This window comes from Dama dama, chromosome 15 (genome assembly GCF_033118175.1).
Source record: "Dama dama isolate Ldn47 chromosome 15, ASM3311817v1, whole genome shotgun sequence".
In the NCBI taxonomy this organism is placed as follows: Eukaryota; Metazoa; Chordata; class Mammalia; order Artiodactyla; family Cervidae; genus Dama; species Dama dama.
In genome coordinates this window covers 44034304-44178482 of record NC_083695.1, presented here as the reverse complement: position 1 = coordinate 44178482, position 144179 = coordinate 44034304, and the positions used below count along the sequence as shown (strand labels likewise).

General features: G+C 38.5%; 1 protein-coding gene, 1 non-coding gene and 1 pseudogene across 3 annotated transcripts; 1 reads left to right on the top strand and 2 right to left on the bottom strand.

Annotated features, from left to right (window-relative positions):
* The first annotated feature begins 46387 nt into the window (after nucleotides 1-46387).
* WAPL (WAPL cohesin release factor) lies at nucleotides 46388-119981 on the top strand. Of its 2 annotated transcripts, none has more exons than XM_061161961.1 (19): nucleotides 46388-46611; nucleotides 49349-49863; nucleotides 70936-71976; nucleotides 73923-74023; nucleotides 97901-97996; nucleotides 99059-99211; nucleotides 99482-99618; nucleotides 100342-100453; nucleotides 102271-102498; nucleotides 105445-105556; nucleotides 105904-106001; nucleotides 106690-106766; nucleotides 109295-109470; nucleotides 109803-109918; nucleotides 110157-110321; nucleotides 112710-112917; nucleotides 113693-113781; nucleotides 117041-117136; nucleotides 117649-119981. In XM_061161961.1, the coding sequence occupies exons 2-19, from the start codon at nucleotides 49371-49373 to the stop codon at nucleotides 117712-117714; spliced, it is 3564 nt and encodes a 1187-aa protein (XP_061017944.1). In that variant the 5' UTR covers nucleotides 46388-46611; nucleotides 49349-49370; the 3' UTR covers nucleotides 117715-119981. The 2 variants fall into 2 exon arrangements, with proteins under 2 accessions (XP_061017944.1, XP_061017943.1); XM_061161960.1 differs by having other exon boundaries at nucleotides 73905-74023.
* Nucleotides 66892-66995, bottom strand: LOC133070868 (U6 spliceosomal RNA). Its single transcript, XR_009696269.1, has one exon. It is a non-coding gene; the product is annotated as a U6 spliceosomal RNA (small nuclear RNA).
* Nucleotides 112085-112174, bottom strand: LOC133070882 (U6 spliceosomal RNA; annotated as a pseudogene).
* Nucleotides 119982-144179: the final 24198 nt, after the last annotated feature.

Below are 144179 nucleotides of genomic sequence, written 5' to 3'. Positions count from 1 at the left end.
AGTTTGACAGACAACAACAGAATTCTGTAAAGCAATTATCCTTCAATAAAAAAATAATTCAAAAAAAAGTGGTGTCTGAGTTGAGCCTGAAAGTGCATTTTAGTAGAGTGGGGAGGGAGAATGGACAGTAGGAAGGAAGAACAACGTGAGTCTCAGGCAGATATAGCGACCTAGAGCCAAGTCTCTGTGCCCAAGGATTGCAAAGGCATTGAGCCTGCTTCTCTGACATTCCAGCACCATTTTAACCTTGGCTGGAAAGTGCAAGAGGGCCCCCGCCAAGAAGGTGACCCATTGATGACCTTCATCTCCTGCAGTAACTGGTGTCCATGCGCAGGGGACAGAGCGGACGAGCCCTCGGCGAGTAGCCTTCGTACATACAGCCAGCCCGCCACTGGGTGGCGCTGAGGCTCCTCAAGAAAGGGAACTGGCCACGATACGGAGTGGAGTGCTGCTGGGCTCTAGGGCGCTGGGCTTACAAGAGAGACAAGAAATAGTTCCCGCCTTCCAGAGTCCGTGGTGAGACAGATAGACACGTGGATAACTAATTAATTCTTCTGACAAATGGTTCCAACTGAAGGGCCCAAGGGAGGAGGAGGAATTTGAGCTTTGACATCAGATTCTGGGACAGGCTATTCTGGGATAAGACGGCTGTGGTGGGGCTGGCTCCCAGGGCACCGCGCACGCACAGGCACGGGGTGGAGGGAGAGGGTTTTGCAGAATCGCTAGGAGTGCAGCAGGCAGGGGCTGAGGCCTCGGTCAGCAGCCTGCCCTGGGGGGCCGGAAGGAAGGGTGGGCCTCGGTGCACAGGAGCTTCAGTGCCCCTCCCGACGCCCCCTCCCATCTTGGCATGCTGTTTATCTCCATGAAGCACTTAACTCAGGGACATGGAGACGCCTCTGGTATTAGGATAACTGGAAAATGCTGGAAACCCCTGGCAAGGATGAAAGAACAGCTTCCTGTCCTCTTGCTTCCTGGCGGTCCTGGAGTTCGACCTTCAGTCCCAGCCGTGGTGCCACCTTGCTACAGGACCTGGGCCTAGACCCTGCAGCCCTTGGGGCTCAGTGACTGCATCTGTAAAAGGGGTCTTGCATGTGCAAAAATATGTTGAAAATGAAAAAAGTCAGAAGCCACAGAGAGGGGGGAAATCAGTCAAATAGCAACAGAACAACCCATGTGGTTTCCTGCGGACCTGAAGTTGTGCCCTGGTCTTCTGTTGGGAGGTGGCGGCAGCTGCAGGAAGCAGACTCCCTGTGCTCGCTTCAGGCCTGGCCAGGGCCCATTGGAGAACCAGAGTATGTCTTTGTCCTTGAAGAACCTTTATCTCCACAGAGTCTGTAAAATTTGATAGGCTGAGCTTTGCAGCAGGGAAATAAATGGTTTAATATCTGTTAGATATATTTTCATTAACTTTTAAAATATGGAACAAAGACTTTCTGTTTTCAAATTTTCTATTCAGAAACTGACCCATCATGATGTTGAAAGCCACGTTCAAATGGCTGAACTAAAATCAACTGCCTAAAGTGAAACTCGAGTAAAGATGGACTGGTTGAGCAAGGTTAGTGATTGAAGACCAAACCCGCACATTGCAGGTGGTCGGCATCAGGGTCAGGGGGCTCTTAGCCCACACACCCATCACTTGAAGAGGCTGCCTGTTTTATCCCCCCAACCCTACCACAGGCACGGGCAGGACAGCCTGGGTGTGGGGCTGCAGGGCAGGACCCAGTGTATCTTTTAGAGCAGATACTCTGCCCCTTCATTTGCCATTTATAAGTGACTGGTGAGAGATGATAAGGGGGCTTGGAGGTGCCCAGAGTTTGCCAAGGAGAAGGCTCCTCCTCACATTCTCCTCCACCAGTTTCCAACCCCAGAGCCAGACTTGCCCACCTGAGCTGGGAAACCCAGGTCACCTTTTAGAGACTCCAGAAGAGGCCACAAGAGGCTTTGCTGCAAGCAACACGTGCATAGTGCTGTACTGTCTTTTCACTTAAACAGTGTATTACAGATTCATACAAATTGCAGTTTTCCAAAGTTGCTTTTAATTATACATTTCACTGTAAAACAACAGAACATTTATGTAACTATCTGAGTAATGATGAGGGGAGGGGAGGAAGATGGCCTGAGGAGAGTTGATGGGGATTAAGGGAGATACAGCCCTCTGGTCCTGTCTTCTCTGCCCTTGCCCTTTTGCTCCTAAGCAGTTACTTTTTAATGTTACAGATTAGGCAGCATGCAGCAAGAAGGCTAAGGATACACTTGTCCCAGACTTTGGGGTACCACACCCTGTAGTGAGAGTATATGTAATTTTGTCCCAAAATTAATAAGGAGATTTCAGCTCAGACCAGACTAGATGCAAAAATGCTTCAGCACTGAAGCTGGTCTTGGAGGAAGGGCAATTGACTTTTCCAGGGCATGATGCAACTCCCAGGCACAGATTTATTTTCTGCAACTGTGTGTTCCAGGAAATGATCTGGGGGAAAACTGGGAATTTATCTACCCCTCATCTGTTCTGCAGAATGCTTCTAATCTCTTTATGTTGTATCCTGGCACCACTGAGTTCCTTTTGTAACTTGTGAAAGTGAAAGTCTCTCAGTCATGTCCAACGCTTTGCAATCCCATGGGAATTCTCCAGGCCAGAATACTGGAGTGAGTAGCCTTTCCCTTCTCCAAGGGATCTTCCCAACCCAGGGATTGAACCCAGGTGTCCTGCATTGCAGGCAGATTCTTTACCAACTGAGTCACAAGGGAAGCCATTGTAACTTTTAGATATGTAAATTTATGCAAGTGATGCTGTGTCTGGTCATTCCATCAGAAAGAGCTTACTCTTGACTGTCAACAATATCTTGGTGATGTATTATCCTTGGTACATGAAGAACTCATATAGATTAAATAAAAAATGAGTACCCCAGTTGAAACATGAGCAAAAGACATGAAAAATACACTTCACCAAATGTTAAAGCGCCCAGTGTTAGCTGAAACTGGACTTCACCTTCTATGATTAGGCACATCATTTTATGCAATCTATCAGTTGAGAAAAGTTTCAAAATCATTGAATGTGAATACTCTTTGATTAAGCGATCCCCTTCTAGAAATTTATGCTGTAGAAACTTATGCCCAACTAAGCAGAGAGAGATGCACAAGGATTTTCCTTGTAGTTCTATTTACTATATAGGCAAATTGGAAAAATCATTTTACATCAAGAGTAGAATGGTTCAAAAAAAGGAGTAGCTTGTTTATAAACTATGTTATAAACACACAATGGAACACCGTATAACTATTAAAAAGGATACGGTAGATCTGTATTTCTTAATGTATGCCAATATATCAATATATCCTCAATATATTATCAAGTTAAAGCAGATTAAAAATTAGTATTTTTCCTGTGAGTTCTTCTATGTAAAAATAGAAATCTATGTATACATAGGAAATCTGGAAAGTTATACAGCACATTAAACTTTACAAGTGGCTAGCTTTGGGAAGGTTTTCAAATTTCCTATTTCTACTCTTCTGGATTTAAAAAATACTTTCATAATATTTCTTAGTATTTTATAATATTTCTTAGAAATATACTTGGTATTTCATAGCATCAGTAAAAATAATAGAGTTTCTATCTGGGGAAAAAAGCAAATATTCCAACATTTTAATCCCTCTATCTTTGGATGTTTCATGAGTTATCTGCTTGCTGTGTATTGGTTTGATATGCTTTCAAACCCACTTGTTTATGACTGAAGTTGTTTTAATGTACATGTTTATGGCAAAGATTTTTAAAAAATTGTTTTTAGAGGTAAAATTGTTTTGATATAGATACGAAGTAAGTCCAGAGGTCATCATTTGGTCTGTTGTCACTGGCGAGCACTCAGTGGCTCAGCTGCTGAGGGGCCTCACTGGAGGCTTACTGATAAGAAATGTGAAGAACAGGCATACCTCAGAGATATTGCAGGTTCTGTTCCAGACCACCACAATAAAGCAAGTGATACTTTTTTTTTTTGGTTTCCCAGTACCTATGAAAGTTATGTTTACACTATACTGTTGTCTATTAAGTGCAATGGGCTTCCCCTGTGCCTCAGCTGGTAAAGAACCTGTCTGCAATGTGGGAGATCTGAGTTTGATCCCTGGGTTGGGAAGATCCCCTGAAGAAGGGAAAGGCTACCCACTCCAGTATTCTGGCCTGGAGAATTCTATGGACTGTATAGTCCATAGAGTCACAAAGAGTCAGATGCACCTGAGCGACTTTCACTTTTACGTTCATTAAGTGCAATAGCATTATGTCTAAAAAACGTACATACTTTAAAAATACTCTATTGCTTAAAAATGCTAATCATCATTTGACAACAAAAGTTGCCACTAACCTTCAATTTATTTTAAAAAAGTGCAAGTATTTGCCAAGTGCAATAAAGTGAAATGCAATAAAACAAGGCATGCCCGTAAATACTGAGTGTCTGGGCAGGCGGCCCTTTGCTGATCTAAATAGTCTGGGAGACTATTAGACATCAGCTTCTTTAAGGTAAGGGCTAGTCTTTTACTGGCAGTGGGGAAAGCCTGTCCGCAGCTCCTCCAAGGAGATCATCCCACCCATCGACAATAGTGCCTTCGTTCCCTAGCAATGTGCTCTAGTGACAAGGAGCTTTGACTCGTGTGCTGGCAGCTGGATGTTAGTTAGCAGTTGGCTAACGCATCTGTTCCCTCCCAGCTTGTATAAAGGTACATCACAAGCTAAGTTTGGACTTTATTCCTTTCTTCTCCCCTTGCCTGGAACAACAGTGTGATTAATCTATCAGTGGTTTGGAATATGTTATTTCTTTTTTTGGCTTATTAAAGAGACATTACCCTGTATACTCAGCTTTGAGCTTCCCACAGTGAAACTATGTTAAATAAATTGGTAAGCATTAATTTTGCCATAGTAAAGTAACATAAAGCACTGCCCCTCTCCAGGTCAGAGAGGAGGGCAATAGATTCACCTCAGTTTTACAGATGGGCACCTTGAACCCCCAGGACTGTAGGGAGCTTGGCCAGCATCACACAGTCAGAAGTATGTGTGCCTTTCTCTTCAACTAGATGTTTCACAAGGCACTTTTTGTTTTTCTTTTTTTATGGGGGCCAGCCCCTATGCCCTGAAGATCTTTAAGTAGTCACCTTGGTATTCTGTATTTTCCTGTAGCAGGTGCTATCGATACCTTACCTTATACACTCTTAATTTTATCATTTCGTTATTTGCTGGCCTGGCTTCTGAATGCTAGCACTTGTATCTAATTGCCTTCAAAAGCAGTCCAGAAGTGACACAGAGTTCATCTTTCATGGTCACAGCCCTCTACTTAATCACATGCAGGAATGGGTGTATAAATACCCCAGTTCCCTCACTCCTCAGCTGGTGGCACACTGACCCAACTGTTCTACATTGGCTTCTGGAGTTCCTTAGCGGGCTGATCTCTGGTAACTTGCTTGATAACATATGACTTCTTCCCTATCTTACTTTCCCAAATCTTTAATGGGATTTTCAGGGAGCCCTTCTGAAATAAATTATGTTCATTTAAATCCTTATGTCAGAATCTGCTTCTGGGGCTACTCAAACTAAGATGCTGTGTTTTGTTAGCGAGTAGGAAATGGGAGTCAGCCAGGACGGAGAAGCCAAGAGGTTTGAGGGCAATCATTTCAGTTCACTCACTTAGTCGTGTCTGACTCTTTGTGATCCCATGGACTGCAGCATGCCAGGCCTCCCTGTCCATCACCACCTCCCAGAGTTTACTCAAATTCATGTCCATTGAGTCAGTGATACCATCCAACCATTTCATCCTCTGTCATCCCCTTATCCTCCCACCTTCAATCTTTCCCAGCATCAGAGTCTTTTCAAATGAGTCAGCTCTTCACATCAGGTGGTCAAACTACTGGAGTTTCAGCTTCAAAATCAGTCCTTCCAATGAATATTCAGGACTGATTTCCTTTAGGATGGACTGGTTGGATCTGCTTGCAGTCCAAGGGACTCTCAAAAGTCTTCTCCAAGACCACAGTTCAAAAACATCAATTCTTCAGTGCTCAGCTTTCTTTATGGTCCAACTCTCACATCCATACGTGACTACTGGAAAAACCATAGCCTTGATTAGATGGACCTTTGTTGGCAAAGTAATGTCTCTGCTTTTTAATATGCTGTCTAGGTTGGTCATATTTTCCTTTCAAGGAGTAAGCATCTTTAATTTCATGGCTGCAGTCACCGTTTGCAGTGATTTTGGAGCCCCCAAAAATAAAGTCTGCCACTGTTTCCCCATCTATTTGCCATGAAGTGATGGGACTGGATGCTATGATCTTAGTATTCTGAATGTTGAACTTTAAGTCAGCATTTTCACTCTCTTCTTTCACTTCATCAAGAGACTCTTTAGTTCTTCTTCACTTTCTGCCATAAGGGTGGTGTCATTTCTGTATCTGAGGTTATTGATATTTCTTCTGGCAATCTTGATTCCAGCTTGTGCTTCATCCAGCCCGGTGTTTCTCATGATGTACTCTGCATGTAAGTTAAATAATCAGGGTGACAATATACAGCCTTGAGGTAATCCTTTTCCTATTTGGAACCAGTCTGTTGTTCCATGTCCAGTTCTAACTGTTGCTCGAGGGCAATAATCACATCTTGACGTCAAGTTAGGAATAACCTAAAAAAAAAAAATACCAAAATCCCCCCACAACTCCAGTGTGCTAGGACAGGGTTTGGCAAGCTTTTTCTGCAAAGGGTAAATATTTTCATTTTTTTGGACCATATGGTCTCTGCTGCAGTTGCCTAGCACTGTCACTGTCATATGCAAGCAGTCGTAGATAATGTGGCAAGGAACGAATGTGGCTGTATTCCAGTAACACTTTATTTGGAAAAAGGTAGCAGGCCAGCTTTGACCACAGACTGGCTTTACTGACCCTTGCTCAGGGACAGCAAAGAAAGGCTAGGCAATTAGCTAGCCAGAATGGGGTGCTGGGTGGGAGGTGAGTCCCGTTGCTGCCTTAGACTCTGTGAATCCAGCAGCAGGGCTCTCTGCCTGAGACTCCTATGGCTGTGCTGCCAAGTCAGGAAATCCTCTGATAGCTCTGCCAACAGTGGGGCACTCAGTATCTTAGTTTTCAAGCTCAGGATAAGTTTTCTACTTCAGTTTTATGCTAATAGGTCACTTTTCCTAATGGGAAGAGGTCTGCCCACTAGTGAAAAAAAAATCTAGCCCCTGGAAGAAAAGTACCTTAATATTTTAAAAGGCATATAAAGTGGTAAATTCAACTGATGTTTCAAATAAGATAGGTAATACCAAACTTGATTATAAGTAATTTTTGGAGCAAGAAATGGAGTTTTCTGTTGTAAACTGAAGATATAATATTGATAAATGACTGCAAGAGAGACTTTGTTTATGGTAGTGAGAAGTACAGAACCAAGTTCATCAAAAGGAAGCTGATCCAAAGATGAGTAACAGCATTAATAAGAAAATGGTTCTAAATATTGTAACACAGGTTTCCTGATCTGGTGAATTGCATTCTGGAAAAGTTACAAATAAACTCACACAACTAGTTTGTTACTGTTTCCAGTTTCCAAAGAAGATTTCTCTGTAGTGAACTTCATGTAGACCCAAGGTCATGTTGCAGACCACGTTTTTGGAAAGGCTGGTTTGTGAGCTGACCCAAAAAGGCAGTGAATCCCAGAATGAAGAAGAGACAGTGACAGGCTAACTTTATTTGTTCTTTTGATGGTGGTTACTCTGCTGGTATGTCAGAAAGTACAGAAGACAGAGGATATTGTAGAAATATATTTTAAAATATTAATTTTTGTGCTTTTCCCTTTTCACTTCCTAGTACCTCGTGGCCCTTCCCAGGCCAATCATCCAGGCCTGTCTCCCAATCCTGGGTCAAGACAGGTCAATTACTTCAAATTGGTATAGACATCAAAGAACTCTTTGAATTCTAAAATAGGCTTTTAAAATTTGTGACAAAGATTCCACTTTGATAGAAAGGGTTTTAGAATTCCCAAAGTTTTCTGGTGCCTTGGATGTCAAATATAAAGCCCATAAGAACTCAGGACATCTAACATGTCATAAAATAACTGTTTGGGGGAATTATGTGTAAAATACCAAATTAATCCCACCTCACACATTTGAGATAAAGTTCCACTTCCCTGGGAACAGGCAGGACCAATATTACCTGGCAAAGAGATTAGAAGGGTTCAAGTCAAGATTACATGGATATGAATTGCATGGAAAACAAGATTAGAATCAGCATGAAGAAATGGCCTAGAATGCCCTCCTAAACTTGGAGTGGGGACATCTCTTTTAATGTGAAAGTTCTGTGAAATCCAGAAGTCATAGACTACAATTCAATAAATTTGATTACATAAAATCTAGACATTCCTGTGTGGAAAAAAGTTAAGAACAAAACAAAAACTCTAGAAACAAATTGTGAAAACAAATGACAGACTTCCACTTCAAGCTGTCATGGAATAAAAAGGACCAGATTTAGCATTCCACCAAAAGACAAATAAGCAAAACACTAGACAGAATATGTGAAACTGACCTCAGACCTCAAATCACAGGCAGCACACAATTGTGACACCTGAGAGAAAGGAGACAAGTGAGTCGAGCTCTGTGATCACCACAGCTTTCTGCCTGGAGGTGGATTTCAAACTCTGGAGTAAGGAAGAGAAATCCAAATATAGCCCAGCAATCTTGTTTAGATGAAGAGTCAGAGTTCAGGGTATCTGAGGTGGCTAGAAATGGCAGGGCAGAGTTCAGAGAGGAGTGGCTTATGCAAGAAAAGAATTCCAGAAATCTCCAGGTACCTCCGTGAGTCTTTGCTGAGTACTAGCATGTGCATATATGGAATGAAACTTCAAGAGGCTGAATAAAGACCAGCCAGAAATCTATGAGCTGAATGGTTCCCCAAACTCACAAAAACACTGGAACACACTTGAGTTCTGATCAGCCAGAACAGAGAGGCCTGATCAATCCCTTGGTGTCCTAAGTGGGCCATGCCTTGGTAAAAACGCTAAACTTGCCCTAAAATATAGGCCTCTCTAAATCTATTTTGTTGTTATTTGGTTACTCAGTCCTGTCTGACTCTTTGCGACCCCATGGACTGCAGCACGCCAGGCTGCCCTGTCCCTCAGTAACTCCTGGAGCTTCCTCAAACTCATGTCTATTGAGTCAGTGATGTCATTCAACCATCCCATCCTCTGTCATCGCCTTCTCTTCCTGCCTTCAGTCTTTCCCAGCATCAGCGTCTTTTCCACTGAGTCAGCTCTTCGCATCAGGTGGCCAAAGTATTGGAGCTTCAGCATCAGTCCTTCCAGCGAATTTTCAGGATTAATTTCCTTTAGAATTGACTGGATCTCCTTGCAGTCCAAGGGACTCTCAAGAGTCTTCTCCAACAGCACAGATCAAAAGCATCAATTCTTCGGCACTCAACCTTCTTTATGGTCCAACTCTCACATCCATACATGACTACTGGGAAAATCATAACTGTGACTATACGGACCTTCATTGGTAAAATAACATCTCTGCTTTTTAATACTCTGTCTAGGTTTGTCATAGCTTTTCTTCTAAGGAGCAAGTGTCTTTTAATTTTATGGCTGCAGTTACCATCTGCAGTGATTTTTGAGCCCAAGAAAATAAAGTCTGTCACTGTTTCCATTGTTTCCCTGTATATTCGTGATGAGGAGATGGGACTGGATGCCATGATCTTCGTTTTTTGAAAGTTGAGTTTTAAGCCAGCTTTTTCACTCTCCTCTTTCACTTTCACCAAGAGGCTCTTTAGTTCCTCTTCACTTTCTGCCATAAGGGTAATGTCATCTGTATACCTGAGGTTATCGATATTTCTCCTGGCAACCTTGATTCCAGCTTGTGCTTCATCCAGCCTGGCATTTCACATATAAGTTAAATAAGCAGAGTGACAATATGCAGCCTTGACATACTCCTTTCCCAATTTGGAACCAATCTGTTGTTCCATGTCTGGTTCTAACTACTGCTACTTGACCTGCATACAGATTTCTCAGGAGGCAGGTCAGGTGGTCTGGTATTCCCATCTCTTTCAGAATTTCCCACTGTTTTTTGTGATCCAAACAGTCAAAGACTTTACTGTAGTCAATGAAGCAGAAGTAGATGGTTTTTCTGGAGTTCACTTGCTTTTTCTATGATCTTATAGATATTGCAATTTGATTTCATGGGTTTCTCTGCCTTTTCTAAATCTAGCTTGAACATCTGGAAGCTCTCGGTTCACGTACTGTTGAAGCCTAGCTGAGAATTTTGAGCATAACTTTGTTAATATATGAAATGAGTGCAATTGTGCAGTAGTTTGAACATTCTTTGGCATTGCCTTTCTTTGGGATTGGAATGAAAACTGACCTTTTCCAGTCCTGTGGTCACTGCTGTTTTCCAAATTTGCTGGCATATTGAGTGCAGCACTTTCACAGCATCAGCTTTTAGGATTTGAAATAGTTCAACTGGAATTCCATCACCTCCACTAGTTTTGTTCATAGTGGTGGTGCTTCCTAAGGCCCACTTGACCTTGCATTCCAGGATGTTTGATTCTAGGTGAGTGATCACACCATCATGGTTATCTGGGTCATGAAGATCTTTTTTGTACAGTCCTTCTGTGTATTCTTGCCACCTCTTCTTAATATCTTCTGCTTCTCTTAGGTCCATACCATTTCTGTCCTTAATTGTGCCCATCTTTGCAAGAAATGTTCCCTTGGAATCCCTAATTTTCTTGAAGAGATCTCTAGTCTTTCCCATTCTATTATTTTCCTCTATTTCTTTGCATTGATTACTTAGGAAGGCTTTCTTATCTCTCCTTGCTATTCTTTGGAACTCTGCATTCAGATATAAGTGTATCAAATCAACACATTGTACACCTTAAACTTAGACAATCTTATATGTCAATTATATCATAATACAGTGGGGGGAAGAAAAGAAAATAGGAAAAGAAGAGCAGACTAATCCCAGGGCAAGCAGAAAGGAAGATATAATATAGATCAAAGCAGAAACTAATGAGATAGAGAATTTTTATAGGGACAACAAAACCAAAACTTTTTCCTTTGAAAATATCATTAAAATTGACAAATCTTTAGGTAGAATGAACAAGAAATTGAGAAGACTTAGTAAGATCAGGAATTAAGGAAGAGACATCACAAGCAACTAACTTTACAAAAATAAAAAGTACTTTAAGAGAATACTATAAACACTAGTACACTTTTTTTTGACTGCACCATGAAGCTTGCAGGATCTTGTTTCTGCCAACCAGGGATTGAACCCGGTCTCTCAAAAGTGAAAGCTCAGAGTCCTAGCCACAGGACAGCCAGGGAATTCCCTAATACACATATTTAATAGAATAAAGAACAAAAATACATGCTCACCTGAATAGATGTGGAAAAGCAGTTGAGAAAATTGAACAACCCTTCATGACAAAAGCACTCAACAAATTAGGAATGGAAGGAAATTCCCTCGGGCTATAAACAGCTTTTATGAAAACCCCACAGGTAACAAACATACTTAATGGTGAAAGACTGTTTTCCCTCCAAGATCAGAAATAAGAATGTTCTCTCTCCCCACTTATGTTTAATATTGAATGGGAGGGTCTGGGTTTCCCTGGTGGTTCAGCGATAAAGAATCCACCTGCTAATGCAGGAGGGCTGGGTTCGATTCCTGGGTTGAGGAGATCCTCTAGAGAAGAAACTGGCAACCCACTCTGGTACTCTTGCCTGGGAAATCCTATGGACAGAGGAACCTGGCAGGTTACAGTCCATGGGTTGGACATGACTTAATGACTAAACAACAGCAAGAACATTAAAGGTTGAAGGTTCTAGCCTGTGTAGTTATGTAACATAAATTCAGATTGCAAAAGAAGTAACTATCTTTATATATAACTGACATCTTTTATATAGAAAATCTTAGAAATTGCACTAAAAACTGGTAACTAGTAAAGTTCAGAAAAGTTGCAAAGTTGCATGATGTAAGCTCAATTTGCAAAAATCAGTTTTATTTCTATATGCTACTGATGAATAATCTAAAAGTGAAATTAATAAAATAATCCCATTTACAGTATCAGCAATAAGAATAAAACATTTAGAATAAATTTCACAGAAGAAATGTAGGGTTTGTACATGGAGAACTGCAAAATCATTGTTTAAGGTAATTAATGAAGATCTGAGTAAACGAAAAGACATTCCACTGTCATGGATTGGAAGACAGCATTAAGATGTCAGTACTGTCCAAATTGTTCTAAAGATTCAATACAGTCTCTAGCAAAGTCTCACTTTTTTTGCAGTAATTTAGAAGATGATTCTAAAATTAATATGGAAATGAATGAGACTCAGAATAGCCAAAAATAGTCTTGAAAAAAAAACAAACAAATTTGGCGGACTTTACTTCTCAATTTTAAAATTCACCATAAAGCTATAGTGTAGTGCTGGCATAAGTTTAGCTAGATAGATCAATAAGGTAGAATTGAGAGTCCAAGAATAATAATCCTTTACATTTATGGTCAATTGATTTAGACAAGATGCCAAGACAGTTCAAAGGGAAAACATAGTATTTTCAACAAATGGTACAGGGACAACTGGATATCAACATGAATATCATATGCTCACATCATATGGAAAGAAACTAATTCAAAATGGATCATATACCTAACTGTTGGTGATAAAACTATAAACATTTAGAAGAAAACACTGAACAAAAAAACCTTCATGACCTTAAGCTGGGTATAACCCCCAAAACACAAGAAAACAAAGTAGGGATAGATAAATTAGACATCATTAAAATTAAACACTGGAGTTTCAAAGAACATCATCAAGAATGTGAAGACAACCATAGAATGGAAGTAGATGATTGTAAATTATATGTCTGATAAAGGACCAATTATATCCAGAATATATAAAGAACCCTTATAATCTAACAATTTTAAAAATCCAATTTAAAATTGGGCAAAATACTGGAATACACATTTCTCCAAAAACAGATATACAAAGATGCTCAACATCATTAGCCAGTAGGAAAATGCAAATCAAAGCCACAATAAATTACCACTTCGTATCTATTATAATGGCTTTAATTTTTTTTTTTTTTAATGAAAGGATTTCCCTTATGGTCCAGGGAAGACTCCATGCTTCCAGTGCAGGAAGTGCAGTTTCAATCCCTGGTCAGGGAACTAAGATCCCACATGCTACGTGGTAGAGCCAATGAAGTTTTAAAAAAATTAAAAATGGAAAATGACAGATGTTAGCAAGAGTGTGGAGAACCCTCATTACTGATAAGAATGTAAATGGTGCAGCCACTGTGAAAAACAGTTTGGCAATTTATATAAAAGGTAAACACAGAGTTATCATTTGACCTAGCATTTCTACTCCTAAGTGTATACCCAAAAGAACTGAAAACATATTCATACAAAAACTTAAACACTACTGTTCAAACAACTCAAATGTCCATCAACTAATGAATGGATAAGCAACATGTTGTACATACCTACAATGGACTTTTACTTTTGGCCATTGTTGAACAGCTTGCAGGATCTCAGTTCCATAGCCAGGAATTGAACCCAGGCCCAGCAGTGAAAGCAGGAATCCCAACAACTAGGCCATGAGGGAACTCCTCCTACAATGGATTATTATTCAGGAATAAAAAGGAGTGATCTACTGATACATGTTACAACATGAATAAACATCAAAAGCATTACATTAGGTTTTAAAAGCCAGTTACAAAAAGCCATAAATTGTATAATTCCATTTATATGACTTTTCTGGAATAGGCAAATCTCAAATAGCGAAAGTAGGTTACTGATGTCAGGACCTGAGGAGGGGGGATTGGGAGTAACTGGTAGTTACTGCTATTAATTACATATGGAGCTTTTTTTTTTTTTTTAAGAAAGATAACCCAATTTTTTTAGCCAAAGATTTAAACAATTACATCATAAAAAGGAGATACCAAATGGACAAAAAACAAACAGAAGTTTTCTACATCATTGCTCATCAAGAAAATGCTAATTAAACCTACAATGAGATATTTCTATACCCCTACAGTTGCTAATATAAAAAAGACTAGCAATACCAAGTACTGGGGCTTCCCTGGGTGGCTCAGCGGTAAAGAATCCACCTGCAATGCAGAAGATGTGGGTTCGATCCCTGGGTCAGGAACATCTCCTGGAAGAAGGCATAGCAAGTCACTCCAATATTCTTGCCTGGAGAATCCCATGGACAGAGGAGCCTGGCAGGCTACAGTCCACAGGGTTGTGAAGAGTTAGACATGACTAAGGCAGCTGAGCGCACATGCCCAAGTGCTGGCAGGGACGTAGCAATTAGAGCTCTCACTGCTGGTCGGAAAGTGAGTTAATACAGCTACTTTGGGCTTCCCTGGTCAGTCAGTTGGTAAGGAATCTGCCAGCAATGCAGGAGACCTGGGCTCAATCCCTCGGTCGGGAAGGGAATGGCCACCCACTCCAGTAATCTTGCCTGGAGAATTCCATGGACAGTGGAACCTGGCAGGCTACAGTCCATGGGGTCACAAAGAGTCGGATACGACTGAGCGACTTAACAACACAACACACATATGGAGAAAGTTGCTCAGTGTCTCCTAAAGAGGAACATATGCCTTCCCTCTGACCCCATGTGAAGTTTATTTTGAGGGATGATAAGAATGTTCAAAAATTTTGTAGTATACTCTTTGAATATAGTAAAATTATTGAATTGTACATTTTATTTATTTATTTATTTTTATTAGTTGGAGGCTAATTACTTCACAACATTTCAGTGGGTTTTGTCATACATTGATATGAATCAGCCATAGATTTACACGTATTCCCCATCCCGATCCCCCCTCCCACCTCCCTCTCCACCCGATTCCTCTGGGTCTTCCCAGTGCACCAGGCCCGAGCACTTGTCTCAGCAAACGAAGAAACAGACAAAGGATTAATCTCAAAAATATACAAGCAACTCCTGCAGCTCAATTCCAGAAAAATAAATGACCCAATCAAAAAATGGGCCAAAGAACTAAACAGACATTTCTCCAAAGAAGACATACAGATGGCTAACAAACACATGAAAAGATGCTCAACATCACTCATTATTAGAGAAATGCAAATCAAAACCACAATGAGGTATCATTACACGCCAGTCAGGATGGCTGCTATCCCAAAGTCTACAAGCAATAAATGCTGGAGAGGGTGTGGAGAAAAGGGAACCCTCTTACACTGTTGGTGGGAATGCAAACTAGTACAGCCGCTATGGAGAACAGTGTGGAGATTTCTTAAAAAACTGGAAATAGAACTACCATATGACCCAGCAATCCCACTTCTGGGCATACACACCGAGGAAACCAGATCTGAAAGAGACACGTGCACCCCAATGTTCATTGAATTGTACATTTTAAAATGGTGACATTTATGGTATGTGACTTATATCTTGATGAAGCTATAATTAAAAAATGGATTGTAGACTAAACAAAAAAGCTAAAATTATAAAACATTTGGAGGTAAACATAAGAGAAAACCTTTGCAACCATGGGGTAGACAAATAAGAGTTTAGATAGGACACAAAAAGCATAAATCATAAAGGAAAAAATGATAAAGTAAATTTCAAAAAAATGTAAAACTGCTGTTTGAAAGACCTCATTAAGAAAATGAAAAAGCAAGTCACAGACCTGGGAAAATATCTGTAATACACAAACCTGACAAAGTACTTGTTTTCAACATATATAAAGGACTCTTTCATCAAGGAAAAAGAGAAAAGCCTGGTGAAATATGGACAAAAACCTCACCAAAGAAGATATATGAACGGTCAAAAAACATAGGAAAAGATGCTCACTATCTGCAATCATCAGAGAAATACAAAGTAAAACAATGATCAGATACCACTACATACCCAGTAGGTCAATTAGAACTACAAAGACTGCCAAGTATTTATGGTTAAAGATAAACTAGAACTCTCATCTGTTTCTGATAGGAGTATGAAATGGTAAAACCAATAGGAAAACATTTTGGCAGTTTTTAAAAATATATAAAATGAAACATATTCTTACCATAAGATACAGGAATTGTACTTCCAAGAGAAAAAAATATATATATTTACACAAAGACTTATACATGAATATTCATGTTATGAAAGTAAAAGTGTTAATTGCTCAGTCATGTCCAACTCTTGGTGACCCCTTGAACTGTAGCCTGCCAGGCTCCTCTGTCCATGGGATTCTCCAGGCAAGAATACTGGATTGTGTTGCCATTTCCTCCTCCAGGGGATCTTCCAGACCCAGGGATCGAACCTGGATCTCCTGCATTGCAGGCAGATTCTTTACCCTCTAAGCCACCAGGGAAGTCATTCATGTTATTCTTAGTCATACTAGTCAGAATATGGAAACAATATAAATATCCATCAACAGGTAAATGGATAAATATGATTGTGTATCCATACAGTGGTATATTATGCAGGAAAAGGGGGAAAAAAGAAAAAAAATGAACTATTGATATGCAACATGGTTAAGTATCAGAAACAATCTGCTAAGCAAAAGCAGCCAGACAAAAAGGTACATACTGTACATTCTATTTATATAAAATGTAAGAAAAACAAATCTATAGCTAGAGGAAGAAGAGATGGGATTTCTTGGATCTGAGAGTAGTGGCTGGAGATCTCCTGGGGATGGACAAGTGGAATGTTTAGGTATGATAAAATTGTTCTGTATCTTGATTGCAGTAGTGGTTACATGTTGTGTGTATGTTTTTCTAGACTCATCAGATTGTGCTCAAAATAGGAAGATTTTAATGTATGTAAACTATGTGTCAATTGAGCTTATTTTGGGATTTTTAAAATATTTGCAATTCAAGGAATTTCCTGGCAGTCCAGTGGTTAGGTAAGACTCAGCACTTTCACTGCTGGGGGCCCAGGTTTGCTCCCTGATTGGGGAACTAAGAGCTAATATCCCACAAGCCTTGAGGTACAACAAATTCAGATCACAAGGCCAACCTCTCATTAATTAATAACAAGGAACTTCTGAAAATTAAGAAGTCAAGGACCAACAATTTACGCAGAAAATTTCTGCAGAAAAATGTTGAAAGGCATGCATATAACTTTCAGAAAAAGCAATACAAATTGCCCTTAAACATATGAAAAAATGTTCAACTTCACTTATAAAAAGAGAATGCAAACCTAAACCACATTGAGGTTGCATTTCTCACCTATCAGATTGGCAAAAATTCAAAAGACTGATAACATATTCGCTGAGACCGTGGGAAAGCAGTCGTGTAGGAGAGTCACATATATATGCAGCTCAAGCATAGCTGGTTCAGATGCAAAATGGCAGCTTTCCCAAAGAAGGGAATGTGGCAATATCTGCCAAATTATAAGTGCCCATACATTTTGACCCAGCAGTCTCACTTTTGAGAATGTATCTGACAGATGTTCCTACATATAGACAAAATGCTCTGTTCAGTTCAGTTCAGTTGCTCAGTTGTGTCTGACTCTTTGCAACCCATGGACTGCAGCACACCAGGCTTCCCTGTCCATCACCAACTCCCGGAGATTGTTCAAACTCATGTCCATCGAGTCAGTGATGCATCCAACCATCTCATCCTCTGTCTTCCCCTTCTCCTCCTGCCTTCAATCTTACCCAGCATGAGAGTCTTTTCCAATAAGTCAGTTCTTTGCATTAGGTAGCCAGAGTATTGGAGCTCCAGCTACAGCATCAGTCCTTCCAATGAACATCAGGACTGATTTCCTTTAGGACTCACTGGTTTGATCTCCTTGCAGTCCAAGGGACTCTGAAGAGTCTTCTCCAACACCACAGTTCAAAAGCATCCATACATGACTACTAGAGAAACCAAAGCTTTGACTAGACAGACCTTTGTCGGCAAAGTAATGTCTCTGCTTTTTAGTATGCTCTCTAGGTTGGTCATGGCTTTTCTTTAAGGAGCAAGCATCTTTTAATTTCATTAAGATTCATTAAAATTTCATTAAAACTAAAATTGAAATTAAAAATTAAAATTCTGTGTTTGTAATTTTATTTACTATAAGATGGTTTTTAACAGTAAATATTGAAAACTCCTATGTCCATTTGTGGGTTTTTAATTAAATAAATAATGGTTCATCCATATAGTGGCAGGTATTTTCAAAAAAGATCAAGAAACCTTTTTATATATTGATATGGAAATTTCTCTAGAAAATATTGTTAAATGAAAAGGTAGGGCACAAAACACTGCCCTTAACATACTACCTGTTTTTGTAAGAAGTTAAAAAAAATACAAAATAAACCACTTTATTGAGGTGTGATTGACATACAAAAAGCTGTACATGTTCAATAAAACAACTTCATGAGTAGTAGATACTTATCTATATTTTCTTTTATTTGCAATAAATTAACACTGGAAGAATCCACAATAAATGAATAAATATGGTTCTCTCCAGAGAGCGGATAGGGAGGTAATGGGCAGATGGGGATGTGAGGGCAAGCAACACTTCTAAGCATGGATATTTTTATACTCTTTATATTTGAACCAGGTAAATGTATAACCTATATTTTAAAAAATTTGAGACAAACCCAATAAGAAAGATATCATCAAATCTAATAAGAATGTAATAAAATGATTTCACATATCATGCCTATGCACACACACAAGCCCCATCTGCATCCTAACAAATGTCATTCATTGCCAGAGTCAGAGATCAATTTTCACTTGATTTTTTTTTCTGGCCATGTCATGTGACTTGTGGGGTCTTAGTTCCCCAACCAAGGATCCAGCTAGGCCCTTGGCAGTGAAAGTGCAAAAGCTTAACCACTGGACTGCTAGGGAATTCTCTATTTTTCTTTGACTCTTCAGTAATGCCAATATGGACTACAGAGTAATGTGGAACATATGAACTCATGGTTGTTATTAAAAATTATACACACTCCAACTGCAACAATGTGACAGTTCACTTTCACACATTCTCTATCCTAATCCCACTCTCAAGCTTTTACGTCTAATGATAACTGGTTGAAACTGTCACCTGTGTGAACCTGCCAACGCTTCCCTCCCAACGTAGGCCAGGATCCTATGTTCTGGGCAGTAATTAGCACAGTGACATAGGAGGCCAGAAGAATCTAGCTGAAGATGGGTAGAATGTAGCTTTGATTTTTTTTTAAAGCTGCCAAGCATGAACATATCTATGTCTGTCGGTCAGAGGCAGAGATCATTTTCCACAGTGAATGTCATAGAGGCTGGTCACCCACTTTTCCAGTTTCCTTTGCAAACAGGGCATATGCACATGCACATAAAACATATGCACATGCACATACAACATAGGCTTAGTCAGTCAGCTGCATCCTCCCTAGAACCTGAACTGAGAGCCAGTGGTGTGGAGAATCCTCTCTTAGGATAATCAGCTGCAACAAGGGTACCAGCCAGGTCCTGGGACAGTGCAGGTATCCCAGAAATAGTGATAGTAGAGAGTCCAGGGCTGACGGTGGGTCCAGTGGTGATGTCCCAGATTCCATGTGGACAGACCAAGTGGATGCTGCAGTGGCCTCCTTTTATATCACTGGTTTCATTTTTCAGCATAATATTTGCTGTGGCTTTGGCTGCATAGCTTCCCCTGGACCTTATTTTCCAGGCCTCCGTCTCCAAGTCTCACCATATTCACTCTGTACCTTCCATTTTCCCGAAATCTTTCAGAATTGGCTTCAGTTGTTTGCAACTAATAATCCTGATTCAGGCATCTGGATTTTATCAGGGAATAAAAATTTTATCAGGAATTTTATCTATCTAGAGAATCTAGATAGAAATCAAAGCAAATAAGGGAACCCACAACCTAGCAGGGCTCTTCAAGCCTGCACTGCCGGTAGAAAAGAAAAAGAGGCTACAGAAGTCCCATAAATCGTAAAATTGTGTGTGTGTGTGTGTGTGTGTCTCACAGGACCCCAGTAGGAGTCAGAGTCAGACATGAGAACTTAAGAGCCTTTCCTAAGAAGAGGCTGCTGGACCAGGATCCTGGCCTACGCTGGGAGGGAAGCGTTGGCAGGTTCACACAGGTGACAGTTTCAACCAGTTATCATTAGAAGTAAAAGCTTGAGAGTGGGATTAGGATAGAGAATCTATGAAAGTGAACTGTCACATAGTTGCAATTGGAGCGTGTATAATTTTTAATAACAACCATGAGTTTATATGTTCCTTTTGAAATTTAAAAGACAGATGGGAAAAAGGGATTCAGCCATGAAGGTTTGTGTGACTGCTCCTCTGTATATATCCAATAACACTTCCATTAGATCTAATTCATTTATTCATGTAATACATATTCACTAAGCAGATAAAAAGGTACATTAAACATGTGCATCTAATTTCATTACTCTGGAAACTTTGATAAAACTACAATAATGGAATTTATAATTACTCTTTTCTTCATTTGGATTTATATATCTTTTTTATTGTGGTAAAATATACATAATATAAATTTTATAATTTTAACCATTTTTAAGCATACAATTCAGTGGCATTAAGTACATTTCTAATGGTGTTCAGTTGTCATCAGTATCCACTTCATCTTTCCAAATGAAAACTCCACAGCCATTACACAGTAACTCCATGTTCTTTCCTGGTATTTCTATTCTATTTTCCATCTCTATGAATTTGCCTATTCTTTGTACCTCATAAAATGGCATCATACAATATTTGTCCTTTTGTGTCTGGCTCATTTAACTTAGCATAATGTTTTCAAGGTTCAACCATGTTGTAGCATGTATCAATTGCCTTCCTTTTTAAGGCCAAATAATATTCCATTGTATAGACATACCACCTTTTGTTTACTCATTCATCATTCATTGATGGACACCTAGATGTTTCCACCTTTTGGCTGTTGTGAATAATGCTGCGGTGAACGTTCGTGTACAGATATGTGTTCAAGTTCCTGCTCTCAGTTCTCTCAGTTCTTTTTGCATATGCCCTGAAGTGGGATGTCTGGATCATATGCTAATTCTATATCTCACTTTTTGAGGAACTGCCAAGCTATTTTCCATAGTGACAGCATTGTTTTATATTCCTACCAGGAATATGAGGGTTCCAAGTTCTTCACATCCTTGCCAATACTTATTTTTCATTTTAAAAAAACAGTCATCCCCAAGTGATATCTCAGTGTGGTGTATTGTTTTTCAATGCATAACCTCACAAAGGCAGGGATGTACACCCAGTCCTGTCTGACAGATATTTCCAGTCCACATCTTGGCCCTTCTGAGTCCCAGGCACATTTGTTTAACAAAGCAGAAGCTTTCCCAATATTGTAGGACTTAGCTTAAATATGCAACGTTTGGCGCTTTGTATCTCATCTTTAAGCTTACACCTTGGAATGTTTCAAGAGTTGTGGGAAAAATAAGCCTCAAGAAGGACTAACTTTGATGTATAAAAGTGTCAGTGATAGCATTCTCTTATTTAGAAAAAGAAAAAACTAGAATAACATAAATGCACAACATGTATACATCATATAAACTACAGCATTTCTTTTCAATTAGATATTATGCAGTGATTAAAGAATGGTAATTATAAGGTCTTTGTTGAACCATTGCACCACTGAAAAACACTTAAGTGGAGAAAATGATAGATAGGTGTAGTAAAATAATATGACTTTACATTAACAAAGACCAGAAAACACACTTCAAAAGAAAATTGCTATCATAGGGTATGGGATTATAGGTGATTTTCTTTTTTAAAACACAATCACTTGTGTTTTTTTATTGTATTTCTAGTAAGAAAAGGGAGGACAAAGTCAACTGGACACGTCACTGTGTTGGCTGATGAGAGGCAACCAAGTGTCAGTTCTCCCTTTCTAAAATTGAGGTATAGTTGACATAGGACATTGTGTGAGTTTAAGGGGTACAGTGTGTTGATTTGATACATTTACACTGCAATACAATTGTCGATGTAGCATTAACACACTGTCACATCACATAAGTGCAATTTCTTCAAAGTGATGGGAACAATTAAAGACTTAGTAAGTTTGACTTTATAATCACAGATTATGTTGTCTGTAATCACTTTACTGTGTACATGATTATAATATGATAATGTTGCCTATAATCCCTGTACAAGTGAGCCTTCAGGACTTAACTTATCTACCAGTTGTATGTACCCTTATATAACATCCCTCCCGATTCCTCCACCCCTGAGCCCCTGGTAACCACATTCAACTCTATTTCTTTAGAGTTGATTATTTAGATTCCACCCATAAGAGATACCATAAAGTATTTGTCTTTCTCTGTCTGACCTAGTATAATATCCTCAAGGTCCATCCATGTTGAGGCAAATAGGAGGATTTCCTTTTATCCTATGGCTGAACAGTATTCTAATATATATTTATGTGTATATATATATAAATAATATTAATACACATATATACATGTATGTATATATTTACATATATTAGAATTGTTGTTTAGTTACTAAGTTGTGTCTGATTCTTTTGCAATCCCAGGGACTGTAGCCTGCCAGGCTCCTCCATCCATGGCATTTTCCAGGTAAGAATACTGGAGTGGGTTGCCATTTCCTTCTCCAGAGCATCTTCCTGGACCCAGGGATTGAACCCGCATGGAATAAAATAGAATCACATTCTATATATGATAGAATTATGTATGTTATATATCATTATATATGTTATCTTCTTTACCCATTCGTGTGTTGACATTTTGTTTCCATATCTTAGCTGTTGTGAATAGTGTTGCAATGAACATGGGCGTGCCTATATCTCTTTAATATCAGTTTTCATTTTTGTTAGGCAGCCCATCTCATTATGATTTTGAAATTTGTTTTGAATCCTCTGATGGCACCTTTTGACTAGTTGTATCTTTAGATGGATTCCAAGAAAGGCGTGATTAAAAACATGGTGTCCAGACTCTAGGAGGCCTAGACAAATTGGTCACATTTGGATGGAAACCATCACTAAGGTTTATGACAGTCGGTTTGAGGGGTATATGTTGATCCTCACATTTCCCCATGTATTAAACAACCACTAGATGCTGCTATCAGCTTTGATATACTTCCCAGAGAGGCATTGTTTTTCTTTTCTCCTTCCTGTGGGGAAAGGACAGAAGTGTATTTAAATGTTTTGTGTTAAGATACACCTGTATGCATTTTTATGCCAAGTATAGCCCGGTGAATTGGAAGTATCACCTTTTCTACATCTTTTGAGCAGTGAGTTGGAACTAAGGTCTACTGATTGTCTTCTCTAGGCCAGGTAGTCTTCATTCATTTTCCATTTAATCTCTGCACCACCCCCATCCAGATCTGCTCTCCACCCCTGTCCACCCACTCTGTGTCCCCAGAGGCTGAGCTGTTGAGACAGCGTCAGTCAGCTCCTTCCTCCTCCAGCTTCCCTTTGGGTTTGGCTAATGGGGAGCACCAACAAAAGGGGACCCACAGAGGAGAGAGGTGTTTGTTCCCCATTTTTTACTGAAGGGCCCCACCCCCCACAGGGTAGACCTCCTCACAGCCTCTCTGTCTCCAGGTTTTGTCCTTCAGGCCCAAGTGAGATGACAGCCCTCTTGTTCCTAGTCTCAGGTCTACTCCCGGAGGACCACACTATCCCTAGTGGTTATGCTAAACCTTATTCACACCTTTGTAAATAGTTCCTTTATTAAACTCTCCTCAAATTACCCCGTCGAGTGTGTCATCTGTTTTCTGCCAGGGCCCTTGACCGATAAAAGACCTAAAGAGATAAGGAGTAACTCACCCAAGTTTAAGAGTTTGTAGGTGGCAGAATCATGCTGGGAAACAGGTCTCTCTGCATCCTTTGCCAGGTCAGACTGCACTGCCCAGGAAGGAGCCAACTTGAGGAGTGGGCAAGCTGGGCACTCAGGTTGAGGTCCCGCACTGGGCACAGAGAATGGAATCTTCTCCTGCTCCACGCCCTAGGCTGCTGCGTATCCTGAGCCCATTCCCCCTCTGTATTTCCTGAAGTTGATGTGTGCCCGTTTCATGATTCAAACACTGTGTTTGCCCAGGAAGCCTTTGCTTGCAGAGCCCAGAGCAGTCTCCCTAATGGTTCCTATGATGGTTTTGAATACACGGCCACAAATTCTTAGAGATTCTCTCCAATAGGAGTGGAGTCTATTTCCCTTCCCTTACATCTGGGTTGTCCCTAGTAATTTGCTTCTAATAAATAGAATACAAAAGAAGTGATATGGAACTTTCGAGGCTAGGTCATAAAAGCAGATCAAGCTTCTGTCTGCCTCTGTCCTCCTGGGACACTCCTTCATGGAATCCAGCTGTGAGGAGACCTAGGCCACATAGAGAGGCAACAGGCAGGTGATCCAGGTGAAACCCCAGCTGAAGTTCTGACCATGAGAAAGCCTTCATGTCCCCACCATGGTTTGACTTCAACTACATGAGAGATGCCATCGAGAACTGCTGAGCTGAGTTAGGCAGTGACCAAGAAAAATAAAATAATTATTGCCATTGTTTTAAGTCACTAAGTTTTGGGATGATGAGGAAATGCAATAAAAAATTTACAACCTGCTTCCTGCATTGTGGATATTCTGGGAGGCTCCCCTTCTCTAATTCTCTTTAAAAAAATCTCCAAATCTCCAATTTTTAGTTTCACCATGACTGTCCTGGATTTTGCTTCTGGATAACTTCTTGGGGTTAATCTGTTTTCTTTTTTAGAACTTTTAATTTATTTTTGGCTGCTCTGGGTCTTCGTTGCTGTGCATGGAACGGGGGCTACTCTTGGTTGCAGTGCCTGGGCCTCTCATTGCTGTGGCTTCTTTTGTTGCAGAGCACAGGCTCTAGGGTGCAGGGACTACAGCAATTGCAGCACGTGGGCTCAGCAGTTGGGGTTCCTGGGCACCAGAGCACAGGCTCAATAGTTCTGGCACATGGCCCCAGCTGCTCTGTGGCATGTGGGATTTTCTCCGATTAGGGAGTGAACCCATGCCTCCTGCAATGGCAGGCAGATTCTTTACTACTAAGCCACCACTTCTTGGGACTTAATGTAGCCAGATTTCATTTAGAACAAGTTCACGTTCTAGGACTTGCTTTTTTCATCAAGTAATGTATTGTAGATTACTTCCCAAGTGAGTATAGATATCCTGCTTTTTAGAAACTAACTTCATATTAATAAAGTTTTTGAAGAGATTTTCCCAAGCTGAATGTCACCAGATAACATCTGCCTACTACTGAAGAATTTTTAATTCATTCATTTATACCTTCGTTTATACCTTCATTTTCTCATTCATTCAAAAAAACATAAACTACATACCTAATGATAGTTTTGAGAATATCAAGAACTTTTTTAGAAGCCTAAGCCTAATTTTATAGAGGCCATTTTTACTTAAGTTAACTAGAGTTGGTTTTTTATTTTGCCACAGAGAACCCAGAATAGAATAGCAGTTCACATGAGGTGTGAGGTGTAAGCAATAGACTCTCAGGGAAGTGGAAAGAATCTGAGACTGGTCATCTTCCCTCAGTTGGGGTTAAGCTAATGGTGTTAGGTAGCCTTTAAGATGGTTGCCAAAGACCCCTGCCTCCTGCTATCCATGCTATTTTGTAATCTGGACTTAATGACTTCCTTCTAACAAATAGAATATGGCAAAAGTGATGGGTTATCACTTCCATGATCAAGTTACAAATGACTATGATTTCCATCTTGTTCTGTTGCCTTCTATGTTTGCACTTAAAAAAAAAAATGAAGTATAGTTGATTTACAGTGTTTCAGGTGTACAATAAAGTGAGTCATATATATATATATACATTTTTTTTTCATTTTTAGATTCTTTCCCATTATATGTTAAGATATTGAATATAGTTCCCTGTGATATATGGTAAATCCTTGTTAATATTATATATAATAGAGTGTATACGTTAAGCTCAAACTCTTAATTTATCTCTCCACTCCCACCCCGCTGTCCTCTTTGGGTTATAGCTGTAAGTTTGTTTTCTATATCTGTGAGGTTTTTTTCTGTTTTTCAAATAAGTTCATTTGTATCATTGTTAAGATTCTGCATATTAACATGTGATATCATATTTGTCTTTGTCTGAGTTACTTCACTTAGTATGATCACCTCTAGGTCCACCCATGTTGCTGAAAATGGCATTATTTTGTTCTTTTTATGACAGAGTTCTATTTCATTGTATATATGTACCACATCTTTGTCCATTCACCTGTCAATGGACATTTAGGTTTTTTCCATGTCTTGGCTATTGTTAACAGTGATGCTATGAACATTGGGGTGCATGTATCTTTTCGAATTAAGTTTTCATCTGTTCCAGGTATATACCCAGGAGTGGGATTGCTGGATCAAATGATAACTCTATTTTTAGTTTTTTGATGAACCTCCATACTTCTGTAGTGGTTGCGCCAATTTTCACTTCCACCATATATTTGCACTTTATAATGAAGAAAATGGATATGCTGGAGAGATCCAAATGGCAAAGAAATGAGGGGTATTTCTGACCAGTAGTTCATGAGGAACTGAATCTTGTCAACAACCATGTAAGAGAGTTTGAATATGGATCTTTCTCCATCAAGACAGGATCACTGTCTCAGCCGATACCTTGATTGCCACCTTGTGAGAAACCTTGACATAAAAGATGCATATAGACTGTGCCCAGATTCCTGACCCACAGATGCTGTAAAATAATAAGTATATGTTGTTTTAAGCCCCTAAATTGCAGAGTAATTTGTTATGTACCAATGGATAGCTAATAGTAATTATTTAGGGATGGGAACTTGCAAGCTATGTCATGTAGTGATGAAATAAGTTATTTAACTATGCTTAGGGTTGCCTGTAATGAAGTATCCACTGAGGCAAGGCTCTGGTAGGCCCAGTGGCTGACACCAAAATCCAGCATATAGGAAACTAGGAATTTAAGGACTATGGATGATGCCATTGCTTTGAACTCTGCTGGATAATTTAAGGAAAGAAATCGATAAGCACAAGATCATAACTTCTTATTCCTCTTCCACTTCTTTTTGCTTTTCCTCTTTCTTCTTTTCCCTTACCTTCCTGAAAAATTCAATCCTAAAGGCATTAGGCAGGACAGAGCAGGGAAGGCATTTGTGCCTGGATTTTAAGGAACTATGTGGACTCAAAGTGGATATTGATGTCTGAATTGGGTAAGGACAGCACTTTTATAGGAGGGTTGCCTGGCATAAAGAGCTAGAACTTGAGTTGGCTGAAGAGGGTGTTACCACAGGAAGGTGGCCTTGCATAGGTGTTAGAGCCCAAGAAGGGTGGCAAGGACAGCCCTGCAGAGGTCACTCAGTGAGAGCATCATAGCCTGGGCATGACACTGACAAGTTATCTTTTGCTCCGTAAGAAATCACCCCCAAATTTAGTACATTAGGACAATGATCTTTTACTATCTCACAGTTTCCGCGGGTCAAGAATTGAGACAGGGCACAGTAGGAATGGCTTGTCTCTGTTCCTTGACTTCTGGAGTCCTGGCTGGCAGACTCGATGGGCAGAGTCTGAAGTCTCAGCTAAGGCTGGGGGATCTGCTTCTAAGGTGGTTCATTTCAGACTTGGAAAGCCAGTGCTAATAATTTTTTTTTCTTCCCCTGTGGGCCCACCCAGAGGTGACCCTCTCCACAGGTCTTGGAGGGTCCTCACAATATGGCAACTAGCTTCCCAAGAGTCAGTGATCCTAGAGAGTGAGTCAGGAAGAAGTGATCCTTTTTATGACCTAGCTGAGAAAGTCATATGGCATCATTTCCTTCACATTTCATTCAACAGAAGCGAGTCGCTAAGTCCAGGCCACAGTCAAAGAATTTGTTTCTGCCTTTTGAAGGGAAGCATATCAGGAAATTCACAGACGTATTTCAAAACCACTATAGAAGGCATAGAGGTACAGCCTCTATGCTGTACCCACCCCAGTGGGGTCTTACAGTCTGAGCAGGGTGAGAAGGGCATGCACATGAAGGGGAAGCTGCCATGAGTTTCCAGAGCCCAAGCAGGATGATGAAGATACGTGGAGAGACAGACTGGTGTGGGGAGTTAGAGGAGAAGTGATTTGAGGAAGGCATCTGTGCTTTGTGGGGTGGAAGGAGTGGTGGAAGATAGTTTACATACAGGAGATTGATCATATAAGTAAGTATAGTAAGGATAACTGGAGTTTCTAACTGTCAGAAGAGTGAGTTACAAATATGGAAAGGGAGAAAATTAACATAAATGTTATGTTATTGAATGTAGGAGTGTTAACTCATAGTTTTCTAGATAGATGGATAGGTAGATGTGTGTGTGTGTGTGTGTGTGTGTGTGTGTGTGTGTGTATGTGTGTGTGCGCGCGCGCGCTTCCTATTTGCTGTCTAGGAGGCTTCGAAGAGCAGAATCCTAATAGCAATGAGCATTCCTAGCACCCAGAAATACCATTTCCCCTAAAAAAGAACCAGTGTTCCTTACAGAAATGCCAGATTCCAGGCTTAGAGCCGGAAATATACAAGATGAGCTCAAAACATCTTTTTGCACCAGAAGGCAAGGATTTGCTCAAAGAATGTTGGAGACATGTCAAAAGGACCTGTGAGCCAGCACGAGTGGGTTCCTGATGGCCAAATCTGGGACAGTTTGAGCTAGTCAAAAGAAATGACATTAAGAAAGTACAACTAATTAAAATAAAATAGGAAAGCATGAGTTTGTATGTATTAATAATCAAATAAATTAATTAGGAATGGGATATTCACAGAGTTTCAAAGTATCCACAAAATGTTTGTTAATTCAAGTAGAAAAAGGTGACTTTACAGTGATGAGGCCTGGCAGACACTAACTTAAGTGGGCAAAGTGGACATCACCAGCAATGTGACAAATCAAAATAATGCTCCATCTGATTGGACAAAAAACAGTATCACTTTGGTGATAACCCAAAACTTAATCATGAGGAAATAGCAGACCCAAACTGGGAGATACAAAAAAATAACTGAGTTATAATCTCCCAAGATGTAAAGGGCATAAAAGTGAGGGAAAGACTGAAGAACTGAGTCAGAGTGAAGGAGATTAAAATGACATGAAAACTAAAAGCAATGTGCCAATTTTCACTGGATCCTATTGTTCTAAACTATTTTACTAAGACATCTGGCAAAACTTAAATGGGTTTAGATGGTAGTGATGTTAATTTCCTGACTTTGATAAAGTTTGCCTTATCATAGGAACTAGATCCTAACTTAGGGTTCTTTCAAAGGAGTAAGCTCTAGTATCCTAAGCACCCATAATATAGTATGAATTAACTCTCTCCTAAACATAATGATGCCAAAGGCAATGCCGAAGAATGCTCAAACTACCGCACAATTGCACTCATCTCACACACTAGTAAAGCAATGCTCAGAATTCTCCAAGCCAGGCTTCCGCAATACGTGAACCGTGAACTTCCAGATGTTCAAGCTGGTTTTAGAAAAGGCAGAGGAACCAGAGATCAAGTTGCCAACATACACTGGATCATTGAAAAAGCAAGAGAGTTCCAGAAAAACATATATTTCTGCTTTATTGACCATGCCAAAGCCTTTGACTGTGTGGATCACAAAAAACTGTGGAAAATTCTGAAAGAGATAGGAATACCAGACCACCTGACCTGCCTCTTGAGAAACTTGTGTGCAGGTCAGGAAGCAACAGTTAGAACTGCACATGGAACAACAGACTGGTTCCAAATAGGAAAAGGAGTACGTCAAGGCTGTATATTGTCACCCTGCTTATTTAACTTATATGCAGAGTACATCATGAGAAATGCTGAGCTGGAAGAAGCACAAGCTGGAATCAAGATTGCTGGGAGGAATATCAATAACCTCAGATATGCAGATGACACCATTCTTATGGCAGAAAGCGAAGAAGAACTAAAGAGCCTCTTGATGAAGTGAAAGAGGTGAGTGAAAAAGTTGGCTTAAAGCTCAACATTCAGCAAACTAAGATAATGGCATCTGGTCCCATCACTTCATGGCAAATAGATGGTGAAACAGTGGAAACAGTGGCTGACTTTATTTTTGGGGGCTCCAAAATCAATGCAGATGGTGACTGCAGCCATGAAATTAAAAAACGCTTACTCCTTGGAAGGAAAGTTATAACCAACCTAGACAGCATATTAAAAAACAGAGACATTACTTTGCCAACAAAGGTCCATCTAATCAAGGCTGTGGTTTTTCCAGTAGTCATGTATGGATGTGAGAGTTGGACTATAAAGAAAGCTGAGTGCCGAAAAATTGATGCTTTTGAACTGTGGTGTTGGAGAAGACTCTTGAGAGTCCCTTGGACTGCAAGGAGATCCAACCAGTCCATCCTAAAGGAGATCAGTCCTTAGTGTTCATTGGAAGGACTGATGTTGAAGTTTAAACTCCAATACTTTGGCCACCTGATGTGAAGAGCTGAAAAGACTTTGATGCTGGGAAAGATTGAGGGCACAAGGAGAAGGGGACAACAGAGGATGAGATGGTTGGATGGAATCACCGACTCAATGGACATGGGTTTGGGTGGACTCCAGGAGTTGGTGATGGACAGGGAAGCCTCGCGTGCTGCGGTTCATGGGGTTGCAAAGAGTCGGACATGACTGAGCAACTAAACTGAACTGGAAAATAATGATACCAATTATTTGCCATCCTTGGGAGAGCTGGAATAAATAGTCTCTCGAATCATTGTCTTCTCTTCTGTCATTCAGTTGAGGAATGCTGGTTTAAAAACACTGCACTTTAGTATTATAGGATGATCATGGCAGCAACTTACTCTCAAATGATTCTGGGGAAAATAAAGAAATTCTGAAATTGTTAAAGGAAATCTCAGAGGTTTCCTTTCCAAGGTTAAAGGAAAGAAATTGTCATAATTTTTTTTGATGTTAGGATAAAAACCTTTATTTACAAATATTCTATTCCTTAAAATATATATACAGAGAAAAGGATTTGGAAAAGCATGAAAAAAATCGAGAAGAAATTGGTGACACCCAGAAAATCAAAATCAGTTAAAACTATTACAAGAGGGTCAGGGCAAATAGATTGAGGGAGAAGAGCCACATTAAATTTCCCTTGAATCTTCTGCCCACTGTTTTCCTTCCACAAGGAATTAATAGCTAGCTCAGAAATTTCAAGTTAATTATAGTTTTCTACCCTCCTCACCTAATGGTGAAGTCATTTATTTAATAAAATCAAGGACTTCCCTGGTGGTCCAGGGGCTATGGCTCTGCACTCCCACATGCTGCAACTAATGGTTCGCATGCTGCAATGAAGATCGAAGATCCCACGTGCTACAACTAAGACCCGGTGTAGCCAAATAAATAAGTATTAAAAAATAATCAAAATGAAATCAGGGAAAAGGATTGCTTCCATTAAGAGAATACAGTAGGAAAACCACTTGCTCAAAGTGACTGAGAATTCTTTGAGAAATAAAATCATATAACATGGATTTGTGCTTAAAAAATCTCTCACCTTTTGTAGCCACATGGCTGAGGTTGCCAAAAGTCAGACCCAAAGCCTGAGCAGTAGTTTGATAAATTACATGATCAGTTAAAATCATAACCTCACTGTTTCTACGCTGAAAGTCAAGGCAGTGATGAGGATTCTCAAAAGTGAAATGTGGCTCACACTATTTCTAACTATGCTCACCCTTGTTTGTCTGAGGAGTCACTTTGCTTGAAGACCCCTTAGAGACTCTAAAGTGAGTTACCTGCCAAGAGGAGATGAAACCAATCTGGTGCTGTATCTAGACCTACTATGAGAACTATGATTCTCAATCCTGGCTTCACAATGGAATCACCTGTGTTGTTCTTAATTGCTCAGTTTTGTCTGACTCTTTGCAGCCCCACGGACTGTAGCCTGCCAGGCTCCTCTGTCTATGGGCATTCTCTAGGCAAGAATCCTGGAGTGGGTTGCCATGATCTCCTTCAGGAGGGCAATCTGGAGGTTGCCTGGCAATCTTCTCACCCCAGGGATTGAACCCAGGTCTCCTGCCTTGAAGGGGGATTCTTTACTGTCTGAGTCACTAGGGTAAGCTGTAATCTTAGAAAACACTGTCTCTGACTTTCACGTCCAGAAATTTTGATTTAATTTTTCTGGGGTTCAATTTACTTGGGTTTTAGCAACTACCAGAGCATCTAACTTGCAGTCAAGACTGAGAACTTCTGAACTATAGAGATCAGACCCAGGATGTCCCCAGGTCAGATTACAACATAAAACCCAGGAATAGCCTTTTATGCAAAAAAAAAAAAAAAAAAATTTCAAGATTTAGCTGATTCACATCAGCACCATGTGTTATTTGGAGTTACTGAGAGATTTACATATGAGATTTTTCTTTCCCACTTATTTATGCAATCACATATATCAGCATGGAGTCATGGATATTTATTTTATGTTTAATAAAATATATAAATAAAATAAATTATATGGGTTGTTATCCAGCACTGCTTTTACTGTTTAAATTGCTCCAGCTTTAGTCAATGGGAGCTCTATCACTTGGCTTCTGTGTCCCCTTGACACTCCAGAATTGTGGGGCTTTGTTTTTCAGCACTTTCTTACTTTCTGGTGCTACAAGATGCTCCAGACTTTTCTTGTATTAATACATTTGTTGCCACAGTCCTAGAATTAGTTATTTCTCCAAGGGACTCTGGTTCCTTTTATTGGAGAATAGTATTTGAAACCAAGAGCTGAGAACCAGGTGTAATTTTTATATCCTGCTACAATAAAACAAATAAAACCCCCCAAATTAAATTTTTTAAAAACTCTGGGTTCCTAGGGTCAACCTTGGAATCCCTTTCTAGGCATCCTTTGAGAGTTGGGTTGGATGTCATCCTGATCATCATCTGTTTGGTGACTTCCTTACAGGTGAGCACCAGCCTGGCTCAGCTGGGCATTGATAAAACTAACACTTGACAATAGTAAGTACTCAAGGAGAGGAAAGTAAAGGTGCACAAAAGAAGGAGAAATTAATATAGTGGGGAGGAGCTGGAAGAAATTTCAAGCCTTGCGAGCAGCTCACGGAGTGTCGCTTGAGTGCAGACTCGATGGCTGTCATCATTTAGACCCCATGCTTTTGGGCTTCTCTGGTAGCACAGCTAGTAAAGAATCTGCCCACAGTGCAAGAGACCTGGGTTCGATCCCTGGGTTGGGAAGAACCCCTGGAGAAGGGAACGGCTACCCACTCCAGTATTCTGACCTGGAGAATTCCATGGACTGTATAGTCCATGGGGTCACAAAGAGTTGGACATGACTGAGTGACTTTCACTTTCAACCTAAACCAACTTGCTGCCTGACACACAGCAGTCCTCCATCAGCATCCTGCAGATGGTCCCACTCCACTGAGCTCTGAGAAGCCCACAGAATATTAACAGAGCCCTCAGTTTGGGAAGCCCCAAAGTAGTTCTCCAGCCCTTCTGTTAGGGGAAGCACACTGATTGAAACCGCCCACCCTGGTCAGGTACCATAGTAACCATTTGCATGAGTTGTTTTATGGCAGGAGATCCTGATAAGGAATACGGAACTAATAGGCCACCACCAGCCGGAAGAGTTCGGGAAAGATCGAGAGGAGACACTACCTGTCCGTCCACTTCCCAGAATCCCTCTTGCTAGCATCCATCTTGGCTGAGCGATGCGTGTGCCACCAGGAAAGACTCTGAATTAGAATGATTGGCCAAAGACCACCCGGAAACTAATCCCATCACCATAAAACCCAAGACTGCGAGCCACGCGGCAGAGCAGTTCTCCTGGGTTCCCTTACCCTCCTGCTCTCCACCCGGGTGCCCTTTCCCAATAAAATCTCTTGCTTTGTCAGCACGTGTCTCCTCGGACAATTCTTTTCCGAGTGTTAGACAAGAGCCCAGTTTCGGACCCTGGAAGGGGGTCCCCTTTCCTGCAACACTTCTGCTTGTCCTAGGCAGAAGAATCCTGCCAAGTGTCTGACATTATTCTCTGTGTTTTTTGGAGACTTCTGAACCATCCTTGGTGACATCTCCACGAAAAGCAGCATTTGGGAGATTACCTCTAAAGGTGAAGCTATCAAAGGGGTCCTCCATTCAGCTCTGGTCTAAGCTGAGAGGAGAGGGGACAGAAAAGAGCAAAGTAAAGGCCTGGTTCCAGGTGTGTGCTGGTCATGGGGAGACAAACCCAATGAAGAGAAGGGCTAGGAGGCAGCTGGCTCTAGGTCAGAAGGTTCAAGCAGTTGTGTAGCAGTTATGAGGTGATGACCCCTGGCTCTGATGGAGGGTGGGAGGGGTGGGAAAGTCGCAAGGGGTGGCTTTCCTGTGGGCAGCTCACTGCTAACAAAGATACTGAAGCTAGACAGCCCAGGTACATGCTAGGGAATAACAAGGGTGCCATCTTGACAGGAGAAAGGAAATAAATAAGCAAGTGGTGTCTGGGAAGGTTTTGGAATGAGATTCTTACACCTGGGCCCCAACACATTTTGTGGTCTGGACCCTGAAACTGGGTGCAAAGCTGAGAGAGCGTGTGCATTTTCCAGGACACAGTTAACAGAGCATATATCCTTTTCTCAAACGTTGAGGCCCACTGCTGTTTCTGGGCAGAGCGAGTTAAAACTCAAGTGGCCTGGGATGGGAACTTACAGTTTATCAACCTGGCCTCAAGTCGAGTGGCCTCTAACTCACTGGGGCCTCCTAAAACCCTTCCTGGAGGGGGAAAGGGGACTGGTATTATCGGTTTCATTTGACTGAAACTGACAATTTATTACTTTTCTACAACCCCGGGGGTCCTCTTGGAGGTATCTCCCTGATTCCAGAGAATGAGGTACACAGCTTAAGGTGAGTACAGTAGACCCTGATTCATTATCCAGGGGAGACCTGGTCCCAAGGGAAGACAAGGCCTGGGGAAGCCCAAGGGGCACACAGCTAATTATAATTGCCAATACAAGTTTGTGGAATGCAGTCGGGGTCACCGAAGGGTTTGGGGGCAGAGAAGAGACCACGGGCGAAAGGCCTCAGATTTTTTGTGTCAGTTTCGGGAGGACTGAGAAAGCAATGCAGCTGAGAGTCTGGGAGAAAAGTGACGGGCACCGCGCGTTGCCTTTTGACTCCTAGGACCTGCTGCAGACCGCGAGTTCGCTCCCACACTTCCATCTTGAGCCTCACAGGCCGCACCTCGATAGGACGCTGCGGGTGGTAGGCACGAAGGCGCGGGTGTCCACTTCATCCGAGCTGGCACGGTGCCCGTCGTTGCTAAGCCCTTTTGGACTCAAAAACCTCAGATAAGGAGATCAAAGCCCAGGTGGGGGTGGAGGGGCCAATCCTGCCGCTGCTAGCCGGTCCCCAGCGGCTCCCGAGCAGGGCTTGGGTCAGCAGAGCCGGTGTGCTAGAGCGAAGGCCCACAGGAGCCCAAGGACCCCCCTTGGTTCATCACGCCCGCCCCTATTCGTTCCCCGGGCCACTGCCGAGTAGCCCCTCGTCCTCGCTGGGCCATCGATCAGTCCAGGAAGTGCCCGCAAGGTCATCTGCACAACAAAGGCGGCTCCAAGCCTTGCCTTCTGTCTTGTAAATACCAGGCCTTGTCCCTGGCGGAGCTGAGCCCCGGGAGAGAAGCTGCCCGAGAAACCCCGCCCCCACTCCGCATCCCTCCCCCACAACTCCGGAGCGCATTCATTTGAAATGTTAATGTTTTGAAGCTTCCCTCTTGGACTGGATCGGTCTCCTTAAAAGAAGGGTGAAGCCTCTGGGCTTCACAAAAAAACAAACCGGCGTTTGAATTGGGTGGGAACCGGGTAAACATTTGTTGGTCTCAGAGAGAGGCAGGTGTACGAGGACAAACGCCGGTAGATTATTACACAGCCTCGCCAGTCGCTTTAGAAAGACTCCTTTGTGCACGGATTCCAGGAGAGAGACGTTTTCCCAATCTACAGACCCTTTGCACCCTTCGGGCTGAGGGCCCCAGAGGAGCCGGGAGGAATCCAGGCCACAGGTAGAGGGCGGGGCGGGGCGGGGCCGTGCTAGGGCGGAGCCAAGCCTAGCCCCCGCCCACGTGTTGCCCGGCAGGATCCGCTCCCGAGGCTACGCCGCGGAGCGGCCGCTGGAATTCCGGCTGTCGTCGGGTAACACCGGATCACCGCGAGGGTGTGTGTCTTTGTCCCGTATGTCTGAGCCTAACAAGTCCGGCCTTCGCACCGGGAGGACACAGAGGGTTGTCACAACCGGTGCTTGGCCTGTGTCTCCCTCCTCACATTCGATAGTTATCGGGTTATTGCCAAAGTATTGCCAATCAAATTGGATTCTTTGCTCAGCCCAGCTGCTAGCGATGATAATGGTACCCGCGAACACTGGCCGCGCCGACACTCTGCCAGTTACTGTTCGTAGCCTTTCTCATGGATTAATTTGTGATGAGGTGACTCAAGTCATCGACGCATTTCTTTCTAGAACGGGTACATCACTTACTCCCATTGGTCCTCTCCAGAGCAAATTGGGGCAGGCGCATAGGAAATGGGGGTTACAATTGTGCAGGTATGACTCCAAGGGCTGGGGGCTCGTGTGTGCTGGAGAGGGGCTGTAGAGGTCACCGGGGCGCTGCTGTGGACCTGGAACGCTGCCAGGCCCCCACAGTTCCCTAACTTCAACATTCTTTAATCCATCAAGTCCTCCAAAGCAAGCGCTACCCGGTCTTTCAAAGGCTTTGCTTTTCCCTCAAGCTGGGAAAATCCACTATAGGAATGATCCATTTTTCAACTATGGGAGCCGACAACACTCATACATAATGAAGCAAGTCACACAAAACAAAGAATTACCTCCCACTCTCCTGGGAGAGGCTGCTCAGCCTGGAGACTCTCAGAGCTGCCCAAACTATGGGCCAGGTTAGGGTATATAGGGAGTAGGAGGGCTCCCACCCAAGAGTTGGAGTTCGTCACCAGAAGAAATCCTGGTCCAGGTTATTCATAAGCATTTCCTAGAAACCCCAATTCCTGCATTTCTTCTGCCTCAAGCTGTGGATTCGCTGGACAGCTGAGGGACTCAGGGAAGGGAAGAGGAACAGTGTAGAACAGAGGAGCCCACTCTCTATCCCAGCAATAGCATTTGGATGCTGTCAGAGGACCCAGTGGACAGGGTGGGAAGAGACTGTATATCACCTGGTTAACATTAGGCATTGTGGGCCCCAAACTAGTGAATAAGCCTGGTCTTATAGACACCTGTCTGCCCCTTGACCCTCAGGGTTCACAGATACATATCTCCTAGGGTCTCCTAGATTTGTTATATCTACCTTCAAGGACTAGTCCTTTCCTGACTTCAACCTGGCCTCTTCCTCTAAACACCTTCAAAATCTCAACCGGATTCTTACTTCTCCAGGTATCCTGGACCTCTGGCTTGAAACAACAGCAAAGAAATGGCATTCCTCTTTGTGGCCTGATATTAAGGGCCCAGGATAGTACATGCTTCATGCCTGTGACCTTTGGAGAAAGACACCTAAGTAGCTGGGTGACCTGGGGCAAATCAGTAAGCTTCCCATCAGCATAGTGGTTGGATAATAGAACCAAAATCCCTGAAAAGGAGAGGTAGGGAAATCTGTATTGTGAATTGTGCACTTGGAAGCCTGCTCACTTGTTTTCTCACACACTCTACTGAGGTTCTACTGTATGATAGTAGAGATGGTAATGTCACTACTATGCTATCATCTGCCCTGCAAGTGAAATACATGAAATCTAATCATCCTGGCATCCTAGCTTGGGTGAGCAGCAGTCAGAGGCAGATTGACTTTCAGAGCAGGTGACAACCCAAAGGCCTGTCTCCTGTCACTGTAGCCAGGCAGTCAGCTAACACCACCACCTCACTGTTTGGGATGGATCCTGCTCCCAACAGGGTATCCCACTGCCTCCTGCCTAGGAGGTGAGCCCAAGCAGATCTTCCCTGACATTCAATAGCCCTGTTCTGCTTCCACTGTTTCCATCTCAAGGATATTAATCTCTAGTCCACCTGTGGCTATCAGAATTCTTTTTCAACACTTCCAAGATTAATACATACACCCATCATACCCATTTTCCAAACTTACTAGAAAGAGGCACAAAACTTTGAAACTGCCCAAACTCCACATGCCTGGTTTACTGTATCTACTTTTAATTTAGAACTATGGAAACACGAAATAGAGAATGACTGACTTATATGAGACAGTGTATGATTCATGATAAGGTTTCACAAATGGAGAGGAAGAAAGACTTTTCAGGCAGGGGGACTGAATGAGTTTTGCAGTGAGGGCTTGAGATCCTTGAGTAGTCTGATACGGGTAAAGAGAAGAGGAAGCAGAATGGGAGGTCCAGTCAATGTCATTGCAAATACCAATGGATGTGAACTCACTTCTGGTAGACAGTGGGGAGCCACCAAAGGTTTGTAAAAAGAGGTAAATGGTTTATTCCATTTATGTTTTACAAATTATCATTCCGGTGGCTGTGTGTGAATTCATTTTTTTAAATAAATTTTTTTTTAGAACAGTTTTAGGTTCACAGAAAAATTGAGCATATAATACAGAGAATTCCCATATACTTCTCTTCCCACCCCCAGTTTATTATTGTCTTGTATTAGCATGGTGTATTTGTTACAATTAATGAACCAATATCGATACATTGTTAACTAAAGTCTCAAGTTTACATTAGTGTTCACTGTGTTTCATAGTTCCATGGGTTTTGACACATGCATAATATGATGTACACACCATTACCGTATCATATAGAATCATTTTCACTAACTTAAAAAAACCTCTTGCTTCACTTATTCATTACTCCTCCTTCCTCCTTGTAAATCTCTTGTCAATCACTCTTTCTCAACTCATCTTGCTTTTCCAGAATGTCATATATTTGGAGTCAAGTGGTATATGGACTTTTCAAACTGGCTTCTTTCTCTTTGTAATGTGTATTTAGGGTTCTTCCATGTCTTTTTGTTGCTTGATAGCTCATTTCTTTTCATAAATATATTTTTTTACCTTTTTCTTCAATAAACATTTACTGAACTTTTATAGCAACTTCTATAGATTCTGTCTGTCCAAAAGAAATACAGTGCAAGTCACAAATTTACTTTTTCTAATAGCTACATTAAAAAAGGTAAAAAGGAAATAAAATTAATTTTAATAACAAATTCTACCTAATACAGTATATTTAAAATATTTTCAACATTTTATCGATATAAAAATTGAGATACTTTATATGCGTTTTTTGTACTAAGCCTCCAAAACCCAGTGTTTTATATTTCCAGCACATCTCAGGTTGGACTAGCCATGTTTCCAGTGTTCAGTGGACACACACAGATGGACAGTGAAGTACTGTGCTCGGGTGCTGATGATGGAGCAGAGAAATAGAGTGCACAAGGTCTCTGACATCACACCATTGACAGTCTAGTGTGGGAAACAGATAGTAAAGAAGTCCAGAAATCATTCTGGAGAGCAGCAAGTGTTATTGAGAAAATAACACACCTCTATTATACTGGGGCTTCCCAGGTGGCACTTGTAGTAAAGAATCTGCCCACCAATGCAGGAGCGGTAAAAGACTGGTTCCATCCTTGGGTTGGGAAGATCCCCTGGAGGAGGAAATGGCACCCCACTCCCGTATTCTTGCCTGGAAATTTAATGGACAGAAGAGCCTTGCAAGGTAGAGTCTGTGGGGTCGCAAAGAGTTGAACACAACTGAGAGTCTGAGTATGTATCATACAGAGACTGGGAAGCAGATTTAGATTGCCAGGGTAGTCGAGAAAGCTGTTCCGGGGCTGAGACCCAAATGAGGAGGCATTAACCGTCAATTATCTATTGACACAATAATACTGTATAACAAACCACTTCAAAATTCACAGGCTTAACATAATAACTAGTTATTATTGCTCACGAGTCTATAAGTCAGCTGGGCAGTTTGTCTGGTCCTAGGTGGGCTCACATATGCAACTGTGAGTAGTTGCAGGTCAGGTGGGTGGCTATGCTGATTCTGAATGGGCTTGCCTGTTTGGGATCTGCTAGCTGTTGACTGGTGTAGGATGAGCTCAGCTCTTTTCCATATGTCTTCTCATCCTCTAGCCGGCTAGCCCAGGCCTGTTCTCATGGTGAAGGCAGGGATCCAAGAGAAAATGTGGAAGCATTCAAGGTTTCTGAAGGCTCAGGCTCAGAACTATTTATCACTTCTGCCACATTCTTTTGGCAGAGGCAAGTTACAAGCCCAGCCCAGATTCTGGGAGGAGCTGCAAAGTCACATTGCGAGAGGTGTGTGTATAGGGAGGGATGGAAAATTCAGGCGATTTTGGCAATTCATCTCCCATATTACTTAAAGCTTTCAACACCACCAGGAAGTTATAACAATGCTGAACTTGTCTGTGCCCAATAAAATATCCTCAAAATACAAAAACAAAAGTAGAATTGTAGAAAAACTTGACAAAATTTCTTCTTACCATGAGAGGTTTTAAAGTAACTTTTGCAATTATTGATAGGTCAAGTACGTAAAATAATAAGTAAAGATATAGAAGACTTCAACATAATTTATGAGGTATTTAGTCCACAAATATTTTCAGCATGCTTTCTCTGTGTGAGGTATTATTGTAGGTGTGCTGGGGATGTAACAGTGAACAAAAGTCAACAATCCCTATCCTCATAGAGTTTATATTCTAGTGGAAGGAAATGAATAAACAAGTTAATATGTAAAACAAACATGACTACTACAGAGAAAGACAAGAGGGAAAGGATAAAGAGTGTGGGGTGGCAGGGTCAGGGGTTTAAACCAAACAGTATGGACAAGGTAGGTCCTACTGAGGAGACACGGGAGCCAAGACCTGAGAGAGGCAGAGGCGAGGGAGGGAGTCTGGTGCTTATCTCCAGGACCAGTGGAGGAAAGAGCTGTACAAAGACCCTGAGGCAGGAGCTGGTTTGGCAGGGTCTGGTTGTAGACAGAGGCAGGCTTGGCAAAGTGGGAAGGGATAGGAGTACTCAGAGGCCAGATCATGCAGGGCCTTACAGGCCATGGTAAGGATGTTGGATTTTAGTTTTGATGATGGAAAGCACCAGGAGGCTTTTTTTGAGGGGAGGGGTATCATAGAGCATTCGGGGAGAGGATCCTGGGGAGAAGAGGGCTGTTTCTAGACAGGGTCAAATAGCCAGTCCTTTAGAGATGGCTGGATACCAACCCTCATCAGGCAGCCTGTCCCCTAAGAATTTCCCTTGCTTTGTCTTTCAATTACCTAGACAGCAGTTTATTCCCCAAAGGATGTCACCACCTCCCGAGAACATATTCCAATTATCCCAGAAAACAAGGTAATTGTTATTATAGTAGTATTCATCATCTCAATTCTCAAAATGAAAACCTATCCAAAGCAAGAACAAAAGGTAGCTCCAGAAAGCACCCCCGCTTCCCCTTGGGAAAACTCAGTCAACAACTTACAGAGTCAGTTTATGTGAAACTGTTAGTTTCATCACTTTCCTTTCAGGATATATTCTTACACAAAAGAAAGAAAGAAATGGGGCTATTTACTCAGCAAAGATCCATGCCCTCATAGAGAAAATAAAAATACAAAATATGTGATATGTTGGATGAGGAGATAAATGCCCTAAAGGAAAATAAGGGGGAAATAGGGAACATTTTGGAGAAGGTAATAGCACCCCACTCCAGTACTCTTGCCTGCAAAATCCCATGGATGGAGGAGCGTGGTAGGCTGCAGTCCACGGGGTCGCTAAGAGTCAGACAAGACTGAGCAACTTCACTTTCACTTTCCACTTTCATGCATTGGAGAAGGAAATGGCAACCCACTCCAGTGTTCTTGCCTGGAGAATCCCAGGGACGGGGGAGCCTGGTGGGCTGCCGTCCATGGGGTCGCACAGAGTTGGACAGGACTGAAGCGACTTAGCAGCAGTAGCAGCAGCAGGGAACATTTGAGAATAGGTGTGTCACAATTTAAAATAGGCTGGTCAGGGGGAGATTAGTTGAAAAGGCCTATCAGCCCAGTATTCACAGAACAGAGAGAAGTGTTGGGGAGGATCAGTGATAAAGGCAGGGTTGGTCCCACAGCTTGCAGGTTGTTGTGACACAACCACTGATATGTTAAGTGTACGATTTATTAAGATAATTTTATTCCACATTTTGTGAAAAGGAAAAATTTCCTCCAGCCAATATGTGTAGTTCTCTGAATTGAATTATATAAATTGTAATACATTTTACTACACATTATCAGAAAAAGACAGCACAGCTCTATTTAGCAACTCCAGTTTGGACAGTTCCAGTGCCAGGGCTGAAACAAAGGCACAACAGTGGCGGAATAGATTCTTCTATTAGTTTTCTTTGTGGGATTTCCTCTTTTCAGCTAGAGTCCATCTGAGTGGAACTCAAGGTAGCAGGGATGCTGTCCTCCACTATAGGTGGCACAAAGGACAGCCTGAAGCATCAAAGGGTAACACAGCTCAGGTCCATTTCGGTTTCTGGAATACATATGAGATTGAATGGAAACCAAAAAGCAGACACCTAAGAGCTTTGCATAGAAGCATAATAGCGAAGAAAAAAACACCTACTGGGTGTGTATGTGAGCAGATTCAAATGAAGTGAAGAGAACCAACCCAGGGGATGGGGATGGGCAGGAGGATAAGCTGAGGGAACTAAGAAACCAAAAGCAATAAGATAAAAAAAATAAAACAAAAAGCTGCTTGTCTTTGTGTTATCCACACTGCAGTCCAGTTCACTCTCTTTGGTGTGGAACTCTGGGCCATGGCCACGTTTGTTTGCCTCAGTGGAACCAGGGAGGGAACGGGTAAAGTGGTGCTACAGCCTGCACATCCAGAGTCTGACCTGCCCCCAGGAGGGGCCCTGGAGTGAGCAAGCTCTCCACCTGTCTTTAGTGTGGGTCATATGAGGGTGGAGAGCCCTAGCACGGCTCTTTTCAGTATTCGTATAGCAAACTTCCACAGACTCAATGCACACACATACAGTTTTTTCAAATCAGGTACCAGATGTTCATTCCCTAAGACATGTCCAGAAGGGCTTCTCTGGTGGCTCATATAGTAAAGAATCTGCCCGCAATGCAGGAGACCTGGGTTTGATCCCTCGGTTGGAAAGATCCCCCAGAGAAGGGCATGGCAACACACTCCAGTGTTCTTGCCAGGAGAATCCCATGGATAGAGGAGCTTGGTGGTCTACAGTCCATGGGGTGAAGGCGGGAGGAGAAGGGGATGACAGAGGATGAGATGGTTGGATGGCATCACTGACGCAATGGACATGAGTTTGAGTAGGCTCCAGGAGTTGGTGATGGACAGGGAAGCCTGGTGTGCTGCAGTCCATGGGGGCAGAGTTGGACACGACTGAGCAACTAAACTGAAGTCATGTCCAACTCTTTGTGACCCCATGAATTGCAGCACACCAGGCTTCTCTGTCTTTCACTATCTCCTGGAGTTTGCTCAAACTCAAGGTCCATTGAGTCAGTGATGTCATCCTACCACCTCATCCTCTGTCACCCCCTTCTCCTCCTGCCCTGAATCTTTCCCAGAATCAGAATCTTTTCCAATGAGTTGGCTTTTCACATCAGGTGGCCAAAGTATTGAAGTTTCCACATCAGTCCTTCCAACAAATATGCAGGGTTGATTTCTTTTAGGATTGACTGGTTTGATCTCTTTGCTGTCCAAGGGACTCTCAAGAGGCTTCTCCAGCACAATTCAAAAGCATCAATTCTTCAGCTGGGCTTCAGCAATATCAGATTTAAGAAGGTCTGTAAGTAATAATGTGAATCGAATGCGTAAGAAAAAGTTTGATTCCCTCATTAGTTACAATACCTCGAGCAAATGCCAATATCTCCATTGTCTCACTTGTAAAAGAGGGATGACAGGTATAGATGTAAAAGACTTCCTCAAGAGACTGGTATTGTATCCAATGCATAGTAGGTTCTTAATGTTCTCCCCCATCCTAACAAAAATAAATTAGATTGTTGTCAAATGCTATGGATATACTTTAAAACAATACTTATTAATCTTTGGGGCTTCCCTGGTGGTTCAGATGGTAAAGAATCTGCCTGCAATGCAGGAGAGCCAGGTTTGATCCTTGGGTCGGGAAGACCTCCTGGAGAAGGGAATGGCTACCCACTCCAGTATTCTTGGCTGGAAAATCCCACGGACAGAGGAGCCTGGAGGGCTACAGCCCATGGGGTAGCAGAGTCAGACATGACTGAGCAACTAATACTGTTAACCTTTAATCTGTGGACCAGTCACCTGGGGGAATCCTGTTAAAGTGCAGGTTCTGCTTTTGGGGGAGCTGGGGTAGGGGCAGAGATTCTTGCTTTTCCCAACAAACTTCCAGGTTCTGACTATGCTGCTGGGGGGTCACTCTTTAAAGTAGCAAGAATTTAACATTGAGTTCCATTATTTAACATGACTACCGCACCGAAAGTTCTCAAAAGGAGTTTCACAGACTAGCTATTTCTTTAAAAATTTTACTTTTCCACTTAAGCTTCGTGCAAAGTCACTGACCCAGCTAAGTGCCAAGCGCCCGCGAGGCCAGGGTGTAATGAGCTGTGTGAGGGCATCATTTGGTCCCAGAGGGTTCACAGTACTCTTTAACAGAAAGATCCTGCAATTGTCTCCTCACCACTTTCAGCTTTTTGATCTTAGCCTTTGCCTCTGATGATAATTACCCCTTAATTAGCACCCACCACCATGTCATCTAAATAATTATAGTAAGTGCAGCTTGCACCTCTGCTGGGAGTCTTCAAACCAACTGATAAAACAAGATGCTATGCCAATTTTTTAAAAAGACAAAACTGACCCAAATAAAAGTCACATGCTGTGGAACACACAGACCTGTTATAACTTCCATTAGAATAAAGTTAAGAGTTGGTTCTGAAACAATCAAGTATTGATGTATTTCAGAAACTGTAAATGTCAGAATGTAAATTTTGCAAGCAGTTGTGCAAAAGTAAAACAGCTCAGTCAAGCTAAAATCCACCTTAAATTTCTGTTGGGAAGGGCTACAGGATGTCTGAACTATTTTTTGTCTGTTTGGATTTTGCCAATATATTGAAGGATTTTGGTAACTTCTGGCTGCACTCAAAGCAAATTACCTTTTGTGGAAGAAGAGGTGGGTTTTTCACTGAAAACAATTAGTAGTTTTCTAATTTCCCAAGTGGATCATCATTCAACCCCCTCACCAAACAGCAGGGACATCAGAGCCCAAATAATCATGCAACTCTCTTAGGAGGAAACCAGTTGTGTTACTCTTTAAAAGGCTGTTTTCCCACCGTAGTCTTAGAACACCATCACCACAAGACTTTACAATTTTCTGAATAGGTAATACATTGACAAGGAAAACACTTCGAACAGCACAAAATGGTGTATAGAGAAAAATAAATTTTCTTCCTTCCCATCATCTACCTCCTTGCCTTCCCCAGAGACAAATCACTCGTTCATAAAATTTTTTATTATGAAAAATTTCAGATATACAAGCAGAAAAATTGGAATAAGCTCATGAATAACACAGCATCAGCAATGAAAAACACCCCACTGGCTTGTTTTATTTTCCCTCCACCAGTGTTTGTAGGAGTTATTTTCCCAGACACTTGATCATTTTATCTGTCAAAACTTTTAGTATTCTGCCATTCTCCCCACTTTCTCTCCTTAATCTAAGCACATTACCGTGATCACATCCAACAAGGTTGGATAATTCCTTAACACCATCCAATATTCTCAGGGGTCACTTTTAATGGCTTCGGGACAGACTGAGGGAGAAAAGAACGACGAAGGTAAGAATCGAGGGGATGCTAGAAGCGCATTAAAAAGCCAGACCGACATCACTTCGGGGTGCGGTCATTGATCGGGTGCCCTGCTACCCGGGCCTTCCAGTTCCCGCCGTCATTAACTGCGCCGGGTCAGCACCAGCCAGTCTGGGTCAAGAGCCGCTCCGAGCCGCGAGCTCCCGGTCTCCCGGCCCCCAGGCGGCGACTCCAGCAGGCCCGGCGCAGCTGCACAACCCACCGTCCCCAGACACCGGCGAGTCCCTGGAGGGGAAACGATTGACACAGCTGCCTGCACTGAGCCCCGAGTCCTCCCCCGCGGCACCTGCGTCTCCCGGCGGGGCCAGGAGCTGGAGCTCGCTCGCTTGCGAGCCCAGGCCGCCAGGCCAGCCACAACCGCTCCGCCCGCTGCCCGCTCCCGCGCGGGGCTCTCAGCACCTAGACCTCTTGGACCGGGACTACAACTCCCGTCGGGCCCCACGGCCGGACCAATGGCGGGCGCCGGAGCATGCGGGGCGAGGCGCCTGCGCGGCGGTTTGAGTAAGCAGCCGCGCGATTGGCTGCGGGGTCGGGCGGCCGCGCGGGGCCTGTGGGAAGCGGAGTGACGGAGCGAGCGGCTGTTGGAGGAAGGAGGTGGGGGCCGGGAGCGCAAATGGCGTTGAGATGGTTCAGGGCCCTGTTCAAACTCTAGCGCTGACCATTCACCGACGGAAGCGGCGGCGCAGGAGGCGACGGCGGCCCATCGGGGGCACGTAGCGGGCTCCGGTACCAGCTCCAGCGGCGGCGGCAGCCAGGGAGGCCTAGGCCCGGGTCCGGCCGGCGGCGCTCGAGGCGGGGAGGGAAGTTGCGGTGCCGCCGCTCCTCCCCCCCCTCCACCGGGTTTCCTATTTACAGAGAGCGGAGTCGCGGGTTCTGACGGTGGCGGAGCCCCTTGCCTCTCTTCGCTCACCAGCCGGCCCGGTTCTCCCGCGCGGGGCTCCGGCGCCCGCCCGTGGGCCGTTGGGAGCGGGAGAGGCGGAGGCGGCCCGAGGCTAAAGCACCCGCCAGGCGCCGAGGGTAAGTGAGGTCTCGGGCGGCTGCCTAGGCCCGGAGCTTGCCGAGGGTGGAGGAGGCAGGGGTCTGGGAGGGGGTGATGGAAGTCCTTCTATCTCACCTACCCGGGCTCTGAGGAAGTTGGACAGCGGAACGGTCTGAAGAACTCTTTTTCCTCTTTTCCCCTTTATTCTGAGTTTTTTCTGGGCGACGGCTGATTTACTTCCCTCCCCAGGCGCGGTCAAGTGTGTTGGTTTCAGGCCGAAATCTTTTGCTCTCTTTCCTCCGCCTCTGGCCGCCACTGAGGCCTTCCACTACCCTGGGGATTTGGTGGCAGAGGCTTCCGGGGCGTCGGAAGCAACATCCCTTTCCTGGGAGGTGGGGGTGGGGAGGAGAAAAGTTGCGTGAGCGTCTCTGGGGAGGGGGACGCTTCTCTCCGCCACCTCCTAGTGCACCGCCGCCCCCAGGTGAGGATTTCTGGGTGGTGAGGTTTGGCCTTTCCGGCTTTCATTCCTTCAGGGAAGCCCCTAAGCCCGTGGAGATCTGAAAGACGCTGGATTTGGTTGGGGGTTAAGTGTGAGGACTTCTTTATTCCAGCGCACTTCCCCGAAAATTCGACTAGCTTTGGGCTGAGGCAAAGGCCCAACGACCAAGAAGACTTAGTTGTGAATCATTCTTTCCTTTTTGGTAAGGTAATCTTTGGAGTTTGAAGCCTGAGCAAGATAGCCTGTGTTCTTAACTTAAATATACTTGAAATATGTCAGTATTTCAAGTCAAATACGTCTATACACTTATTTTTGAATTTCTACATACTTTACACTCTAGTCTTACTTAGATAATACCATTACAATTGTCTGTCTAGTGACTTTAAAAAAAAAAGGGCATGGAAAACTATAAAGACCAGCAAAGGGGATATTATATAATGAACTCCCATGTAATTCATCTTTCAGACTCAACAGTTATTAAATCTTAACCAAATTTTTCTCATGTCTGCACTTCCATTTCACACACCTTAAAGTTGGAGAATCACTGACATTATTGCATCAGTATTTCAATATATATTTGTCGCAGGCATGGGTTCTTTAAAAAAAAGCATAATTTATCAGTTAAAATAATTAACTTCTTGCTATCAGGTATTCATCGGCAGACATTCAGCTTGTCACAGTGAGTGCTTTATGGTTCTAGGATCATTTTTACCTTGAGTTTTTTTGGTGTGGACCTAAAGTAGTCCAAGTCTAGGTTTTTGGTTTGGCCTTTAGTCAGCATTTTTAGGTAATTACCATGTTAGTGTATCCAAAACATTTTAGCTTTGTTGGTGTATACGTAAATGTAGGTCTGTAGATTAGGGCTGTACATTCAAGGTGGAATGAAAAGAAATGACTTATTTTGTGTTTCTTGTAGCTGCCAAATACACTTAGTTTTTTTAGGCTATGCTTAACAAGAAAGACAGGATTCTTTAGTGTAAATCTACAGTAAGAGGGGAAATAGATATCCTTCAGGAAAAAGTTTTTTGACATCTTAGAAGGTCTCCAGACAAATTAGAAACAGTTTTCTCTTAAAGTAGATGGGTATAATGACTAAATTAAGTGTTATTTTGTTCAATTAGAATTGGCTTCTAACCAAAATACGGGAGGGCAAATTCCTCTGCTGAATATGTAGGGATTCCCTATAAACTGGGAGGATTAAGTTAATAAAGGGAAACATAAACTAATAGATAAAAACATTCAAAAATATAGGTCAGAATATCATTCTGATTGTTGCAAATTTCAAGAGTATGAAGTTTTTTTTTAAGCCCTTAGGCAATTGTTCACTTTTTTTCCTGGTTGTATTTAATTTATTGATATTTAAACTTTAGAAGGTCAAAGTGTGAGTAATGGATAAGGACTGATAATGTTTAAAAAGTACCTTAACTTGTTTGACTCTCTATTTACTGTCCTGAAATTTTTTTTTGCCCTAGTACTTAGCATGTAGATAAATCATTTTATCCTGTCTTAAATCAGAGAGGAAAGTAAAGATATTTTTTTTTTCTTTTAATAATCCCTGGTCCAGTCAGTGTAATATGCTGGAGTTCAGTAGCTTCAGAAAATGTAGTTCAGCAAATGAGCACAGCACTTTGAGGACAAGGGAGGGAGAATGAGCATGGTTTCTTGCACTAAGGGAAATGACCGAGTATGGAATATTTTTCAAGTCATAGTTTATATTATGTTAGACCAAAACTCAGGATCTTTGAGGTTGTATTAAAAGTAGCAGGTTCATTATGTGAGAAAATAGCACCAGTTTTCTGACTTTTCACCCCTCATATGAGTAAGTGCTCTGAAATTTCAAAGAACTATATTTAGTCAGTTATTTGACATCTCTAAGATTCTGAAAAAAATTAGCATTTTGTGCTTAATATTTTATATTAAGGGTAATTAGCCTATTCAGGTTATTTTTTATGGTAAAATTGATAGAATAGTAAGTAGATTCATTTGAAACTTTTTTTAAAAAAAGCGATGTTCCGTTATAAGTTGGTTAGTTGTTAGACTTTCTTGTTCTGAAAATAGTCTATGAATATGTACTTGTGAAAAAGATTGATATACGTATATAGGATAAAAAATGAGCCTCTCTATACTCCCTCCCCTTATGTAACTTTTTAAAGATTTGTATCTTGAATGTGGAAAAGCTGTATGGGGAGAATCCCTATTTTCTTATTTTTATATTCAGTATTAACATTTGTTAAATATTTGATGATTATATATTTTCTTACTTTTTTTTCTCACAGAGAATATGAAACAGGTGTCAAAATGACATCCAGATTTGGGAAAACATACAGTAGGAAAGGAGGAAATGGAAGTTCAAAGTTTGATGAAGTCTTTTCCAACAAACGGACCACCCTTAGCACAAAGTGGGGAGAAACCACATTTATGGCTAAATTAGGACAGAAGAGGCCCAATTTCAAACCAGATATCCAAGAAGTTCCGAAGAAACCTAAGATAGAAGAAGAAAGTACTGGAGATCCTTTTGGATTTGATAGTGATGATGAATCTCTACCAGTTTCTTCAAAGAATTTAGCTAAAGGTTCCTCTTATACAGAATCTAGTGAAGCTGCTCAGTTGGAAGACGTCACTTCTGTACTTGAAGCTAATAGCAAAATTAGTCATGTGATGGGTGAAGACAGTGTTGTATCTGATAAATGCTTAGGTTTGGAGGATACTTTGCTTGGGAAAGAGAAGAGCACAAACCGTGTCTTAGAAGATGATGCAAGCAGAAGTAGCTGTGCTAGGTTAATGACTTCAGGTAAGTTTTGGTTTTCTTCTTTTCTCTTCTTCATAATGATTTTCTTTATTCTGAGCCAGGAGAGTTTTGTGTAATTTAGTCAAATGATTTTGACTTAGATTCGGAAATACTACACCTCTAAAATTTTCTTTCTGCCTTTATAATTAATGGGGACCAAAGATAATTTTGTAGAAGAGATTTAAGAAATTAAAGAAACCAATTAGGAGTTGAAATTTTACTTGGGAGTTTCCAGACTGTACATTTTGGGAATGATCTTTGATTTGTCCTTACTCCAGTTCTTGTTAAGAAACATCTCTTTTTGTTGTGTTAGGATTGCACAAAATCTCACTTCTATTACTGTGGAGGATTTGGATGGTTACTGATAATGAAAATGAGATAGGCATTTACAATAAGGTTAAAGTTTAGGGGTGTTAGACTTTCTTCCAAAACTAGAAAGATTAAAGAAGTATTAAGTGGAAATGTAGAATTGAACTTGACTGCAATTTGAAATTAGTTGGGGGTTTGGTGCCAGTAGTAATTTGTATTAATAGATTTCCATCTACAAAACCAGTTGTAGTTTTAAAATGTTAGCCTGTAAATCTGGCATCTAGTGTTTATTCCTAAAACAATATATTTTACTCGTTTTTGTAATGGATTTGAGACTTAGAGTAATAAATGATAAAAAAGTGCAATTAAAAGACTGTAGAGCTTAGATTGGAGATGGCAAGGGAGATAGCTTGTGGACTTTATCAGTATAGGGCTGAGCAATAAGGCTCACACTTTGGTCTAAAGCAAACCTTAGTTCTTGACTTCTTGGAAAAATTCAGTGATAATAAAAGGTTACATAGTGTTCATATTTTAAAAAGATGTAAAGACAAAACTGCCTAGTTTTCTTGAGAGGAATTTGTCCTTTGGGGTCTTTCTATAAGGCACCGTCTTTCTATAAGGCGCCTCAAATACTTTGCCTAGCATGGTTCCACAAAAAAATGCTGAACATTTTTCATTCTTTTTCACTCTTGGATGAGAGGATGAGCCAGCTGTTACTGTCATTCCCTTGATCTCCTGGTTAATTCTTATTTGGCTCTTCTTTTCCTTTGCCCACATTTCTCCTGAGCTATTGTTCATAACTTAAGGTTAGGTTCAATTTTTATTAAAAATGAGCAGAAAAGCAGTTTCCCAGATCAGCTCTTAAAATGTTTTCTAATCATAGAACCACTGAGCCAAAATTAACTAGAATTCAGCTCTCTTAGCTTCATAGATGAGATTCAAAGAGGTTAAGTAACAGTTCATTTTGGGTAGTGGCAAAATTGGAATGAGATTCATTTATTGATTTTTCCAAATTTTGACCACCTACCCTGTTTTCTCCACTGTGTTAGGCTCTGGAAATGCTATTCCATGTCAGTTATCTAGTGTTTCAGTCCTCAGTATGAGGCAGATAGGCTGGAGAGAGAAAGATGAGGATGGAGAAGTGGTGAAGTGGGTTAAGGTACACAGACACAAATTTCTCAAGCACCATGTTTGGAAAAAAGAAGGGCATCACTGGCAGGCAGAGGGTATCAATAGGATAAATGTTTAGGTATGGGGGAACTGGAACTTGGAAGTGAAATATTCAGAGGCAGCAATTGCTTATGTAGTCTTGCTGTTGTTAAACCTACGCATGTCCAGACTGCCATTTGAAGTTGTTCGGTGAGAACTGGAAACAACTTTTTCTGTGAAAATGAGGTTTTAGCTTGCGAGTCTAATGTAGCTAAATTGTAGTTCTGGTGCTGATCCTTTGGACTGACTGGGAATCCAAACTCTTATTATAACGGGTTTGTGAGGGGAAAGTGTAGACTAAAGTACAGAAAATAGATGTTGCAAGAACATCTTGCTCTTCTTCTTTCTTCACAAAGCAGCCTTAGTCGGAAGGGAATGGTGTAGCAATGTGAATATTTACTTTCTCCTCTCCGGTGACCATCCAGAGCCACAGCACCCCTGGTAGCTTGCTGTAGGATAAGAAGGGAACTTGGAGGGAGTACTTCGAATTCTGATGGTCTTACCCTATCCCTAACATGTAAAAGATAAACTTTTTATAAGTTTATGTTAATAAGTTCAGGGAATACTTCTGAACTTTATGACCTTTCTTTTTTGCCTTTAAAATTTGGGCATCTCTCTGTGCCTAGATTTTTTTTTTTTGCATTAGGTCTGTCAGTTTGTCGTTGCTTTTACTAGTATTCAAAAAGCCTTCCGATTTTAGTTGGAAGTTTAGAGACTCAGACCTAAGGTTTGGATAAAAGGGGTCTCTATAAATCTAAAGTAGTTCCAAAACTTTTTTTTGAATTAGAGATCTTTTGAGAATGATGAAATTTTGGACTTGAGATTTAAGTGTACCCATTTAGGTCTCAGAAATTCTTTGGAGGTCATTTACAGGCATTTTATTTCTGTTAGAAATGTTATGATCATTCTGTTCAAAGTGCACAAGTTAGGTTCTTTAGTATCCTTCCAGTGGGATGTTCTTGCTCATTCATACCATTTTTTGATGCAGAATTATATCACATCAGTGAAAAGGACTTATCCAAGCTCAAGCTTATATCATTTTTCCTGGCCTTAAGTTTTAAAGTGGATCTCTTTGGAGGGTAGTATATGGTTAACTTTTAGGTATTACTAAAATTCTTTGTTTTAAATGTTTTATACCAGATAGTGCTTTTTAAGATTGTGGCTTATTTAAAGAGGAAATCCAGAGTGAGGTCATGATAGAATATAGTGGTTGCTGTTTTCCAAATGCTTGATGGGCAAGGGAACCCATCAGGATTACTACCCACGCAAGATTACAAACTAAACGAGAACTGCAGGGAAGGATTGAGTTGCTAAAACATCCTAATCTTAATTAAAAAAAACCACACACTTTTAGTGTGGAACTTTTAGACACACAAAAATAGAACATTGAAAGAACCTCATGTGCCTGTTTTCTAGCTTCAGCAGTTGTCAATATATGGCAGATCTTGTTCCATCTATTGTATACACTGTTGTGTCTCCTGGATTATTTTAAAGCAGATTTAGGATATCTTACTTTATCTGTAGACACTTTAATTGCAGTTTTCATTAAAACCAGTGAAATCTCAAACAAGTGTGAAACTTAAAAATGACTTAACAGGACCTAAAAACTTGGCCTTTTGAGAGATCTTGGCGTATTCTTATAAAGTTTGGCATCCAGAGCTCTGTGCGTTAGGGGTAAAAGAAAGCTGCTCTTGCCTTTTATATTCAGCTACTCCTATTTTCCATCTTTGTGTGTTCTGCTACAGGTTTTTAATCTGGGTTCTAGAATAAAGTGTGCAAAGACTTGTATTTCTGCTTGGCACACTTTTCTTGCTAGCCAGCTGGGATTCAGTCTACATATCCTGCCAAATATTGAGATAACTATGGCATAGGCTCTTAATTTGCATGCCTGACTTTGTAGCCAATTTTTTTTTCCATTTGCTTAAAACTGTACTGAGTATTTGTATAAGTTAGAGGGCTGTTACTGTGAGGAAATTAGGAACTTTGATTTAGAACTGAAGATCGTTTTTAGAAAGGGAAATGAATTGTTCTATTCCTGAAAGCTTAAAGTAGGCCAGGGACCTGTGACCTGAGAGGAGATTGTCATCTACTCATTGGATAAAGTACAGGTGATTAATGAGGATTAAGGAATTCTGCAAGTATAGCCTTGGTAAGAGTTACCTGCCTTCATTTAGATCTTGAATGTATTTGTCATATAGAATATACTTGTCATTCCTAAAATCAGCTTCTTGTAAGGGAAGAGGGTAAGATGCCTGTTGTTACTTTGTGTTAAGCCCTTGATATCAGTTGATCTTTAATCGCAACTATTTAAGGCAGGCTTTATTCCCGTTTTAGAGGAGGTAGAGCATATTTCAAAGAAGTTGAATAACTTGAAGATCTGAGAAACACTTAAAGTGTTCTTTTCATACAGTGCTGCTGTATTCTGATGTGAATGAACTTAATTTGATCATATTTAAAGCTTTATATTTAAAATAACAGGCTGTCACTGTATGAGTTTTCTCTTGAAGTTGGAAATAACTTGGACAAATAACAAATTATGTGTTACCTCTTGCCTCTGTTTAAATGATTTTCTTTTTAGTAAGAATCGTGGCCAAACCATTTATAAATACTGAAGAAAGCTGACCTTAATTTTTGCTAATAGGTACCCTCTGTTTGCTAATTTTTAAAAATTCTGTATGGAAATTTAACAGTATGCAAGTTCTCAAAGAGACACTGTAATTTCAAGTAAATAGATTTGTTTTAAAGTAGAACTTTAGTTTCTTGTAAAAGATTTTCTTAGTGAAAGGAGGTTCAGTCTCAGGGTTTGAGTAATAACACAAGTGCAGATAATCACTAATATAGCTTGAATAGAAGTGAGTACACAGTGAGCACACAGTGAGCAGTGTGTACACAGTGGGAAATGAGCTTGGCAGGTGTACACAACTTGTTAAAGATGTTTGAAGGAGAGAAGAAAAGGGGCAGCTAGAGATATATGAAGGGTTCTGGAAAGTTTGATTGCATGAGTCTTGAAGCATAGGATCCAAAGCCCAGAGCGGGAGAGTGATCTTGGGAGAAGGGATGCTGCATTTCTTGGCTGGGAGGAAAGAGGGGTGAAAATGTGAGTTTAATGGGAGGATGGAAGATAAGATTGTTTATGAACCAAAACTGCTCCCCCCCATCCTTTCTTTTTATAAAGTGACAAAGGAGGTCATCTCTGAAAGGGAGAAAGAAAAAAGGATGTGTGTGGTGGCTGGAGGGGAGAGGCAAGTGTTCAAAAAGCTTTTGGAGAAGGTGGAAAAGGAAGGAGCTGTTTAGAGAGAGTAGAATTTCTGGACATTATTGATGCCTTAGTTGAAGTTTGTTATCACCGAAAACTTAACTGTGTTTTCCCCTCTCCTTTAGTAGGCCCTATTAGCCAGAATCTGTACAAAATATAGAATATTGGCTAGAATAATGAGAATTATGCTGGATTGGCATTTTGTCTGACTAGATATGGAATGAACAGATAGAGAAGAAAGAGTTTAGGTTATTGACCAAAGAGTGATTGAAATGATGAACTGTGCACTTTAAACTTGACTAACTGGACAGGGGTGGGTGGATAGGAGAAAGAAGAGAGGTCAGTATACTGAGAGTCTTAATAAAAGTTGAGACTAGGATTCCTGAGACAAGCAAGTTGGGTAGTTGGTAGTAATTATGGATTGTTTTATTCTGATATTTAAGAGTTGAAGCATTTTAGAATATGACAAGTTCCTGGATGAAATTGTGAACTGGTGACTAAGATCGAATGTAGAAGACTTGATGGGAGAATAAGGAGCTGGGAGTTCAAGGGGTTAGAATTTGGTGGGATTCAGGGTGATAGCAGAAGTGGCATGGAAGGGTAGATTATAGATCTTGTTTAAAACCCTTAAATAAATGAAGAATAAGAGGTAGTTAGATGACAGGTAAGAGGAATATTATAGGGTGTCTAGATAGGTGGCACATGCCTCAAAAGAATGGACTTTTTATAAGAGGGGATAGTAGTAGTTTCATAAAAGGCTCTGGAGAGCCAACATATGCGTAACTGCAAACCATCCTTCTCTGAGATACTGGAAGGGGCTGCAAGAGAAGTGGCAGTCTTAGTCAGGTTTCAGTTAGGGTTTCCCTGGTGGCTCAGATGGTACAGCGTCTGCCTGCAATGCCGGAGACCTGGGTTCGATCCCTGGGTTGGGAAGATCCCCTGGAGAAGGAAATGGCAACCCACTCCAGTACTCTGCCTGGAAAATTCCATGGACAGAGGAGCTAGGTAGGCTACAGTCCATGGGGTCGCAAAGAGTCAGACACAACTGAACAACTTCACTTCACTTATTTCAGTTAGGGCAAGGAAGTGGTAGAGGGCATGAGCTCCAGGTGTATGTGAATGTGCTGATCACTGAGGCTTGGATACTCTGGACTTAAAAGCTGTGGGGTGGTCGGGAGGCAGTGGGTTGTTGAATAGAAGATGGGAAAGAAGTATAGGTACATTTTGAGTGTTATAGTACAGGAGGAGGTAGATGGCAAGTTTGCATTTTGATTTATCTGTCAAGGTCCCAACTGGAAACATGGCATGCCCCGGTTAGGCTCTTAACAGATTTATTTTTATAATGGCTAATTAGAAAGGCGAGTAAGGAATCTTAGGGAAAGCCTAGCCTGGGTTAGCTGCACTGAAGCTCTTCTGTGGTGGGTCACTCTTCCCAACTCCAACCCTGGCATCTACGGATCAGTCTTCTGCCCCTGTAGCTTTGTTGTTTTTTCCAGTATTTCCTATACAAAGGGTCATTCAGTACGTAGCAATTTCAGCCTGGCTTTTCATTTAGCATAATACTTTTAAAGAGTATTCCATATTGTATGAATCAGTATTTTTATCGTTGAGTAGTATTCCATTGTATGTGCCATAATCTATTCACTATTTGAAAGACATTTGAGTTTTCAGATTTTGGCGATTGTGAATGAAGTTGCTTCCAGTTCCATCTAGGTGTGGGTTGCTGATCATGAAAATATTAATCCTAAATTTAAATGGTTGCAAAGGATATAAAATTTCTGCAAAATAATAAAATAATTTCCTATAAATATTGGGATTTTGTTATATTTATTTATGTATTTTGATTTTTAAAAATATTATATTTATTTTCATTTGTTTTTTGGTTGCACCTGTGGCATGCAGGATCTTAGTTCCCCAGCCACGGATCCAACCTGTGACCCCTGCATTGGAAGCATGGAGTCACATTAAAAAAATGAGATGAAAAAAAAAAATGAGAGGAAGTTTTTCTTTAACAACCAGAAGATTTACAGCACCCTTTTTCTTTTTTGAAATTGTATTTTTTCTTTTTTTGCCACGTGGCATGTGGGATCCTAGTCCCCTGACCAGGGATCAAACCTGACCCCTGTGCCTTGGAAGTGTAGCATCTTAACTGCTGGACTGCCAGGGAAATCCCTTGAAATTGTATTTCTATGCCACTTCCCCTTTAGGATTTTACCCTAATGAACATGTCTGTTAATGGTCATCTCTTCATAATTTTGTAGTACAAAATACATACATTTTTTGTGTATTAGTTTGTGTGCTAAGTCACTTCAGTTGCATCTCACTCTTTGTGACCCTGTGGACCGTAGCCAACCAGGTTCTTTTGTCCGTGGGATTCTCCAGGCAAGAATACTGAAGTGGGTTGCTGTGCCCCACTCCAGGAGATCTTCACCTAGGGATGGAACTGCATCTCTTATGTCTCCTGCATTGGCAAGTGGCTTCTTTTTCACTAGCGCCACTTGGGAAGCCCCATATATAAGTTTAAATGTAAACTTTTAAGAATTTTCTGTGATTCTAATGTTCAGAGTATTTGAAAGTTCTTCTAGATTGTTATCACCACAATTCTTAGTGTATAATAGATCAAATTAGTGTTAAATTGATTAATAGCATGACAGTGAAGTCGCTCAGTCGTGTCCAACTCTTTGCAACCCCATGGACTGTAGCCCACCAGGCTCCTCCATCCATGGGATTCTCCAGTCAAGAGTACTGGAGTGGGTTGCTGTTTCCTTCTCCAGATCTTCCTGACCTAGGGATCGAACCCGGGTCTCCCGCATTGTAGGCAGACACTTTACCATCTGAGCCACCAGGGAAGTCTAATAGTGTATAATTAGTCAACTGCATTTTAAAGGCAAAGTTTATTGGAAATGTACCTCTTAATGATATGGGTATTGCTGTTTTCCCTTATTTCATGTATATATGGATAAATATTATTGCTGGAATTAAGAAAAAGCTCTGACATCAGTCTGTTCCTATTTTTTGATACATGTAAATATGGAGGTACTACATTGATAATAAATAAGAGTGGAAAGATTTTTGCTATAGTAGTTTCTATTTGGAAAGCAATAAATAATTAGAACCACCTGACATGCAGTGGATTTGTTTCCAGGACATTAGAGTAACTCAGGTATTAAGCATGGATGCCAATAATGTATCATATTATTTCTTTACTGTCATGCCAGAGTAGGAGCAATATTCATAGTAAGATTTGGGAGAAGTGAGTGATATGCCATTATTTGTAATGCGGGAGAATAATTATTAATCCCAGGTGGGTTGGTACATCAGTTTTTAGACCACAGTGTATGAGAAAGGTGGGGATTTAGAAATGAATGTCCCTGAAACTTGGGCTTCCCTAGTGGCTCAGTGGTAAAGAATCTGCCTGCCAATACGGGAGCCACTGGTTTGATCCCTGGGTTGGGAAGATTCCCTGGAGGAGGAAATGGCAACCCACTCCTGTATTCTTGCCTGGATCATCCCATGGACAGAGGAGCCTGGTGGGCTACAGTTCATGGGTTCTCAGAGTTGGACACAACTGAAGTGACTGAGCACACATGTATATAAGGAAGATGGGGATTTAGAAATGAATGTCCCTAAAATTTAGTTGTGCCTTTGTATGTTTTGGAATGCCTTTTCATAACTCCAGGAGTCTGTGTATATAGTTGGAAGAGTTAGTTTTCTATGTGGCTCATTGGTTGAGGATTGACTTGGGTATGTGGGTGTGTTCCCTGTTCTTCTGCAAGGGTGGGCAGAAATAGGCAGCTTGAGCAGGAGGCCATGGGAACAAACAAGCTTCTTGGCGTGTGGGTGGGCAATGGCAGTGGGCCATACGGTTCTCCATAGGCAGCTGTTGATAGGGAATGAGAATTGAGTTGGACTGTTGTGTGTAGTGGGCCCAGCCGAATGGTTCTTTTGGAGTTGTTTTGTCTTTAACATTACATATAGACTTTGTGTTTGATAGGTATGTTTTATAAATAATTAAAAAATTATAAAATATAATTGAAATTACCACTTGAAATACTTAGCATTTTTTTCAAGTACTTTTTACCTTCCAAATCTTTGAGTAAAACTGATCCACTGAGGAAGATGTGCCATATTTTTCCTGTGACTTCTTAGGTGCCCCTTATAAATAGCCACACACCTTTGTTGACAGTGAAAAATCAGTTTCCGTTCATAGAACCATGCTGTTGACAGTTTCTTATGTATATTTTCATATTCTTTAATATGCACAGCATGTAAATCTATATATCCCTAAAAATACAAGTGCATAAATGACAGTGTGGTATGTACGTGTGTATACTGTGTATGTATGTGTGTACAGAAAAGTCATTAAGACATACACATCAGTATTTATAAAATCTACCTTGTTCTTCATGGTTTTCTATTATATGAATATACCGTACTTAAGTCTCTTAGGAGACTTAATAATAGTTTGGCTGTTTCTAGTCATTTGCTGTTAACAAAGAAATGCTATATGGAGCATCATTCTACTTTCATGTTTGAACATCATGTTCTCACATATAGTGGTAGAAGATGTTTCTAGAAGTGGAATTGAAAGAGCATAAATATTTAAATATTCAGCTGATATTGCAGTATTTCCCACTGACATTGGCTTTTTTCCCCTAGCATCATTCTACTGAACTTTGGAGTTTGTCTAGCTGAAAGATAGAAAAAAAATGTCTTTTTTATTTGGGGGTTTAATTTTTTCTACTTTAGAATATGTAGTTTTATTTTTTTTAATGTAAATAAAATTATCTGCACATGGTACAAAATTATAGTGGTTAAAAGCTTTCCACCTCCTTTTTCCAGTTGTGCCAGTTGTTGTTGAAGTGATTGACCATTCATAATTACTTTTGTTACCCTTTCTGACATATGTTGTGTATCTACAAGAAGTTCAAGCAGTTACAAATTCGTGTGTATATTAGATCTACAAAATGATGACATACTGTTTTATACCTTGCTTTTATACTTAATATGTTTCAGAAATAAGTCTATGTCAATATATGGAGGTTTTCTTTCTGGCCTCCTTCTCTTTTTTATTTAAAAATACTGTTGCATTCGTGGTATGTCAATTCCCCCTATGTTTTTTTTTTTTTGTAATTTCTTAGCCAGTTCCTTGTAGATGTGAGACTTTGGGTTGTTTCCAGTGTTTTTGTTGTCTTTAAAAAGTTGCTTTGTTTTTTAGACAGTAAACAGCACTTAATAACTGTGTGGCTGTTAACTGTCTAGCAGCTGAAATCTACTGTCCCTCATGTGCAGAATGGGAGACAGGTTCACATTTCCTTATCTGAAACATTTGAGGCCAGATCTGTCTTGGAATTGGGGTTAGTTTGGAATTGTAAAGTTTTTTTTTTTTTTAATATGAACCCCCGTCAGGTGCTCGGCAGCACTCTATTCAAAGACAAGTGTTTATTCAGAAAAAGAAAATGCTATCAATAGCCTTACTTAGATGAGGTCAGGTTTTGCTTCAAAACACATTATCAGAAAACTTTGTTTTCAGAGATTTTTGGATATTCCAACTGTGGATAAAGGCTTGTGAACTTGTAATAGTACCTACATCAGATGATTGCTATGAGATCAAATGAATTAATAGATGGAAAGTATTTGGGACAGTACCAGGCACATACTGAGGGCTTAGTAAGTATAAATATAGTTCAGCTTTGTTTTACTTTCTTTTTCCAGCTTTATTGAGATATAATTAATATATAATGTGTTTACTCTTGATTTTTAATTGTGAATGAAAATGAGTATCTTTTCATAAGTTATTAATTCATTCTATTTCTTTTTCTATTGATCTCTGTCTATACCTGCTTTTTCTGCTGGAACATTGACTGACTTACTGATACATAAGAATTCTTATGACACCACTATTTTAAGGAAATAAGCCTTTTCTATTTCCTTAATGATTGATGATGATCATTTTCCATGCTTCTTTTGGTATCAGTATAGTTTCTTTGATGTACCGTCACATTTCTTTGCTCATTTTTAATTGAGTTGCTTATTTTCTCATTGAACTTTAAGAGTTCTTTATTTCTGATACAAGTATTGTATCAGACATTTATTGCAGATATTTTCTGAGTGTGGTTTGTTTTTGCTTTCTCTTAACAGTGTTTTTTGCAGGGCAGAAGTTAGTTGTTTTGATCAAGTCCCATTTTATCAAGTATTTCTTTTATGACGATAGAGTACACTCTCCTCCCTAGGCATCCCCTTCGTTGGACAACTCTAGTTAATCTTTAATGCTGTTGCTTATCAGTCCTTCTAGTTTCTATGAATTGAATGATGTCTATAGATTTAATAAGTTTGTTCCCTCTTTGCATGACAGCCATGCAGATATTAAGAGGCAGTTTCCCATGTAACAGTGACACACCTCTCCCCCTGCCCCCAGGTTAAACTTTTCTGGTTACCTCAACTGCGTTTCATGGGTAATGGTCTCCAAAGCCACTTTTCTGTGATCTGTACAGTCTACTTAGAAGTCAAAGATTTTGTTTAAATATAGACATCTGCATATCATGTGATACTCATTGCACTCTGTCCAGCATTAAGATTTTTGGCTTCATCTCATCTGGACTTCGATTAATATGGGTTAAGATGGTTTATCTAGTATTTACCTTTTCAGCAGCCACCACTAGAGGTAGTGTAATACATTAGAATTTGATATGGTTATTTTTGTAAGGTCAGTTGGTCATTGGTTCAGTTGGCAACCTTTGTTGTCATTGGCATTTCTGGGCTGCCTTTTCTTCATCTGTATAATGCTGGATTTGGTGAACAGTGAAAGATACTTTCACTTTCTTCTAAGAAGGGTGAAGGTAGTATATATGCTGTTTGTATAGAGACTAGCATACAGTTAACACAGATGTGTGTGTGTATATCCAACTTCAGTAACATAAGTTCATAGCTAGTCTCCATTTTTATCACCACCTACTCCCTTTCACCAGCGGATTATGTTGAAGCAAACTGACACTGAATTTCATACGTAAATATAATTCTTTAACAGCTCAGCACTCCAAAAAAAGATAGCTGTAATATCATTGTTACAGTTTAAGGTAATTAATATGTGCCTTTGTTAATTTTTACTTTTAAGGCTTTTAAGTAGACTGTAGACAGTGTATAATTCAAGCGGTATGGAACACTTCCCCCTTACCCTTCGTTCATCCTTTTTTCCTAAGATCAGCCTTATCTGTACATAATATAGACTTGCCTCATTATTTTTAACAGCTACGTAGTATTCAGATATGTGGCTGTATGCAATCAGGAAACAATGTTGTAGTGAGTTTCCTTGTTACTTATGTTATTCATACTCATGGAAAGTTACTTGTAGAGTAAATAAAACTGTGTGCTTCAGAGTCAGTTTATTTCTCACATGTACATTTTTAATTTTAAAAAGTATTGCCAAATTGCTCTCTGTAATTGTACTAATACACTCCTACAGAAATGTAGTTTTAATATTTTTATTGCTCTGCAGTATTTGTTTTAATAGATCACTCTGTTGATTGTACTGTTAATGTATATTTATATTTCCTGGTTTTGGATTGATGTTTTAAGTGTACTTCTATTATGTTGAACCATGTGGAATTGCTAATACTTGATTTAAAAGTGGAAGTTTCATATGGTTAAGTTTAATAAGCTGTTCAGTGCATGTATACCTTTATTCCTGTTAGATAAGTACTTTGAAATGGAATTGCTGGGTCATAGGATAATAGGACCACTGATAAAATGTGGTCCACTGGAAAAAGCAATGGCAAACCACTTCAGTATTCTTGCCTTGAGAACCCCATGAACAGTATGAAAAAATGAAAAGATAGGACACTGAAAGATGAACTCCCCAAGTTGGTAGGTGCCCAATATGCTACAGGAGATCAGTGGAGAAATAACTCCAGAATGAAGAGAAGGAGCCAAAGCAAAAACAGCATTCAGTTGTGGATGTGACTGGTGATGGAAGCAAGGTCCAATGCTGTAAAGAGCAATATTGCATAGGAACCTGGAATGTTAGGTTCGTGAATCAAGGCAAATTGGAAGTGGTCAAACAGGAGATGGCAAGAGTGAACGTTGACATTTTAGGAATCAGTGAACTAAAATGGACTGGAATGAGTGAATTTAACTCAGATAACTATTATATCTACTACTGTGGGCAAGAATCCCTTAGAAGAAACGGAGTAGCCATCATAGTCAATGAGAGTCCAAAATGTAGTACTTGGATGCAATCGCAGAAACGACAGAATGATCTCTGTTTGTTTCCAAGGCAAACCCAATATCACAGTAATCCAAGTGTATTCCCTGACCAGTAATGCTGAAGAAGCTGAAGTTGAACGGTCCTGTGAAGACCTATAAGACCTCTAAGAACAAACACCCATAAAAGATGTCCTTTTCATTATAGGGGACTGGAACAAAAGTAGGAAGTCAGGAAACACCTGGAGTAACAGGCAAATTTGGCTTTGGAGTACAGAATGAAGCAGGACAAAGACTAATAGAGTTTTGCCAAGAGAACACACTGGTCATAGCAAACACCCTCTTCCAACAACACAAGAGAAGACTCTACACATGGACATCACCAGACGGTCTGCACCAATATCAGATTGATTATATTCTTTGCAGCCAAAGATGGAGAAGCTCTATACAGTCAGCAAAAACAAGACTGGGAGCTGACTGTGGCTCAGATCATGAACTCCCTATTGCCAAATTCAGACTTAAATTGAAGAAAGTAGGGAAAACCACTAGACCATTCAGGTATGACCTAAATAAATTCCCTTATAGATTCAAGGGATTAGGTCTGATAGAGTGCCTGATGAACTATGGACAGAGGTTCGTGACATTGTACAGGAGACAGGGATCAAGACCCTCTCCAAGAAAAAGAAATGCAAAAAAGCAAAATGGTTTTCTGAGATGGCCTTACAAATAGCTGTGAAAAGAAGAGAAGGGAAAAGCGGAGGAGAAAAGGAAAGATATACACATTTGAATGCAGAGATCCAAAGAATAGCAAGGAGAGATAAGAAAGCCTTCCTCAGTGATCAGTGCAAAGAAATAGAGGAAAACAATAGAATGAGAAAGACTAGCAAGCTCTTCAAGAATATTAGCGATACCAAGGGAACATTTCATGCAAAGATGGGCTCAACAAAGGACAGAAATGGTGTGGACCTAACAGAAGCAGAAGATGTTAAGCAGAGGTGGCAAGAATACACAGAAGAACTATACAAAAAAGATCTTCATAACCAGATAATCACAATGGTGTGATCACTCACCTAGAGCTCACATCTTGGAATGTGAAGTCAGGTGGGCCTTAGGAAGCATCACTATTAACAAAGCTAGTGGAGGTGATGGAATTCCAGTTGAGCTATTTCAAACCCTGAAAGATGATGCTGTGAAAGTGCTGCACTCAAATGCCAGCAAAATTGGAAAACTCAGCAGTGGCCGCAGAACTGGAAAAGGTCAGTTTTCATTCCAATCCCAAAGAAAGGCAATGCCAAAGAATGCTCAGACTACTGCACAATTGCACTCATTTGACACACTAGTAAAGTATTGCTCAAAATTCTCCAAGCCAGGCTTCAACAGTGCTTGAACTGTTCCAGATGTTTAAACTGGTTTTAGAAAAGGCAGAGGAACCAGAGATCAAATTGCCAGCATCCGTTGGATCATCGAAAAAGCAAGGGAGTTCCAGAAAAACATCTACTTCTGCTTTATTGACTATGCTAAAGCCTTTGACTGTGTGGATCACAACAAACTGTGGAAAATTCTCAAAGGGATTCACATACCAGACCACCTGACCTGCCTCTTGAGAAATCTCTGTGCAGGTCAGGAAGCAACAGTTAGAACTGGACATGGACCAACAGACTGGTTCCAAATAAGGAAAGGAGTACGTCAAGGCTGTATATTGTCACCCTGCTTATTTAAGTTATGTGCAGAGTACATCAAGAGAAACACTGGACTGGATGAAGCACAAGCTGGAATCAAGATTGCTGGGAGAAATATCAATAGCCTCAGATACGTAGATGACACCACCCTTAGGGCAGAAAGCAAAGAAGAACTAAAGAGCCTCTTGATGAAAGTTAAATAGGAGAGTGAAAAAGTTGGCTTAAAGCTCCACATTCAGAAAGCTAAGATCATGGCATCTGGTCCCATCACTTCATGGGAAATAGATAGTGAAACAGTGTCAGACTTTATTTTTTGGGGCTCCAAAATCACTGCAGATGGTGACTGCAGCCGTGAAATTAAAAGATTGCTTGCTCCTTGGAAGAAAAATTATGACCAACTTAGCATATTAAAAAGTAGAGACATTACTTTGCCAACAAAATTCCGTGTAGTCAAGGCTATGGTTTTTCCAGTAGTCATGTACGCATGTGAGAGTTGGACCATAAAGAAAGCTGAGCACCGAAGAATTGATGCTTTTGAACTGTGGTGCTGGAAAAGATTTGAGAGTCCCTTGGACGGCAAGGAGATCAAACCAGTCCATCCTAAAGGAAATCAGTCCTGAATATTCATTGGAAGGACTGATGTTGAAGCTGAAACTACAATACTTTGGCCACCTCATGAGAAGACTTGACTTGTTGGAAAAGACCCTTATGCTGGGAGGGATTTGGGGCAGGAGGAGAAAGGGACGACAGAGGATGAGATGACTGGATGGCATCACCGACTCGATGGGCATGAGTTTGAGTAAACTCCGGGATTTGGTGATGGACCGGGAAGTCTGGCGTGCTGCAGTCCATGGATCGCAGAGTCGGACACGACTGAGCAACTGAACTGAATTAACTGCGGATAACTGTTAAATTTAGCTTTTGTAGGTAATGCCAGAGTGGTGGTTCCCTGTTTTGCTATGACCAGTTGAAGTTGCTTTACATTCTCCAAAATACTTGGCATTGTGAATTTTAACTCTTGGTGGTTGTGCAGTAGCATCTCATTATGGTTTTAATTTGCATCTTCCTAATAAGTAATGAATTAAATGTCTTTTAATATATTTTATATGTTTGTTGAATATTCTTTTTTAAAATCAAGGGGCTGATCAAATTGCTTGATCATTTTTCTGTTTTTTATTTTTATTTGATATCTTATTGTTGAGTTGTAGGCATTGTAATTCCCCTGCCCCGCTGGTATGGGTAGTTCTCTTAAAAAGCATTGTAGTTTTTAATCTTTTCTTTTTTTGTGGTGGCGGCGGGTGGGGGGGCACATTGCAGCATACAGGATCCTGGACTGGGAGGAAATTCCCTAAACAGTGCTTTTTTATTTTTATTTTTTTAATTGGAGTGTAATTGCCTTACAGTGCTGTGTTAGTTTCTGCTGTACAACACAGGGAATCAGCCATGTGTATACATACACCCGCTCCCTCTTGAAGCTCCCACCCGACCCCGTGTGCCACCCTCTAGGTCGTCCCAGAGCTCTGAGCTGAGGCCCTGTGCTGTCCAGCAGCCTCACCCTGGGCGTCTGTGTCACAGGTGGTGTGTGTGAGCGCTACTCCCTCAGTGTGTCCCGCCTCCCCTCCCCGTTCTGTGTCCACGTGGCCGTTCTCCATGTCTGCCCAGCAGTTTGTACCATGTTTGCCGTCTATTTCTGCCATTTGTCTAGATTCCATATATATGCATTAATTATGATATTTTTCTCTTTCTGACTACTCTTTATGACTGACTTTACGGTATATGTATCTTTCTGAATTATGATACTCTCAGAGTATATGCCCAGTAGTGGGATTGCTGCGTCATATGGTAGTTTTATTTTTCGTTTTTTAAGGAACCTCCATACGATTCTCCCGGAGAAGGCAATGGCACCCCACTCCAGTACTCTTGCCTGGAAAATCCCATGGACAGAGGAGCCTGGTAGGCTGCAGTCCATGGGGTCGTGAAGAGTCAGACACAACTGAGCGACTTCACGTTCACTTTTCACTTTCATGCATTGGAGAAGGAAATGGCAACCCACTCCAGCGTTCTTGCCTGGAGAATCCCAGGGATGGCAGAGCCTGGTGGGCTGCCATCTATGGGGTCGCACAGAGTTGGACACGACTGACGTGACTTAGCAGCAGCAGCAGCAGCCTGTTCTCCATAGTGGCTGTATCAGTTATATTCCCACCTACTGTGCAAGAGAGTTCCCTTTTGTCCACACCTTCTCCAGCATTTATTCTTTGTAGATTTTTTGATGATGCCCATTCTGGTCATTATGGTTTTGATTTGCATTTCTCTTATAATGAGTGATGTGGGGCATCTTTTTACGTGTTTGATGATGGTGCATCTTCTTTGGAGAAATTTTAAAATGTGGGGCACTTCACAGATTTGCATGTCATCCTTGTGCAGAGGCCATGCCAATCTCTGTATCACTCCAGTTTTAGTATATGTGCTGCCAGAGTGAGCACGTTAGTGGTTTTTTAATGGACATTAATTTTGGTGAAATTTCTTTTGCTTTATGGTTGAAGATAAATGATGTTTCAGAATGTGTTATTGAATAATCTTTCCCATAGACATATGAAGTTCTACAATTAACATATACTGATTTCCCAAAGATATTTTGCTCCTTTCCTTGTCCTTTATCAGTTAAAAAATATATTTAGGAGTGTCTGAAAACTTGCTAAAATTATAGATACTCTCCCTGAAAACTGTGTGCACAGACAATATTTTCACACAGTTTCACAAGATATGCGGAAACCATGAGATCACTCTTAAACCTCTAATCAAACCTCCCTTCCTGCTTTTTTAAGTATTCCAGCATTCACTTCATCCATGGAAGCCTTAAATTGTCCCCCTTGAGTATTTTCCTTTATAAAACCATGTATACTCACATTATTGTAAGGACTGGTGTGTTTTTATTTTAAAAGAAATCCTCTATTTCCTTTCAAAATTAAGAATCTTAAGGAAATAGTAGACATTTAATTAAACTTCTTTGTAAGTTTGCTAACTGTCTTTTAGATAAGCAGAATGAAGCTTAGAGAGGAAATATGAGTTGCCAAATTTTTACACATCTAATTACTGTCTTAGGTGTGTGGTTCAATACCATCTTTATCAAATTCCAAATTCCATGTAGTCTGTGTTACTATGCTAAATTCCTTCCCTCATATGCTACCTAATATATAAAAGACTGGGTACCTACATAGTGATGCTAAAATCTAGTGATATTAAAAGGCATTTATTAAGTATCTTTGAAGATGGTCGTAGGCTAAGTCTTGTGAAAACTTTCTCCATAATCCAGTCTTCACCCTCTAGATTAAGGAAGAACAGTAGGCCTTAGAATGTAGTTTTGGATTCCTTCCTTGAAGCTGATAGACACAGGGTCCTAAGGAAATATTGATGAACATACAGGTTAAATTCCACTAAGAAATGTCTCACTAAAGGGTTGTTAAAAATATACTCTATATTTTGGCAGAATTGTTACAATAGTTAATAATAGTTTGTATTTGTGTGGTGCTCTTTAACCTGCAAGTATCCTTAGTTACATTATCATCTTTTACCTGTTCAAATTGTCCTCGAGACAGATTTTATTAGCTCATTTTTTCAGATGAAGAAATTGTCCCCACTTCTTATGGTGACTTACCCAAAGTCATTTTAGCCAGTAAGTGGCAGAGCTGGCACTTACCCATTTAACTCCTAAACTTTATCTTTGCTAGAAATGCATTTCTGTTTACATAGCTGGTTTAGCTTAAAACAGAGTTAATACTTACCTTCTCTGTTTGAAAAAAAAAAAAAAGGAGTTGAGGGTGTGTACTAGGTTGGACATTTGAACAAAGATAGATGAATATGCCTTCTTGTTGAGGTGGTGTGGGTGAACCCTGTTGGCATATGCAAAAGAGTTTAGCCATATAAGAACTGGAAATAAGGAAGATTTCCAAATAGAAATGTTACAGAAGCCCTAAAATTGTCTCAGTACAAGCCATTTTAAAAGAAAGAAAAAAGAAAAACAGCCCAATTTTTACTCCCTTTCTCCCTGCCTTGATGTTTTGAGATATAACTTGAATTTATCTGACAGGGAAGCTGGGGTCTGTTTGAGGAGGAAGGATAGTTGGAAGTAATTGCTCTTACGCATTTTAGGACAGGATAGCCTTGCTCTGTCTTCTGAAGGTATAGTTGAGAGTATTTGTTGAAGACCTAAATGGTGAAAGTATTCCGTTTATATATTAGAATACTGTTGTGGAAAACTTAGATAGCTTTTCTTGTGCAGAACTCTTTGCTGATTTACTTAGCTTTTATCTATGTAATGTATTTCATAAATTTAAAAATTACATAGTATACTTTTATAATTCATCTGTAAGATTATGCCATGTAATTGAATACATGAATAAATTATATTTGCTAGTGACATAACTTTTAGTGACAGTACTTCATTCTATAGGGCTCTTTACTACTCTTTGCACTTGAATATATAAAGGTATGCTCACAGCAGAGTTAGATTTACATGTGAAAGGCAGCCCGTGAGAATACTCTGATTTTAGGGGAAATGGGAGTGGTAAGTAAAACTTGAAGTAGTAATTTTTAAAAACATGAATAATAAAGTATATTGTTATAAAACTTTTTTTTGTCAAAAGGATGTTTTTACATAGAACAATTAGAAATAGCTTAAATAAATTTTGTGACATTAAGACAATGCTGTGCAGCTATAAAAATGGTGTGGTATGATATTTGATGACATCTCATACACATCTTTGTAGTTAAGCATACAAAGCATTCCCGTAGGCACTGTTAGCAAATAATTCCATTAATAATGCTGTAAAGCAGTATGGGTCAGTTGCTTCCCTTTTGAACAGAGGAAGAAATTGAAACCCTCAGGAAAATCCCTAAGTTAAGGGTCTTCTCTGAGCCCTACACAAGTCTCCAGATTCAGCTACTAGTGCTCTTTCCACTTGTTACAAAAGCAGTGGTATCATTTCTTAAGGTTTGTTTTTTTTTTTTTTTGTAAGGTTTGGTTTTAAACTTGGCTTTGTTTCAGCCCCTTTTAAGAATGTCTCAGATGTCAGAGTCAGCTATTAATTGTTAGCTTTTCAGTATTTTATGCTTAGTGATATGATGCTTCTGAGATTATGAAAACTATAGTTCCTTGCCTTTGGCTGGGAAGTATCTAAGAATAAAGCACGTATACCTGTAAATTAGATGCCTTCTAGAAGTAAGTAAATATAAATTACATTTACAGTTATTGAGTAGCATTAAAAATTGTATAGTGAATTCAGGTAAAGCATCCCTTTGCTTGTATTTGATGGTTTGTTAATTGAGATTTGTAAAGGACTTTTATAAATGTAGGTTTTTTTGTTTTGTAACATCATTAATTTATCATAAATATTGAACCTGGGTTTTTCTGCCGACAAGTGCTTGGAGAATTAATTGTAATACCAGTTTGAATTACATTTCCATCTCTTATTTAGAAAGATTAAAAAAATATTTCTAATGTCAAAATTAAAGACAACAAAAATGGATTCCCCAGCTATAAAATGAATAGGCAGTTCATGATTTACCACTGGCTGATATGGATAATAAGGGCTTCCCTGGTGGCTCAGTGGTAAAGAATCTGCCTGTAGTGCAGAAGACACAGGAGGCCCTGGGTTCGATCTCTGGGTCGGGATGATTCCCCTGAAAGATTGCATGGCAGTCCACTGCAGTATTCTTGCCTGAAGAATCCCATGGACAGAGGAGCCTGACAGGCTACAGTCCATAGGGTACGAGTCGGATACGACTGAAGTGACTGAGCCTCCAACAGGATATGGATAAATAACCACTGTAGCCATGAAACTTGGGCATCAGAGGCATTGTTTAAAAAAAGAGCGTTGAAATTATATGGCTTTTACGATTAAAAGAAGGAATGAAAAGCAGAGTTGACTACAGAAACCTGAATCTGGAACAGGTTTCTAGACAGACCTGACATGCCATATGGTCAACTCTACTCCAGAGAAATAGGCACTGCCAGAATGTCTTTATTAATTGTGTTACATTGTTTAGGTTCTACTAAATAATTTTTAGTTTATGCATTTTTATTTGAAAAATCCATTGTACCTCTGAGAAGGTTTGACTATGTGTATGTCATTCTGAATTGATTCTGTTGTTTAACACTGCTGAAATCTCTTAAGTTGAGGGTAACAATTTTAAGGGACTTGGATGCCTAGGGAGAGGTCACTAGAAGACATGAGAGCTATATATTGAAAAGGTAGAAGGATAAATTGTCAGATACATAAACATTTATTTTTTCCACAATTTAAAATTACTGCAATTATTTCAGAATTAAATGACTTCTATTAATTAACCAGATGTCCCTTTTATTAACTTTTACATTGATACCACTCATATTTTTATCCTTTGACCTATTTTTCATTTTTATAGATAAAGTGGAGAACTTTAGTGAAGAACATGAAAAGAATAGTCATCATATTTACAAAAATGCTGAAGACAGTACTAAGAAACACAATGCAGAAACTACAGTAACTTCTGGATACAAAGCTGATGAAATCAAGGAAAATGATACTTGGAATTCCCAAGTTGGAAAAAGGTCAGAATCGCCATCAGAAACATCGTCAATCAAGGGATCTGTAAGAACTGGTTTGTATGAATGGGATAATGATTTTGAAGATAGCAGATCCGAAGATTGTATTTTAAATCTGGATAGTGATCCTCTTTTGGAGATGAAGGATGAGGATTTTAAAAATCGGTTGGAAAATCTAAATGAAGCCATTGAGGAAGACATGATGCAAAGTGTTCTTAGGCCAAGCAACTGTAGGACGTACTGTAGGGCCAATAAAGCAAAATCCTCACAAGGAGCATCAAATTTTGATAAGCTAATGGACGGCACCAGTCAGGCCTTAGCCAAAGCAAACAGTGAATCAAGTAAAGATGGCCTGAATCAGGCAAAGAAAGGCAGTGTAAGTTGTGGGACCAGTTTTAGAGGGACGGTTGGACGGACTAGAGATTATACTGTTTTACATCCATCTTGCTTGTCAGTTTGTAACGTTACCATACAGGATACTATGGAACGCAGCATGGATGAGTTCACTGCTTCAACTCCTGCAGATTTGGGAGAAGCTGGCCGGCTAAGAAAAAAAGCAGATATTGCAACATCTAAGACCACTACTAGATTTCGACCTAGTAATACTAAATCTAAAAAGGATGTTAAACTTGAATTTTTTGGTTTTGAAGATCATGATGAGACAGGAGGTGATGAGGGAGGTTCTGGGAGTTCTAACTACAAAATTAAGTATTTTGGCTTTGATGATCTCAGTGAAAGTGAAGATGATGAAGATGATGACTGTCAAGTGGAAAGAAAGACAAGCAAAAAAAGAACTAAAACAGCTCCATCACCCTCCTTGCAGCCTCCTCCAGAAAGCAATGATAATTCCCAGGACAGTCAGTCTAGTACTAATAATGCAGGTAAGACTAAAAAATTAAAAGTAAATGTATTTTTCAGGCTTAAATAATAGCTACTTAGTTTTCTCCTGGATAGCTTTTAACTTGTTACTACATTTAATTTTAATAGAAATACCTATTCAGTGCCAAAGATTACCTTATCGAAAGATACAGCATTTTAAATGTAAATAAAGTCCCACCTTGTAAGGAACCAATTTGTAAATTGAGGAGTCTTCATATTTGTGTTTTAATTCTGCCATTAGCACTTGAGAATTTTAAAATTGTGTATATTTGTGTGTACACAGAGATACCAAACATCTTGATGTTTTTAGCTTTGAAAAACTAAACCCAATGGAAAGAGAAGGATAGACTTTGGTCATATAGAATTGTATTGATATTAGATGGTTGAAATGAGGGAAATACCTTAAATTTATAAAATAAGGATCACCCTCGTAAGTTGACTTAATAAAATTGAAAGATGCTAGCTAAATGTTTTTACATTCTTATCAGTGAAATTAATTTGTCCCTTAGGATAGTAGGACTCGTAATGACTTGAGGAGTTGATAGTCTCCACTGAAAGACGAAAGAAATAGGTTAGCCTTGCTATGAGTAAGTCACTACTTGTCAAGAACATTATGATGTGAATTGACTGTTGAGTGAGGAAGAAAGAGTATGTGAAAGCCTTTGCGATACAGGGGCTTATATTTATTTTTATTTAACCAAGTACATTTTTCTTATGTTGGTTTACTTGTTAAAGCTTTTGCCCTTTTAGGGTCATGGAACAAGAATCATGGTGAGTTAGAGCTATCATAGTGTTTCTATGTATAGATTCTCTCATAGAGCATGTCATACTTGAGACTGCTTACCATTTTGCTTCAGTTGACCTAAAAATAATTTTGCTAGATTAAAATCACTTATTTTCAAAACTAGAATTAAACAGGAGTACCCCCTAGCAGCCTGCGTTACTCCCCACTGGAAAAAATAAGACTATTTTCAGAATTCATCCCATGTTGTCTTGAATCGCTTCTGAAGAAATGAAGTCTGCTGCATTTTTGCTAGTCATATGTGAGCTATGACTGGGCAGACAGCTTTTACATTTGCTTTCTCAGGAGGATGATTAGTAACTGCATACTGAAACCTGTACTCCTGACCTGTTAGCTTCTGTGCCTTGATGGCAAGTTATCCTAAATCATTAGACTCCCTTTCAGAAACGTCAGGTTGATACCAAATAACATTTAAAAATTAGAGACCATTTGATTGATATATTCAAAGTTGGAATCTAAGTCTTCATACAGTGTTTGAAACAGCAAACAGTTTTAAGAGTTAGGATAGAGAAAAGTGTCCCATCTTTTTTCCCCTCTTTTTTTTTGTTTAGGGTAGGGAAAAAATAACAACCATTTGGAATCTAATCCTTTGGTTGGTTTTCGTGAGAACGCCACAGACCATTGAACTACATTGTACTAGGTCGTTCTGTATCTTTTGCCAAGGATAGCTATGTCCTTTTTTTTTTCTTTTTTAATGTGGCTTCTGTAGATATTAGGCATTCCTTGAAGGCCAACATGATTCAGTGTACTTTAATTCTAGAAAAATGTTACAGGTACATACCACCTGTTGGTGTGTGCATGTGTGTATTTTAAACTAGACTGCCGGTTTTAATGTTGATAGGAAACGAGCAGTTATATGAATGTTGAAGAACAAATTATTCTGGAAAAGAATTGATTTTGCTGATAAAATTGGAGCACATACACTGCAACTAAGTTTCTGATTTTCTTCTAGAGTAGGGAGTGAGTATGGGAGAGTGAGAATATCATCATTGGAGTATTTCGTCAGCTATGTGTTGTTTTTATCTTTTCCTCCCCACAGTATGCTTCTTTCTCCTCATAATGTTCATAAGTTGTCTGGTAGATGATTTGAAATAATAGAAAGCTAGCTAGTTTTGATTACCATTTCAGAAAACTTGGATTTTACAGAGGACTTGCCTGGTGTGCCTGAAAGTGTGAAGAAGCCTCCAAATAAACAAGGAGATAAATCAAAGGAAAATACCAGAAAGATTTTTAGTGGCCCCAAACGGGTAAGTAAAGCCCTATCAGTGACTTGTATTATTTGTTGTTTGAGGGCTTAACTCTTAATTTTCTAATTTAAAAATTACCAACAAACATCATGGCAATATAATTTTGTCTTTCAAAGGCTATATGGAAGTCATTTTGTAAAAGCATTGTAACCATATTTTTAAGTGTGATGAAACACACATAACATACTCTTTATTATATGCAAGTATACAATTCAGTGACATTAACCATTAACAAATAGCTCCATTAAATGATAACTCCACCTTGACCTGCCCAACCCCTGGAAAATACTATTTTTCTTTCTGTCTCTGTAAGTTCCCCTCTTCTAGGTAGCTCATGTAAGTGGAGTCACACAGTGTTTGTCTATTTGTGTCTGGCTTATTTCACTAAGCATTTGTCATCAAGGTGTTCCATCCCTGTTGTAGGGATATATCATATATCAGGATGTTGTTTGTTTCTTATGGCTGAATAATATTACAGTGTATGTGTATACCACATTTTGTTTATTTACTCATCTGTAGATGGACACTTGGGTGGTTCTCACTTTTTGGCTGTTTTGAGTCCCTGCTTTCAATTGATTTGGATATCTAGGAATGGAATTTTTAGGACATATGGTAGGTCTGTGTCTTTTTTTTTTTTTTTTTTTTAATATTTATTTATCGGGTTGTGCTGGGTCCTGTATTGCGGTGTGAACTTTAGTTGTGGCAAGCAGGGGCTACTGCCTAGTTGCAGTGTACATGTTTCTTATTGAAGCAGCTTTTCTTGTGGAGCACATGGTCTAGAACGTTCAGGCTTCAGTAGTTGTGTCATGTGGGCTTAGTAGTTGTGGCACTTGGACCACAAGTAGTTGTCCCGCAGCATGTGGGATCTTCATAGACCAGGTATTGAATTTGTGCCTCCTGGCACTGGCAGGCAGATTCTTTACCACTGAGCCACAAGGGAAGCCCAGGTCTATGTTTTACTGCCAGACTTTTCCACCTTGACTGTACCATTTTTATATTCCTAGTAGTACATAAGGTTTCCAATTTTTCCACATCCTTACCAACATGTTATTGTCTGAGTTTTCTGATAATAGCTATCCTAATGTGGGAAATAGTATCTCATTGTGGTTTGATTTATATTTTACTAATTAATGATGTTGAGCATCTTTTCATGTACTTACTGGACATTTGTACACCTTTTTAGAGAAATGTCTATTTAGTGCCCAATTTTTAATTAAGTAGTTTGGTATTTTTGTTGAGTTATAGGAGCTCTTTATATATTAACGCCTCATTAGATACATAATTCGCACATAAATGTTCCTATACTGTGAATTGTCTCTTTACTTTCTTGATAGTGTGCTTTAATATCAGTGAAATCCAATTCATCTTTTTTTCTTTTGTTACCCGCACTTTCGGTGTCATGTTTAAAATCATTGTGAAATTAGATGTCATGTACCTTTTCACGTATGTTTTCTTCTGTGTTTTATAGTTTTAAGTTTTACATTTAGGTCATTGATTTCATTTTGAGTTAATTTTTGTATATAGTGTTAAGGGTAAGTTCATTCTTATGCATTTTATAAGTCTTTTAAATATGGTTCTGCATAGGTATTGAGAATAATTTGCTTGACTTTACCTTTGTATTTAAAAATTCCTTTACTTAAATAGCTTATATAATGTTATGCAGTTTTGTTATTGTAGATTGAACTACTTTTAAGCAACTAAAAAATGAGTGTGTCTATAATATGTGGCCTCATTTTATTTTTAATTCTTTTACCTCTGAAGAGCCAGATAGGAATCTTTTTAGGGTGATTGTGTTAAAATATACTTTTGTACCCCCATGTACCCACCTCCCAGCAGGGGGTAAAAAAGTGCTTAATGCTAATTTCAGTGGAGCTAACTTGTTCTGGAGCCAGGGGCTATGGTATTAAGGACTGTGGTCCTTAATTCTTAGGTGAGAGTTTGATTTCTAAAATTGTGTATGGCACGTGTTGATTTCTAGTGTGAAAGTTACGACATTTTTTGGTCTCAGGACTACTTTACAGTCTTAAAAATTTTACTGAGAATCCCAAAGTGATTTTGATTATATATGTTATATTTACCAAATAGAAAATGAAAATGTATATCAAAGATACTTAAAATTTGCTTAAAATAATAATCCATTATTAATATAGCATTTTAGTGAGAATTATTTTCTTAAAACAAGAAATGAGATAGATGAGTAGCAGTGTTTTACATTTTTTGCAAATCTCTTTATAAAGTTTGACTTAATAAAAGACAGCCAGATTCTTCAGGATTGTTGTTCTTCAGTCACTAAGTTGTGTCTCACATTTTGTGACCCCATGCTGCAGCATGCCAGGATTCCCTGTCGTTCACTCTCTCCTGAAGTTTGCTCAACTCATGTCCATTGAATCAGTGATGCCATTCAACCATCTATTTTCCTTCACCCCCTTCTCATTCCTGCCCTCAGTCTAATGAGTTGGCTGTTTGCATCAGGTAGCTGAAGTATTGGAGCTTCAGCATCAGTACTTCCAATTAATATTCAGGGTTGATTTCTATTAATATTGACTGGTTTGATCTCTTTGCTGTCCAAGGGACTCTAAAGAATCTTCTCTAGCACTAAAATTCGGAAGCATCAATTTTTGCCACTCAGTCTTCTTTATGGTCCAGCTCTCACATCCGTACATTGATACTGGAAAAAACATAGCTTGGGTTATTTGGATATTTGTTGGCAAAGTAATGTCTTTTAATAGGCTGTCTAGGTTTGTCACAGCTTTTCTTTCAAGGAGCAAGTGTCTTTTAATTTCATGGCTACAGCCACCATCTGCAATAATTTTGGACCCCAAGAAAATAAAGTCTGTTTCCATTGTTTCCCCATCTATTTGCCATGAAGTGATGGGACTGGATGCCATGATCTTCATTTTTTGAATGTTGAGCTTTAAGCCAACTTTTTCACTCTCTATTTCACCTTCGTCAAGAGGCTCTTTAGTTCCTCTTCGCTTTCTGTGATTAGAGTTGTGTCATCTGTATATCTGAGGTTGTTGATAACGCTCCCAGAAATCTTGATGCCAGTTTGTGACTCAACCAGCCTGGCATTTTGCATGATGTACTCTGTATTATAAGTTAAATAAGTAGGGTGACAGTATACAGCCTTGACGTACTCCTTTCTCAATTGGGAACCAGTCTGTTGTTCCATGTCTAGTTGTAACTGTTGCTTCTTGACATGCATACAGGCTTCTCAGGAGACAGGTAGGTAGGTGGTGTGGTATTCCCATCTCTCTTAAGGATTTTCCACAGTTTGTTGTGATTCACACAAAGGCTTTAGCGTAGTCAGTGAGGAAGAGGTAGATGTTTTTCTGGAATTTGCTTGCTTTTTCTAAGATCTGACAGATGTTAGCAGTTTGATCTCTGGTTCTTTGGGATTAGCAGATGCACACTAATCTATTTAGGATGGATAAACAGCAAGGTTCTACTCTTTAGCACAGGAGACTATATTCAGTACCCCATGATAAACGATAATGGAAAAGAATATGAAAAAGAATGTATATGTATAACTGAGTCACTTTGTTGTACAACAGAAAATAACAGCATTGTAAATCAACTTTACGTCCATAAAAATTTTTTAAGAGACAGCTAGATTCTCATATCCTCTACATTCAGTACTTTTTATTATATTGTTTTAGTTGAAAAGTATAAAGAAATTCTAGCCTAGCAGTATTTTAAGTAGCCTTTTCAGGTAATCATGGACATTCTGCTTTGATACTACATCAAAACGCAATAAGCAGGAGTTACTTCAAGATTAATTGAAGTTTGGAACCTAAAACCATGCCAGTGAACTTTTCATACTGTTACATTAAAATCTGTTGGTCTGTCCTGCTTTTGAATGAATCTTTTACACACGAGTGCTTTATAACATCATACACTGGTCTTTTGGAAAATACTGTTTACACTGGTTTATCCCAGCTTTCATATGATGACACACTGTATTATACAGTATCAAAAATATCACTGCCAGACTGAAGCTGTCAGGTTGAAAATAGTAGATCAAAGTTCTCCAAAATTTTAGTTTTTGCTTAAAAGTTGAAATTTTTTTCATTGGCAGAAAATACTTCAGGGAAAACAACTGGCAGTGACAGGCCTACTTTGTTCATTTTTGAGAAAATGTCTGCCTAACACCCAGGTCTATGTAAGCAGTTTTGTCAGTCTTTCAAATAAAGAATGGTGTTCAGAAAAAAAGTAGCTAGTTCAGCTTGAAACTTGAGCAGTAAATAGTGTTTTTTCTTTGATACAACCACACTTTGTATGCAACAGAAGTGTTTTAGGTACACTGATTTTTCTCACATAGATCATTAGTGCACTTAAGGGTTACAGTTTAATCAGTAATTTTACCTAATTCATCAAGGGCTTTTTTCTTACGTGACAGTGGCATTTTATTTTGATTGTTTTTTTTTTTTTCCTTTGGGATGTAGTTGCTTTATAATGTATGTTAGTTTGAAACTGGCATTTTATTTTATAACTGTGGAGTATGTACCATTGAAGAATATAACTACTTATATACAGTTCAGAGCCCCTACGTTGATTCATGCTAAGACATCAACAGCTTTACCCAGCATTGCTTTTGCACCATTCCTACAGATATCAAGACAGTGAAAAGGGCAGACAACATATTATTTTTCTGAAAGTGGATTTTTCTTTGTAGACACTCTGAAAGTTTCCTGGATCCCTAGAGGTCCATGAACCAGTTTGAAAACTTCTGATTTATAATATTCTACCTTATTTCCCTCTCCCTCAACTTTTTATTATGAAAAGTTAAAATTTACACAAGATGTGAAAGAAGCAGTGTGATGAATACCGTATTCCTCTACCTAGGTTAACCCCTCCAGTTGTTGTAACTACACACAGTCACCTTCCTGTTCCCTCTTTCATGTGTGTGTGTGTGAGTGCGTGCATTTGCATATGTGTATTACACAACATTTTACCCTGTCTATTTGAAAGTAAGTTGTGAAGCTGTAGATCACATGCATTTCTCAAGAAAAAGGACAGTCTTCTTACCTAACTGTGTTTATATGATTAGTAATTCTTTGATATAACCTGATGTTCAGTCCATATTCAGTTTTTCTCAACTGTCTCTAAAATGAGACATATATTTTCCCCCCAAACTGAACTGATTTACTTGTTATGTCTCTTTAATATTGAGCAGTCTCTTCATCTTCTTAAAATTCCCCATGACAGTGATTTTTTTTTTTCAAAAGAGCCCAGGATATCTGTCTTGTAGAGTGTTTTCACATTCAGAATTTATCTGATTGTTTCCTGATGATAGAAGTCATTACCCCACTGTATTAAAATGGTATAGTGTCATAGAACACTGGAATTAAGTCTGTATGTTTGATTAGACTGAGGTTAAATATGTTTTGGCAAGAATACCTCAAAAGTAATATTGTGTATGTTGTATCACATTGGAAGCTGTGTAACATCTGGTTATTCTACTTAATATTGACTACCTACTGAACTACTGGATAGATGACTACCTACACAGCTATGCAGTTGTGATCACTGGATCCTCAAAAATAAAAGTGTATTTTTCCTTTTATAATTTAGTTAGTAAACTTCTGGGTGTTACTTTGGTGCCATGTGAATATTCTATTCCCCATTAGATTTGGCCAACACAACCAATTCAAGCTATTTCTTGTATCCTTTTGATATAGCCCCATCATCTTTGAGCACTTTTTCTGTTTTCTGCACAGATGATGACCCATAGTTTACTTTCAGTCATGGAATCATTCATTCATCTAAAGATCAGTTCTTTCTGTGGGGATTAGTACTTAGAAACCCAGAACTAAGTGCTGTGTGTATTCATTGCCTCTAGACGCGTTCATTGGATAGAGCTATGAAATACATTGAAAATAAACTGAGTTCATATTGATAGTCTCATTTCAGATTTAACATTTCAGAATTTTGTACTTAGCTTTCTTGGTTTGTTCTATAGCACACATTACTTTTTAAATTATAATACCAGTGTTACTATGAACAACAAATACACTGAAAGAAGTTTATGATTTCTTTCTAGTTCCTTTTGTCTTTAAACTATTTCTTGAAGGATGAAGTGGTAGTAATGTGTTCAAAAGGTTTTTTTTTTAACTAATTTTTACTGGAGTTGTTTTATAGTGTTGTGTTTCTGCTGTAGTGTTCGAAAGTTTTGAAGTAATTTTTATTTTGTATATTTTAATTCAGTATTCGAGTTCATTTGTACTTACTTTCATTTCCTTAACTTAGTTTTAAGCTTTATATTGGATTCATTTCTTTGCTACTAGCATGACTTAGGAGGCAGCAGTGTACATGTACTTGACCCGATTATGAAGGTATCTCTCCGGCCTAAAGTAAATCAGGTCATGGAACCAAGTAGGCAGAAGACCTATTTACTGTTGATGGATAATGTCAGAAGAAAATTAAAACAATCGTTATTAGTTTATGAAACCAAAAGAGCTATGAGTTTGAACTCATTTGAAAGATGTAATATAGGTAAAACCCTGTCTTAAAACAGTAGTGCTGATTTAATCCCCAAAGAGGCTTAAGTAAACTTTCTTTTTTTAAGTAAACTTTTAATTTCATTTTAAACCTCCTATTGAAAGGTTTGCCCCAAACCCGTTTTAAGTGGAATTGTGTCAGAATTTTTTCACTTAGACATTACTACTGTTTAGGTGGGTCAGTAAGCTTCAAAAATGAGACTTTGATCCTGAGTGTTACAGTACATTAATGAAAAGTAATAACAATGCTTTAGATCCCATGAAAGTTACGTATCCTTATGAAATATCTAAAGAATTTAGAAGCCTACATCAGCAAGAGAGCAACAAGAAGCTAAGCAGTATAAAATCCTTAGGTCTTAATAAGAAATAGGTCATCCATTTGTGTTCAAGACAGCTAAAGAACTACTTGAATTGTTTAAAAGGAGAGAACCATTAAGAAACAGAAAAAACTGAAATCTAACCTGTTGAGTTTCGATGAGCATAAAGGAATAGAGCAAATAAATGGGGTCAAAGTTTTAAGCATTTATAAATTGAGTGGAAAGAATAGATTTGTTTCCTATGTAAGAAATTATGATTCATGTTTTGATGTAAAAAAGCCAAGCTCAGTTCTTCAAGGAGTTTTTATGTAGGTTACCCCCCAGATCTCCAGAGAAAAAGGAAAGGAGGGGTCACTAGGTAGTGGGTGTAGGAGGTGTCCTCAGCAGTTGCTCCATTTCTCTGTTATAAGAGGAATACCCCCTGGTATTCACTGGCATGACTGATAGGTCAATGAGAGTATTCTGGGTTTTCTCTAATCTGATTAAAGGCACTAATGACCTCATTTCTGAGTGGTGGAAAGGTGGCCCACGTCTTGCAGTGGCAAATTTTCCTCCTTACCTATCAGGCTTTCTTGGCTGTTGTGGATTGAGTAAATCTTTGTTATGGAGGGTAGCACTGTACGTTGGAGAATATTTAGCAGCATTTCTGGCCTCTGTCCAACAGATGGCTGGTCCCATTCCTCCGCTACCCCCATGCCCCTGTTTTCAACCAGAACTGTCTTGGACACTACTAAATATCCTGTGGGGTTCTAAATGGGCCCGCCTGTCATTTATGGCTTGAGAATAAGTTGCAGACTTAATGCTGATTACTCCCAAATACTGGGTTCAGTTCCGTTCAGTCGCTCAGTCGTGTCTGACTATTTGCGACCCCATGGACTGCAGCATGCCAGGCTTCCCTGTCCATGACTAATTCCCGGAGCTTGCTCAAACTCATATCTCTTGAGTCAGTGATGCCATCCAACCATCTCATCCTCTGTCGTCCCCTTCTCCTCCTGCCTTCAATTTTTTTTCTGCATCAGGTATTGCATTGGCCAATACAATACCTTAGTTTATAGAAATGAGAGTACTTTACTGTATAGCTATAGTATACCCATCAAAACCATGTAGTTAATAACACTGATACAGTAATTCAGTGCAATCCACATATACTGTTCAGTTTTCCCAATTGTCTGAATAATGGCCTTTATAGCAGAACAAATCCCACCCCTCCCCAGTCTCCCATGATCCGGTCCTGAATCGCATGTTGTATTTAGTTGTCACAAGTCTCCATCCTTCTTCAGTCTGGAATATCTGTGTTTTTCCTAGTCTTCCCATGGCTTTGACATTTTTGAAGAGTTAAAATCAGTTATTTGTTGCGTGTCCCTCAATTTGTGCTTATCTTTTGTTTTCTTGTGGTTAGATTTAGGTTATGTGTATTTGGTGGAAATACCTCAGAAGAGACGCTCTGTTTTAACTGCATCATACCAGGTAGCACACAACATCAGTCTGTATCAAAACTATATATGTTCACTATCCCCTGAAGTCCGTCAGGTTCTTCAACTCCTTATCAAGCTTTTACCCACTAGTATTTTTTTTATTTTTTTTATTTTTGGTTGTGCTGGGTCGTTTCTGTGTGGACTCTTCTCTAGTTGGGGTAAGCAGGGATGCTCGTCATTGCAGTGCATAGTCATTGCGGTGGTTTCTCTTACTGCTGAGCATGGACTCTAGGGTGCATGGGCTTCAGTAGTTGCAGCATGTGGGCTCAGTAGTTGAGGCTCCTGGGCTCAGAGCACAGGCTCAGTAGTTGTGGCTCATGGCTTAGTTGCTCTACAGCATGTGGTATCTTCCTGAGTCAGGGATCAAACAAGTGTCTCCTGAATTGGCGGGCGGATTCTTTACCACTGAGCCACCAGGGAAACCCTACCCACTAGCTTTAGCATTGAGTTTTTCATGAATCAATCTTTACTCTGATGGTTGTTGAGTGTTTTTTTCTTTTAATTGTATTGTTCCTTCCATAGTTGTTATTAGTTGGCCTTCTACTGTAAGGTAGATTTTTTTTTTTCCCCTCTTGCTCTTGTATATAGAGAATATATGTATTTATATATTTTTATATAATATATACATTATTCATTATTACATACTCATTTATATATTAATTTCTTTATGTCAATATGAACATGGATTTCTGTTTTATTCAGTCACTTGTTACTGCTGTTTATTTAAATAGTAGTACTATCATTATTTCAGTACTCAGGTTTTCTTAGATTTGGCCTGTGGATGTTTTTTCAGACTGGCTTTTAATGTGACCCACTGTTTTGCGTTTCCTTACTAATGACACACTAAATGTTCTGGGCTTGTGATACATTCCCAGACCTGGAAGCAGCCATTTCTCCAGGGACCCCTGTTTTCTTAGTGGAGAATGATCTGTAAAAATAAAATCTGATCCCAAGGTATGGTCATTTCTTCTGGGGTGTCATTGCTTCTAGGCCTACTTTAAGTCAGCAGAGCAAAGAAACATGTGAATATATGCATTTTCTTCCTCTCTCTCACCCCTAGCACCCACCACACAGACACATATTTATTTCATATCTGTGTATTTTTAGAAACATGAGTTCACACTAGATACCTCCAATTCTAGTGCAACACCATGTTTTATTCTAGCCTTCCCACTTTCCGAATTTTACTTCTTTTTTCTGGTATTGAGGAATCTGGTTCCCAGTATCCTTAATACCGTCCTTTTGTATATGGCCAGTTTCCTGACCACACAGGCCATGTCCTCAACTTTAGTGCCACTAGCTGAGAGGTCCCACTTTCCTCTACCTATCTTCCCGTGTTAGAAAACACTAACTTTCTGTAAGCTTGCTGGCAGTGAGAACTTTCCCCAGCTTCACCAGGAATGTAAAGAAGGGTTGATTATAACACAATTGAGAGCTGGCTGGGTGAAAAATGTGTCAGAAAGATGAGGAAGGTAAAGAAAATTTCTGGTAAGAAAATATTTAAAATGATTATTCAGAAAAGTTGTTGCTTGGAAGGCAGAAAAAGTAAAGACATGGTTTGAGGGATTAAGTCAAAATAAACCTGGTTTTAAGTACCTGTTTTTTCTTTGTATGGTTTTATTTGATCATTTGGTAATTAAAAAATTTTTTTTTCAGTGCTGTCTTATTTCTGATCACTGGTTACAGTTTCCCTGAATTCCATTATTTGTTGTTGCCATATATGTGCTGAGAAACTTAGATCATTTCTTTTGCCTGATCTGTTCTTTGTTTGATTTTGATACCTTTCCATTCAGCTGTTGCCAGTTTGCTCTCTTCCTAAGGGATTATCCATATAATCATCCTAACTAACCTTCAGTGCTTATATTTTACCTTAGGCTTCGGCTATCTTATTTTGCCAGTTAAGATTATTGCTGGGTCATTGATGAAACTAACCATAATGTCAGTCTCAGTTTCAATTCTCAAATATTTATACCTTCACTTTCATCATTTCCCTGTGGTTTTATGCTGGGCCCATCTGGTAGTGTCTTTTGTTTGACTCTCGAAGGAACATTTTGGACTTTTTTTTTAAATTCCCTTCTGTTTTTCAATATGACACAAGATAGTAGGTTTTTGGGTAAGTAAATTAAAACTTGATTATCAGCTTGTTAATAAACTTAGCTGTATTTGAAAGTTAAAATTGTGTAAAGCTGTTGTTTTAAAGTGTAGTTTTTATAATTTTGTAAACTCATTTTTTTTGTTGTTTTATAAAATGAGTTTATATAGGTTGTCAATCAACTTAAAACCAGAATCTTAAAGTTGAAGTGATTTTAAAGGACACCTCTCACTGAAGAACAGATGTTCATTTATAGTATTATTCTCTAACAGAACTCTGATGAAGCAGCTTATTTTTCCTTCACATTGTTGGTTACCTTTGTTCTGTGTCTGGGGATTCATTGACCATCCCGGGATTCAGTCATCAAAACAGTATGAGATTTACTATATTCTCATGGACTGGAGATCTGAGATATAGATGAATGTGAAGTCTGAAAAAGAGACTCTAGCTGTTGGTCTGCTGATGAGAGGATTGTTGGCCAGAGCATAAAAATAAAAAGCCACTGTTCCCAGGGTGGTGAGTCAAAGAGTTGTTGAAGCTGAGTGTGTTCTGGTTGAACCTGGGTATGGAAGAGGGTCAGTTTTAGTTTGCTTTTCTTTGTCATTGTTTTGATTCAGCACATAACTGCATGCATTTCACAGTGCTAGGTATTGGGGGTATTAAAAGGAGAAAGATAAATGTCTTAGAAGGTGAGGTATTAATAGAATGTTTTTCCCCATGGAAACTTTTGAGTAGTCTTAGTATTTCATAGTTATTCCAAAGCAAGCATATCTCTCTTACTTTTATATAGGTAGTATTTACATACCATTAAACCACGTACTTAAACATTAAACCATGTACTTAAATCATTGATCTGCATTCTATAAAGATGTAGGAAAACGTAAGTTATTTCTCTATGTGATCTAATTCTGGTGGTTTTTTTTCCTTTAATATTTTATTCTGGGAGGATTTTAATAAGGCATGAACGTACCATTAATCTTTTTGTTTTCTTTAGTTCAAGTTCCTTTAAGATTGGAAAATGTAAAATATTTCACTCTAGCTTATTTCCCAGAAAGTGAAGTTCAAATTGAGAAAATGTAGCCATGAGTTAATCAAGAACATGGGAATTCTGTCATACATTTGACACTTAAGCATACACAGAGAGAGAGAGAGTGTGTGTGTGTGTGTGTGTGTGTGTTTTAGGGTGTTTATAGTTTGGAATTTGTTTTTCCAATTTGTAATACATTTTATTTAGAGTTCATTGGGCTTCTGACATCTAGAAAACTCTTTGCTGAACTTACTGATACTCCTATGACTTCATAATGATGACCATAAATTAGCATCAGATGTATAACACTGGGAGTTTTTTGAGGATGGTGACCATATATTTTTTTCCCCCCAGCATTAAATTCCTAGTGTCTGAGCTACAGAAAGTGTTCATAAATGTTTATTTCTAAGATTTTTGGAAGTATCTCTCTGCAAAGAATGTGTATAGTGAAGTGAAGTGAAAGTTGCTTAGTCGTGTCCTACTCTTTGCAACTCCATCGACTATACAGTCCAAATTCTCCAGACCAGAATACTGGAGTGGGTAGCCTATCCCTTCTTCAGGGGATCTTCCCAACCCAGGGATTGAACCAGGGTCACCTGCATTGTGGGGAGATTCTTAACCAACTGAGCTATCAGGGAATCCAAAGTATGTGTATAGTACTAAATATTTGCTTTTTTATATTTGACAATTGGTCAGCATCAAATTTGGGGAAATTTTAGCCAATATTCTTCTAATAGTTTTTGGCTCTTTTTTCCCCCTCTGGGGACTGGTCTTACTTTGAATCAGCCTAAAATCAGCAGAGATAGCCTGTAGTCTTAACAGAATCGGGCTTATTGACTTATTGCAGTAAAGGATACTGCACTCACAGGAGATCTTACCAAAGAAAAATTTTCATAGAATTTTGGGGGAACTGGGGAGTTTAGGTGAAATTTAAATGAAATAGTATTTGAGAAGTTCAGGGCAAAGTGGTGCTATCTGTGAAGGGAGTTAATTTTTACCTTCTCATTTATTTACTGGGCTTGATGAAACTTTTCCCAGTGTGTGCTGCCATTCTATCCATCTTTTTAATTTTTTTAGTCTTGGTTTCATTTGGTTAGATAGTTTAGATAGTTTTCTGTTGACCATTTTCAGGTTCTTCAACAGTGTCTATGTGTGTTAGTCGCTAACTCATGTCTGACTCTTTGTGAATCCATGGACTCTAGGCTCCACCAGGTTCCTTTGTCCATGGAATTCTCCAGGCAAGAATACTGGAGTGGGTTGCCATGCTCTTCTCCAGGGGATGCTCCCAACCCGGGGATTGAACCCAGGTCTCCCTCATCACAGGCAGATTCTTTACTGTTTGAGCTACCGGCTGTCTAGTTAGCTATTAATCCCACTTACTAGTAATTTTCATTGCTGAAAGTTTAGTTTGGGTCTTTGTATATCTTTCTCGTCTACTTAACATAATTGTCTCCCTTACCTTTGTACCTGTGTGGGATATGGTCACAGTTATCTTCAGTGTCTTTTGTCACCTAATTCTGTCATCTGTGTTGTTTCTAGATCTGTTTGTATAGTGGAAAGAGGTGAATTTGGTAGAACCAGGTTGAAAAATAACCAGGAGGAAAATGTGCTAAGAAAAAGTATAGATGTGTTAGTCACTCAGTTGTGTCCGACTCTTTGTGACCCCATGGACTGCACCCTCCAAGCTCCTCTGTCCATGGGATGTTCCAGGCAAGAATACTGGAGTGGGTAGCCATTCCCTTCTCTCGGGATCTTCCCAACCCAGGGATCGAACCAAGTCTCCTGTATTGCAGGCAGATTCTTTACTGTCTGAGCCACCAGGGAAGTCCCAAAGATTAGATGAGTTGAAGCCAAAATTCAAGCCCTTTGGTCTTGATGGATTTCCTAGGGACCTACCACAAATACAACTATGAGCTTCTTAGAAGCCAGGGCAAAGAAGACTGTCAGTGGCCCATTGGCTTTTTAGGGAAAAACCATTAAAAATAGAAGACTCTTACTAACTTTGGGCAAGGTATAGGTTATGTTTTCATCTTTTTCTGTGCTTCAGCTGAGAAGTATTGCTGTTGAACTTTCATTTGTTATGATGGACTGTTTAACATTTTATTTAAAAACATAAATAAAGGATATCTATTCCTTCCCATTTTGTAGCGATTGCCTATATTGAAGTTGAATTATTCTTTCTATTACTCTTTGATTTCTTTCTTTTACTCTTGTCTGAATTTGATTTAGTTGTTTCATAGGAATTGAAATATTAACTGATAGAATGATGATTTATACCTTTTCTATTTTACAAGTTTTCTGAGGGAGTTTTTAAAAATTTTTAAATATTTTTATTTGGAAATAATTTTTAAAATAGTTTATATTTGGAAATAATTTAAAAATTACAGAAGAGTCACAAAAATAATATAGTACAATGAACATTCCTTACCCTGATTATCTTAATATTTGCTTTTTCATTTGTCCTGAATATTTAAGAGTGAGTTTGTGTATGTACCTATGTATCATTAGCCCTTTACTCCTAAATACAGTGTGTATTTTCTAGTTAATGTCCACATCATAGTAATCATCTTTAGTAAATTTAACACTGTTCCAGTATTTTTACCTAATCTGTGCTTCAGTTTTGTCAGTTGACGCAGTAATGTGCTTTGTAGCATTTTCCCCTCTGTGGTACAGGATCCAGTCTAGGGTGAGGTATTTTATTTAGCTGTTTAGCTGCGTCTTTAGTCTCTTTTAACTAGGAACATTTCTATAGTCTGGTTTTTATGACATTGACATTTCCCTGATCCTCTCTTTAAAAAGTAGTTTCTCATTTTGGTTTAATCTGAAGTCTCCTCATGATTAGATTCAGGTTATTCACTCTGGGCTGAAGTACTGTGTAAGTGATGATGCATTCTGTTCAGTGTACCACCTCTGGATGGAGGTTAATTATAATCACCCAGTTCAAGGGGTCGGCCCTTACATAATTGCTGTATAATTATTTTCTTCCTCTTGTAAGTAAAATGCAGTCTTTGAAGAGACTGTTCAACTACCTTGTTCTTCATACTCTTAGATTTAATATGCATGATCATGCCTTTCTGATTCAGTGTTTAACTGTGCTGCTTGTAAAATAATCATTTAGTCAGTTCTCAACACTGCTGTAAGCATCAACCCACCCCTTCCCCATTTGTTTTATTTACTTACTTTTATTCAATTGGTTGTTTTATTTCTATCATTATGGACTCATGAATCACTACCTTTTTTAAAAAAATGGTTCATAATTCATTATTTTATAAGTACATTTGTCATGATGTGGCTAGTGTGGCTCTTCTGTCACTGTGACATACCCCCATCATTCTGGGAGCACTTTATTACTTTTTGGCATAACACAGTGTTCGAGATTCATCTCATACGTGCTCTGCTCCAGCCCTGGAATCAGGCCCATTCTCTGAGGAGTTCTATTCGCTTTAGTGAGGAGTAGAGACCAAGATTGGGACAATAGACATGGTCTTCACGTCTTGGCCCTTTTTGGAGATGGAGATAGGAAATATGCATCTAAACGCATATAGATTCCTACATATGTATGCATATGCATATAGATTTCCTGCACATATCTGTTCTAGAAACCATGAGTTCACACTAACTTCAATAATAGCCCACCCCGACGATTCGATGGACATGAGTATGAGTAAACTCCAGGAGTTGGTGATGGACAGGGAGGCCTGGCGTGCTGCGATTCATGGGGTCGCAAAGAGTCGGACAGGACTGAGCAACCGAACTGACCGACTGACAGGGTTCTCTCCTGCCTTCTGTGTTGACTCGCAGCAGCATCAACACTTTTACTCAAACCTGTAATAGGTCTAAAATAGGTACAGAGTTGCTTTGTCCATTCCACTACAATAAATAACTCTACTAATGTGTTTAGAATTTATTTGTAATCCTGCACTTGTCCTACCCTGCATTCCCCGTCTCAAGGTGTAAAGACAAATACTGTGCTCATAAGTTACTGAGATTGGTTCTGTCTGCCTGTCTCTTGGGCTTTCTCTGTTCCCTTCGTTGTATTTGCCGTTCATTTGAATGGTGAGTAGGTTTGTTTGTTCTGGTTTGCTTTCACTTTTAGGTTTTTTTCTCCCTTTCATTTGTATTTATTTAATTTATTTGACTGATTATGCACAACATTAACATGCTTCCAAAAGTCAGTACAGAAAGGTAAATTCAATGAAGAGTCACTTCGTTGAGCAGTGTTCTAGCCTGTTCTCCCACCCCTGGTCAGAAACTGTTCATTGTTCTCTGCTTTATCCTTTCTCTATTTCTTTGTATAAAAACAAGCATTAAAAAAAAAAGCATGCATTTTCTTATTTCCCCCCTTTCTTACATAGTAAAAGGTAGCATCTATATGTGTACTTTTGCACTTAGCTTTCTTTTAAAATTTTTGTTTAGAAGTAATTCTTAGAAATCACACCATGTAAGTTCATAGAGATCTTCCTTAGAGTATATATATTAACAGTTTTTTTTTTAAAGAAAAGTCAACTTTAGATTGTTTTTCCTTGTTCTATTCTTGCAGATGTTCTTTATGTCCTTCAGATTGTTTCTTTTTAAGACTATATGTGTGTAGGATACATATATACAAATCTGGTGTTGGCAAAATTTTATGTATGTATTAGATTCCTATCATTATTAACTAATTTCAATAGCACTTGACTCAGCTAATGTAAAAGAAATCTCAAATTAGTTTTCAGTAGCTAGCTTATTTTTCTTTGGCTTACCAGTCCTTGGCTGTTTATCTCTGGACTGTTTTCAAATTGCTATATTGTCAGGGACCCATCTTCCTCTGTTGTAGTATTCTACCATCTCTATAGAGTATTGAAGAATACGAATAGTAAGAATGGGAAGGGGAGGCATTCAGCATCTCTAGAAGGCCAGGATCCAGACGGTGTACTGCACTTCTGTTCATGTATCATTGACTAGAACCTGGTCATATGCCCACACATGTAGCAAGAGATGTTGGAAAATCAGGGCAAGCATGTGTCCAGCTAAATATTCTTAAAAGGAAAATGAAGGGGAGATTGAATGTTATCTAGCCATATTTCAAGATATTTTCAGCTTCTCTTTTTGTGTTTCTAAATTGGATAAGTCATCTCCCTAATACAACTGGTTCATTCTATATTTAGTGATAGTTTTAGTTGTAAAACTGGTGCTTATTTTAGCTGATTTTTTTTTTTGAATCGTGGCTCATCCTAGTATCTTTTATTTTAATAATTGTTGAGCTGTAGGCTTAACAGTAGTAGTTTTCAGAGTGTCAAGTATTTTATGTTTTCTTATTTGGACTTTTTAGAGCTTATGCTCAGGTTATGCTGTTTCAGGGTGATATTCTGATGTGCAAGTACCTGTTTTATAAAGTTTTACTAAAATTTTTAGAGCTTATGCTCAAATTATGCTATTTTAAGATGATATTTTGATGTGGCAATACCTGTTATAAAGTTTTATAAAATTGTTACAAATCCTTTTGAAGTTAAAACAACTGAGTAGCAGATAAATTGTTCTTGTGGATAGGAGTTGACAATCTATTTATAAAAATAACTATCTTGAAAGTTTTATCTGTAGGGCTTAATTGAATCAAGAAAAATTTTCAGCTCTACTTATCCCATGTACGGGTAGATTATACCTTTGCTTAGTGCTCCATCTTAACACTTCTTAATGTCTAGTTCTTAGCAGTAGAGACATTCTTGGTTTTAGTTTAGGGATAGGTGCAGTTTTTCCTCAAATTATGTCCTGAATATTTAAACAAATAAGGAAATTTTACTCTAAGGCTGTTTTGGTCATAGTTTAAGACAATCTGAGATTATAGCATTATGTTTAAAAGAAAGTTCTAAAGAGCTAAAATGTACCCTAATCTTTGTGGAACTTTTCTTCCTCAAATACAGTCTCTACTGCCCATCTTAAACAAAAAGAAACCTTAAGAATTAAAAAAAAAGTCAAATCCAGATTAATTTTCTCCCTTTCTGAATTGTCACTAAAGTGCTACACATGCACAGTTGTGCATTGTGGCACTTGGCTTTTTCAGAAATCATTTAGTTGTAGCGCATGCTGATAGAATTACTGGTGAGAGTGCAATTGTGTTATGATATCCTTGTGTGGGTAAGGCTGAATGAATTCTAATCAGCTTACTGTATTTGTCCTCATTTAGTACACAGTACTCATTAAAACTCAGAAATAAGTTTGGTACTGCTAAAAAATTTACATGGCTTAAAAGCAGTTATTCCATTTTTTTTCCCCCTTTGAGTGCCAGCTCAATAAAGAATACCATAATATTGTCATTTCTTCTTAGCTTTTCATGAAAGAACTCTTCTTACATCTTTTTTCTAATTGTGATTCAGCAAGCCAATCTGTTAACCATAGCCTTGCATTATAATTGTAAAAACCAATTTTTCTCTGTTGTTTTTGTAGAAATTGAATTCTCTCTCATAGATAAATGCTCCCTGCGTCTGTCACTGGCATATTTTTTCCTTAGCTATAACACAGTGTTACGTTTGAAGTTCTTCTTATTTGTCATGCACCTGGAGAATTGAAACAAAGGAATAGTATGGTATGTTAGTATGTTTAAGATTACTAGGATTGAAATATACTAAAATGATTCCAAATCTTTAGGATGTTAGAATAGTCTTAAGAGCTTTGTTTTTAAGTATTCTTTGGAGTAGATTTCAGAAGAAATAGAATCCACAAATAACTTTAACACTGAAAAGTTAAGGAATCTAGTTAATATGATACATCTACTTTTTAAACCAGAAAAAAAAATGAACAAGATTTAAGATAAGCCTGGTAGAAATGACCTAGTTAAAATTTAGCTAGGTTGCTAAATGATAAGAGTGATTTTTGTTTTCCATGAAAAGTTGCTTGCTGTCAGGTATTTTTGTAGATAGTGTGCACAGTCACTTTCACTGTGGGACGTGCACTCAGGTGCATGTGAAGTTGTTAGACCATTGGAATGATGTGAAGAGCTCAGAGTCAGTGTTGGTCATGTCTTACCTCTGACCCATGCCCCAGTGTGTGTGTATTAACCACATGCATATGTTTTTTTATTTTAATTTTTAAATAGTAGGGTGTATTCTCAAATCATCCTGCTCCCTATAATAAACCCTATATTAACTTTGTAAAACTTTGAAATAAGTAACAGTAGGGAACAACAGTTCTCATTGGATTCACTCTTTTAGATTAGTCTTTAGCATTAAAATGGCAAAACCTGGGAGGGGGGATCGGGATGGGGAACACATGCAAATCCGTGGCTGATTCATGTCAATGTATGGCAAAAACCACGACAATATTGTAAAGTAATTAGTTAGCCTCCAACTAATAAAAATAAATGGAAAAAAAAATTAAATGGCAAAACCTTGTCAAAACTTATAAAATAATAGTGTTTACTAAGCCACCTTATTCAACAGAGTAAACAAAATGTTCATGTGTATCTTTTGAATATAACTTGAGTGTTTATTCTGTATACTGTTAAGCTTCAAATGCTTTTCAAAATTCTTTTTTTTTTTTTATTGTGATAAAAACTACAACATGAGGTCTACCTCATAGGAAATTGTTAAGTGTATATTATTGTTAACTGTAAGCACAATATTGTACCATGGTTCTCTAGACAATTTTTTCATCTTGCCTGACTGAAACTTTATACCCATTGAATAGCAACTCCCTATTTTGGCCTCTCTCCAGCCCCTGGCAACCACCATTTCTATTTTTATGAGTTTGACTAGAATTCTTATAAGTGGAATCATGCAGTATCAAGTCATTCTGTGACTGGCTTATTTCATTTAGGGTAACATCCTGAAGGTTCATATTATAGCATATGATAGGATTTCCTTTTTTTTTTTTAATGGCTGAGTAATATTCTGTTGTATGGATATGTAACATTTTCTTTATTCTCTGTTGATGGATAGTTAGGTTATTTCTACCTTTTGGCCATTTTGAAAAATACTGCATTGAACATGGATGTACAAATATTTCTTTGAGATCCTGTTCTTAATTCCTTTGAATAAAGACTTCAAAGTGGGATTGCAGGATCATACTTGTTGTTCAGTTGCTCAGTCGTGTCCAGCTCTTTTTGACCCCGTGGACTGCAGCATGCCAGGCCTCCCTATCTTTCACCATCTCCCAGAGTTTGCTCAAATTCATGTCCATTGAGTCGATGATGCCATCCAGCCATTTCATCCTCTGTCCCCTTCTCCTCTTGCCCTCAGTCTTTCCCATAATCAGGGTCCATTCTAATGAGTCAGCTCTGCGCATCAGGTGGCCAAAATATTGGAGCTTCAGCGTCAGTCCTTTCAATGACTATTCAGGGTTGATTTCCTTTAGGCTTGACTGTTTTGATCTCCTTGCTGTCTAAGGGACTCGCAAGAGTCTTCACCGCAATTTGAAAGGATCAATTCTTTGGTGCTCAGTGTTCTGTTCAAGTCTGTTGCCTGTTTTTCTTTTTCTTTTTTTGCTATTGACTTATAGGAGTTCCCTGTATATTTTGGATAGTAATCTTATCAGATAAATGGTTTGAAGGTTTTTCTTCTATTCTGTAGGTTGCCTTTTTCACTCTTAATTGTTTTCTTTGCTGTGCAGAAGCTTTTCACGATGTAGTCCTAGCTGTTTATGCTTGCTTTTGTTCATTGTGCTTCATGGCAAGAAGTCATTGCTACAACCACTGTTAAGTATTCCCTCCACCCCCGTGTTTTCTGGGAGTTTTAGCTTCAGGTCTTACTTTTAAATTTTAAAAATATTTTTGTGTATGGTGTAAGATGAAGGTCAAGTTTCATTCTTTTGCATGTGGATATCTAGTTTTTCCAGCACCATTTGTTGGAGAGACTGTCTCCACTGGTAAAGATAATTTGACCATATATATGTGATTTATTCCTGGGTGTTATATTCTGTACACTTGGTCTATATATTTGTCTTTGCATCAGTACCCTACTCTTTTGATTACTGTAGCTTTGTAATGTTTTGAAATCAGGAAATGTGGGGCCTCTGGGTTTTTTGTTATTTCTCAAGATTGTTTGACTATTCTGGGTCTTTAGAGATTCCATATAAGTGTTAGGTTTGGTCTGTTTCTATAGAAATTACTACTAGGATTTTAACGGAATTCCATTGAAGTTGTAGATCACTTTGAGTAGTATGGCCATTTTATCTACTAAGTCATCTAATCCATGAACAAAGGGTGTTTTTCCATTTCTTTGTGTCTTTTAATTTCAGTGTTTTGTAGTCCTCCGTGCAAACAGATCTTTTGCCTCTTTGGTTAAATTTATTCCTCAGCATTTTATTCTTTTTGATATTATTGTGAATGGAATTTTTTTCCACTTCCTCTTTTGATGTTCTTTGTTGGTGTGTATAAATGCAAATAAGTTCTGTATCATGTTGTTCGGTCACTAAGTCGTGTCTGACTCTGTGACTGCATGGACTGCAGCATGCCAGGCTCCTCTCTTTGTCCTCCACTATCTCCCAGAGTTTGCTCAAATACAACTTTATTGAATACATTTTTATTTGTTTTAGCGGTTTTTTTTTTTTGGGTGTGTGTGAAATCTTTATGGTTTTCTTTATACAAGATTATGTCATTTGTGAACAGAGAAAAATTTTTTTGATTTGGATGCCTTTTATTTCTTTTTCTTGCCTGATTACTTTTGTTATATGTTCAGTATTGTGTTTAATCAGTGAGAGTGGTCATCCTTACCTTGTTACTGATCTCAGAGGAAAAGCTTTTCATTTTTTTCACTGTTGAGTATGATGTTAGCTGTGGGCCTTTTAAAATATGACCTCTGTTGAGATAATTTCCTTCAGTTTCTGTTGTTGAATATTTTTCATTAAAGAGAGTTGGATTTTGTTTAGTGGTATTTCTGCACCAACTGAGATGATTATGTGATATTTGTCCTTCACCATAAAGGTGGTGTATCACATTGGTTGGTTTTCATGTGTTGAACTAACCTTGCACCCCAGGAATAAATCCTATATATAGTTAGGATGTATAATCCTTCTAATGTGCTATTGAATTTAGTTTTCTAGTGTTTTGTTGAGGATTTTTGCCTCTGTATTTATCAGGGATATTGTTGAATTTTGAGATGAATTAGAACAGTATATCCCAGTCTGCTTTTTATAATAATATTTGTTAACAGAGTATGTTTATGGCAGTTACCCCTTTTATTTCAGTCCTCTGTTATGTGAGTAGATGTCTGTGTATATATACACACACATATATATAAATACACACTCCAATTTTCTTATACAGATGCTGAACTCAGACTTGCACATCATCACATAATAGTTACTATAATTAGTACCATCAGTGATAATACTTGTATAGTACATACTGTTTCAGGCGCTCTAATATGTGTTTTACATATATTCATTTAATCCTCACAACAACCCTTTTGCAGTAGATACTGTTATGAATGCTATTTTATAGATGAGAAAAATATTTAGTAACAAGTAGTAGTAGAACTTACTGTTTATCTGGATTTTAATCCACACCATCTGGTTGCTGTCTCTCCTTTGTAACTGTTAGGTGTATTGCCACTTGCAGTTAACTAGAAGGGGGTCTGTTTAATATATATCTATATTTTGCTATTAATTAAAAACATTTTATTGGAGTATAGTTGACTTACAGCATTGTGTTAATTTCAGGTGCAGAACAAAGTGAATCAGTTATACCTATACATAGATCCACTCTTTTTTAGATTCTTTTCCCACATAGGCCATTACAGAGTATCGAGTAGACTTCCCAGTGCTACACAGTAAGCTCTTAACTAGTTTTTTTTTTTTTTTTAGTTATTTGTTTTATGTGTAGTAGTGTGTATGTTTTATATGTAGTAGTCCCTATCTCCAGAGTCTGTTTAATTTAGAACGTTGGCTTCTGCTATTTTGTTACTGGTGGAACCAGATAACCTTTATATTATCCAAAATATTCTTACTTGAAATCAGTGCTTTTTAAAAATAAGTGCTTCAGGTTTGAGGCACCTGTTCTTTTAAAAAGTCTGTTATCTTCCTGGGCTTATGGCTGTGCTTTGGGTATTTGAGGTTGCTGAAATGAGGGATCTAACAACTAGCAGGCATGTAAATTATATAGATATTGAGAGAAAAATAGTGAGGAATAAAGGTTTAAAAATTTATGTTGAGTCTGCTCTATGTGGTTGTGCCTCACAAGGCCTGATCAAGTCATTGCATAAACTGCTTTAGTTTACTAATACTGCATTACTTTATGCTAATATACAAGAATACTAATGTGTTTGTATACACAGTACAAGTGAGACCTTCTGCTTTATGTAAGTTTCACAGTAGATTCCTTTTCACATTAAGATTTTCTACTAAAATTAGTATGTGAATTAGTTTAAGCTCTGTCTTTTGAAAAACCAGTTCTTCTGGAGCTTAAACAGTTGTTTTTGTCACAGCATGGTTATTTTGAAGAAAATATTTATATAAAAAGATAACTTTGTATGATGCTTAATTCCAATAATGTTACTTCATTGAGGCTAGTAAAGGAAGATGGTTAATTTTTTATGTGGATTTTTGGCCAGCCTTGAAGTATGTTTCTTTTCTTGTACTCCTTTGTTTTTTATATGTAATACTGAAAATACAAAGACTATTAATTATACTCTTAACAAAAAATCTCTAATGAGATTATTTGAAGTTTAAAGGACATAATTTAACATCACTTTTGTAAATGATGGAGAAAATGTTATCAGTCTGTTTAATCAGTTCCTTTTGAAAATGAAGATTTGTTCCTTTTAATACAGATTTAATTCTGTGGATTTGATTATGCAAGCTCATAGTCACTTATCCTCGGTTTTTAAATTCAACGTGTTAAAGCCGAAAGGTCTTTTTCATAAAGTTTATAGTATATTGATTTGGCAGTAAACTAACTTGTACTGGGGTGGGGTGATTTACATCTTTATCCCACCCGGTATGCATTTTTATACATTTTGCATATATTTTAGTGTGTAGTACTGAATTAGATTCCACTGTGTTATGTAATATTTGGTATACATAGAGTATTTACCTTCATATAAAACCTGAAAACTTGAATAATGACACTCATCTGAAAACTCACCAGTTTCATCTAAATGAATAAGGACTTTTACTGCCTGATTTTCATTGTTGGAAGAATGTAGGGCATGAATCAGTAGTATGAGGAATAAAGAACAGGTTGAATTAACTGTATTGATTAGTAAGTTAATATAAGCCAAACAAGAGGTTTAATTTCTTTTCTTGGTTGGTAAGAGTTGCCCAGAACACTGATTGTTGATTTTGTATCAGAATAGGACAGTGGCTCCATATCTGCCGTTGGCATGGTAGGAGCATAGTGGTAATATAAATCAGATACTGTGTGTCTTGGTTTCCCAGTTGGTGCTAATGGTAAAGAATCCAATTCATTCTTTGTGATTTTTAGTTTTAAAATGTGATAATCTTATAAGGATGCAGAGTAAGATGGAAATAGTTGATCTTTTTCTCTTTCCTCTAGTCTCCTACAAAAGCCGTATATAATGCTAGACATTGGAATCATCCAGACTCGGAAGAACTACCTGCGCCACCAGTAGTAAAGCCTCAGAGTGTCACAGTAAGTGAAATATGCTTTTTAATTTCATGTTTGTATGAAGAATATTAAATTAAGCAGTTGCTATCTTCATTCATAATTTGAAAGTCTCTAGCTTTTCTGTTTAATAGTTTATTTTCAACTTCTTCACTGAAATTTAGTGATTTTAGTTTAATTCACTGGCAAAGGATTGTGGGCAGGACAACAGAAATTCTGGTGTTACTAGGTTATGAATGAAAGCCTTAAAAATACTGGACAATTCTTGATCCGCATTTTATGGAATTTTTAAATGATTGAGAGCTATATCAGCATATCCTACACTGATCTTAAAGTGGCTTTGAGTGATTAATTTGTTTTTCAGAGCAGAACTTTTTTCTTGCATTATAGTAATACCTTTCAATTCAAAACACATTTGAAAAAGATTTTTAGCAAATTATTTGCTCCAGAATAACTGGTAGGATCATGCATTAATACTTACAGATTAATAGTGACACCTCAGTCATATGGAGCTGTCAAAGAATGAGTTCTTTATAGACAATAAAAAACAGGGATAGAGATCATTCTAAAATGTAATGTACAGTTCTCTGTCTTCTTGATATATTAATTAAGCTCCTTTTACTAGTATTAAGCCATTATTATGCATATTAGGTATTATTGTGCATGCTCTTATGGCTGACTTTTCCTACCATGAACTGTGGACTCCTATACTTTAAAAGTTCTTTTGTCTATCTGTTGTAGTTTTCCTGTCTATCCTGAGTTGTTTGTTAATGCTATTTATGTATGTCATTTTGGTTCTTTATTCCTTCTAATGATTCTGGAGATGGATAACTAATTGTATGAAATGTTAGGTTGAAAAGACCAGAATAAGCTCCTGAGTGGTTCTTTGTGAGTAAAACACATACAAGTCTTACCTTATAGTGCATGAAAGTTTTGAAGTATCCCTTATGACCTTTCAGAGGTCTCCCCCTACCTTTGAGGGGGAGAATTGGGGTTTTATTACTCTTAAACTAAATTTACCAAGTAGATGAGATGTTACTATTTTTATATATTTATTTAGAGCAACTAATTTAATACCTTTATTAATAGGTGAGGCTGTCTTCAAAGGAGCAAAATCAAAAAGATGATGGAGTTTTTAAGGCTCCTGCACCACCACCCAAAGTGATAAAAACTGTGACAATACCTACTCAGCCCTACCAAGATATAGTTACTGCACTGAAATGCAGAAAAGAAGACAAAGAAGTAAGCATCCATATACAGTTTTACTGCATGTGGATAGAATTTTATATGTAATTTAGCCTTTTGATGTCTTGAGCACATATCAGTAAACTGATACTGAGTTTTGAACCACAAACTTACCTTGTCCTACTGCTACCAATGTTTTTAAAACACTTGTTGGTTGCTATCTAATAAACTTACTTTATACACTTTTAAATAAAGCAGAGCAAGTTCATAGATTTAAATATGCTACTTCATAGTTACAAAAGAGGTGGACTTATTTTTTCTTGGCAGTTGTATACTGTTGTTCAGCACGTGAAGCACTTCAATGATGTGGTGGAATTTGGTGAAAACCAAGAGTTCACTGATGACATTGAGTACTTGTTAAGTGGCTTAAAGAGCACTCAGCCTCTAAACACACGTTGCCTTAGGTAAGATCTTATTTTTATATTTGAAAATTGTATACATGTTCCTTCTCATTAAAATTTTTTAGCTCAGTGGAGCCAAACATTTGCAATTTGTGTTATCATAGGTGTAGGTTATAGCCAGTGATGTTAAAATGTGATTGATTTCTTTTAAGGGACTTGATCCTACATGGACTAAAGAAAGTTGGATGATACAGCATTTTAGCATAGCATAGGCTTCAGTTTCCAGATGCTTAAAAGTGTTATGCCAAAGAATCTTTTCTTTTTTAGCAGCAGATTTTATATATGCAAGTGATAAATGATTTAAGCATGTTTTGATTTGGGTCATCTTTTGCATATATAATGGTTTGAGTATCTTGGTTTGATTGAATTATCCAGTCTTTTGGAATATGTCCAATTATATATTTATAATTTTTATGGATCAGAGACATGGAAGACACCTGAGATTTTTTTGCTTTTCATGGTAGCAGTAATATAAAGAGTACACTGAAGACAATCATGTATTATTTGTGGTTTTTTAATATAGCATACCTAATCACATACTGTGCATCAGTAAGTATTTAATAAATTTGGTTTGCCCATGTCTTTATATTGTGATTTGCATGGGCAATGCTTTGACACACATAAACCCCCACCCCCGAGCACTCTGTTGTTTATTTACGTATTATGCAAATTTAAAAAACACACTAGCTATTTTCAGTCCCCTTAACCTAGTCTGTTTTCTTCTAGTGTTATTAGTTTGGCTACTAAATGTGCCATGCCCAGTTTTCGAATGCACCTGAGAGCACACGGAATGGTAGCAATGGTCTTTAAAACCTTGGATGATTCCCAGCATCATCAGGTATTTAAGTTTCTGGGGTTGAGAAGCATTATTTCAGAATTTTAGTTTATATTTACTATATTTGTTTTTGTTGTTTAGTAGCTAAGTTGTGTCCCAACTCTTTTTGCAACCCCAAGGACTGTAGCCTGTCAGTCTCCTTTCGATAGGATTTTCCAGACAAAAATAACTGAAGTGGGTTGCCATTTCCTTCTCCAGGGGATCTTCCCCACTTGGGGATTGAACCTGCATCTCCTGAATTGGCAGGCAGATTCTTCACCTCCACCAGTGAAGCCCCATATTTGCTAAATGTTTAGAAAAACTTAATGCCAGTATTTTTTGCTGGATGAATCATTTCAGACTATTTGCTCAACATTTTTTCCTCCTTGTCAGTTTATACTGTTAACCACTGTATGACATGACATACCTACCATACTGGATATTTAGTTCTGTAAGCATTGATTACCTCGAATCAGAAAGTACTGGGGCGGGGGGGGGGGGGGGGGGGGGACAACTTTTAGTGCTTTGTGATACTAATAGCATGAATAAAAACTTTGGATATTAAAATTTTAAATATTTTGCTTGGATGTTGAATCCCATTGTGAAAAGGAATCACATCGTCAGTTTCATTATGACTTGACACTTTCTCTTAAAAAATAGAGCATATTTACATTATAAAGGTTAGGTTTAACATTTTCAAAGTTAGAAAATCATTACTAATCATCAGTGGTGGTAATTTGAAATGGCTTTATAATATTTTTGTTCAGGAAAATTTATATTCGAAGTATAGATTAGGTGACAGAATCTAATACTGAGTCTTCTGAAACTGAAAGCAATACACTTAAGCCCAAATGAAGATAAGTCAGTTACCAAGTTGTAGCAGGTTCAAAACAATGAGGGAGAAGAGAAATAAGAATTAATGTGCTTTTTTATGAAGTTATGAGAGGACCAAGGCATTAATGTATATTTTTAGTGGCAGTGGATCTCCAAAGCCTTATTTCCAAATATATTTTGCTCTGTAAGCAGTTAATTAGAAACCTAGTTTGAATTTTGGGGATTTAAAGTTTAAATCTTTAGATAGTTAATTGTGTTTCCGTGCATTGAAATTCATGTAAGATGGAGTACACTTCAGTTAAAATAGATATATAGAAAAAATGTTTACAGAATATCCCAAATGTTGGGAATTATTCTAACATAGACCTTTATGTTCTATTAATGCTTATCTATATCACCTTCAGTACTTGTAGATTTTATAAGCTGAATGTGTTAACTACCTGATCTGAGTGATTTTGGGAGCTCATGATATTAATGATTTTTTAAAAAAACTACTTGGTTCAACCAGACCTGATAGGTTTATTTTAAAGAAATGAGTCTAATATGTTTCTTTGAGCATCCTGAGTTTATGTATTAACACAAACCCAGCTGTGTTTATTTTTTAAAACACATTTACATTATTGATTTTAAATGGAAATTTGACTTCACTATATCATAAAGAACAAAGAGTGAAGTATATTATAAAGTAGAATTAGATAACTGAAAAATGTCTTGTAAAATCTTCATTTAGCACAGAATGGCCAGAAAAAATATAATTCCACTTAAACATTTCTAGCACTGAGACATTCGTATAGGGAATGTCTGTAGAAAGGAAAATTTTAAGCAGTGGTGCTTTATGTACTTATTGAAATCACATTTCCCTAGAATATTTTAGAGGGAGATTTTCACTAAATAAAACATTTTCAAGGTTTCTAAATGTAAACAAATGTCACAATAGTCTTTTGTTGCCTGAAATTGTCACTAATTGCTTACATTAACTTTTTTCCCCCTTTTTGGGTCTGTTGAAGAATCTGTCCCTTTGTACAGCTGCCCTCATGTACATACTGAGTAGAGATCGTTTAAACATGGATCTTGATAGAGCTAGCCTAGATCTGATGATTCGACTTCTAGAACTGGAACAAGATGCTTCTTCAGCTAAGCTGCTGAATGAGAAAGACATGAACAAAATCAAAGAAAAAATTCGAAGGCTTTGTGAAACTGTACACAATAAGCACCTTGATCTAGAAAATATAACGGTGAGTTCCTTCCTTTGGTTGTAAAATGAAAATGTCAGTTTTTTTAAAATGTAGGAACTACATTTAGGCTATTAGGAACTTGAATTGTTAACACTATATGGGTTTTAGGAATAAAGATTTAAAGGATCTTCAGAAAGAGCCATATTCAATGAGCATTCATTTATTTCAGAGTATCTCAGGATGTCTGATTTACTGCTGCAAGGGACCAAGACTCAAAAAGAGGATTCCTAGGCATGAACTGCTCCGTAGAGCAGTGTCCTTCATACTCAGGGTCATGGCCATGGCTATGCTTATGCCCAGTACAGCTCACCATTTAAGATGATTATGTTGCTTTTGGTTGATTTTAAGTTTCACTTTCCTCTGGCTTTTTTTAAAAACTTGTAGAATCTAGAATATCCCCAAAGATTAGTAGGCTAGTGGAAGATAACTGGCCTTGTCATTTTGAAAAAAATAGGATTATTTATTTATATATACCTGACTTTCAGACAGTTGCAACATTATATAATTGTTGGTTTTTCTACTCTCCACTAAACTGAAGACTGCAATATTTGCTTTCAAAAATTACAGAATGCTTTGTGCTAGCCATATAATGACTTAGGATTGTTAATCTTCTTAGTTAAGGTAGAGTAAGGAATAGATTCAGGTAGAGTGGGAGTTGAGGGGGAAAGCAAGTTAACATTAAAAGACAGGGTACAAAATTGATGTCTATTTAGTACTTTCACTTATTAAGATTAGAAAAGAGCTGTTATGCTCAAAGTGTGGATAAACAGTTGTTCTACCTCACCAGACTATTTGTATCCTAATTTTAAAATACATTCATAAAAAAATAAAATAAAATTCATTCATACTTCTAACACTTTGAGAACATATACTGTTTTTTTAATGCTATAAAGGCTTAAGTTTGAGCCTATAATTTTTATTTGCTGTATAATTGAATAAATACAGCTTTTAAAAATTATTGTTACTATCATCATTATAATTTTGTCTCACATATTGTTGAACATTTAGATTCTTTCCAGGCATTTGCTCTTAAATAAAGATGATAAACTTGCTTGTTGAATTTTTTGCCATCATTTATTGAATTTACTAGGATGGTAAATACCAGTATCATAACTGTGCTATGTTAAGTAGTTAACTCACATGATTAAAACCAGAACACACAGTTGCTAACATTAGGATGTGGCCCCCCTCCCCTTCAGCTAATCCTCGGTATTGTGTTTGTTTTAAATTTTAACAGTAGGCATTGTTTTGTACAGTGACTGTCTCCTGCACATCGTTTGTTTTATTCATTATTCAACCTGTTCCTTGAAATATCTTGCTATTCTTAATGTACCATGGAAAGATATTTTTAAATATTTATATTATAATATTAAAATATAATTCAGATAACTGAGCTCACAATTGCTGAATAGTATTCTGATTAGTGATTTGGTTGTGTTTTAACTCTGTGAGAACTATTCCAGTTTCAAATAAAGTGTTTGAATTGTAAGCTATTTTAAAATACTAACATATACTGAATGTAGCCTAAAATACCAAACAGTCCTTTTTATGCCTATAGAAACAAACCAAAAAATTGCTTTTTTGCATCAGATCTTAACGAATGTTTGTTGTATTAACATCAAATTACTATGCCCCTTTCTTCCTAAGCAAAGAAAGCCTCATTAGTCTTCATTTTCACTGCTGTGACTCAAGAGCTAACCCTGCCCAAACTGATCTTATTACATTACTCTTTCAAGGACTTAGAATGAGAATTGAGCAAAATTAAATCAGTTATTGTGGTGTTGAATTCTAGATCTGTATTTGTCACCTTGGACATCAACCTTGTTCTTTTTAAAGTACAGAGTAAAATCTGTAAGGTATAAAATAAAATCTCTTCTAAATCAGTAATATTAAGATTTTTGCTGATGTGTTTTTTGCATTTCTAAATCTAATTTATATTCAGTTCAAAATAGCCCATCAGGACTTACTGTAAACTTGCATCTTTCAAAGCGATAAGCTTTGGGAAGATAACCAGGTCTTTTCAGCTTTGTTACATTAAAGCATTTCTTTTGTTATACTAAAGTTCCTTTATTGTCATAGGAACCAAGTTGCCCTTTTTAAAAGAAATGCAGTAAAAAGTAAAATTAACAATTGAAGGCAAATGAAGGGATGGAAAAAACCTAACCTGGTTTATAAAGATGGCTCTGAGTGTTCTTTGCTTCCTCCAATAGTAGTCCTAAATCATTGTTTATATATCATTTTGCCATAGAGGCCAAAGTATCCAAGCTGCTAATAACCCTGTAGTATAAAGTTTGAAATTGGTGAATATGAAACCCTAAAAAAGGAATTTTGTTCAGAATAGATAAGAAAATATATAGAACAGTAAGAAAAAGACAAGCTACTTTACATGAATATAAAGGGAAGAATATTTGACAGGGGACTTACAGTAAAAGAATTACAGGTAACTAATAAAATACGTGAAAATAAGCTCATTTGCTATAGTTAGAAAACATAAAGCAAAGCAATAAGATACCAGTTTTTACCAGCGGACAAAAATTTTGACACACCCACACCTTGTTTCTGGAGTATTTCTTGCTACAACCTTTGTGGTAAATTAGTCCAGTGTATTGATCTACAGTTAAATATACCCTTTGATTCGCCCTTGAGCCTGCCTATATGATGGTACCAGTATATATTTTATCGAACTGGCAGAACTGATAGACTACTTTAAATAATGGATCTTCTCTAAAAACAAGCCAATTTGGGATAAAAACATTTCTTCAGCTTAAGACTATTCTGATACCAGTTTTAAACTAGTTTTACTTTTAAAAAGCATTTACTGTATTATAAAAATACTGTGGGCTGGTAGCATGCAATTTCCTTTTTTTAAAAAGCAATCTCTAAAAGTGTTGCCTCAGAATTACTACTCAGAGTCAATATTCGTTAATAGTGCTTCTGATTTTTCAGACTGGGCATTTAGCTATGGAGACTTTACTGTCCCTTACTTCTAAACGAGCAGGAGACTGGTTTAAAGAAGAACTACGGCTTTTGGGTGGTCTGGATCATATTGTAGATAAAGGTATGATATATTACACATACAACATTTTTTAATTTAAAACCTGAATATTCTGTTTATATATTTCAAAGAATAATTGCATCAGTTTGAAAAGATCTCTCCTTTTAGTAGCATCTTAAAAATCCTAACTTTTATAGAAAAGGCCATTAACAGTTTGATATTGGAAAGTTAATTATTATAAATTAGAGTCTTATACATTTCAGCATCTCACTGTATAAAACTAAGAATAAATGTTCAGAGAGGTTCCAACACATTGATAGCATGTATACAGATGACCTTTAATGTTAGTAAAGGAGGTAAGTATTAAAGTGATGAGGCGTATTAATCTGTGTCCATTTCCTTTCTCCTAGTGAAAGAATGTGTGGATCATTTAAGTAAAGATGAGGATGAAGAGAAACTAGTAGCCTCATTATGGGGAGCAGAGAGATGTTTACGAGTTTTAGAAAGCGTAAGTATGGACAGCTATTTGAAGAAAATGATCTAATCTTAAATGTGCTATGTGAGACTGTCATAATTTATATATCTCTAGAGTTTCACTTTGGTTAATCCAAATTGAGATTGTAGTGCAGCCTGTTTGTTTTTTGACTTTTATGAATGACTTAGTTCAATGTAGATTAGAATTTATGCTGCCAGTGAATTTCAGGATACATAGACTGTGTTGACCAGATTGGATTAGCTGAGTACTTTATGAGACATCTATGGGAAAACAATTTAGTGTGAATGAAAAGTTCTTGGCACAGATGAAATTCACATTGTTCCTTTTTTCTTCTGGAGTGTCAAGTACATTAAACATCTAATTTTTTAAGTCTAAATGAATCTACTTAAGAACTTTAAAATATTAGTTTATTAAGTTAGTAACAGCACTTTTCTGACATTTAAAGTGCTTGGTAGTTCATTACAATGAATGTATAGTACAGAATATATTAACAGTGAGCAAGCAGTTATAACAGTGATGTTTTGATTTTGTAATAAAGCAGTAGCTCTGTTATTTTAAATTTAGAACATGTCGGTTGTTACTCCCTTTAGACAACAAGGGCTAATTCTTCCTCATCTTTATGTCTTTTAGAGGCTTTGTGTTGTGTGTGAATGAGTGAATGTTACGGATTGCCACAAAATTTCAAAATTTTCCCTTTTAGGTAACAGTGCATAATCCAGAGAATCAAAGCTACCTGATTGCCTATAAAGATTCACAACTTATTGTTTCATCAGCTAAGTAAGTTTTTCTGAAATGTCATGCTGTTAAAGCATTTGGATTGACTCTAAAGGAAGTGCCATTGTCACCTTTCTCCATAAAGTACTTCTGTCTGTCAAATTTTGTGAACAAGAAGCAGTGCAGTAAGGCACAAAAGTTAGGAGTACAGATTCTGAGGCCAGAATGGCTTGAGTTTGGATCTTAACTTCAGAACATCGGCCCTATAGCTCTGAACTTACAGGTTCTTACAGAAGGGGGGTAATAATTGTGTCTACCTACCCAAGGTTGTTGCAGTAAAAGAATTAGTATATATGTTAATGTATTTTAAGTTATATGTGATACATATTTTAAATGTGTATTTTAAATAATTCTAAAAAAGATTTTAAAATATCGTTTGTATATTGTATATAATATAGATTATGTACAATATATATAAGGAGTTAATATACATATGTAAAGCCTAAAACAATGCTTGGCATATACTAGTAAGCATTAGTCCTTATTTTTATTGTAAATGAATTTTACTAGCTGCTTTCTGCTTTTTATTTACACCTATTTTCCCAGATCTGTATGTAGCTTCCTTCATTTCACACTCTCTGCCCAGCTTTCTTGACATTGGGCTAATGATATCACCTCGGTGTGTATAAAGTTTCCAAGTATGTCTCCAGTCTTGGTTCTAGCTTATTAACAGCAGCTTCTTACTAATATGTCTGTTTAGTTGTTGATATCTCTGCCCTGGTACTCTGGCCTATAGCCTGTCCAGCGTTACACCACAGTGGGTTAACCTTCCTCAGGTTTTTGTTTTGTAAAAATAATCCCAAATTCCAAATCTATGTGATTTCTTGTCTTTGGATGTATGCCCAAAGTCCTTAGTATCAAAGGCCCACTATAGCCTGACTGAAGTTTATCTGTTTTTTAACTTCATGTTTTGGAGAATTTCACACAGAGATAAGAGTAGACAATAATATGATAAGCCCCAATGTACACCTCATGCAGCTTGAATGTGATCATCAAACATTGGCCAGTCATGTTACCATCTATATATAACCTTATCCATTCTGCCCTCTACATTATTTTGAAGCAGATTACAGATTTCATATAGTTTCATCCATAAATACTTGAGTATATAATCTGTAAAAGAGGACTGTCTTAAAAATAGAACCACAATAGCATTTTCATCTCTTAAAAATTAGTAATTGCTTAATATTATAGGTCCAATCAGTATTCAGTTCTCCCATGATCCCAAATTTCTAATAGTCTCTAGTTCCCAGTATTCTTGTTTTTAGTCTGTAGGTTTTCCCTCCACCTTGTATTTGTGAGTTCTGTGTCATACTTAATACCCTTAAGGTATGTGTTCTAGTTGTTTTATTACTGTGTTTTACTCTCTCACCAAAGAGTATTTGTGCAAGTTAAATCTGTATCTTATTTTTAAAATGTCTCCTGTATACTTAGTGACTCCTGACAGATGCCTTCTAAAACAACGTTAGGAACCTTTGTGATTAGGAACTTGTGTCAAATGTCTTAGAAGTGTCAGTAGACATTAGGATTGGATGTTTGTGAAAGACCACTTCTCAGACTTTCTGAAGCTTTCAGTAGAACGCTGATAAATGCAAGGATAGTATATTGAATGATTAAACAATATACCCTTACTCTCTTCTCGCCTCCCAACAGAGTTAGTTCAGTGCTACTTAGGCAGTTAACAGTAACAGCATGGTAATCCTGGCAAACATCCCCAAACATCTGAACACATTATTTTAGGTTAGACACAAATACCTTCCTAACTAGAGAGTGTTTTTTAAAAGGCAGCTAGAGGGGAATTAGACATAGTTTTAAGGGTTTTGCATAGTATATAATACATGAAGAATCAACTCACAGTTCACGGATTTCATCATTATCTCGTAGATATTAAGTTAATGGACTTGGTGAATTAGAGTCTCAGAAATACTAGATTACTTTGGGTAGTATCTTGTGAATCTTTAGATGTAGCTGATAGATACCCTTGCGTGACTGCCAGGAGACAAACATGTCAATTAAATGACCTCATGTTTTTAAAAATGTTCTAATGTTTATGAAGTATTTAGTATCTGTTTATATAAGGTTATTATGCAATATTAATATAAACAATATTCTCTACCTGCTGAGAGTTTACATTCTAAAGGACAAACATCTAAATGAAATTCAGAAGTGTCTAGTGCTGGCTTTTAATGGTTTTACCTTGGGTGAGGTGGTGTAGTAGGTTTGTTATGTTGGAGAGATTGGGAAAATTGGGGACAGCTGTTGGTAGTATAAACTTTTGCATCAAGTTTATAATTTTCACTTTGCTTAGGAAAATTTATATTATCAAGTTTCCCAAAATAAAATTTAGCACCTAGTGTGATATCAGACATGTTTGATACATGACTAGATAGTTCACATAACTTCTGGAGTAGAAAAAGATTAATTTGGCAGCCTTTATGACAGATTTAAAGCATTAAGGTCCAAGTCAGTAGAAGTTCTTAATATAACTATTTTTGCTGAGCATAATAGTCTGTATTTTGTCTTCTCTTAAGAGCATTACAACATTGTGAAGAGCTGATTAAGCAGTATAACCGAGCTGAGAACAGTGTATGCTTACCTGACAGTAAGCCTCTGCCTCACCAGAATGTAACTAATCACGTGGGCAAAGCAGTGGAAGACTGCATGAGGGCCATCATAGGGGTGTTGCTCAATTTAACTAATGATAATGGTAAGTCATATTTCCTACATATATTCTCACTGATAGATTGTACAGTATTACATGTAAAAATAAGTTAATTTCCTTGTTTCTTCTCTCAATGTAGTGATTTTTATAATAGCTGTCATGTAACTCATTTATTCATGTATAGATTTAACTTTTAAGAGCTGATACTTTTAGAACCTGCCTTGTGGCTTGGCTTAGAAATATTACAGTTAACAGTATATTTTAATAAAGAAATAACTATTCTTTTTTAAGCTATATGTTTTTAATATTCATGTTAATAGTTTGTCATAAATAACAGTCAGTTACAATTTTCATACTCTTCCCATTCCCCATTTCAGAATGGGGCAGCACCAAAACAGGAGAACAGGATGGCTTGATTGGCACAGCCATGAACTGTGTGCTTCAGGTTCCAAAGTACCTACCTCAGGAGCAGAGATTTGATATTCGAGTGCTGGTGAGTTTAAGTGACTTGTTTCATAAATGCGTGCTTGATATAGTAAAACAACATCTTCGATCTAGATGAAAACAACATCTTTGTTTGGGAAGATCATTATTTTATATACTGGTTTTTAACCATTTTGTAGATGGTAGAGCACTGGCTAGTTTTCTGGCTGCCATTAAGAGTTATGTATATTGTGTTCATTTGCTTTTAATCCTCACCTGTGGTAACTGGCATGTTTTCATTTTTGTAGGGTTTAGGTCTACTGATAAATCTAGTGGAATATAGTGCTCGAAATCGGCACTGTCTTGTCAATATGGAAACATCATGTTCTTTTGATTCTTCCTTCTATAGTGGAGAAGGAGATGATAGTTTAAGGATAGCTGGACAAGTTCATGCAGTTCAGGCTTTAGTGCAGGTAAGCAACAACTTAAAACCATAACCCTTTGTTGCATCTGTCCAAATTCTTGATCACTTGCATCTTCTGTCTCCCTTCTACCTCCTTTCTCTTTTTCTGTTTTCACCAGTTCAGTGAGAGGTTAGAATGTGTACCATTACTTCATTTACTCTGCTGTTTTCAGCTATGACAGTCACTCATTAGACACTGTTAGCAAAAAGCAGAAACAAGGCCCATTTGTTTATGAATCAAAGATAGATTATTAACAACAAATTAGGAATTAACTTCTAGCCCTAGTCCTCTATCCCATGTGGGATAGAGGACTTAGCCCATCTGGTTCAATTCCTTCAGCATTTACTGGTCTGATCTGTGCCCAGAACTGTGTGCACCTGAATACTGGGACATACTTTGCAAAGTTTGTATATCTTTGGAGTAATTTCCTAACTTAGAAATTGTCAGAATATGTACTAATATGTTAAAACTGATGTCCCCAACTCACCCCACCCCAAACACTCCCTTTCCTCTTGTTTATATTTCCTCCCAAAACGACATGTGAGTTTTGGGGTTTTTTTTTTTTTGACAGTGCTGGCATTACAGTTTTTATCTTTTTGCAAGCTACTTTTGTCATTTCCTTAAGTGACAGTAATAATGAACCATCCTTTTTTTTTTTTTCTAAAGTCTTTGCTAATCTTTAATCCTTTTGGTCTTTTTGAAACTAGAAGTGCTTGAACTGTGTTTTCAGGAAATAATCTGCAACTAGATGCCCGTCATTCTCTTTCAAACATTTTGATCTCAGGACTTCTTTATACTCTTAACAATTATTGGGGACTCAAAAGAGCTTTGTTAATGTGTGCTTTATCTGTTGATATTTACTAAATTAGAAGTCAAAACTGAGAAAATTATAAAATACAGGCACACATTCTATTAGCCATTGAAACAATAGCATAATTACATAGCGTGTAGATTCTGGAAAACTCCACCATATAGTAATGAGAGAATGAAAGAAGTCAGTTGACCTTTTAATATTCTTATGAATGCAGTTTTGACTTCACATACTCCCTGAAAGAATCTTGGGTTCCCCTTGAACCTAATTTTAAGAAATACTGCTTAATATAAAAGTTACATTTTACTTTCTTAAGGGTATTAAAGTTTACATACCATTCTTCTGTATATTTCAGCGAGTTTTTGAGATCTACTTGGCATTTAGTTTTCTGGTAGCTGTCATCAGTAATTTAGGGTTTCTCCAGATCATATCAGCAAATATATGAAATGCTTTGTGTACATTCAACATTGTGCCAGCACAGGGAAATCAGTAAGTGAAGGCAAGAGTTTGTTTCCCTTTTAGACTTTTTGGTGTATACTTCCACTGACAATTGTACTTGCATTTTTTTTTTTTTTAATTGAAATATAGTTGATTTACGGTGTTAATGTCTGCTGCACAGCAAAGTGACTCAGTTATACATAGCTTTATTTTTCTTATTCTTTTCCCTTATGACTTATCCCATCACAGTGAATATAGTTCCCTGTGCTATGGAGCAGGACCTTGTGTCCATCCATTCTGTATGTAATAGCTTGTATCTGTTAACCCCAAACTCCTAGTTCTTCCCTCTCCCATCCCCCTCCCTGTAGGCAACAAGTCTTATATCTGTGAGTCTGTTTCCGCTTTGTAGATCGGTTCATTTGTGTCATGTTTTAGATTTCACATAAAAATAATATCATATGGCGTTCATCTTTCTCTTTGTGACTGACTTCATTTAGTGTGATAATCTCTGGTTGTAAAAAAAAAAAATACGGAACACTTCATGAATTTGGTGTCATCTTTGCGCAGGGACCATGCTGATATTCTCTATTATATGTGTTGCTGAAGTGAGCACTATACTTTTATTGATAATATAGCAGTTGAGATTTAGTTCTCAGTCTTTCTCTGAGAACTTGTTTTCTACTTTCTTTGGTTTTTATTTCTTTAAATTTCTTTTAAAGAAGCCATTTGTTTTCCCCCAATATTATGAAACTTTATTCAGTGTCCTTTCTTCCTTCCAGTTAATTTATCCAGGCTGCTTGGATTTAAAGAATTTTTAACTGTTTTAATTTTAACTTTAATTTGTATTTTTTGCTTGAACTTCCTGCCCGTTATTATCCAAATTAAAGGAAAATGTTGGGATTTTCATTCTTAAAAATAGACTGCATACATCATTGGTAGATAATTTACTTAATTGAATCCCAGCAGCATTTATATTTTTGTTTTGTCTTTCAGTTGGATATAGGGCTAGAGCTTTTACTGATACTTAGCCTTTTTACCAGATAGTATGCTTCTTAGGGTTACTGATGTTTAAAAGCAAATAGAGCCTTATATTTGGGTACTTTGATGTTGGTGATCCCTTTTTAATGATCTTCAAAAATGTTTATCAGCTATTCCTCGAGCGAGAACGAGCAGCACAGTTGGCAGAAAGTAAAACAGATGAATTGATCAAAGATGCTCCCACCACTCAGCATGATAAGAGTGGAGAATGGCAAGAAACAAGTGGAGAAATACAGTGGGTATCAACTGAGAGGACTGATGGTACAGAAGAGAAAAATAAGAAGGAGGAGGACGATGAAGAACTTGACCTCAATAAAGGTATATTTATTTTGACTGGTTTATTTTTTAAAGATGTGGGGTTTTTTCCCCCTGTAAAACATTTTTTTAATTCATGTGTTGTCATAATCTTGCTATTTTGTGGCCTCTCTAGTTCAGTGCATACAAGCTTTGCTATTTCGTAGGAGTTCTTCACCTGGCAGTGAGAATGGTGTATGTGCATTGTTGGAAAGATCTGCTTTTCCTCCCTGGGCCTTTCTTTACTCGTCTGTAAAGAGAAGCAGCCAAATAATATGACACTAAGGGTTTTTACAGTTTTGATATTTTGCCCATATTTTAAATTGGGTTGCCTTTTTTTGTTGTTATTGAGTAAGAATTTTTAGAGCCTTGATTATTATTAAGTACCTGGTTTGCAGATAAATTCTATGAGTTGTCTTCTTGATGGTGAAGCTTTAAATTTGATAAAAGTCTAGCTTACCTATTTTTTATATTGTCTTTTGTGGTCCTGGTGGTGTATCTAAGAAACCATTTCCTAACCCAAGGTCACAAATACTTAGTCCTGTGTTTTCTTCTAAGGGTTTTATGGTTTTAGCTTTTATATTAAGGTCCCTCTACCATTTATGGGTTGTCTTTTTTTTTTAATTTGGTTAATTTGTGTGGATATTACATCTTCCTAGCACTATTATCCATGTTTAGCAGTTTTGAAGTAAAGATGACACAGTTGCTGGTTTCCTGGGTGCTTTTGTTTGTTGTAGTTTTTGGTGTTTATATATATATGCACATGCATACTATTAGTTTTCTGTTTTAATACTTTCAGCCCTTCAACATGCTGGCAAACACATGGAGGATTGCATTGTGGCCTCATACACAGCACTGCTTCTTGGGTGTCTCTGCCAGGAGAGTCCAGTAAGTAAGAGTTCTGTGGTGTTTTATGTTATCCTAAAAGAATTTCATTGCAGCCACGTCACGTCGTTACTTAATTAACTTGTTACTTTATTTTTCCCTCCTGTTAAAAACTTTTAAATATTTGGTGAACTTTAGAAAGTACATTTCAAAGTAAGAGTATATTGGTTTTGATGAGAAAGTTCCAGATTGATAGAGGAATCAATTCACATGTCTTTGGTTGAAGTAAAAGAGCATCATATGAGACCTGTGCTCACTTGGCTTAAGGTGGAAAAGTTTAGCCTCAATGATATCAAGGATTCATAATTTCTACTTTTAAACTCTGCTGTCCTCTATGTGTTGTCTTTTGCTAGCTTTCTTCATGCACCTATGCTGACTCTGTGTCTCACCTAGTTAAATAATGCCCAGCAGAAGAATGTGGCCTCTTTGTTTCTCTGAAACAGCAATGGTTTCTTTTCCCTAGGACTTTTCCACACCCAACGCAAAAAGCAGACTTCCTTCACCTTGGCCAACATTGGCTCACATGCCTTTGTTTGATCTACTCATTGGCTGGGGAAATGGGATTACTGTGTGAGATTTAGATCATGATTTAACTACGAAAAGGATGTGAATGTGTACACAATTGGGCTGAATCAGCACAGAAGTGGACATTTCTGGCTATTTGAACAGTCTGCTTTAAAATGGAGGACACATAGGATTGATTGATTGATTTATTTTTAACAGAGAGACCCAGTAGAAGAGCCAACTTTTAAAATAGAAGAGAGATGGGTTTTTTCCCCCTACAATCAAGGGCGTTCAGGATGCAAGAAAGGAGATCTGTTGTATAGTGGGATGGCTAGTTTCTCTTCTCTTAAGACTAGAGGACTAGAAGAAAAGAACATAATCATGATATGAAGGGCTTCTATCAACCCACCCACATTTCCTCATTTTTGCCATCGAGTTTTCTGCATTGTCATTTTTGTTCTTCCTGTGTACCTTATTTGTCTTAAGTCCTGTGTATTTTTCTGGATCTTCCTTGTTCATTTATTCTATATTGTAGACAGGCTCTGATCTAAGTGCACACTGGCCCACTTCGTTGTGCCCCTTGCTGGCACAACTGCTTTCAGGATCGAGACCAGAGTTCTTACTGTGGCGCTGGAGGCCCTGCAAATCTTTATTTCCTTTCCTGGACTCTCTTCAAGCTCAGCCCTTGTCCTTATTACCTTTAAATTGAGAGATTTTAAGGGCAAATGGGAAGCACCAAGCAAAAAGAAGGAGGAAAGCATGCCCCCCCCACCCCCCAAAAAAAAGAGTGGGTATGCTATTTAAAGATTTTTACATATTTTGCATACACCCTGGTTTCAATTATGTTCTTAAATAATGAATCTTAAAATTGAGTTTTTTTCAGATGTGAATTATTTCTCTCTCGTGTCTAAAGAGAGGTTAGGTTGTAGACAATATTGTGAATTTATAGAGCCCAGGATGTCTTTCTTACCTTAGGGATCATTATGATTAACCCTAAAAAGCTAGCTGATTCCACAGAATGTAAAAGAAATTGGTTTGCCCAGTGTTTAAGTGGAGGAAGGACAAGAAAGCAGGTGGATATGCAGTAAGGGCTATTTTAAGGTAAAGTGCAGCATGTTTAGGAAGCCCAGGAGACTCGTGTTATTTTCCATTACCCAGGATACATCTGGTGCATTTTAATGGTCAGTCTTCTCTCTAGTCTTTCTGTTCTTGCTGCTCTTAACTCTCCATTCCTGAAATCCTGCATACCACCACCACAGCTAACTTCCTTGAGAGCACATCTGATCATGTTAACTCTCGTCAGTCTCACTCTCGCCAGTCTTTCTTAACTCACTGTCATTTAGGAAATGATAGCTTTGTTTACTGCTGTAAGACTCCAAACTTATGCTTCTCCAATATTTTATTTTATTGAAGTATAGTTGATCCAGTATTAAAATCTGTCATACCCCTTGGTTACTTTTCTAAATTTCTGAAATAGGCCATGCCATTTCACACCTTTTTTTACCTCCTGTACATTACCATTTATTGCACACTGTTTTAAAATAAATGCTCTGACCCTCCTTCCTATGCCTCGGCTCCTTATTTTGTTGTTCTCTGTAATGTGTTGATAGAAAAGGATTTGATTTGAGTTGTTGAGAAGCTTTCACCTGAAACCTAGGATCTAATTATTCTGAATGAGAGAAGTACACTTTTCTATTGAGCTATCTTCGTAGACAACATACTATTCTTCCCACCACTGTGCTATCATGTCCTTTTCCTTGCAGTTGGTTAAAGATGTTTTTAAATCCAGCATTCCTTTACCTCTGCAGTTAGTTACCATAGCTATTTCCCTCACGATGTATTCTTCAGTATATTCTCAGTATATTTTTAAAATACAAGTATTTAAAGATTGTAAAATCTCTCAGGATTTTAGCTGCAAGGTTTTACTGAGTAGCCATAAAAGTGGGAGAGAGGGGATTGGTTGCAAATTTCCTAAGAGGGTAACGTGTACTCTTCCATGTCTTCATCAACAAAAATGAAACCAAAAGCATCCCTCTTCCTGTGCTGTTTTTTTTTTTGGTATGTGCTTTTTATTATAGGTGAGCCTCCTTAGAAGAGGTTTTCCTTTTATTCTTTATGAATCTTTAAAGCATTTTAAGTACATATTGAAATAGAACAACATTTTAAGCAGGCCATGTATTTTTCTTACAATAAACTGGTTTATATACAGTTTAGCTGCTTCTTGCTAATAATGGAGGGAAACATCCTAATCTGTCCTGACATTGCCTACATTTTCTTTCTATAGATGATACTAGATTTCCTTTGGAAAGATACAGTTAATTCCTAGCCTACATGAAGAATTTTCCTTGATCTTTTTCTTTATATTCCTAATCAGCTTTTTGGATACATTCTCAGTCTGCATTTCCTTGCTATTCTTATCCTCACCCACCCCGCCCCGCCCCGCAACAATGCATTTTGTTATTTCAGGCATTTTTCTGTGCATTTACAAAAGCAAATATGCACATAAATGTTTCTTTGTAGTCTTTGGCAGCTTTATCTTTTTCCCTTCTTTCTGAAGATGGGATAGGGTGGGGTAGGGAATGGATTCACAGGGTCACAAAAGTTAGAGTGTGGAAAGGGAAATTGCATATTAACCAAGGAGTTTAAGGACCTTGTAGAAGTTTGAAATAGGATGTGTGCCAAAACCAACAACACAGTGCAAGGTTCATACTCATGTTTTCTGCCACCTGACCAGTGTTCCTTTGATTTGTTTCCTTAGATCAATGTGACCACTGTGCGGGAGTATCTGCCAGAAGGGGACTTTTCAATAATGACAGAGATGCTCAAAAAATTCCTGAGCTTCATGAATCTTACCGTAAGTAACTTCCATTGCAGCTTCTGTGGTTTTGCATATGACACATTAATGACAGTAGAAGTACAGGACTTCTCTGGCAGTCCAGTGATTAAGACGGCACCTTCAGTGTAGGGTGTGCAAGTTCAATCCCTGGGCAGGGAACTAAGATCCCACATGATTTGCAACCAAAAAACCAAAACATAAACAATACTGTAATTAAAAAAAATTTTCAATAAATACTTTTTAGGAAATGACGGTAGAAATACAAGTACTATGGCCATCATGAATAGAAGCAAAAAAATGATTTTCTTTTAATAATTGTGTGGTTTCTTTAAGGTAACTGAATTTTAGGGCCAAATATATTGATAGTATTATGAAAGCCATAGTTTAATCTCACCTTGTTTTGATTCATAATGTTTGGTTTAATAAGGCTAAATAGTTTAAGCTGTGATTCAGTGCTTTGGAAAATTAACTGTTACTCCCTCTCCACTCCCACCCCCTCTCGCCTCCCACCTCCACTCCTCCCTTTCCAGTGTGCTGTTGGAACCACAGGCCAGAAGTCTATCTCTAGAGTGATTGAATACTTGGAACACTGCTAGCTGCTTTACCTTTGCTTCAGGTGCTCGGTAATGCTGGAGCTATACTTAGACAAAGAAAAGCCACGAGAGAAGCCCTTGAAGATATACCAAGGACATTCATCAGTATCATTCATATTTGGATTTTTAAGGCCACCTGATTTCTTCTTCGTCATGCATTCTGCATTTGCTAAATGACAGTTACTACATCAATCTACAACTATCAAAAATGAGGGAAAAGGTTCAGGCTGTTAACAGTTCCACGCAGTATTTAAACACACTTTGGCAGAATTTATACGCTCCCCTCGTCCTCTTGCTTCATTCTGGGCAAGTTGTCAGGGGAAACTTGTGCTGCTGTTAGTGCAACTGCTGTGTATGTTGAGCCACTGTTGTCATGCCAGCCAGGTGCAGAGGCAGCTTAGCTACTGAGGTATTGAATGTTCTGAGGACATTCTAGACAACAGCTTAGTTCCTTTTTCAGGCTCATTTGCTTTTGCTTTTTTGTTGAATGATTCCAATCGTAAATAAAGCTTTTAATAATTTTGTGAATTTTTTTTGTTGTTGTTCCCTGAACTACTGTCTATATTTAAAATTAGATGGAATCCAAAGACACAAGGGATTAGTATATTTTTTTATTCTTGATTTGGTTTGGGTTGTTGAAGTATTTTTCACCTTTGAGACCATGACCATATTCATTATCATACCATAGTAAATCATAGCTATAGACGCAAGAAAACAAATAACAGTTTGAGGGAATATAAGATGATGTGCCCTGTTAAAGGATGAAGCAAAATAGACAAACCCAGGGTAGTTTACCCTTAAAGTTAGGGAAGACTCTTGAAACATGATTAAGTTTTGAGGGAGAACTCTCTAGATATATTTTCTAATGTTCAATACAGTAAATATAAGGAAGCTAAAACACCAATGTGGAATTCATGTTTCCAGATAACATGTATATTCTTCGATAAGAGTGACAGGATCAAATGCATAAACGCAAAGCCTTAAATTGTTGGTTTAGAGAAGATCCTTTTTCTTCATCCAGATTCTTTTAGTTCATAGAACATTGTGTTGTCTGGAGCACACAGTAACATATTTTATATATTTAATTTTACAACATTGCAAATTTTTATTGTATTATTGTTCAAACCACTGGTTATACATTTTTTCTTTTTTACTTATTGGGCCTGAATACAGGCTTTCCAGAGATTTCATTTAATACTTTAAAATACCTTTCAGGTAGTTATATCATGTTTCTTCATTGGATTTGTAAAACTTGAAGCCATAAAAATATTAGTTTGGTGTGTATTGGGGAAAATAGCTAAAAGTCTAATTTTTACCCATTTAGACTTTGTTATTTCCTTGTATAAAGTGACAAATCGGGGCTCTTGGATCAGTGCCAGCTGTAATGTTTTTTAATGCAGTGGCTGCCTTTTATTGTCTTCCTATTTTTGATAATGCAGATTGTTGGGAAATCTATAAGGAAGTAACTGATTCCAGTCAAATTGTTTTCTTCTTCTCCTTCCCACCCCAGTCCCCCACCCATCACCTTTTAAGAGCATAGTATGCCAGTGTAACTTGGGAATGATTGAGGTTGTATTTGCCCTGAGTATACAAGCTAGCTTAGCAAACTATTTTAAATGCTTATTGGTAAATGATATCCATAAAATTGAATTAATTAAATTATTTTAAAATACATTGATATTTATTAATCATTGGATTTAGGAAAAGGAGGAGATTCTTAGTAAAACTGACTTGTTGAATGGTAAGGGATATTATAAAACATTTGGATAAGAACAATCAGGGCGAACTACATTTTTCTGTTACACTGGTAATCATTTGAGAATTGATTTACCTCAGTGTTTAACAGTTTTTTGTTTTGTTTTGTTTTTTAAATAATAACTAATTGTCAAGCACTGATAGAGATGCAGATTTTGGTGGGGAGTGGTGGGGGAGAAATCACCTCACCAAACGCAGTGCATTTGTGTGTTTTTAACCCTCAGAGAACTCTGCATTTTAGGGTACTTGAGGCTGACTTGCAAATTAACTAAAGTTTTAAAGTAACCTTTTTTTCCATTGTAAATATTTCTGTAAATACTACCAATTGGAAACTAGAAGGTAGAGTACTTTTCTGAATCCAATCCTATTTTTATTTTATACAGTATTTCTCAGCTGTGATCTTTGGAGCAAAAGCCAACGGCAGGAAAAAAAATAGTTTGTACCAGTTTCATGAAGTATGTCTTTGGGTTTTTGTAAATAATTTTAACTCAAATAAAATTGCTACTTTCAATACACATGTTGTCTTTAACATAAATCTATTGAACTATTTTGGAGGAAGAAGACTCACAAACTTGATACAGCTGACTAATGGGAAACATGAGATGTGTCACTTAAGTGAATTTCACACTTTGAAAATGCACATAAAAATTTAACCAGTTTTTGTTAGACACTATGTATATCCCTGTGTTTTTAATAAGACTCATCTGAATGTAATGGCAACTCAGCGACTCACACATGAGGGATGGCGGTTTTCTGGCTGAGTGGTTGTGCCCTTGGTATGTTATTAAGTTGCTTCAGTCCTTTTGCACCTCTGAATATGACCTTTGCATTTGCATTTTGAAAGCTGCTTTTTAGTTTTTCAGGTTCTTGTTAGTTGTCAGCCTTTAAGTTTCCTGTACTTTTTCAAGTGGGTTCCTCAACCTCTACTGAATGCTTTTAACTATAAACCCAGATGAAACGATCTGTCCTGGGAGCTTCTGTCTGCTTTTCCCTCTTATACACATAGAGGCAAGTATATAACCATGTTTAAGAGTGCAGGCTAAAGAGATAGAAATATCTTAAATCACATGTGTAAATTTTGAATATTACTGCTGATGTTTATGGACTTTGAGCAAATTCCTGAACTTTTTTTCTGTTTATTCAACCAGAAATAGGGGATGGTACTGGGTTGGCCAAAAAATTTGTTCTGGTTTTTAAGAGTTTTTTTTTTTTTTGCCAACCCAGTAAGTACTTAACCTCAGTGCTGTGAAGATCAAGATGGTACACATAAAGTATTAGCAGTGTTTCAAACAGGTCTTGGCAAATAGTAGCTTTTATCAAACAATTTTCACTCCATCAGGAAATTAAAATGTAAAGAACAGAGGAGAATAGTGTGATAATTTTAAACACCTGAGATAATAGCTTTTCATATCACTGAGGGCATTGGGTTTGAATTACTTTAACAGGAAATCTCTAATTAATATCTTGGTAGTAACTAACAAAGCAGGGGGAAACGAAATAAGTGATCATTAAAATGTTCCAAACAAGTTTTTATACACTAGAAAGAAGGACCAGAAGAGGTTCGCACAGTTCACTGTCAGTTAATGATCTCATACAGGATGCATAGATAAGCAATTTGATATAGAAAGACTTTAAACTGAAGAAAAAATTGAATACTGTTAAATGTTTTGATCAAACCTCTATTTCCTTTGCTTATATGTCTGCAATTTGAATACTCCAAAGGTCATGCACTGGCTTAAGGAACAAAAATGGAAAACCATACCTGTATACCACCTAGATTAAAGGGACCTGTCTGCTATCCAGAGTTGTATAACAGAGGGTATGGGTAAATAGAATGTCAACTACAAATTGGCACTTGAATCTACCTCTACAAGGATTAAGTCATGTGCTGTTGCAGCTGCTGATTTTCAACACCCACTAAAAGGAATTCAGGGTGCACAGAAATGAGGTGCTCTGTGCTGGTGTGGGGGGTACTGGGGGGGCATTAGCAGAACAGGTCTTCAGATAGATATTTCACGAGCTGATTTTATTAGCCTAATTGTATCTCCTCATATGGAGAAAAGCACTCAAATCCTTCACAATGATAACCGTTCATCTTTTTTTTTTTTTACCTGCTGAAAAATTTTTTTTTTTTTTCCTTTTTTTTTTCATTTATTTTCACTAGTTGGAGGCTAATCACTTCACAACACTGCAGTGGGTCTTGTCATACATTGACACGAATCAGCCATGGAGTTAACATGTATTCCCCATCCCAATCCCCACTCCCACCTCCCTCTCCACCCGATAACCGTTCATCTTGACTAGTAGAAAGCTTCATGAGACTAGCAGAAACCTGGAAAAATGTGTGCCTGACTGCATGTACTCACCCTTCACCAAAATCACATATATACTGTCCTTTCCCCACCCAACCTCTTTGGAGCAGTTTTTCAGAGCTATCTGAGGTGCTGCCTAAGTCCACAATACCTTACTTCCTACAATAGCAAACATTTTTAAGGAGACTTGGCAAAATGACCTAAAAGTCACACGGAACTGCAAAGGACCTGAAAGAGCAAGACAATCTTGAAGAAGGGTATACGCTACAGACAAGAGGAGCCTAGCAAGTTAGAGTCCGTGGGGTCACAAAGAGTCAGTGAGCAACTTTCACATACACTTTTGAACTTCAAGTTCTGCTACAAAACTACAGTAGTTAAAACCATGTGATAATAGCATAAGGGCAAACAGATGAGTACAGCAGTCTAGAAACAGATGCACATATGATACATCACCAAATAATTCTTGGCAGAGGCACCAGAGTGATTTTTAATGTGGAAGTACTTTTTTAACAAATTGTTCTGAAACAACTAGATACCCATTTTTTAAAAATGACCCTACCTCTTAATCAAACACAAAAATTCCAGATGAATCATAGATCTAGGTGTAAAGGCTGAAACTATAAAGCTTTTAAAAGCATCAATTTTAAAAGCACTCCCATCATTTGGGGAGTGGCATTTTTTTTGACAAGATACAGAAACCAAAACTGATAATCAAAATCAGAAATGCATGTTCATAAAGATACATCATAAGAAAGTGAAAAAGCATTCTGACTGGGAGAAAATGTTCACAAATAATTTGCTTGACAAAGGACTTTATCCAGAATATAGAACTTAGAATTCAATGAAGAACAGCTCAGTTTTTAAATGGACTTGAATAGGTATTTAGCAAAGGATGATACATGAGTAACTAATAAACACATTTAAAAAACACTCCACATCATTAGTGATCATGGAAATGCACTTTTAAATTAAAAGATACTAAAAAAAAAAAAAATTACAAGATACTACCTATTCAGCAAAACAGCCAAAATTTAACCAATAACACTAAATGTTGCAAAAATGAGCAGTTGGAACTTTGTCAATGTTGCTGGTGAGAATGTAAAATCATAACACCACTTTGGAACAAAGTTTTGGGAGTTGCTTGTAAACGTAAAGATACATTTCTCCTTCAACTCAGCGTTTGCTTTTTGTGCAGGGAAAATTAAAGCATTCAACAGATGGTTGTGAAAAAATTTTCACAACAAATTTGTGAAAAAAAATGTTCATAGCCATTTTATTAATAGTAGCCAAACACTGGAAGCACAAATGTTTGTCCATCAGCAGGCAATGGATAAACTGTATTTATGCAATAGAATTTAGCAATAAAGGAATGACCTACTAATTCAATCAGAAATGTGGATAAATCTCATATTTAATGCTGAGTGGAAGAAGCCAAATAAACTTACATATAGCATGAATCAACTGACACAAATTTATAGAAAACTAAGGTGAAAACATTCACAACTGTTCACTTAGAAGACAATAACAAAAAGTTAAGTGAAAAATTCTTTTATGTTTAGAAAATTAAAAGCTAACCTGATAAGGGTTAGAGAAGTTATGGTGGAAAATGTTTAAAAATTAGGACTAACAACAAAAGTCTTACGATGTATCAAAACCATACTAAGGATAAATGTTTGACTTTAAATGTTAGTATATGAAAAACAATGGCTGAAAATTCTAAAAGACAAGTCTCCATTTTAAAAATAGAACAAGAGCAATACAATAAACCTTTGATAAGGAGAAAGAAGGTAATAGAAAAAACTTTTTTAATTGGCCTAAAATAGACTTTGAAAAGGGAAATTAGCTTTGGGGACACTGACCAAGAAGGAAAAAGTACATATTTAAAATGAACTATAAAAATAAAAAAGTACAGAGATAGAAATTTAAAAGACATTAATTGAATAGTCTGAATAGATATGTTAATAGATATGTTAATAGAAATTGATAATGTAAATGAAGTTATCAAATTAGAAAAATGAAGTGAATAAAACAAAAAGAAATGGAAAGCAAAAGAGCTTTATGACTTCTAAAAAAGCATTAAAAAATTCCATAACATATATATTGAAAGTTATTTCCGCTAAGCTTTCAATAAATCTAATTTTACACAAATTCTTCTGGAGCACTGAAAAAGAGGGAACACCTCTATAAACACCTGATGAAGTACATATGACATTGGTAACAAAATAAGACAAGGACAGCAAGGAAAATTGCAGGATTACCCCACTGAAAACTATTGTGACACTAAATTCCTTTAAAACATGTAAGTAAATTGAATCCAGGAATATATATATATATATCAATATATACATATTGAACCCAGGGCTCCTGCATTTCAAGTGGAGTCTTTACCATCTGAGCCACCAGGGAAGCCCAATCATGCTTAAGAATGCGTAGACAGAAAAACTCTAGAAGGCTACTAATCAAACACATAAAAATGATTTTTCCGTGGGAAGATGAGATGAAGGGATATGTCAAGGTGAATTTTGCTTAATTGGTATTCATTTCGGTTTTTAAAAAAATAAGTTATTCATTTTATATAAATTAAAAAATAGATTTGAAAGGCTAGAAAAATCAAATGAACAGACACAAAGTTGGTATTTTTGCCACTGCTACCTAGTCACTGTCTGCAGAGGATGCGAAGAGACTTAATGGTGATATGGATGGTATCATCAACTCAATGGACATGAATCTGAGCAAAATCCGGGAGATAGTGATGGACAGGGAAGGCCAGCGTGCTACAGTCCATGGGGTCACAAAGAGTTGGACATGATTGAGCGACCGAACAACAACAAATACTACCTGATGACTGATTTGAAACCTGCTAATTTTTTAGCTGCTCAGTCATGTTTGACTCCTTGCAACCCATGGGCTGTAGCCTGCCAGGCTCCTCTGTCCATGGAATTCTCCAGGCCAGAAGTCTTTTAGAATATGAAAGATCAGAAGTTTTACTGGGGCAATTTTTCTCATAACCACTGCAAGGAATTTCTGACATGCAAGACTTGACTTGAGCTCTGAAATGGGGATGACTTACAACAAAGGGTTTATCATCCAGTAAAACTGAGCATTTGGGACTTCCTTGGCAGTTCAGTGGTTAAAACTCCATGCTTCCAATGCAGGGGGTACAGGTTCGATACCTGGTCAGGGAACTAAGATCCTACATGCCTCAAGGCACAGGCCAAGAAAAAATTTTTTAACTGAGCTTTTCATTCCACTAGCTACAAAACTGTAAGAGCCCAAAGTCTATATGGTGGTTTGGGGGAGAATGATTGCAATATGAAATTAATGTTGGCACAAATCCTAAGGTATGTGAACCTTGGATTTTATTTGGAGAGTTTTTCTGTGACTGCTATGGTCCAAAGTAGTAATAGGTACTTTCCCATGTCTCTTCTCTGATATAATCTCTCCAACATCCTGGAAAGGTGAATGGTATCTGTATTTCACTGAGAAATAAATTGAGGCTCTGGGAGGTTAAGTTGGTTACCAGCGGTCCCACAAGGGGCAGAATCAGGATTCAAACCCACATCTGCCTGATCCCAAAGGTAAGCACCCACCCAGTTCTACCTGGGATGACCTCTTGTTTTTATTCCCTGCAAGTGTCTCCATCTTTCTGTTTCATGGGTTTCCTCATTCAGACTGAGTTTATTGAGAGCATGAACTACAACTTACTTAAGTTTGAATGCTCAAGGTCCTGATGAAACTAGCTTAAAATAACTATATCTCAACCAATTTCTAAAATAAATTCTGATTTCTTAGAGCAAAGAAGAAACCATTTAAAGTTCTAAGGAAGACAGTAATTAGAAGCAGTAGGACTCTAGGAGGGACATAGTTAAGAAAAAAAATTAGGCTGCTGGATACCTCATTAGTTTGAATGTGCTGAGAAGCAATTTACATTTCAGTTGGCAATTTGGGATGAGTTAGAGATAGGTATTTAGAAAACCAAGCTAATTATTATTATTAGCTTGGTTACCAAAGTTCTTGTGCAGGAACTTGATTACAAAAATTGAAATAAAGGTATATTATATACAACTCATCTGGGAATAATACTTACATAATAGTTAGGAATATTGAATACTGAATATTGATTTCATCAAAACTTGTGATATAGGTAGGTTGGAAGGCTAAGTGTGGGGTGGGGGCCATAGGAGAGGGAATCCCAGTCTTCCAGGGTGGCCAGTTGATGAAAAAAAATCAGAAATAGCAGTACAAGAATATTGTTTAGAAATAAGGAGGTAACAGGCAGAAGAAACAGCTCAAAGAACAGGAAGTGGGTGCTTCTGGGGAACTGGTTGGGGTGCGTTGGAGGAGAGACAAAGGAACTGATCTATTTCACTGTAAACTTTTCCATTGTAAAACTTCTGACTTTTAAGGTACATACATATATTACTTTGATAGAGATAAAACTTAAATTATAAAGTGAGGGGTAGCTGGCACTGTCTTCAGGGTGTAACCCACATCCTGAGTTGAACCTTTAGACCATGGAACAGTTTCTGAAGTACTTGAGCATGAATTCCTACATGATTAGCCATGTGGAGCATCAAATAATTTTTGGTGACTAAACTGAAACAAAAATAAGTGTTTGGGGTTACAGTACTGAGGTTATTAGTACTCTCGCCATACAGCACATCATGGAAAATAAAACAACACAAATCAAATATTACTTAAGCACATACTGCTACTCCAACCTTTTCTGATTTTTGCTGCTGTCATTCAAGATGAAAATGTAAGCACAATTTTCATAAAAAGAACTCACCTATACTGAACACTCACTGTATCTGTGCCAGACCCTGAATAAACCACTTCCTGCCTTTAACCTTTGGATCACTGAACAGTTTCTGAAACGGTAAGCATGAATGACTGCACAACCTACCGCGACCAGCCAGAAATAGCTTAAGTGGGCTAATATTAAATACAACATTTACTTTTAGGGTTTTAGGAGTAAGTGACTGGGCAAAATCATACAAGAGAGACTAAAATGGAATAAAGTAAACCATCTTTTTAAAGCACCTGTTAATTTTCTACTGACTACATCTTGCCTCTCCAACCTAGGATGACATTTTGAGTGATGTTTTAATATAAACTGCTAACCTTTACTGGGCATCTAGGATGTGCCTGGCACAGTGTTCACTGTTTAGATACTTCCACAAGAGCTGATGTTTCAGTTCTGGGGTCCTAAATCTATCCTTGAAGAATTTACAAAGTGTGAACAAGCTAATTTTTAACTAAATTTTTAGGCAGTGTGAAGGTAAAAAGCTATTGGAGGCTCACTTTCAGCCTTGCTTGGAAGTTAATGAATTATTTATGATGTATTTAACAGTATGTAGCCCTCTTCTGTACATCAAGTTAATATATGATGATGTTTTCATCAAATCTTCCATGTGGTCAAATGACCCACCAGTGCTGGACCACAAGAGTGTACAGCCTCCTGTAGTAGAAAAATGAACAATTCTTTTGGAAGAGGCAGTGCCAAGTGCGGACAGCCGACCAGGGAATGGTTCCGTGGCAGCTGATAAAGTGGCTGGGCACAGCCGTCTACAGGACTGCGCTGCTCCAGCAGTCCCCGTAGAAGCCAATCATCTATTGTGGATCTACAAGGTGCTCTGTATGGTGCCAGGGGCTTTATGCAGTGCCTCATTAATCATCACACTAGGAGGAACTGCAGCCTGAATGCAGTTAGCAGATAATGACTAAGTCAGTACTGTATCCCAGTTCTCTAAGCCTGTCCTGTATCAGCGATGCTCCCCGAGTCTGCAAGCTCTGAAGGGAAGTTATGCCCTGCTTGAGCTCCATGGGTGTTTTCTGAAATTATCTACTGGTTTAGAAGACTGATTGACATATTTTATGTGCAGCCTTTCACAATTTATTTCTGTTTTGCTCCATCTACATTTTTTATAATACTTTAGTTTTTTGAAGATGTAGCCGGAATGAGATATCCAGGAGAAAGCTAGGTGTAGTGGGGAACAGTTTCAAGAGAGAGGACTGATGTAATTGTCCAAATATGGGTTTACCCCCAAATAAAGTTTTCTTTCATAAAAGAAATAAAAAATCTTAATCTCCCTGTTATAGAACGGATGATACCTCTGTGTATTTCCTTAAGCAAGTTTTCTTAGACACACAGAGGATACCTCATACTGGTGCAAAGCCCAAGGCTGTGGTTTAACATGTTTTTATGTTTGTTTTAGGGACACTGGCAGCCATTATCTGCAACTTTCACAAGAGCTCAATGGGAAAGGAGATGATGTATTAAAAGTAACGCCTGCAGGCATGTTAAGAAGAGGGAAGCCCTTATTTGAGCTGCCCCAGGTGCTACCGGGCTTCCCTCATAGCTCAGTTGGTAAAGAATCTGCCTTCATTGCAGGATACCCCAGTTCGATCCCTGGGTTGGGAAGATCAGCTGGAGAAGGGATAGGCTCCCCACTCCAGTATTCTTGGTCTTCCCTTGTGGCTCAGCTGGTAAAGAATCCATCTGCAATGCAGGAGACCTGGGTTGGGAAGATCGCCTGGAGAAAGGAAAGGCTACCCAGTATTCTGGCCTGGAGAATTCCATGGACTGTTTAATCCATGGGGTCGCAGAGAGTTGGACATGACCGAGTGATTTTCACTCATAGATGATACTGGTAACATGGAGAAGACATGCCTACTGAGCCCTGCTCAAATTTCTGGCCCACAGAATTATAACTGACAAAGGACTGTTGTTTTAAGCTACTAAGGTTTAGTATACTTTGTTACACAGCTATAGCTGAATGAAACAGAACTTTATTAGGAAGAGCCTAAGTTGGAAACAGTCATAGGCCAAGGTTGAATCCAAGCAACCTAAACTCAAGAGACACAAAAGATCCACAGAGAAGTGGGTGAAAAGGTGAAGGAATGAGGCAAGTACAGGGGGAAACAAACTAGGGTAGGATGAAGCTAGTTCTGTTGCTGAGGGATAAATAAGATGGCCTGATCCTTAGGGGAGAACTTCCTACCACGTCTGCACATGGCAGAAGTTCAAAAAGTATTTGTTGAATAAACAAATGAATTCATGAGGCAGTCAGCTTTCCCGTTCTACTTATCTCTATTCCATCAGAAAAATACATTCCTTTCAACTGGTTGAGAGGAATGTTCAGCTGGTTTCTTGTTTATCTATGAGCCATACTGTGTGCCTAATAATACTCAATTTATTTGCTGTGTTTGCTCACTGCGATTCAAGTGGCTTTTCTCAGGCAAAATGTCAAGGGTTCCAGAATTCTTATACAGGGCATTCTGGGGAGGAGAAACTGGGTTGAAACGGGACATGAATTTCTTTTTTAATTGTATCACCTACATATGGTAAATAGACAAATCTTAATTGTTCAACAATATAAAATGTGTATGTAATAACATGCCCATGTATATACCATACAATCACCACTCAGATCAATATCCAGAACATTTCTATCATTCCAAAGGTTCCCTCGTGTATTTTCTTAGGTAACATGAGGCAACCACTACTCTGACTTCTATCATCATAGATTAACTAACCTGCTCTTGAACTTCATACATATGGAAATATGCAGCATGTGTGTATTTGACTTTTTGTCCACATAATGTCAAAGATTTGTCCATATTGTATCAGTAATTTGTTCTTTTTATTATGCAAATATATCAACACTTACATACATTGTTGATGAATATGTAGGTCATTTCCAGTTTGGGCTATTACAAATAAGGTTGCCATGAACATTTTCATCCATGTCTTTTGTAGACATATGCTTTCATTTCTCTTGGGTGAATACCTAGTAATGAAATTACTGAATGATAGGGTTGAGCATATATTTAGCTTTAGTAGATAAAGTCCAACAGTTTTTAGAAGAGAATAAGATGGTCTACTCTCTCTGAAAATGAAAGGTGCTCTGTATCCTTTTCAGCACTTAATATGGTCAGACTTCTATGTTTTAGCTGTCTTGTCTGGTACGTAATTGGTATCTCACTGAGGTTTTAATTTGCATTTCCCACATGAGTGATGAGGTTAAGCACTTTTTCAATGCTTATTTACCATTTGGAAGTCTCTTTATAAAGTGCCTGTTCAAGACCTATTTAAAAAAAAAAAAAAAAATTATTTTTGGCTGCACTGGGTCCTTGTCGCTGTGCTCAGGGTTTCTCCAGTTGCGGCGAGCTGGCACTACTCTCTGGCTGGGGTGCGTGGGCTTCTCATTGCAATGGCTTCTCTTGTTGTGGAGTACAGGCTCAAGGGCACGCAAGCTTCAGTATCTGTGGCTCACGGGCTCCAGAGCACGGGCTTAGTTGCCCCAAGGCATGTGGGGGTCCTCCCAAACCAGGGTAGAACTGGTATCCCCTGCATTGCAAGGCAGATTCTTAACCACTGGACCACCAGGGCAGCCCTACAAAGTGCCTGTTCAAGTTTTTTGCCCATTTTTTAATTGAGTTGTTTGTACTTTTTCTTACGTAGGTGTTCTTTTGTCAGATTGATGTTACAAATTTATTGTCCTAGTTTCTGGCTTGCCTCTTAATGAAATCTTTTGCTTGACATTAATATTTATTTTTAATCATCCAAGAGTTATTTTTTAAAAATATGATGTATACATAAATTACAATAATAATAAAAGGGATACATGCAAACCCACCCCAAATTTCAGATCTAGAACATGATTCCTACTTTGGAGCAGCTTACCCTTGAAGTCAACTACTCCCTCCCTGCCTCTCCCTCAGAGGTAATTCCTGCCTTGAATTTCGTGTTTATCACTCTCATACTTTTAAAAATAATGTTACCTAATACGGATATATCTCTAAGCAACCTGTTGCTCCACTTGCTTGCTTTTGAGATTTATAAAAACAGTCTCATACTGTGTGTCTTCTTAGGCTTTCTTTTTCTTTCCTCCTACTCACTTTATGTTTCCAAGATTCATCTTTATTTCTGCATGTAGCTGTAGGTCATCCATTTTTCACAGCTGGATGACATTCTGCTACGTGATCTTTTTTCACAATTTATTTATGCATTATCCCACCCATGGAAATACAGGTTGTTCTCAGTACTTATTTATTTCAAAGAATGCTGTTAGGATCCATCTTGCAAATATCTTCTTGTGCACCTGTTCAAGGGTTTCTCCAGGGTACGTACAAAAGAGTGGATTATACAGCTCATAGGATGTGGTCATATTCAGTTTTGCAAAACACTGTCAAATTGTTTTCCAAAGTGGTTGTACCAATTTATACTCCCATCTGCATTAAAGGTACTCCCATTGCTCCATACTTCCCCTAACACTGAAGTATTAATTTTTTTTCTAATTTAATGGGTATAAAATGATATCTCATTGTCATCTTAACTTCCATTTTCTTCATTACTAATGAGCTGGAGCATATTTATGGACCACCGGTCTTTTGTACATTTTGGGGTTATCTTTTCCTTATTTATTGTTATAATTATTTATTCTCAATAGTATTCCTTTGTTGGTTAGATATGTTATGAAAATGTTCCCGCAGCTTGTAGACTGACTCTTCACTTTCTTCACTGTCTTTTGACAAAAAGAAGTTCTTGATTTTAAAGTAGTTGCTTTATTAGTCTTTTTCATGATTAGAGTTTTTTCCTTTTGGTTGTACCACGTGCTTGCAGGATCTTAGTTTCCCAACTGGGGACAGAACGAGGGGCTGCAGCCGTGAAAGCACTGAGTCCTAACCACTGGACAGCCAGGGAGCTCCCAGAATTTTAAAATGTTATTTAGTAAACAATTCTCTACTCAAATTGATAAAGACATTCATCTGTATTACCTTCTAAAAGTATTAAACTTTGCTTTCATATTTTAAGTGTTTGATTTGGAATTGATTCTGTGCGTCAAATGTCAACTTCATTTTTTTTCCATATGAATAACCAATTGTCCTAGCTTGACAGGTCTTCCTTCTCTATTGGGTCTTTGTAGTAGGCTGAATAATGGTTCCTCAAAGATGTCCACTTCCTAATTCTTGGAACCTGAGAATGTGGTATCTTTTATGGCATAAGGGAATTTGCAGGTGTTGATTAAGGATCTTAAGAATGGGAGATTATCTTGGATTATGTGGGTGAATCCAATGCTATCAGAAGGATCTTCATAAGAGGGGGGAATAGACATATAGTCAGAGAAATACTAGGACAGATGCAGAGGTCTGTAGGCAATCTTTAGAAAGTGGAAAAGGACTAACAGCACATTCTTATCTAGAACTTCTAAAAGGAACAAAACCCCGTGGACACACTTTAGAATTCTGACCTCCGGAGCTATGTGATAATCAATCTGTGTTGCTTTAAGCCACATAGCCTTTGTTAATTTGTTGCAGCAGCCAATGGGAACTAATATAGTTTTCCTCATCACCTTTGTCATATATCAAGGTTCCATATTATTCTGAGGCTTTCTAGGCTCTCTATTCTGCTCCCCTGAAAGTGAAAGTGAAGTAGATCAGTCATGTCCGACCCTGTGGACTGCAGCCTAGCAGGCCCCTCCGTCCATGGGATTCTCCAGGCAAGAGTACTGAAGTGGATTGCCGTGCCCTCCTCCAGGGGATCGTCGTGACCCAGGGATTAAACCCCCATCCCTTACATCTCCTGCACTGGCAAGTGGGTTCTTTACCACTAGTGCCACCTGTTAATTACAGTAGCTTAACTATTTATCCTGGTAAAGCATCCTCCTCCTTCATCCTCCTCCTCCCTATGTCTTGGCTACTTACTCTTCTTAGGCCTTTGCTTTTCCAGATAAATTTCAGAATCTGCCTGTCAAGTTCCTCACAGGACCCTAATGTGGTTTTGTTTAGAAATATATGTCCCCCTAGGGCTCTTGTGCTGGTGCCAAACCAGTCTTTAGGTTCACCCTTAGGTAAACTATCTTTCCCAGCTTCCAGACACATCAGTGTGCAGCCTAGCTCTGAAACTTCCCCCTCTCCCACCCGCCAACCGGCCATGGCTGCCCATCCCCTCTGGAGTCTGAACACCTCCCCACGGCATTCAAGGACCCCCGGCATTTCATCCCCTGCTCCAGCCCTTGCTTCTTCTGTTCTTACTTCAGATACTGGTGTGTCCTCCCCTCTCATCCGCAGGCCCAGTACTAGAACTTCTGAGGGCTGCCGAGCAGGCTGACTCAACCTTCTGCCCCCAAGGCCCGCTCTAAGCTGCCAAGTAGCAGTAAGGAGGGTGGGAGATCGCCCTTGGCGGACTCCAAATCCAGGGCTCCAGTCCCTGCCTGCACCTCTGAGCGGATGGTGGAGGAAACCTCATCCCTGAGCCCAACCAGGTGGAAGTTCGCTCCACTTAGCTCCCATCACCCAGCGGCGGCACTGGAGGCCCCAGGAGGAGTACGCTGCCCAAGGACCACCTGGAGAGGAATCTGATACAGGCGGGTTCCAAGGGCCGCCTTAGGCTCCTGTGTCTGCCTGTCCTTGTCTGATCTCTCCCTGGGCTCTCACCAGCATGCCGGGCCCAGCGGGCGCGGGGCCAGGATTTGCGGGCGTCACCACTGGGGTAAGTAGGTGCGCGGGGTGACACGTCCTGGCATAGGCACCGCCTCCAGGAACCTCTTCCTGCGTGCTCCTTCCCCTGGCCACCACCGGGGCGCGCCTTAGGAGGCAGCTGGTACCCGGATTCAAGCCCACTCCCAGCCTTCAGAGAAGGGATGGAGGGCCAAGCCACCTCGCTCACTCCCCGAAGTCCCTAGGGAAGCCCATCGTCTCTGGATTGACTGCCCTGGATCAACTCCTTCTGGGCCTGGAATGTGTGACTTGGTGGGTGGCGAGGCTGACCCCAAACCAGTGCAAACAGCTCCAGAACCCAAGTCAGGCTGGGGTCCACGTGAGCGGGGCACTGGGGAAGTCCGCAATGTGGGCAACTGCAAGGGGACGCCCAGAGAGAAACGGGAGTTGGCCATAAGGAGTCCCCGGGACAAGCCACGCGGAATGGGCTGCCTCCTCCCAGGTCCAGATTGTTGCCTGGGGCTCAGCGGACCGCAGGCCTCTATCTACCCTTTTGCGTCGGGCTGCAGGCCGGGCCGGTTCTCCGATTGCTCAGGGCCACGCGCCAAGGCCTGCGGGTGTGATCCCTGGGCTTGCCAACCAACTGTGGGGCTCAGATCTCCAAAGCCCTCCTCCATGTCTCCTCTCCACTTCTGGGTTGGACTGGAGAGGCCTCTGGGCTCCGCAGGGGTCAGGTCCAAGAAATACAGTCCTTTCCTTGATTACAGCACCCCAGTGAGTTTCCAGCACGGTAGCCATTTCCCAACCTTGCCTTGACTAGAGGTCCCTGGAGCCTTTTTTTTTTTTTCCTACCTGACAGACTTGGCTTCTGTGGGCGTATGCTCGGGTGAGGGAGTTAGAAGTTCTTAGTCTGTATCAAATATCCAATATATAGAAAATGACACAAAAATAAATGTGAAGCTTAGTGAATTATTACAAAAAGAATAACCTTGTATGGTTCAGTATCTTCAAGTCAATGTGATATATACCACATTAACAAACTGAAGAATTAAAATCATATGTTCAACTCAATAGATGCAGAAAAAACTTCTGGCAAAATTCAAAATACATTTATGATAAAAATTCTCCAGAAAGTAAGTATAAAGGGAACATACCTAAACACAATAAAGGCCACACCCAAGCTAATACTGTATTCAACAGTTAAAAGCTGAAAGCGTTTTCTCTAAGATCAGGAACAAGACAAGGATGCTCACTCTTGCCACTATTATTCAACACAGTATTGGAAATCCTAGCCACAGCAGTCAGACAAAAAACAAAACAAAACAAAAAATAAAAGGAATCCAAAATGGAAAGGAAGAAGTAAATCTGTTACTGTTCACAGATGGTATGATACCATACATAGAAAATCATAAAGCCACCATCAAAAAACTATTACAGCTCATCAATCAATTCAATAGTCAAGTTGCAAGATATAAAATTAACATACACAAATCTGTCACATTCCTGTACACTAAGAACTATCAGAAAGAGAAATTAAGAAAACAATCACAGTTGCTATCACATCAAAAAGAATACGACACTGATGAAAGAAACTGAAGATCATATCAAAAGATGGAGAGAGATACTGTGTTCATGGATTGGAAGGATTAATATTGTTACAATGACATTCTACCAAGGCAAACTACAGGTGCTATCCAATCCACGTCAAAACACCAACAGCATTTTTCAGAGAACTAGAACAAATATTTCTAAATTTGTATGGAAACGAAGACTCCAACTAGCCAAAGCAACCTTAAGAGAAAAGAACAGATATGGAGGTATCATGCTCCTGGACTTTACACAACAAAACTACAGTAATCAAACCAGTGTGATGCTGGCACAAAAACAGACAAATAGATCAATGGAAAAAGAACAGAGTGTCCTCAGAAATAAAACCCATAAATAAATGGTCAGTTAATCTACAACAAAAGAGGCAAGAATGTACAATGGGGAAAAGAGAGGGCTCTTCATAAATGTGCTGGGAAAAACTGGATAGCTACATGTAAAAGAATGATTAGAACATTTTCTCACACTATATAAAAAAATAAACTCAAAGTGAATTAAAGACCTAATTGTTATACCAGAAACCATAAAACTTCTAGAAGAAAGCAAACAGAACACATAAATTTGACATAAATTGTAGCAATTTTAAAATAATTTCTCTCCTAAGAGGAGGGAAGTACAACAAAAAATAAACAAATGGGAGCTACTTAAACTTAAAAGCTTTTGCATAGCCAAGGAAACCATCTACAAAACAAAAAGACAAACTACTGAACTGGAGAAAATATTTGCAAACAATATGATCGATAAGGGGTTAATATCCAAAATACATAAACAGCTCATACAAGTCAACATCAAGAACCCAAACAACCTGATTAAAAATATGCATAAGATGTGAATAGATATCTTCCCAAAGAGACACACAGATGGCCAATAGGCACCTGAAAAGATGCTCAACAATATATCAAAGAAATGCAAATCAAAACCACAATGAGATATTACCTCCCACCTGCAAGAATGATTATCATCAAAAAGACAACAAATAACAAATGTTCTTGAAGATATGGGGAAAAAGAAACTCTTGTAGAATACAAAAACATCAACTTGAAAAGATATATGCACTCCAATGTTCATAGCAGCATTATTTACAATAGCCAAGCTATGGAGGCAATTTAAGTGTCCAGCAACAGATAAATAAATAAAATATATATGTAAACTACATATGTGTGTATGTATGTGTGTATATAGACATGTGTGTGTGTGTGTGTGTTAGTTGCTCAGTCATGTCTGACTCTTTGCGACCTTATGGACAGTAGCCCGCCAGGCTCCTCTGTCCATGGGATTCTCTAGGCAAGAATACTGGAATAGGTAGCCATACTTTCTCCAGGATCTCTTTCCCACCCAGGGATTGAACCCAGGTTTCCTGCACTGCAGACAGATTCTTTACTATCTGAGCCACCAGAAAAGCCTTATATACATACACACACACACACACACACACACACACACACACACACAGAGCACTATTCAACCATGAAAAAGAATGAAATTTTGCCATTTGCAAGAAGATGGACAGATTTGGGAGATCTGCTTAGTAAAATAAGTCAGAGCAAGACAAATACTGTATGTGGAATCTAAAAAATGAAACAAACGAATTTATATAATAAAGAGAAACAGACTCACAGATGTAGAGAACAAACTAGTTGTTACCAGTAGGAAGAGGATGGAGGGACAAGGTGGGGAAGAAAGATTGAGAGACACAAACTGCTATGTATAATATAAACTATGTGTTGTCAGGAATTTTTTTTTCCATTTATTTTTATTAGTTGGAGGCTAATTACTTTACAAATTTTTACAAATAGGTTTTACACTTAATCAAGACCCCGGTTTTGTCATGGGGTTTTTTAATGAATGCGGGGGCTAGGGTAAAGCTACCTTTGTAAAATAACTGCAAACTTTCCAACAGCCTAAAGGAATTGGTTTTCAGGTCATCTTTAAGTGAATCTAAGGCTGACTTTTAAAATTCTTTTAAGATGTGGTCTATTCAAAGTTTTGGTTCTTTTTCAATTTTAGTAACTTCTGTTTTCCAGAAAATTATTCATGAAGCCTGGGCTTCCCTTGTGGCTCAGCTGCTAAAGAATCTGCCTGCAATGCCAGAGGCCTGGGTTTGATCCCTGGGTTGGGAAGATCCCCAGCAGAAGGGAAAGGCTACCCAGTCTAGTATTCTGCCCTGGAGAAAATCACAGACTCTGTAAGTCCATGGGGTCGCAAAGAGTGACTTTCTCTTTCATTCATGAAGCCTAATGTATCATGTCAATGACATAGGTATCAAGTTGTTCGTTATCTTATTTATGATTATTTTTTTGTACAGTATTTGTCTTACTCCTAATAAACTATTTTTTAAAATTGACTTGACAGGGTTCATCTATTTCCAAATAGAAACATTACTTTCCTTTTCCAAAAACCAGGATTTAGTTGTATCCATCAAGCATAATGTATGCTTTCCAACTGTTTTCAGTTGGAAAGGTTGTTTTCAGTTCAGTTCAGTCACTCAGTTGTGTCCAACTCTTTGCGACCCCATGGACTGCAGCAGGCCAGGCCTCCCTGTCCATCGCCAACTCCCGGAGTTTACTCAAACTCATGTCCATTGAGTCGGTGATGCCATCCAACCATCTCATCCTCTGAGTTGGTGATGCCATCCAACCATCTCATTCTCTGTCATCCCCTTCTCCTCCTGCCTTCAATGTTACCCAGCATCAGGGGCTTTTCAAATAAGTCAGTTCTTTACATCAGGTAGCCAAAGTACTTCAGCTTCAGCATCAGTTCTTCCAATGAATATTCAGGACTGATTTCCTTTAGGATGGACTGGTTGGATCTCCTTGCTGTCCAAGGGACTCTCAAGAGTCTTCTTCAACACCACAGTTCAAAAGTATCAATTCTTCAGTGTTCAGTTTTCTTTATAGCCCAACTCTCACATCCATACGTGACTTCTGGAAAAACCATAGCTTTGACTAGGCAGACCTTTGTTGACAAAGAAATGTCTCTGCTTTTTAATATGCTGTTTAAGTTGGCCATAACTTTTCTTCCAAGGAGCAAGGTTGTTTTAGGTTTTCCATATTAAATTCCTCCTCCCTAAGTGTTTAAATTTTTGTCTTCAACTCCTAGGTTGAATGCACGCTTTATGTAATTTCAATCTTGCTAAATAAAGAAAAAGTGCAAGTTTTTACTAAAAAAAAAAAAAAAAAGAAGAAGCACAGCTGCCCTAAAAGAAAAAAGACACCAGAAACAAGGCAATAGTGAGAGACAGGTGGAAGAATATATTTTCAACATAAATAAAACAAAGAGCTAAAATCAATAACATACAAAGAATACCACAAATTAAGGGAAAAAAATAGAAAAACTGACAAAGGGATAACAAAAACTCACACCTAAGGAACTGCAAAGCTCACTAAATCTCAAAAGATATCCTTGACCTTACCAACTCGTAAGAAAAGGAGCATTTTAGTGAGTTCCAATCACACAAGTACTTTTGTATAAATATTAAAAATTTGTAGCATGCTTTATCTGGCATTAAATGCATCTCTTTTACAATAGAAACCAGCAAACCTTCAAGATGAAATCCTGAGCACATATCTCAATAAAAAAGAACACCCTTGTAACTATCACCGAGACCAAGAAACTGTACTTTTCCACCCACCCCAGAATACCCTCCCTGTACCAACTACCTCCCTATTTCCAAAAATATTCTCTATCCTGATTTTTATACTCATTATTTTCCTTGAGTTTATAGTTTTTATCACCAAATCATGCTCTCCAGGCCTATAGCTTAGGCTTGCCCATTTTGTTGATGTCTTTTAAATCTCTTTTAGTCAGTAGGTTCCTCCTCCAACCCTTTCTCTTTCTTTACACTGTATCCCTGGAAAAACCTGAGCCCTTCCCCCTACAGAACTTTCCAGTATGATTTTACAGACTGTATTCTAAGATGCAGTTCAATACATCCCTCTGTTCTCTACATTTCCTGCAAATTTTCAAGTGTATTCAGAGGCTTGATCAAGCTCAGAATCAAGATTTTTGATGACACTCTAGGTATTGATGTGCTCTTTTATCGAGGGGCACATATTTCAAGGTGTCTTTTTTTTTTTTTTTGAGATACTACCAGAGATGATGTCCAATACTTACATTCATTAATCCACTTGGGGTGAAAAATGATGATAGTCTAATTACATCATTTTTTTCATTTATCACCTGGATTAATTTTATAAAGACATACTTCTCTTCATCTACTATTTGGTCACCTAGTAGAACAGCTTATAGAGGAAGGGCAGGATAGATGTTTCCTACTTTTCCTTTATCCATTATCAAGAGAATGAATTGCTACCCTGTCATCCTTCAAAGATGATAAATTAATTAAAAATGATAAAGTCAAGGATTAAAACATGTATGATGGATTTTAATACATTACAGTTATTACATATATTGATATTCAAACTGTCCCATCTTTCACCAGTTGGAACCTCTTCATGTTACTCTTAAGTCATTCTGAACTGACCCTAATAGTCTGAATGCTTTTTGATATCTGGTTTAGCCAGATGTTTTAAGTTCATCTTGTATATTTCCTGCCCAGGACTAGAATCAGTAATTTTGCCAAGAAGCCTTGGTTTCTTTTAGTGGGAAATAATACTGAATATTAAATACTGAACACTGAAATGTTAGGGATGCTCCTTGCTTCTAGTTTGGCCATTGTTTCTAGGTCTTTTCAGTGGGGAGAGCTAGATATTACATATAGGAAAAAACACTCTAATAGTTTATAAAGATACATCCAATTCAAATTGAGAACTGTAAGATTTTTACTTTATCTCTTCTGTGACATCTGTATCTCCTTTCTTCCAAACTGTGTTCTCAAGGACACAGGGAATAACTGAATTAGAATACCCAATCAGTCATTTTTTTCCTCTCAACTGATGCACACATAAATTCAGATTAACAATATCTATAATGCCATTAAAAGCACTGATGATTTGCTGTATGTCTCAGGAAACTCAAACACGGTCTCTGTATCAAACTAGAGGGGTAAGATGGGAGGGAGGTTCAAAAGGGAGGGGATATATGTATACCTATAGCTGATTCATGTTGAGGTTTGACAGAAAACAACAAAATTCTGTAAAGCTATTATCCTTCAATTAAAAAATGAATAAGTAAAACTATGCAACCAAAAAAAAAAAAAAAAAGCCAACACTGATGAAAGAAATTGAAGACAGGACTAAATGGGAAAATATTCCATCTTCATAAATTGGAAGAATTAGGTAAAATATCCAAGCTACCCAAAGCAATTTACAGACTGAATGCAATCCTTATCAAAATTCCAATGGCATTTTTCACAGAAATAGAACAAACAATCCTAAAATTGGCAAGGAAACACAAAAGACACTCAACAGCCAAAGCAATCTTGAGCAAGAAGGATAAATAGGGAGGCACTTCCTAATTTCAAACTATATTACAAAACTGTAAATATGAAAACAGTATGATATTGTCATAAAAACAAACACACCGATGAATGGAACAGAGAGCCTATAAATAAATTCATGCATATATGGTCAGTTAATTTATGACAAACAGTGAAGAATACAGCATGGGGAAAGGACAGTCTCTTCAGGAAGTGGTAATGGGGAAACTGGACATCCACATGTAAAAGAATGAAGCTGGACCACTGTCTTACACCATACACAAGAGTTAACTCAAAATGGATTAAAGTCTTGAATGTAAGACCTAAAACTATAAAACTCCTAGAAAAAAAACAGATAGTAAGCCCCTTGACCTGAGTCTTGGTGATGATTTTTTGGGTCTTACTCCAAAATAAAAGGAAACAAAAGCAAAAATAAACAAGTGCGACTATTATCAAACTACAAAGTTTCTGCATAGCAAAGGAAACAATCAATAATACAAAAAGGCCCCCTTGGAATGGGAGAAAATATTTGCAAATCATGTATCTGATAAGTGGCTAATATACAAAACATATAAAGAACTCATACAACTCAATAGCATACAAACAAATGAACACTCCAATTAAAAAATGAGCAGAGGGTCTGAATAAATATTTTTATGAAGAAGATATCCATATGGTCAAAAGGTACATGAAAGCATGCTCAACATCACTAATCATCTGGGAGATGCTAATCAAAGCCATAATGAGACACCAATTCACACCTATCAGAAAGGTTATTATCAAAAAGGACAACAAATAACAACTGTTGGAAAGAATGTTGAGACAAAGGAACCCTTGTGCACTGTTAATGGGAATGTAAATTGGTGCAGTCACTATGGAAAATAGTATGGAGTTTACCCAGAAAATTAAAAACAGAACTACCACAAGACATAGCAATTCCACTTCTGGTATTTATTGAAGAAAAGGAAAACATTAACTTAGAAAAGATATATGCACACCTATGCTCACTGCAGCATTATTTGCAATAGCCAAGCTATGGAACCAATCCAAGTGTCCAATGAAAGATGAATGGACAAAGAAATTTTGATATAGGTATACAATTAAATATTACTCAGCCAAATGAAAGAATGAAATCACACCATGTGACAACACAGAAAGACCTTGAGGGCATTATGCTAAGTGAAATAACTCAGAGAAGGGTAAATACTGCATAATCTCACTTATATGTGAAATCTTAAAAACAAAACAACATCCCCCCCCTCCAAAAAAAAAAAAAAAAATCCCAACAACAACAAAAACCAAGCTCAGAGATACAGAGAACAGATTGGTGTTGCCAGAGGCAGGAGGTGAAATGACAAAATGAGTGAAAGCAAAAAGGTACTAACATAGTTTTAATATAAATAAATCATGGAGATGTAAGACACAGTATGGTGACTATAGTCAATAATACTATGTTGCATATTTGAAAGTTGCTAAGAGACCTTAAAAGTTCTCACAAAAGAAAAGTTTTCATACCCACACATGGTGACAGATCTCATCTAGATTTACTGGGGTGATTATTTCACAATATATGCAAATAACAAAATACTATGTTGTACATCTGAAACTAATCATGTTAGAAGTCAACTTACCTCAAAAAACCCATTGTGATATCCTAGGAAAAATATATCAGAACTAGTTGTGGCTTCTGAAAACAGTGAACACTTTTTGCATGCTATTTCAATTCTTTCCTCCCTCTCCCTCATTTTTCCTTTGTGCCATGGTTACATTCTCTGAACATGAAGCATTATGAAATGCTGTACCTGGACCCTCAACCTAAGCACTTGCATCTGGACAAACATCTTCTGGAGCAACACAACACAAAAAAACCTCTAAGAGACTGAAAATAGCTGCACTGACATGCAATTAGGAACAAGATACAAAAGGCCCCAGACCAACTGCCACTTCTGCAGTGTCAGGAGCAGAAGCAGGGAACTGTACATGATCCCGGCACACAGCACCACCAAGGCGGTGGGCAGGCTCCCAGAGCCAGACCTGTGGCCTGAGTCAACGATCCGCCCCCACCCTTATCCCATTTAAGGAACCAGCCCACCCTCCTGTGAGAGTGAGCAAGAGCACGTTACTTATATTCACTCCCTTGTGCTGCAGCAAACCAAAATCCCTATAAAGCCTCCTTTGCATTCCTCCTGTGGCATCTTATCAATTTCTGTTGATTAACAAGTCCAAGGACTTATCAGTTATCTTATCCAAGGACTTATCTTATCAGTTATATAGTATAATCTCTTTTTACTCTCATTCAATCTTAATTTTACAAATACCTATATGTTTACTGCACACACTAATCCTTACTGCAATGTCTCTTTAGTTATTTTGGTTTCTGAAGCTGGTTCTTTCCTAGATTCCTCAAGGAGGGCTCTGGAACACTCTTTTGTAATAAAGACAGGGATCAGTATTACAGATTTCTCTTTTTGCCTCAAGACTCCAGGATAGTTCAGCCTCAGACTGTTACTAATTCTGCCTTTATCTAAAAGTTTGATATGTGACTTATCAAGGATTTTGAGCATTAAAATTTTTTTTTTTAAAGTTGTTACATTAAAATCTCATTTATCTTGATATCTGAGTTGTTTGGTGTCCCTAAAATCCTGTGCAGGCTGCCAGTGCCTTTCCTGTCTCTCCCACTTCTAGCCCTGAGTAGGAGTTTTGCTGTCCTTTATCTTTACTGCTCCTATCCTGCTTAATTTTGATTCCACTTCTTATAGCTGATGACTCTTGTGGGAACCCAGTCCCAGTGGATTTCTGGCACCTGGCTTCCCAGGTAGTACTAGTGGTAAAGAGCCCGCCTGCCAATGCAGGAGACTAAGAGCACGGGTTTGATCCCTGTGTTAGGAAGATCCCCTGGGGAAGCGCATGGCAACCCACTCCAGTATTCTTGCCTGGAGAATCCTAAGGACAGAGAACCCTGGATGGCTATGGTCCAAGGGGTCGCAAAGAGTTGGACACGATTGAAACGACTTAGGACGCGTGTGAAAATTCAAAGACCTTCATGCCTCACCTTAGACTCCGCTTCACTCAGTGTGGAGTTGGCCGAGTCCCGCTCCTGCTCAGCAGCAGGTCCTGGCCAGGCTCCCGCACTGCACAAGTTCCAGGCTCTGCCGTGGGTCGTTCAGTTCCTGCACGGCGCACGCCTCGGGCTGTCCGAGGAAGAACGCAGTGCCGGCTCCCGCCACTCCTGTACTGAGCATGCGCAGGCCTCTCAGGCGTCCGCTCTTGCTTTCTTCCACGTGCCCCACGCTCATGGTGATGCTGGGCAGGGTCTTGGCTGTTGTCCACCCACTTGTATTTTATGGTCACAGGGGAATACTTTGTCATCTAGTCTTGTGAATACTGCCCATGGGTTTTGGTTTTAATATCTGATTGATCCATCTGTGTTTATGTGGAGATTCTGGGTGACAAAAGCTATACTTCCATGAACACTGCCATCTTTCCAGAATTTATTTTAAGAAGAATATTTTAAAAGAAAACAATGGAAAACCATAAAATTTTTTTGTGTGTGTACAGAAAGCATTTCAAAAATACATTAAAAACCACAAAAGAGTACTGTTGGCTCAAGGTCTAGCTATGTTGTCTGCTAGCAAGGGAGATGGTAACTGTTAGGGAGGTGACAGCTCCTGGTCCCCGCAGGATGTAGACCAGGCAGTCTAAAGACCCTTGTGCTGCAAACACCCAGGTGTGTGATGGCCTGGCCGACCTCAGAGGAGAGGATGGAAAAGGCCCTGGGAGCGAAGAGGGCAAGGGAAACCAGGTGCAAGTTTGTGATCCAGCTGCCAGGGTGAGGTCCTGCCACTGGTCCACGGAACAAAGTGAGTGACTGAGCTTCACTGCTTTTTGATGGAAGAGGTGGCAAAGATCAGGAAGGGGAGGGGAGAGACGCCCCTTCCCTTAACATACACATATAAAGCCAAGTCTATTGGTGG

Excerpts from the sequence above, each read along its gene's own strand:
- WAPL (XM_061161960.1), top strand. The coding sequence starts at position 49,371 with ATGACATCCAGATTTGGGAAAACATACAGTAGGAAAGGAGGAAATGGA. Across the intron at positions 97,997-99,058 it reads TAAAGCCTCAGAGTGTCACA|GTGAGGCTGTCTTCAAAGGA; the intron begins GTAAGTGAAATA and ends CTTTATTAATAG. Across the intron at positions 112,918-113,692 it reads AGAACTTGACCTCAATAAAG|CCCTTCAACATGCTGGCAAA; the intron begins GTATATTTATTT and ends TAATACTTTCAG.